Here is a 143,452-nt window from a genome sequence, read left to right as displayed (position 1 = left end):
CATCTAGCACTTGGCAGTGGTTCTCACGATCTCGTGGAAATGTTTGGCGATGTTAAGGTAACACAAATTTCTACGTAACATCACACAAATACACACACACACACATAACATTCGTTTACTCGTATTAACTATTTACTAAGGTTTCTATGCTGTGTATTATACAATTTGGATTATTTATACGAGGCTGGATTGAAAAGTTTTAAGATTACGTTGAACAATAATAAGCGAGAGTTTGATTGAATTCAAAAATATAATTGTTTGTTTTATGTTAGGCTCAAAACTTTTCAACCCACCCCATATATATTTATTTACGTGTATTATACGAACGTTGTATAATTTGATATTTTCGTAAAAAATACGATTAATTTAATCGTATTTAATATAATTTCATTTAATTTATACCGTGACACGATTTATTTACCAAATATCACAGTGAATTATTTCTTTATTCGTCGACATTGCGAAATTTATCTCACACGTTCTAAATTGTATCAAGGAAAATATAATGATAGTCGTTATTTATTACTCGTGTCATTATCGCTTAGAAGTAATTATGATGTTGAGTAATTTTCGATAAGCATAAATTTCATTGACATAAATCAAGTTTGGTGTGTGCGTCGATTGATCTTAACAATTAATAAATAATATCGATAGAACAATTTACTTTTTTTTAATTGTATAATTTTGAAATATTAACATTTCTTATCGTTTATCTATTTGTTCTTATCTTCTAGTGTTATATTTCTTTGTTTTATTTTTGTTTATTTTGTTTTTCACTCGTAAATATTCGGTTTCCGGGAGAACGGGAAATAAAAATGATTGTCGATAAAGCCGATAAAGTCGTTGCGTTGAATTTGTAATTAAAAAGAAAAGAAAAAAAAAATAGAGAGGAAGAGATAGACAGAGAGAGAGAGAGAGAGAGAGAAAGATAGAGAAAAAAATAAAAATAGAAAAAAGAAAAAGAATCTCTTGGTTTAATAAGCTCGAATGGAAAATCGAACGGTGCATTTTATTTAACTAGGTCACGGGAAATATATGAGGATGTTGTTGGTCAGTAATTATCCTCGATGTTATAGAATATATATATATATATATATTTTCTTTTTCAATTGATTGTTTTACGAATTTTCGTGATTTTGCTTCCATTGTAAAAGAATGGCTCTCTTTTTCCCAACACGTTTGTATAAATATCGCATAAATTCTTTTTATCTTTTCTATAAAAAAAAAAATCAACGAACCGTAAGAAAAATTCAATGACTCGTTACGACGTCGATTTAATCAATCGATTTAATTATCGAGATAACGAGAACACGATTATATTGAATATAATACCTGCTACTACCTATCGTGAAAATCAATATTGAAAAATGTTTTATCTCTTTTCTATGACCGACCGATCGATGATGGTCGTTGATTGAGTCATGCGAATATAATAAAGTTATTCGTATAATTGAATCAGCAACAATTGTCATCGAAAAAGTTGAATTATAAAGTTAACTGAATAATTATTAGCGTCACGATTGACATTAAATTTTCTTTGGACGGTGAGGGGACATTGTTTATTATTGTCCTTCGTATTTTTATAGTTTTCTCTCTTTTCATTTACCTGTATATAAAAGATACCTGTTTCAATCTCCGTCACTTTCTTTTGTCTCTCTCATCTCTATAGAATTTTCCATTGTGACATGGAAAACGATAAAACACGCTACATTAACCCGAAACGAAACTTTATCTTTTCTATTCTCTTTCTCTCCGTTTGATTTTGTTTGCAGTTCGTTTGCATGGGTGGTACACCGAAACGTATGGAACAGTTTGCGAATTACATTATGAAGGAAATAGGTCACAAGATCCCAGCCGGAACTACCCTTCTCGACATCAGCCAGTATTCTTATCGTTATTCCATGTACAAAGTCGGACCTGTGCTTTCAATCAGCGTAAGTACAATACAGAGGATGTGTTTTCTTCGAACCAGTATAACAACTGCAAAAATGTCATCCATCTTCCACGTTTCTTTTTTTTTTTCTTTTTTTATTACTATTATTATTATTTTTATTCTACCTTTCTCAATCAATACTTTTCTCTTTTGCTTCTTCATCATCTTCTTCTTCTTCTTTGGGAAAAAAATGGTGGTTAAAAAGTTATCGTCATTTTTCATTCCGCAGCATGGAATGGGTATTCCTTCAGTGGGAATTCTTCTTCACGAAATTATCAAGCTGATGTATCATGCAAAGGTCAAGGATCCAATTTTCTTTAGGATTGGTACTTGTGGTGGCATCGGATTGGAAGGTGGTACCGTTGTTATTTCTGAAGAAGCTGTTGATGGGATGTTGAATCCTCATTTAGAACTGGTAACTTTTATTTTATATAATTATAATAAACAAAATAGTTAATTTTCTTTTTATATTACACAATATATTATAATATGACAATAATAATAATAATAATATATTTTCTTATATTTTGTTTGTAGCCCGTGTTAGGAAAAATAGTGACAAGACCGACTAAGTTTGATCGATTATTAGTTCGAGAATTAAAAGGATTGGCACATCGTGACGACCCTTACGACACCGTAGTCGGCAAGACCATGTGCACTTATGATTTCTACGAAGGCCAAGCTAGATTGGATGGAGCATTTTGCGATTTCACGGAGAACGAAAAGATGGATTATTTAACTAAAATACACAAAGCTGGTGTTGTTAATATTGAAATGGAAAGTACCCCGTTCGCTGCACTTACCTATCACGCTGGCATTAAATCTGCCGTTGTTTGCGTGACTTTGTTGGATCGACTCAAGGGAGACCAGGTCATTTTTCTTTATTTAATTCTTTAGAAAAAAAAACAAAGAAACACAAATTAAGAAAAGAGTAAATAAAAGACCATTAATATTACATTTATTTATTTAATGAATTCATTTGTTTTCTTATATAGGTAATGGCACCTAAGGAAGTTTTGGACGAATGGCAAATAAGACCGCAAAAATTGGTCGCCCGTTACATCACAAAATATCTCCAACGCAAAGGAAGACTTTCCTTAGAGGGCCATGGTTCTATGTGCGTGAAGAGTCCCCGTCGATATAAATTAGTACAACAGGAATCTGAAACTTATGATTAAAGAGGTGTTTTGTAGATCAAACAGGGCTATATAGGAGAACTGAGAATGGGATAAAGAGAGAGAGAGAGAGAGAGAAAGAGGAAGGAAGGAAGGAAGGAAATGGAAAGGAGGAATAGAAAGAGAAAGAAGCGAAAACTTATCGAGGAATGAATTTAATATACACATACTTACATGCGTATCATCTGTGTGTAAATATCGGTCTGAAAAAGGAGCCAAAACTTATATAAGATGATATATAACAGTTACACGGTTCTGGAGAGAAAAAAACGCACAGTTTTTTGACGAGATACACACAGTATTTTGTAAAAACGTGGTTCCTCTTCATTTCTTTTATTTTGTACTTTCTTATTTTCTTCTTCTTTATTTAAATAATTTTAGTTCTTTTTTTTTTATCGTGTCTATATTATAAATATAGTTTAATGATTGAATCATTTTTTTCTAATGCCAATTAATAGAAAACAAGAGAGAGAGAGAAAAAAAAGAAAGGATAAGAGAGAGAGAGAGTAAGTTTAATTTTATTTTTATTTTATACAACCACACGAACACGAGCTCATTGAAATCGGGGTGACGATCGATGATTTATTAATTTTTTTTATAATCGAAGGTAACGAACACAAGGTTTGTTATTTTTATTCATTTACATATTATTTTAGCAACGCATTTTAAGTGCATACTATTATAAGGTTCTTTTGGTTTTTTTTTTGTTTCTTTTTAATAATTTATTTTAATTTATTATTTTTCTCCATTTCTTTTTCTTTTTTATTCAAAATTATTCTCACCGTCAACGTAATACTTTTCTCTTTGAATAAAAAAGAAGAAGATTTAATTAACGTCACGGTTGTTGACTACAAAAATACAAACCTCGATGACGTAGTCGCTTACAAATCATTTAGAATAAATTATGTTCCAATAAGGTGTCACGTTCGTTATTTGTAGGATCGAGAAAATGGGATATGCGGCTATGACTCGAAGAATTTCTTATAAAATTAAATATCGCATTGATTAGCTCAACTAGTACTGTCTCAGTATTCGAACAAATTAATATGACGAAATGGTGACTTAATTATTATCTATGTTACGTACGCGTGACAACGAGTATAACACACGCATACATATATAAATACATGCATATATTAAAAACATATACATTACAAAAAAAAAATGTACCTATTTACTTCTTTAATTGTACGGAATGAATGGAGGAACAAAGAGAGAGAGAGAGAGAGATCGAGAAAAGGGAAAAAGAAAACGAAATGCAAGGAGAAAACGAAAAACAAGAAGAGAAACACATAAGAACAGCGATATTTTTTACCAAAGTCATACCGTTTTTTCCCGACGGTATAAACCGAGTACAAAATATAACTAGTGGGAATCTAAAATCTACGGCTCTTAAAAAAAAAAGAAAAAAAAGAAAAGAAAAACACAATTAATAATAAATGGAAAGAACTGCGTACGTTTCTTGTAATGAACAACTTCGACTATAAAATATCTCTATTTTTTTTTATTTATCCGAAGGATCGTCTTTAAATGACGAATTGCAATAATATATATATGTTAAATATTTCAAATATTTTTTAACGATCATCTCTTTATTTATATTTTTTTATTAATTATTCCTAATGACTTTCTTTTAATTTTTTTTGTTTTTCTTCATAATTGCACGTACCAAGGCGAGCGAATTTTTAATTAAATTCTTTTCGTTGAATTTTTTTATACTCTATAATACTGTTCACATTCCAATTATTTACAAAAAACCGATCATGAAAATGTTCTCGTTTTATTTTTTTTATTTTAATAATTTAACATGAAAAACATGAAAATATGTAAGACGTTTTTGGAACACAATTGTCCCGGAGTTCAACAAACGATATATAATTATCATATTATTAGAAATTAAGAAATAAAAATTATTGTGAATCGATCGACGTTTAATATAACGCAATTATTCCCTTTTGAAAATTATTCCAAAAAATATTATTAATCAAATAAAACGTCTCTTGTCTTCTATTACACATTTTAGATTTAACAATTAATCGAATGTAATCGATTTGAGATTACAAAAAAAAAGAAAGAAAATAAGAAACAGAAAAAAGCAACATAAAATCAGATAAAACTGACGACATTTTTCTGTATAGAAAATTATTGTAGAAATAATCAAATCTTAAACTTTACAGTGTGTGTTTTTGCGTGAAGGTAGGAATATGTAACGTCATAATATAACTTTTAATTAATAATATTCAATAAGAGAAATATATTTGAACGTCGGTCGGTGTATGCAGGTAAAGTGAAGATGAATTTCTCTATTTCTTTTTTTTTCTTTTTTCTTTTTACTTTTTCTTCGTGCTTTTGAAAAAGTCTGCCTGTACGAATGAAAATGAGAAATCTTTACGAGAAATAAAACAAAGTTAGATGAGAAGAAATTTGAAGAAAAAAAAAAAAAGTTCGATCTTTGTATAATGTCATATCTAATTCCCGTTGTTATCATCGTCAGTGACCAATTATTTAAAAGAAAATTTAAAAAAATAAATAAAACAAGAAATCTTCCAACGATACTTAAATGAACTAACACGTAAATGCGATTTAACCAAAGTTAATAATTATATAAAGATTCGAAAAGTCTGACAAATTACTTAGATTGAATCTGATATCTTCCTCTTTGAAAAATGCTTTCCTCGGAATAAATGCAAGTCGATAATTAAAAAGAATAAAAAGGAATAAAAAAAGACAAGAAATAAATAAAAGACGACTTGACGCGTATCTCTCAAATAATAAATATAATCGTAATTAGTATGTTGATCGCTTATCGTAGTGCTCCTTAGTTATCTCTTCTGACAGATTTCTTCTCTTTTGGTTGAACATTTGGTTATGACGATATCGATAACGTGATTTCATAGATATCCATAGGTATCTCTACTAAATAAATATTCGTCTAAAGCTAATTTTTGTAAAAAAAAAAAAAGAAAAATATGAAAAAGAATATAATTACTTATCTCGACGACCAAATGTTCTTCCACGAGAGAAATTACAGAAATCTTATAGCGCCCGAGATATCTATTATTAGAAAAATGTAGATAAACCAAACAAATAGAGAATAACAGAACAAAAATAAAGAAATGTAATAAGTACGAAAAAATCGCATGATTCGCGAGTTGTCATCGTATTTGTTATTATGTAGTTAGCAATGTTGTAAATCGTTGTATAAGAATATACCCTTCATTCAAGTGGTTGTTGCATAATACGCATTTAGTTTTTTCTTTTTTTTTTATATATTTTTTATTCGCGTTTGTTCTTTTTCTTTTTTCATCCAAATCTTCAAACCTTGCGAAATTGAGTGAAATCGTGGTACGTTGTATTTTGTTAAGTTTAAAACAAACATAAAATTTGTTGAAATGCAACGAGTCTTATTTTTTTTATTTATTTGTTTTCTTAATTTCGAAGATCAAACTCAGAAATGATATTAAATTAATTTGAAGAGCATCGAAACGGATTGATGAATCATTTAACCGATGTCTTTTGTAAATATTCTTCAAATTTATTATCGATCATCGATTTAAAACATTAAGATGATCGAATGAGGAAGGAAGAAATAGAAGAAAAATTAAAAAAAAAAAAAAACTGTTACAAAAGCCAAGAGTTATCTTCTCATTTTGCTAATAAGAATTGTTAATTCATAATACGTAATATGACAAAATTGATTTTATGCGACAATCTACGCGAGTTTTCATTGAAATAAGAAATGATTATTATAAAAAATAAAATAAAATAAAGGTCGCATAAGATGTACATTTGTCTGCCTACACGTGTTCGATCCCATGGATATAAACTTTGCAATGTTGCTCGTTTGGTCCACCGCCGTATTATTTTTTTCTAAGAACAACGACATATCTGTGATCCGTATTTAAAAAAAAGGAAGAAGAAAATGGTTAAAAAAAAAAAAAAGGAAGACTACAAAGGGTAGAATGTATATTATAAAAGGTATCTAATGTTAAATATATTTAAATACATACTATAATGATATATATATATATCAAAGATATAAAAAACATATTTCATTGAAAATGATACCTTTGAAGATCTTAGATTCGCCTAAAGTTAACTTAAACTCGAATATCAAATATTTTCATTAATAACTAATTCTATTAATGTCCACCAATTAATTACTATTAGCATTGCTAACACTTACATATGTATATAAGTATATACATAAGTATACCGCTTTATCACAAGACGGTTTAAGAATCTCTATTGTCAGTTCCAGTCGATATCGTTCCAATCTATATATATATATATATCTCTACGATCTTTATTATCGAATTAATAATAAATTATATATTACTAGTTAACACCTCGTCTATGTCCTTTTAACAAATCTTGTTGTTCCCGACTGGATTGTGTATAAAAATGTTGTCGTTTGTGCACCATGTTATAAAAGGACAATAAAAGATATTAAAACGATTGCTTTTATTTTACGAATACCTTCAGAATATTATTATAATGTATTAGGATGATTTAAAACAAATGTATATTAATTATTTACAGTGTGAACATATGCATAAGTGTATCTTTTTTTTTTAATAGTAAGAATCCATAAATTATAAAAATAAATGTTTTTTTTTAATAATTGTAAAAGAATAGCAAGATGTGAATTTCAAATTGTTCATATTTAAATTTGAGCGCGGTGAGGTACCGAAGTCACGTGACAGCTCTGCGCAAGCGCCAGATGTTCCTGCGTCGGCATCGTATACTACGAGCGATAGTGTAGTGGCAGCAAATTAGTGAATTGTCGCGTGTTGCAACGTAATTTTTTGTGAATAAAATTAGAGATATGTATTATCCGATAAGTGAAATATCATTCTAATTTCGTACGATTTTTACGCGAGAGGACGCAATTTTAAAGATGTTAGCTTATAGTTGATAATAAAAGTCTGATAGTATTAACCATGATGGATTACGAATTTAAAATGAAAGCACAAAAAGATCGGACTAAAGTCGAGGATCTTTTTGAATTTGAGGGATGTAAGGTTGGAAGAGGTACATACGGGCATGTCTATAAAGCCCGTAGAAAAGAAGGGTTAGTTTTCTAGCCTAACCTAAAATTTTCTATTATGTTAAAAAATCGGTCATATTATCTTTCATATCTTTCATATACTCTTTTTATGAAATAAAATTATTTATTTATGATAGTAAAGTTATTGCATATAAATATTAATTCTTTTTAGATTTTAATTACTTTGAATTTGTCATTACTTTTGTACTTTCAAAATGGCTATTTCATGATTACGCAGTCCTTTGTATTTGAAGTTAATATTACATTGATATTAATGCTTCTGGAAAGGACAGTTTTAAATGAATGATACTTATTTCACTTGCAAGCATCTATAGAAATGATCAGATTTAATAAATTATTTTATTTCATGTCATCGTTACATAATGAATGTATCGCTTTAAAATGAATCGCTTATAATGATACCATTATTTTGTCAAAAACTAGTGTACCGGATAGTGAATTAAAATCTCGGCCTGATACTAAAGATTTTGGCCTTAAACAAATAGAAGGTACAGGTCTATCCATGTCTGCGTGTCGAGAAATTGCTGTAAGTGTATTCGAATATTTTCATATTATATGCTAACATAGAAACGATTAGTACCTTTTTCCTCATTTTTATAGTTACTCAGGGAATTGAAGCACGTTAATGTCATTACCCTTATTCGTGTTTTTTTGTCGCATAATGACCGTAAAGTATGGTTACTCTTTGATTTCGCAGAACATGATCTTTGGGTATGTTATTTTAATCGACAAGTATAATTAATTAATTTGAGCATATATTTTAATAATGTTTTCTTTGGCAGCATATTATTAAATTCAATAGAGCGGCTAAAGCTAATAAAAAACCAGTTATGGTACCGAAGAGTATGGTTAAATCATTATTGTATCAAATTTTAGACGGCATTCATTATTTACATTCCAACTGGGTTCTTCATAGAGATTTGGTAAATATTCTTTATCGATAAGATTTAGTTTTTTCATAAATCTGCTACAATTGTAAGTCTTATAATATTTTTTTTCAGAAACCAGCAAATATTTTAGTAATGGGAGAAGGAAACGAAAGAGGACGTGTCAAAATCGCAGACATGGGTTTTGCTAGATTATTTAACGCTCCTTTAAAGCCATTAGCAGATTTAGATCCCGTTGTAGTAACATTCTGGTATAGAGCTCCTGAATTATTGTTAGGTGCTAGACATTACACAAAAGCTATAGGTACGTTACTATACTTTGTGTAAATTAATTTTTTAATACGATAATATTATTTATTTTTCATATTACAGATATATGGGCTATCGGTTGTATATTTGCAGAATTGTTAACCTGCGAACCTATCTTTCATTGTAGACAAGAAGATATTAAAACGAGTAATCCATACCATCATGACCAATTAGATAGGTTAGCTCTATATTGTTATAATAAATAATCGTTTAAATATAACTATGTCATTGACATTATGGATATATTATTTTATAGGATATTTAATGTTATGGGATTTCCATTAGAGAAAGATTGGGAAGATATTAAAAAGATGCCTGAGCATCCAACGTTACTGAAAGATTTTAAAAGATCCAAGTACGTATTTGATCTTAGAAAAAAGATTAATCATTTAAACTTACAATCAACGTTTACTTTTCTTATAAACAGATGTTAATAGGAAGTTTTCGTACAACTTTTTAGCTATGCAAATTGTTCATTGACTAAGTACATGGATCGACATAAAATCAAACCTGACAGCAAGGCATTTAATCTGGTATATATTAAATAGGATTTATATTACATATATATCGGTTAATAATGCAAATACAATTTTATCATACTAATTTAAAATTAAACTTCTTTAGTTACAAAAATTATTAATGATGGATCCGAACAAACGAATTACGTCCGAGCATTCTATGCAGGATGCCTACTTTCAAGAGGAACCACTGCCAACTCAGGAGTATTATTCATTTATTTCATTTTCTTCTTTTACTATTTAAAAGGTAAAAATATTATTATTAATATAAAAATGTTTTTTAATGGTACAGTATATTCGCTGGATGTCCTATCCCGTATCCAAAGAGAGAATTCCTCACAGACGATGACACAGAGGAAAAGACTGAAAATAAAGCAAGACAGAATCAACAGCAGACGGTAATCAATATTCTAAAATAATATTTCTTTTTTTTAAAACTTTCAACTACTAAATAATAATATTACAAATCTAGCAGCAACAAAATCAACAGCAACAAGGAAACGGTGATCATAATCACGGACAAAACGCTAAACGCGTTAGGCTAAACGGACCCCATGGAGCTCCAGAATTTCATCAGCATCAGAGTCATGCGATGACCCATCAACAACCACCAGCAATGGTATATTCGACCGCCCAACCAACTCAGCCATCGAATATTCATACGCGTTTTTAATTCCTATACTTAATTCTACAAGAAAGAAAGAAAGAAAGAGAGAAAACAAAGTATAATAATTCAGTAAATATAAGTAATTTGAATCGCATGGAACAAACATTGGAAAGGGAGATCGTTAACGATGTATGTTCCCAATAATATTACAACAATATAATTTTATTTATCTATAATTCCTATGTGTATATATGTGTACATATAGAATCCTAGAAGTTTTGCTTTTGGATGAAATCAAGGAAAAAATACGAGCAAAGGGAACGTTAATTAATGTCGAGAATTTGATAAGTAATGGAGAACGGTGGGACTTAACTGGACCCCGAAGCGCGCGCCAAATGAGGATATTATGGTGGTGGGGGTCATTATTAAAAGTGCGCATGCGCTAAAGATCGGTCCGCCGCTCGATCTCGCGGCGGCACTTTGCGCCCTCCTGAAACGCAGTTTCCGCGAAACGTTCCTAGCGGAAAAAGTGTAAGTGTTGTGTGAGCGAAATCACGACATCGGAGATGTCAGCCACGGGAGTTGAACACGTTCTCCCAAAGACGAACGAACGTAAAGGAAGGTGAGAGGAAATAATAAACGGGAAGAAAAAGATAAGAAAATTGAGAGAGAAAAAAAAAACAGAAAAAAGGTAAAAAATTTTAAAAGAAGGGATCGTACTTGAAATTTATTATTTTCTCTGTGTATGCGCATGTGTTCGCTCTTATCGAATTTTCGAACGCTTCTCGTTCACGGTATTACAACTTAAGCTGGTTCGCGTGTCGCGCAGGTGCCCACCCACGGCGCACCTGCTGATTCTTCTTGCACTTTATTTGCGATTCAATTTTGTAAGAAGAAGAAGAGGAAGAGGAAGAAATAAAAGTAGAGAAGAGATACAAATTATTTAAATATTCATTTTTTGTTATTCTTCATTTATATATTTTTATACAATTTAAGTATTTCACAATTTAAAATACTTAAAATGAATTACTTAGAAAATCATTTAAATTCAACATTAAGTCTTATTTTTTAGTATAGAAAAAAGGAATATGTTAAAAAAGAAAATACTCGATTAACTTTGTCAAGAAATGCTAAATGAAAAATGGAATTCCTTAAACGGTACGAACGAACACCTGTTCGCGATCTAGAAAATTTCATAATAGAGAATAGACTCGTTGTTGACAGAATAAAATCTATCATTAAATTGTATAAAAATTCCAACGAATCGATTTGCATCTATTTATCTATATATCTTTTAAATGGAGAATTTTGCAGCAGTTTACCTCCGGGCGACGATTTAATATGCGACGAGTGTGAGTCAACGCGCATCGCGCAAAGTTAAATTAAAAGCGAATCGTGTCTGTTATTTGCGCTTGATTCTATGTAATAAGTATTCTTATACTATGATATTATCGTTATTACGTGGGTTCTCGATTATACATAAAAAGCATACTTGTAAAGTGTTATCTAAAGGTAACATTTCAGTTGTTTCAATTGATCAATTATTTTTATTTTTCATTTTTCGAACGTGAGAAAATAATATCAAACGAGGGAAAGAACAAAATTGTTGCGCTTTTATTTCGTCGATTATTTATTTATTGTTGGGGTGAGGGGGAGAAGATGGGAATGGGGGTAGGTATGGGAGTAGTAACGATTACGAATTCGTAGTTTAATTTTGCACCTTGTCAAAAGAGTATGATCCGCGTGTCGACTCGAAGACACTCGGTGTCATAGATACAAGTAAAAGTGAAGGGGGGACGATCCTGACCACTATCCACATCCAGTCGGGGCCATGACCACGTTGCGACAAGGTAACCGCGGCCGGGTCGCATTGGTGCAGAATGAATCAAAACATCGATCCGCCGATCGAGCCCTGAATTTAAAACGCAGGTGCGTCCCGTGCGTGTCCTGTCTTTGCAAAAAGGGAAAGTTTCGATGAACAATTTTATCAATCCCTTTCTCTCTCTTTCTTCTTCTTCTTATTATTATAATTTATCATTGAATTTATGATGATACAATAAATGATACAATAAATTTAATTTACGATCAATCCTGGATCAGAAAAAGATCTATTGTCAATTATTTGTCAATCGAAATTTGTATTAGGAATTGTTTCCCTTTTTTATGAAATGCCATAAAAGAACATATAACCATGAGATTAAGGAGATAGTCAGATAATACAAAATTAACGAGTCATGATTTAGGGATCATTTAAGGACAACCCCGTAAATGTGTAAAGTAAATCGAGTCAAACTAGTAGAACATTAAATGGCCTTCTTGCCGCCCCTGGTTTGCTGCTTCCCGATATAGAAGTGTATTATTCACTGTTCGAGAGCGACGAATCCATATTAGTTCGAGACTCACATGGATTCTATCTATCTATCTATCTATCTAGCCAGCTAGCTAGCAAGCTATCCTTTATTCCCGTCGTATCGAATCCGTATTTTATTCTCTTCCTTCTCCCCTTATTTTATTTATTCGAACTATAGTCGGAATTGAAACTTTATGGAAAATCACTAAACGGTAGTTCCTCGTTCGTTTTGGTTCATGGTATAACCCAATAAGGAGATACGCGTTCCTTCTTCCTGATACAATTTTTCAAATACATACGAATATACACATAGATAGATATCTACATAATGTATTTATATATATATGTATAAAATAAAAATAATAATACGTATATATCGAGAAAGTTAAACATAAATATCGGTACCACGTAACACAGATATATATCCTATGTAAGCGTACGAGAAGAACATATAGCTGCAATTTAATGTAGAAATAATCGTTGCATTATATTTTTTTTATTTTAATTTTTTTCTTTTTTTTTTTTCTTATCCAATTAATATATTCTGCGTAACGACGGATAATTCGATCGATTAGTTCAAGTTTCTTGGCGCCACGTCTGTGAAAAAAAAAATATAGAGGAAAAAAATTTGTAGAACGAGAAAAAAAGAAAGAGAGAGAGAGACAGAGACAGAGTGAGAAAGAAAGAAGATGATTATGTTTCTGGATGTGAAATAGTCGAGGTGACAGAGAAACAACATCGGAAAGCCCTTTTGTCGTACGAGTGAAAGACGTGGGAAGGAGTCCGACTATTCGTTCATGGCGAGAAAGAGAAAATGAGAGAGAGAAAGAGAGAGAGAGAGAGAGAGAGAGAGATGGTGTTCTCGGGAACGCTCCAAGAGACAGAGAGAAGAGAGACGAGGTCAACAAGGTGCCCGATATGGTATCCTACGTTGGCCACGCGAGTGTGTGAGAGAGCTCGTTCAATGCGAGAACCCTCTCTGCGTACGTATAATATACATTTATATGTATATATACTTATTTATATATACTTATATACTTATATACTTTATATACGTATGGCATGTAAGCTTGTTGCCTGCTTGCTTCCTATGATTAGTAATTCGTTCTGTCTAATACATACAGTCAAATACAATTTCGTGCGATTCTAAATGTTGGATGGATGATTCTGCTTCTTATTTATTTATTTATTATTATTATTATTATTGTTGTTTATTTGTTTGTTTGTACGTTTTGTTCTTATATTCACGATGCGACATATGATGCAAAGAATTGAGTCAGTATAAATCAATCAATCAATCAATCAATCAATTTATTCGATGCCGTTTATCTATTTGATTCTGTTTCTTTTTTTTTATTTTTATTTTTCCTTATTATTCGATCGAGACAAATTTATTACCGTTATTCATACATTTGCAATTTAATTCGTTTAATCTTTTTCTTTTTTAAAGGACGATCCCGTTTGTATATATTAATGCTAAGAAAGAGCTGAAAATAGAGAAATATATAATATATATATTGTAATTTTTTGCATGTGTAATGTTTTCTAATTAAATATATTATTTTTAGTTAAAATAATTCCACAGTGATTTTGTTCGATCATTGAAATGGTAACATTTTAAAAAAAGTTTCTTTTATTTCTTTTTTTTTTCTCGTACGACGAAACGATGATTCGTCCTTGAAAATAAAAAGTAGTCAAATAGGCAGGAGATGAGAACTCGACGGTAGAGAGTAAAATAAGAAAGAAGATAAAAAAATAAGAAATAGAAAGAAAGAAACATTAAATTGTTATATAGTGTAAAATAAGTATAAATTTATACACATATATGAAATAATTTATTTTTCAATAATAATAATAATAATAATAATAATAATAATAATGATAATTTAATAATCATATTTATGTTCATTATTACGAATTGTTGTAAATTAATCCGGAAGGGTTAAATCTTACGTGACATATATATATATAGTGAAAGAAAAAAGAAGAAAAAAAAAGATGAAATTGGTTCCATACGTTTTTCTTTCCTTTCATCTTGGCCTTCCTAAGATGGTCAGCCTCCGCACGAGCTGCGTAACATCGTCGTCGTTGTCGTTGTCGTTGTCGTTGGTCGAAGCTCGAGGTCATCGATAGGAACGAGATCGCAGGAAGCTCCTGCTGGGTGTTGCCAATGTGCTTGCAACAGAGAAAGAAAGAGAGAGAGAGAAAGAGAGAGAGAGATAGAACAAAGTATGAATCAGACAAACACGATCGTTACTATTCGTGACCGGTGCAGGATAACAATTCAAAAGTCTCGCATGTTGGGTGTCGTTTACCTCTCTCAAGTCTAACAATAAGACACAGGATTACCAGCAAAGAAAGTTTTAATAATCGAATTTAATAATCGAATTGTTCATTAATTAATATTCGTCCTTACGAATAAGATTTTTCTTACATTTTTTTCCTATTTCATTTTCTTATCAAAATACAGGTTTCCCCCCTTCGTTTCAATAAGAACACTCAGAGTTATTTTGATTATTGTTTAAAATTCTTTTTTTTTACATATATGTATATATCAGAGGTAGAAATTTTTATTCGATTATTTCGTAAAACAAATCTATGAATTTTTAATTCAATATTTAATTCAAAATGAATATAATATATTTTGTTTGAAATATCAAAGAATAGTTGATACACGTATATAATATTTGACATAGTTTTCATACTTGAGAAAAAGAAAAAGAAAAAGAAGAAGAAATGGAGACTAAATAAATAAATTAATGACGATAATTAAAAGTTATTTTGACTGGTTTTGGGTAGTTCTAAGCGTTAAATATCGAAGAAATCTATTTTTAAACATGACTAGAGGTATGTGCACGCGTTCAGTGATGCAATCATATGGTCTTTCCTCTAAGAGATTTCCCTTCCTACCATTCTTTCTTACCGGATTTCGTTTCTTGCCCTTACTCTCTCTCTCTCTCTCTTTCTCTCTTTTTCTCCCACTCTTTTCATCATCATCATCATCATCATCATCATCTTCTCATTCTGTTTGTCTTTGTCTGTCCCGTTATCATTTATGCGAAACATTAACATTTTTCAAAACACAGTCTCTTCTGATCATCGTTCAACAACCATCACCATAAACGGAAACGATTTAATTTAATCTAACGAACACCATAACTCTAACTATTATATTTTATAAATACGAAAAACACTGTATCCCATTTACATTTACCGTTTTGAAATATTAATTATGAATTAACATAAAGTTCTCAAATTAGATATAAAAATAAATCTTTTGTCTTTTCATTGGTTTTTTTTTCTCAAAATGAGAGAGTAGTATAATATAAAAATAAATGAAAATAAAATCAAGAGATTTGAATTTTTTGAAGTTGAGAAGATAACGTAGGCAGATTACTTCTTCTTATTCTTCTTCTTCTTCTTCTTCTTAGCGTGCACGCGTATAAATTTATTTACACATACGTATGTACATATTTATTTATTTTAAAGTAACGTTACACGCGACCTCGATTTTAGATGATGATTTCTACGCCCCTGCAGATTACATGCGAGTAAGCGAGTGTACGTAATACGTTTCCTTCTTGCGCGAATCCACCCGCGTTTAAACGACTACGTAAGTTTATATATGTGTGTGTGTATGTGTAAAGAGCATATACACGTGACACTTACATACGCACACACACATATGTGCATCTTCATCTCGTGAGTTTTTTGTCTATATACGTTTATATACATATATATACACATATGTATGTATGTATGTGTTTGTTAATGCTCATAAATTCCATTTACAAATGCATATAACATATATACATGTGTGTATGTATATGTATATGCATGTATATTAGTCCAACCTAGACCTCAACTCCGTTCCTCCGATCTTTATTGGTTTCTCTCTTATCTGACGATACGAGACGTTTTATGAGAAGCTCCTTGTTCGTTTATTCTCTTGAACAATCATTTAATACATTTCGCACAACGTTAAGAATATTTAAAAAAAAAAAGAAAAGAAAAAAAAAGATTCTTTTATCACTCGCAGTCTGAATTTTGCTCTGGTATTTATAATCATGCATAGATATTTAATTATATTTCGTTTTTTAATTACGTACAATATCAGGCTTGGGCCAAACAAAGGAAATAAAAATTGTTGGATAATTTATCTTTCCGATCAAAATTATACGAAATAAATTGCTTTTGATTTTATTAGAATAATTATAGTGAAATGGGAATAAAGAAAAAAAAAGGATAACTTATTCTCGATTAGGATCATCGTTGTCGGAATAATTAATCACTAATGGGTAGAATAGTAAAATAAAACTATGATAAATATAACACTTGGGTGAGTCGAGAGAGACGAAAATGGCCGGTGGCACGGAAATTCCTTTGAACGAAGCGGTTTTATTCTTCTCTTCGTTTAACTCTCGAAAAACTTTCGGAGTTGGGACGAAACGAACGCGCTCCGGCTAAGGCTTTCCATGTGCAGCAACGTTATGAATCATAGTGCAAGTTGCCGTCTAAAAATGGCACGAGAGCAACAAAACGAGGTGCCTCGGAAAAATACGTTTTATGCGTGTGTTGTACGTACTCGATCGAGAGAGCACGATTTCTGGTTCGTTTCGAGGACGAATCCTCGAGATTCACTATGGCCTTTCGATTTATTTTACACCTCAGATTTTTACCCGTCCGTGACAACGCTTACGTATGCGTATACGTGTAAATCCGAAAAGAATATTTAATGGAGATGTTAAATACGATATATAGACAAAAAAATATATAATATTTAAATATAATAGTAGTAGGGGTCGGGGGGGGGGAACGGGGTGGTGTTACTTTATCGTGTCATCGAGTAGTAGGTATATTTAAAATTCGAAAATCACGCGTTAATTATCGTCCAACGTGTTAATGACCAACCAGACTTCACTCGTTAAACCCCCCCCCTTTTCCGTTCACACATTCGTCGGATGTATTTTCTTTCTTTTTTTTTTTAGAATATTAATCGTATATTAGGATCATCGACCTTTATCGGCGTGTAATATCTTTCCAAGCGTTTGAACGTAACCATTAAGAAGACCTTTTCAAAAGTGGGGGTCTCGTATATCATTTCTTATAATAAAGGATTACTACCTTGTGAAATAATTTGTTGTTATTATAATTAATTGTTTGTTATTTTTGTTGTTGTTGTCGTTGTTGTTATTTCTTTTTTAGATTAGGAAGACTTTCCTAAGAGAGAATCAACATGGATTCGCACGTGGGCCTCGACTATATCGTGGACAATCCCGACTATTGCATAAAACTTGCTTCGGGTAATATTCTTCTTCATTTTTCTTTTGTGTCTAGTTTCTTTTCTATGTTACTACATCCTCCTTGCATTTTCGAAATACTTGACGAGGGATCGATAATCATATACCTACATACATACATACATACATATATAAATAAATATATAGTTATATATGTATACATACATAGATACATACATTGCAATTTCAGCATTGGACACGGCGTGCACTTCGGTGAAGAAACAAGTCGTTGAATTACTCTCAGCACTCTGTGTTTATAGTCAAGATGGTAGGCAGCGTGCTATTGATACGCTTCACACGTATCAGGTAAATCATACCTAATACAATATTATTATCTCGTTCTATTAATTCCTATTCGAGTTTTATCTAACGAATATAAAATAATCATTTACATTTGTAATCGTTTCTACCCCATTACATGACTTTTACAACATTCGAACGATCAATTATTTATCGATAGTTTAACATTAAATCTATCGATCGATATACTATTTTTATTTTATAATTATATAATAATCATGAATTCGAACGTTCGGAATTTTTATGAAAATATTTAAAACAGGTCGGTCATTCGATCGAGAGGGGGAGGGGGTGATATTTTTAATATTTAATAAATTCAAAAATGTGTGTTCGGAAAAAGAGAGATAAAGAACTTTTTAATACTATGATTGATTCACATTATTATTATTATTATTAATAGTATCAATTATCAATGAATTCAAAATAAAGAAAAACGATAAGTATTGAATGGAGAATTTTCATTGAAAAAATTAACGACCGGTCATTTGACCAACAGTCGTACGTTTAGTGTTTAATAAATTAGTTTTCAGAGAGTAAGAGAGAGAGAGAGAGACATGATTTAATTTGAATAACATTATTGTAGTCTAGCTATTATCTGCTTGTTTAAGAATTACTGGTTCGTACGTGATCTTTTTAAAAAGGAAAGAAAAAGAAAAAAAACGACGAAGGATGTCCTTCCTTGATAGAAAATTTTGCTCGCGAATTGTAGCTCGTAAACGGTAACGTCTCGCATTGAGATGCTAAGATGGTACTACGAGTCGTTTTACTGTTTGCATAGAGACGCGTGCTGAGCTTATGTTAGATAAAAGTCGTCGGTTCAAGGTTTTCTCTCCATAATAAAGAAAAATACGTTGATTTATTCATACGACAAATTTTAGAACAAAAAAACAAAAAAAAAAAGAACAAAAATCTTGTTATTTTATCTCGACGATAATTATACGTTATTTTATATAAATATAAATTGGAGAATCTTATATCGAATATATTATTTTTCACGTTAAATTATTCGATACATTCGATTAAATCGAAATAATAATAATAATAATAATAATAATAATAAATTAATCGATATATTCGAATTAAAAATCGAAACAGGGGATCTTCTCGTGCTATGAAATTTTGGGTTGAAAAGTTTTGTGCTTAACATAAAAACAATCATTTCATTTCTATTCTATTCTAGAAAAATAGTAGAAAAATAAAATGAAAAGATTAGGCTCGGGAAATCGTTCGACAATTAATTTTCGTATTCGTACACGAGATAGAAATAAAATAAAATAAAAAATTCGATAGGAGAATGTGAATATCGTTACGGGACAATGTTTTCTTTTTACAATTTTTCACGCAGGAACGTAAAGGGGAACGTTATCGATTGCGAGTCGTGATCGACGAGCTGCAGAAAGCAACGGCCGAAGATTACCAGACAGTATTGCTGGCATTTATCAACTGTTTGGTTATTTCAACGCCAGAACTGAAAGATCGCATACGTATCCGCAACGAGTTTATCGGTAAGAGACGAAAACGAAATCGAAAAAGATCCTTAATTGGTTTGTTTTCTACGAAATCGATAAATAATTCGAAATAATAATAATTTTACGAACAATTTATGCAAGAATTGTTCTTCTTTTTTCTTCTTTTTTTTTCTTTTAACTTCTATCGCAAATTTGTAATAAGATCGTTTGAAAAGAATAACAATTATATTTTTTTGTTTGTAATCATGATTTATCGATTCTCAAGAATGATTTATGAAGGTTAATGGTATGCAACGTTCCAGGCCTTAAACTACTCCCAATCCTGAACGAGCTGCGGTGAGTAAACGCTTCTTCGACGACCTGGATTCATGGTATTAACTAATTAACACTTTAACATTGTGGAATAATAAATAATCATGAGTGTTACGAAAGGGCGCTTTATTGTACCTACACCTTATCTTATAATTGCACGTTTTTCATTCGCCCAAGCAACCTCTCTTCGTCGTTGGATTGATTAATAAACGATTATTTCTTTTTCCTTAGATCAATTTAATTAAACAAGAAAGAAAGAAAGAAAGAAAGACAGAAAGAAATAGAGAGACAGAGAGAAGAAAGAAAAAGAAAATGAAGTTAGAATAATTTGAAAAGCGTTGCATCGATGAAATAGCACGTTCTGCATAATGCATGTGCACTAATCCAAATAATCCAACAATTAATAATAAACATAATTGGAGGAAGGCCTCGTTGTCAATTCGCTTCGGTAACTTTCATCGTATTGCGTTTACAAAAAGAACAATAAATCTAATTAAAAACGATGAGAATTCGTTCTTAATAATAACAACGATCAAAGAGAAAGGATTTTCATTTTAACACGCTAACGCATACGCAATACACGAATACACACGTACACAAAAAATTCGATATTAAAAATTAGAAATAGAGAAAGAAAAATAAAAAGATAAAGAAACAGAGAGAGAGAGAGAGAGAGAAGAAGATCGAACAAATCGTGGCGCCAATGTGCAAGAAATAGAATAGAATATGTAGACACATTACGTTTCTCTCTCTCTCTCTATCCTTCATTCTTTCTTTCACTCTCTCTTTCTAATTTTTGAAATTTTTCTTTTTCTCTATTTCTCTCTCTCTTCATCTCTCTCTCTCTCTCTTTCTATCCTTCATTCTTTCTTTTACTCTCTCTTTCTAATTTTTGAAATTTTTCTTTTTCTCCATTTCTCTCTCTCTCTCTCTCTCCACATTCTCAGTAAACGACGAGAAATGGAGAGGGGGAGGACGAAGAAAAGGAGGAAAATAAAAAGGCCGAGTGTTGTAAGGGTAGAAAAGAGATAGATGGATAGAGCATGTTTCGAGAAAGTGAGAGTGAGTAAGCGAGAGAGAGAGAGAGAGAGAGAGAAAGAGAAAAGCCCGAATTAACTCTCCGGGCTCCTGGCATGGCGCATGGTGCACCTGCGACTGCATCTTCTGTTGCACTGGAGCAAAGGCTACGTTGCGTTCGGAGGATCCGCGAAGGAGGATCGCGTATCGAGATTATATATTTCAAACTGAGAAGAAAAACATACAATTTTGATTTTGATTTCTTTCTTTTTTTTTTATTTTTTTGTTTCACTTAGAAACGAACGTTACGTCCGTCTCTCCTCTTTCATTCTCGTTTTTTTTCGTTCCGTTTCTTACGTCTTCGTTTTATTTTCCTTTTGAGTTTATTTCTTTTCTTTTCTTTTTTCTTTTTTTTTCTATATTTTGTGTTTTACTTTCAATCAACGACCCGCGCACTGGAAGAGTTTCGTTTTTATTCGTTTTATTTTTCTTCTTCTTCTTCTTCTTCTTCTGTAAGATCCTTCGAGGATCGATCAACGATTTAAGGGAACGGTAAGGAAGAGGAATACGAAAAGTGTGACAAGTTTAATGGAAATTGGTGTAATTCGATGGAAGAAGATTTAAAAAAAAAAAAAAAACCATAAAGAAAGGATAATAACTAACGTGTGACGATAATATAAAAGTACGGATATTTCGATGAAAAATAAATTGATTTATTAAACATTATCAAGAGTGTTACGGGATAATATTAATCGATTAGTTTGAAATAAAGTGTCGTGGTGTCGTTAAAAATATTCCAAGAAAGGATTTCCATTCGTATCGAATTAATATATCAAAAGTACGTTCAAAAATTACATATAATATACGAAACTCGAAGGGGTGGTTGAGAAAATGGGATAGGAATGAAAAAAAGGTAGCTCGATAAACGATCCAATAAAAATAGAGGCTGACTGATAAAAAATAGAAAAAAAAAAAAGAAAGTAATTGGACGAGGGGGAAAGAATTTAGCAAACAAATAGGACACGCTTGTGAAAAATTACGTGCATTTAACCTCGGGGAAGAGGAAGGGGGGATGAAAAAGGGAGAAGTTAGATAAACGAAAGGAAAGAATGAATCAAAGGAGAAGAAGATCGCGATGAAAATGGGCTTCTGGATCCTTTTACTGATTCGTATAGTGTGTTAGCATTCCTTAAAGTGACTCATGGTCGCACTCGGCGTGCTGTTCTCTCTTTATGTTTTATTCGCTTGGTAAGATCGATGGCGGATTTGGACTGGCATGGATATTTTCGTACTTACTCTCCTCCCCCTCCCTCCTCCCTCCTTCTCCTACTCCGTCTAGAAAGCTCTGGAAATTTCTTCTAACGTTCTGGACAATATGTCCTGTTTACTTGTCGCATCTTTCCGAAATATATTCGAGGCAAGGATTTTTACCAACCCTTTTCATTTCGTTTCGCGTCGGTTCGTTCATTTTTTTGTTTCCTTCCTCTTTTCGCTTCCAACCCCCCTTTTTTCTTTCCTTTCTTCCTTCATTCGTTCGTTCATTCTTTATCTTTATCTTTCTTTCTTTCTTTCTTTCCTTCGTTTCTTTCCTTTTTTTCTGTCGTTGTTTTTCTTTAAGAATAAAATTTCTTCTCCTCAGCATCTTTCTCTCGCGCACCGTGTTTCGAGCTTGTCGTGCCTATGCTCGACGAGGAAAACTATTTCCGTGCACGCTCGTCGACGACGGCATAGATATATTCTCGTAGCTCTTGGAACTTTCCACGTAAAATTCATATAATCCTAGCCACCAGTACCGCGGCTTATATCCCGAAAACATTCACGATCTTATAAATCGATAGATTTATACCTCAACTCGTCCAAATGTTTTTCTTTATGTTTTACAAATTTTATCGTCGATTCAAATTTGTTCACCGCTGCCAAATCGATCGATCGATCGATTTTTATCAAACACCACCACCACCATCCCTCCCCCGCATGCGGGAATTAATTTTCATTTGAAGACACATTTTGTTAATTATTTTTATTACGAATGTAATGATCATTGGTATAGCAAGATGAAAATTTGCCGCCAATCAGACGACTATTTGAAATGCAATCGTTCGATTTTTATCGTGTTTCGTCTTTAATATTTTATTTTTTGTATTACATTGGAATGAACAGAATACATAGATCGATGAACTCTCCTTCCATTCTTACGTATTCAAATATTTCAACCATTACGAATGTTACCTATACTATCTGACGTCAGATTTATTTGAACATTCGAACCAAACCCCATTCCTCGGTTTTTTTTCTTTTTTTTTATTTACTCAACTATGTCACTTAGCTATGACCGTCCGAATCAACGTGAGCATGATTCCACTTGAAAATGATTATTATAATAATTAGTTTCGATAGACAAATATTTTTTAATCGATAGATCTAAAATGTGTAAGTAAGTAAGTAAGGAATACTGCATGATTAAATTTCTCAATGTTCATAGAGGTGTCTTGAAACGCGGAAGGACGTTATGGTAAAGTTTGAAACGTCATGACAAACATACGTAACACGTAATCGACACTCCCACTACGTAAAGAAAGAAAGAAAGAAAGAAAGAAACGAATAACGGGCCCGAATGCTTTTCGAACGGAAGCGCCATTATTGTTTCTACTCGCGCGTCTTTATCATTAAAAACGTTCATGCACGGTGTAACAATATTAGAAATTAAACGTTTTTTTTTTTGTTTAAATCGAAGAAAAAATACAAACGGAGAGAGAGAGAGAGAGAGACTTCTTTTACTTTTTACACTCCTCGTTTTCCGTTTGAAGAAACGTTTTGCCTAAAACTTGGCGAGTCCGTATTTATTTTTCGTCTACTACGGGGGTGGGGAAGGAAAAAAAAGAAAGAAATAATAATAATAAAACAAAAGTGTGACGACGGGTTGACTTGGTCTCGTAGAGAAATGAAAAGAGGAAAAACAAGAGGAGAAAAAAAAAAGAAAAGAAAAGGAAATAGGAAATATATTTCTAAAGAAAGCTCTCTGTAAAGTCAGGCAGTCTCGTTTCTTACTAGTCGGAAATAGCGCCGGTCGACGAAAATGTAAAATCTTAAAATGTTCACGGATCAGGAAGATGACGATTGTTCTTACAGGAAAAGCCACGTTCCGGATCTCAGAGTGCAATTGGATGTTTTCGACGATCAACGGGAAAGCGACGAAGTATTATCGAACAACGGACCACCGGAAATCGATTTGTCCTCGCACGTTGATATATTTTATGCTATTCTTGGACAGGTTAGTGAAATTAATAATAGTTTTTCTTTTTGTTTTATTATTATTATTATTATTATTATTATTAATTGTACACGTTCAAATATTTCCGACGCGTTGTGAATTAATTTTATTACGAGAAGAAATAAAACAATTAACGAATTATTCGAACGAAATAATAAAATAAAGAAGAAATATGAGGGATATAAAATTGTGAACGTTCTTCAGATCGCAGACACCCCACAGGAAATACCATTCTTGAGTATTCTCCAGCATCTGTTGCGACTGGATCCGAAAGATGCTGCGAGTGATTTAGCCTGGGACACAGCTGAAACCCTGGTCCATCGTGCAACGTTATTGGAAAGTCGAGAGGACGTCACGAAATTACTCAGATCACCTAGTCTTCAGGTATGCACGAATACGATTTTGTTATTCCCCCTTGTTTTTTTTTTTTTCTTAATCTCAATTTTTCGATTAGTATTTGCGTCGCGTTTGTGTCATTTCAAACTTTCGCCAATTGCCCAATAGAATCGTCCGAAGTGGGCCAAAAATTTCACGATTTCTCGTGGTCTCAAACAATCAATATAGTTTCGTAAGTTTCTCGGGTGATTTGCAATATTTTTCGATTGGTCGCGTAACGTTCGAATATAAAATCGACTCTATAAACGAAAACAACAACAACCAAATCAATTAGTCGTTTATCACGTTGAAAAATAAAATTATTGATAAATGTATCACGAGATAAAAAATAAATCAGAACGTTACGTTTTGATCTTGTTGTGAAAAAAAAAGAAATATCGCGGTTTTGATTGCGAATAAAAATATAATTTATGTATTATAACATAGTTAAATATAACATTATCTTTTTCAGACGAATAATCTATGCTGTCATTGTCGAGGAAACGATCAGACGTGCGGTACGTCTCGAAAAGCGTCACTTCCGGTGAGCAATACAACCGCACCGTTGACATCAGCAACGAATACGTCGGTAACAATAGCAGCAACAACAACAACAACAACAACGCCGCCTAATCCACCCCCTAGTACTGCTTTCCTATTGCCACCCCCACCACCCCCACCGCTCTTTATTACACCGGCCAATTCGAATGCACCAATGGAACCACCGTTGCCACCACCGTTACACGTGCCGCAAGTTACTCGTGCTCCTACTCCGGAAGTACCCAACAATCATGCGAGATTACTTCCTCAACAGGAGACACCTACTCCCAAAACTAAAATGAAAACTATCAATTGGAACAAGATTCCTAATCACAAGGTATTTGTAAATTCTTTTACACAACTGCCGTACACAACTGCCAGTCGCGAGTTTTGTATACTTTGAGAAAGAGAAATGTGTTTGAATTTATATTTAAGTAAAAGAAATAAAATATTTTCTAATTATTATTGATGGACAGGTGATCGGTAAACGAAACATATGGTCGTTGGTTGCAAACGAACATCAGAATCTTCCCAACGCTGATTTAGATTGGGCAGAGATGGAAGGGTTGTTTTGTCAACAAGTACCACCGATGATGCCACCGGTAACTTGTTCATCAACTTTTGGAACAGGCATGGATACTGAAAAACGTCGACGAGAACCAACCGAGGTACATCAATTTTGATAATATGATCAATTTTCATTCATATTTCTCTCTCTAATCTTTTTACTCGTTTATATTTATTTTTAGATCGCTCTATTAGACGGGAAAAGAAGTTTGAACGTTAATATATTTCTCAAACAATTTCGAAGGTACCCGATTGTGATGATTTATTTATCATTTGTTTAAAATATATGATAAATACTCTAATTATTTTTTGTTTTTCTTTTTGTTTAATTGTTAGTTCGAACGAGGATATAATTCAATTGATAAAAGATGGCGGACACGACGACATCGGTGCGGAAAAGTTACGAGGTTTATTGAAGATTCTACCCGAGGTTGACGAATTGGAAATGTTGAAAAATTTCGACGGCGACAAATCTAAGCTTGGAAATGCCGAGAAATTTTTTCTTCAATTAATTCAAGTACCTAAGTAAGTCATTTCAATTGTTATTGAATAATTTGTAAATCATTATATTTTATCGTTTAACAATGTTTACTTATATAAAATTGTTATTTTTATTTTCATTAGTTACAAGTTAAGAATCGAGTGTATGCTTTTGAAGGAAGAATTTGCAGCAAATATGAGTTACTTGGAACCGAGTATAAATTCGATGATTTTAGCTGGGGAAGATTTAATGACTAACAAACCACTTCACGAGGTACTTTACATGGTTCTGGTAGCTGGAAACTTTTTAAATTCTGTACGTATCTTTAATAAAGATCTTATTAATTCGTATTTCAATCGAATTGAAAATATCGTTAGATTAATTTTATCTATTTTTCAGGGCGGTTACGCGGGAAACGCAGCTGGCGTTAAATTGTCTTCCTTGCAAAAGTTAACCGAAATTCGTGCTAACAAACCGGGAATGAATTTAATACATTACGTTGCTTTGGTAAGAAATAATACAATTCATTTCTGTTAAACTATTTCGTATAATTATATTTGTAATTTATTTTCTCTTATATATTTTTGTTGTTTTTTGTTTTCGTCGTGTCAAATCAGCAAGCCGAAAGGAAACGAAAGGATTTGTTGAATTTTGCCAAAGATATGAGTGCTTTGGAAGGAGCGACCAAGTAAATATTGTTAAACAATAATAAATATCATTACGAGCGTTATATTATAAATATTACATTGGCAAATTATTTTCTCTTTTAACAGAACAACGATTGAACAATTGAACAACGAATTCAACTCGTTGGACACGAAAATCAAAAAGATCAAAAATCAAATTCAATTGCCATCAACGGAAAGTGATATTCAAGAACAAATGGCACAATTTTTACAAGTAATCATAACGTCTGAATTATTTACTCTTACGTTTAAATCGAAAATGAAATAAAATTCGATTGTATCGTAACGGGAAAATTGAATTTTACAGATGGCCGAACAAGAAATGGCACAATTGAAACGTGACATAGAAGAATTGGAAAACGTTCGGCGAACGTTAGCTGAATTTTTCTGCGAGGATACGAATACCTTTAAAATAGAGGAATGTTTTAGGGTATTCCATCAGTTTTGCCAAAAATTCAATCAGGCTGTCGCGGAAAACGAAAGGCGAAGGATTCAAGAGGAACAAGTATTGGCAAGGCGAAAACAACGGGAAGAACAATTAATGGCTAGAAAGAGATTACGTAAGTTATTTATTTATCAATTTCATGATTATTTAGTTATATATAAAATATCTTAAATATTATTATTAATAAGTATACTCGAGGGTTGGCTTGAAAAGTTTCGAACCTCGAGGAAATATTTTTTATTTCGAGATAAAAGTGAGTTGAGTCGAATAAAAATAATTGTTTTTAATGCTAGGTTCAAAACTTTTCAACCTACTCAAATAAATAATGTGAAAATGTATTAATATAATTTAATACAAAAATATTCCAGTAAGTAATCAAGCAGAAACACCTGGTTCCGAATCCGAATGTAATCTAATGGATTATGGTCTTCTCGATCTTCATACTGGTTTACCTCAAAGAAGTTACAGTCGTAGCGAAGCAAAGGTAAATAATAATATAATAATTTAAATAATTCATCAAAATAATAATAATTAGAAATAATAATTTTGAATAATTTTCTATCTCGATTTTTAAGATGAAAAGGTTACAAAACGGTGTTGTTACCTCGGACGACGATGTTTCCATTACCGGTTCACCAAACATAAGACGAAGATTAGGCTCGTGTTCCGGTGGTCCTGAACAACAGTCTACCAAAGAAGATACTTATTCTCCAGGTTTGTTAAAATATTGTTTATATTTAACATAATCGAAAGTTTGATTTTTATTTTGTTTTGTGATTATTCGTGGCAAATTTTTGTATGGAATTTTCTAATTGTTTAGACATAACGCCTAACGGTACCCTTCGTCGAAGAAGGAGTCGAATACCGTGCGAAGACGATGATGGTAATTTAATGGATTTTCTCCGGACTTCCGGTCAGGAGAATACTCGCGAAAGAAAATCCTGGGGTAGTTTAGGTACGTTCGTTCAACATTATAAATATTTTCTATTCATTTTATTAACGATACTAATTTCATATAAATATTCATTCAATAAATAACATAAGTTTTCTTTGCGTAATTTGAATTTTTTCGAAATAGATCGATCGTGGGCTAGAAGAGCACGCGGCCAAACGCGAAGAGGTGATCTTTTGAATGCCGATTTTTCGGCTGATCGTGAAAGGCCAAGTTCGCCATCACCTTTAGCCGAAAGCAAACCATTTTTACAGGAAGAGGAAGCAAAGCCAGGGTATACAAATGTTATACAATTCGATTCATTTTCATTTCACTCTTTCTTACATTTTTATTTTGAAATTAATCGTATGTGGGCGGGGGTGGAAATTCAAATTTAAACAGGAAAGCATGGAGACAAAAAATCGAGGCTTGGCTGTCAGAAAACGAGAAGGAAGATCGTGCGGGAGAAGAACTTCAAAGAAAGGCCAGACAATTGCGTCAAGCAAACCGAAGGTCCTTCGAAGACTCAGGTTAATTTCAATCAAATTTATTCAAACGGGGGGGAGGGGGAATCTCTCATTTAAATGTTACAATTAATTTATTAGATTCGATACGATTCGATTAGATTTGATTGATTGATTTATTTGAATATATTGTAAATATAGAAAGTGAAGGCAAGAACTCCATCAGGAATACCCTGGCTGAAGACGATTCTATGCACGAAGGTTATTCCGAAGTTTACGACTGGCGGCCATCCGTAGAGAAAACGGATGTTATGCGCACTATGGAAGCAATCGAAGGTAGATCCCATCATACATATTCCTATTTGGAATACAAGTTGCAACGAGATATTCCAGTATTTCCACTTCTTTTAGAAGCCCAACCGAACCCATCGCAGAAAGACAAATCACCTTGGCGAAAGTCGAGTTTGAACGTACCAAATAGCATGGAAGAGACTGATCCACGTTATTCTCGTAGGCTAAGATCCAGATTAAGTATTGAGAATATTCTTGCTCCTAGTCCGTTGCAAGTACGTATATTATTTCGTATAAATATAATTTTTAATCTTTTAAACGAGAAAATCATTTTGTTATTTTATTTCAATTCTTTTTTTTAAAAATATTATACAAATATTTACATGCGCAATATTAATTATAAACTAAATAAACTAGTCAATTAGATCCAGCGATAAACCTTCGTTATATTTCTGTTATCTGAATAATCCAGGCAATCAGAGAAGAGGACAGAAAGAAGAACAAGATCAGCGAAGCGATTAACGCGAATACTCCGGACGAATTAACTATTTATCTTCGACAACCATATGCGGCCTCGCAAACTACAAATACCAGAAGATTCTCGAAAATTGTTAAGAAAACTAATAACGAGGATGAGTGCAGCAACATCAGTGACAAGATCGAAATTGATTCGGATAATATTGAGACACCACCGGCAACCAGACGACTTATCAGTCCACCTAAGGAGGTTAAACCGGTCGAGAAAGAACCTTGTAAACGAGAAAGATGTAGTAGTTCTCTTCAAAGTCGAGAATCTAAGACTGTTCCGTTGAAACCTGTTAGCGTAAATGCTGATCTTGGTACCGGTACGTTAACTTCTTACGATTATCTCTTATTTGACATTGATTTATCTATTCTTTGCATCATTAACTAACCCTGATTTCGTCCTATCCCTTATCCTGCCTTAATTTTCTTTTAATATACCTTCATTTTATCCCGAACTGGATTTCCATCCAGTTTATTAATATTACTTTTTTTTCTTTTTCTTTTTTTTTATTCGTTTCTCTTTTATTTATATTTTAATTTTACTTCCCAATGAGAAATATTTTCCACGACTCGAACGACATTTTTTTTTACGCTTAAACTCGTTCAATATATATATATATTTGTTTGTTTTTATTCTTTTCTTTCAGGAAATTTCGATAGATACTCAGCGACAAGGAGAACAAGAAGATATAAAAAGATGTCTGATCCTACGGATAAAGAGACAAAGAAAGAAGAACCGATAATAGGTCAACAGCAAATCTTCGAAGAGAAAGCAACGGAACGGCCGAGTACCTTGTCACTGGTTGAAGATGGTCAAGAGGAAGATGCGATGCTTCGCGTTTGGCAGGACAAATTGAAACGTTCTGAAGTAACTACGACGGAGAAGATCGATGCCGCATTGGCCGAGATCGCACGATCGGGCGAAGATCTTCAACATTTGTCACGTTCGAGTGTTCAAAGAAATTCCAGGCTACCCGTGAGTCAGCCACCCCCTGTGGTTGCCGTTACCAATACAGTTTTGAGCCCGGTGATGCAGGAATCCAGGCCGAGGGAACCAATAACGATCTTAACCGAAAGGGCAGTCAGTAGTCGTGAACGTCACAGAAGTATGATTGATCCGAGCCAAGTGAAGGAAGCTATCAGAATTACTAGCAGCCCACCAAGTCAAATCAATCAAAGTCCTATGAGGAATTTAAGCTGCGAACAAAGCGCAACGTCGGATCGTAAGATCGTTGAAGATAACGTGATCTCGATCGATCAAACGGATCTGAACGAAGTATCTTCCAACGTGGATACTGATTTAAAGAGTGGATCCAATGAAGGAATCGAAACGATTACCAACGATCCACCTAAACAGAATTCCATGTTCAGAAATAGGTTCATTCCTGATATCAACGTAACCAATGCTTCATCCTTGTCTTTGGGCTCGACGGTTAAAGGTAGAGATCAGGAATTGAACGACGAAGGTTTCGAGGAAACCCAAAGCCTAGTCTCGGAATCATTGAGTCAAGAAACATCATCCGGTAATTACGAAACCGATACTCACGATTCTACCCGATATTCTCCAGCGGAGTTACGTTACGCTGGAACTATTGTTAGCCAATGCCGACCTAACGACGATGAAGAAGAGGAAGATGTACGACACATTATCAAGGAACCGGTTAAAACTGTTTTCGCTAAGACTACAGTTCCTACAACGGTTAGAGCCACGAACAATGATAAAAGTTTTCTACCGAAACGTACGGCTAATAATATTAAACGCGAAACTAATAGGAAAGTTGAATCGTTGAAAAGGAATCCTACGATAATGGGATCGAATATTAGAAACGAAGTTGAACGTTCTGGTTCTCGTAGTAGTCTACGTAGCTCGAGAAGTTCATTGAACAGTGCTACCTCGGTTAACACCGTACGAAATTTGGCACCGGCTCATGCGCACCTTCGCAGTTACACCTCCGCCATTCGTGCTTTGACCAATGACCTCAGGAAAAGTAGTCCTTCCAATACACCTTTACCACCGACCGTGGTAAAAAAGGATAACGATAAGAGACGGGTAAATCCACGGATCGCAGTCACGAGGATTCCTGCGAGTAGAAGCAGCAGCAGTGGTAGTAGCGTTGGTCCTGTTTTAAGAAACGTTAGAAAGACCAACAATGTAAGTGAAATCCTCTTATTAATTAGGTCTATATAATATCGAATATTATAATTATATATGTATTTTAATTAACAGGCAATTGTAGAAACTATCTCAAAGGTGAACAAACCTCGAACTATCGCTTCTCGTAGCAGTAGCAGTGGTAGCAGCATAGGACAACAATCAACGGTGTCCTGTCAACCTGCTGGTGACAAAGTAACACCTGCAAAGAGTCGATTGATCCAACCACGTGCTGGCTCGAAAAATCATAGTTTCATGAGGCCGACAGCCGCCAGTGCTAGTAAAGGTTCTATCCCGAATCTTCCGAAAAGTATCAAAGGCTTGATCAAATGAATTATTTCTTACTCCGAGAGGGGTAACAATCTTTTAACGTTCTCGAACTTTGTTTCTATTATTTTTTTTTTTTTTTTTTTTTAAAGAACTATACGAATATTCGCGAACGTATAAGAATTCTCGTCGTGGTTCGATTAAAATATTAAAAAAAAAAGAAAAAAAAACAATTATATAAGAAGAGAAGTAATTTAAAAAAAAAGAAAAAAAAAGAACATAAAATAAAAGGAAAAAAAAGAGAGAGAGAGAGAAAGAGAGAGGCAGGATTTCTTATCTTACGATTAGCGTACAACTAATATGTCATTGTCGTATAACAAAAAAAGGAATTTATAATAAACGGTAAAGACGTATCGTATACGAGAAAATAATCAAATATATTTACAGTTAGTAACTCGTTGTAAAATCATTTTTAGACCAAGGAAAGTGGTAAGGAACCTTTAGGGTATTTCTATCGAAAGCTCCGTAAACAGTAGGCTCGCTTTATTACGCTACTGGTTTACGCGATAAGGAGCTTTCCTTTCAGTCACCCAGATAATCTAGAAATTGTTCTAATATAAACTGTAACATATGTTTCCAGACTAACGTACTTTCTGTGCGATACAATATCATTTGTATTGTTAACATAAATAAACGATTTGTAAAAAAATGCTCTCGTTACTATTAGATTAAACATGAAGAATACATTATCAAAAGAGAGAGAGAGAGAAAAAGAGAGAAAGAGAGAGAGAGAGAGATCGTCGATAACAATATTATACTATTATTACATCCTTCAGTATATCAAATATAAAAGTTTACATGTTGGTCTATCGTAGAAGTTATTATGCTGAACGGTTAATAATAAATATCAATCCTTTTTATTTAATTTACGTTTTTCCTTTTTTTTTTTCTTTTTGTTCTTTCATTTGTAAAATTTACGGTAAAAAAGAACGCATCGTTGTATCGTTGTAATATTCGTTATGTTGTAAACGAGCATATAAAATTATGATACGTATGAATTGGACACGCGTTATAGATTATTTATAATATATATATATAAATGTGTAGGATTCGTGAAGAAAATTGGAACCACTGAACGTATAAATCAAATATCTTTGTTCCGATTTCCGGATAATTGTTCCAACCATTGAATTATTCAAAATCCTTCTTCGGTCAATTTTTTCTCACGGATATTTATTTTATTTGGAATGGTGGTGTATTCGATCCTACATATTTTATATATATATGTATATATTTTTATTTTCTTTTATATATATTGCACTTGACACTCTCAACATGCTTACTCGTACGATAAACGAGTGACATTATATCTACACGTACGTTATTATTATATGTATATGCATTTATATTATATATATACACACACACACAATGATAGATTCTCTCACACTTACGAGGATACATCGTACAAGTAGTTAAATGAAAAATCGTTTAGCGACAACAACAAAAATGAGATACCTTTGAGACGAGATCTCCTTGGGGGTAATGAGATCACTTGGATGCTACGAAAGTCCTTGAAAATGATTTCTTCGACCCTTAACGATAACGACTTAAGGCAACTTCCTTTCGCGACGTTTTACCTTTTTTTTTTCTCCTTTACCCTTTTTACTTTCTTTTTCTCGTTTTTTTTTTCTTTTTTCGTTATTTTTCTTCTTCTTGTTTTTATTCTTTTTTTCGTATTTCCCGTTTCCATTTTTTCTCTCTCTCTCTGTGTTTAATTGCAGGACACTTCGCTTATTATAACGACGTATAATCTTCTCACATTTATCTCTATGAAATCTCGCCTTAACTATCGTACTGACGTACATAATTTAGACTTAATTACAAGGATCGTTTTACTTTATATTATACAAAAATATAATATATATATATATATAAAACTAAGAAAAAAAAGATAATCGATAAGATAAAAAATAAATGGTTAATTCAAGAACGCGAATAATTTAAAAATCGTTCCAAGGAATTCGAATGATGATTATTGGCATGCGAGAAGATACGTCAATGTTTGAAAAAAAAAAAATACACAACAATGACAAAGTTAAACGATCCTAATTAGTCGTAGAAGATAATAGATAATTTATTATTAGAACGTTCTTAGAATATTAACCTTTAGCACTCGAGATGCATTCAATGATTTATTGTTGTTGTTATTGTTGTTGTTCATTCGTTCGTTGATTTAATTAACAAATCAAAATAAGAAAATAGAAATATTACGAAAAAAAAACACATTGATAATAGAATTGTTAAATCAATTGACGTAAGATTCGTCGAGTGCAACGAGTTAAAAAAATATTGCCAATTAAAAGGAAAAGATTTAAAAAAAAAAAAAAGAAAAAAAGATGAAAGTTCTTTTTTTTTCTTTTTTTTTTTTCCATAGATCAATCAATGAAAATTATAAACGTCGTCGAATGCTTAAACATTATTTTTTCGCGCTTATATTTTAATATACAACATATTATTTATATATATATATATATACGACGCGAAAATTGATAAACGCGATTTGGCAAGGCGTTCATTCGTTCTCGTTTGGTCTTCTTATTGTGTGTTCGATCTCTTTTATTCGTGTTTTCTTTCTTTTTATTTTTTTTTTTTTCATACCACCTCCACGCGATCTCGAAAACCGAGCGAGACCGGACTTTTCGGTGCGAGAATAAACTCGAATTGTAGATCGAGTTTATCGTTTACTATGATTTCGAATTCTCGAACGATCTGCGAAAATTTGAAAAAGAAACACAAAAAAAAAGATTACTCACAATCCTGACATTTTCAACAATAATAATCCGTTTCTTTTTAAATTTGATTTGTACAATTTTTCAACAATTTGACCTTTTTTGTTTTTCTTTTTCATTTTCATTTTCATTTTCATTTTCTTTTTTTTTTAATAATTCTACGACACGATTCTCGAAAGAGAAAACGATCTTTCGCCGCGTTGGAAATGTTTTTCAAGGTCTGATTTTTATCGACATTCCATGCTCATTAATAATTTTCTTTCTAAATTGTTATAACACTATACCGAAGGACAAGTACGACGATTATATAAAAAAGAAAATAATGCAAATTTTGTCCTAGTTTTAATCGATTTCTTACTATTTTTTTTTTCTCGTTTCGACTGTAAGCAATTTTGTTGACAAAAAAATTGAACGCGTAATTTTGTTCGTAAGAAAATATTATAAAAATGTTGAAACAAAAAAAAAGAAAAGAGAAATGTATTATGATATATTAAACGATATCACGGGGGTTGGGGTGGGGAGAGGGAGGGGGGGAGATAGAGGAATTATAAAATAAGCAAGTAAAATGAACGGGGAATCACGTATTACTGTATAATTACGAACCTTAGCTAGGATAAGTTGTAGAGCAAGTTCCACAAAGCGTTTGCCTGGGCAGATTCTTCGACCAGAACCGAAAGGAGCTACCAGTAATGGCGAATGTGGTACCGTAGGATTCAGCCATCTTTCAGGCTCGCATTTGGACGCATTCTTAAAGTTATTCTCGTCTAATCCAGCTACCCATGTATGCAAGAGAACTACCGTCTGGGATGAAGAAGATAGAAGAAAAGTGAAGACTTTAAGTACAGTTCCGATTAGTTAAGTTTTTAACCGTATTTGAAATCTCTGTAATCAAACTATCGTTGACTTTAACAATTGGAGAATCGAGAAAAAGTATTTACTTACCCCGGTATCGAGATGATACCCGTCCAATTCGATAGGTTCGTCTAAGATTCTTGCGATGCACGGTGCGGTAGGAACGAGCCTAAACGCGTATCAACGATTTCAAATGAATATTTTTCTCGTCGACGATTATTTCATTATTTTTTTCAAAAGAAATGTTTGGAAAATTATTTACCTGAACGCTTCGGTGATGCAGGCACGCAAATAACGTGCTTTTCGAAGATCATCAACGGTCAGATCGCAACCTGGTGGTGCCAACGACGTGGCTTCCTCGTATAGGGTTTGTTGTACTTTTGGATTACTTCCTATCATGTGGAAGAGAAAGACTAAGGTATTACCCAACTGTGAACAAACGAATCAATTAAATGTCATTATATGTGACACGCCATGAAACTTGTTAATTTCTTATCATGTAACATTTGAAAAATGATATTGTTAGATTTTTGATTAGCTTATTTTAATATCTTTCATTTTTCAAAATATCAAAATACGAATATTCTCGTAATATATGAAAGTGAAGAAAGAGAGGAGGACACGTGAAAATATTAGAATTACGGATTACTATTACTAAGTTTCTCGTAAAATCATCAAATATTTGTTATCCTCTCGCCGCTTATGCGATCTCTTCGATGTTAATTTTTGTTTTCATGAAAGCTCGATTATATTTAGAAAAAGTTAAACGTAGTTTCAACGTTTCGAGAGATCGTATTATATTTAATGAGAGAAATCGAACGATCATTGACGATTCCTAGAAATCGTTTAAATTAACATATACATTTTGATATAATCGAAATTCCATAAATATATATATACATACGAAAAGTTATAAACTAGAATATTATGACGGCCTCACTGTGTGTATACCAGCCGCAATAAAGTCCACTATGGCTGCCTTTTTATCCCTTATGTCTAACGATTTCTGTCGTAAAATCGATTGATAAACTGCCTCCACGGATTCGTCTCGGGCATCGTTTCTTTTTTCGATTATCGTTGCTTCCATTAATTCCGATATTATACTGGAAAAAAAACAACAACAAAAAATAGGGAAAACTAATTCCAATTAAAAAAGAAACAAAATCGAAAATTCTTCTCCAACTTTCTTTTTCTTTTCATATTTAATTCGAAATAAATTAGTTTGAAAATTTGATAAAAAAATCATATTCCCTCGTCATTAATTATTATTATTATTATAGAACATCCTGTATATTTTAATACGAAAATTGAAATTCAATTGTTTTATATTTGATTTTATCGTTTAATATATTTATTCAAATTCATTTATTCAAATTATTTCGATAAAAAAAAGAAAGAATGTATATATAAAATATGATAAAAATGATAAATATTCGATACCAACTTGTAAATAGCATCCTCGCTCTCAATCAGCTGTTTGTATGCGGATGTGGGTAGCACCTTCCAAAGCGGCAACCCATAAAAGGCATCTCGCGAGGCCGTGAAATGAATTCTAACTGCTTCCGCTAATCTTGCAGTAAGCGTGTCGCTCGAATCCGGCTTTAAGAAGCCAAGATGCCGACCCAGAATCAACGTACAAGTACCTTTCGGAAAACAACGGATCAAATGTTAACGATTTTTCAATTCCCAATTTATTACGAAGGGTTTGTTACATGTAACATCGTGAAATCACGTTCTCTCTTATTAAAATTCGAAAAGTTTCAAAACACAAATCGATGAATTTGATTAAAAAAAAATTTTCGTAAACGATGAGACCATGAAAAAAAAAATCAAGAAAAAGAAAACAAATAAAGCAAACAAAAGTAAAGAAAAGGTAACGTGCAAATGTTCGATATTCGATACGAGAAAGGAAACATTGTGTTTTATTATCCTGACGATTAGTTAAATATACGTAGATTCGATTGTATCGATTGAAAAATATTTTCAAACGTTGTTATTTGCTTCTCATCAATTTGTATTTATTTTTAAATAATCGAATTCGAGTAATTTCAAAGTTTTTGTATTTTTAATTTTGTAATATTATTCTTATTATATCATTTTAATACGATTTAATTGTTATAATCTTTTCATTAAACGGGACGTTCGTTAAAACAATTTCCAACGTTCAGAAATAGGGGGCGGGGGGCAAGGGGTGGATGTTTTTCTTAACGCGACATACGAGTTCGAAGGGTGTTTTGAACGAGAATTTATTCAACCGAAATGACTAACTTATTCGATTATGCATTAACCTAATAATCATGCAAATTTAATATTAAAATGAATATAAATGTTATTTTTTATTGGAAAAAAAATTGGTCGTATAAATAAATGTCTATTTTAATTGCTAATTAATCTGACAGCCTATGAAAAGTAGTCTCGCGATCGATTCGAAATTCGAATTATGAAATATTCGATTTTAATTAATCAAATTTATAATACATATATATATATATATATATATAATGAGATATATTGATTATTTAATAAAAATAATTACAAATGTGTGAAACATCTCGTAGAATTTTTTTCGTACGACGAAAAAAAAAAACAGATTAAATAAAGCGAAGAATAATAAGAATAAGAATAAGAAGAAGAAGAAGAAGAGGGAGGAGGAGGAGGAGAAAAAATAAAAAAAAAAGAAGATGATGATAAAACTCACTCTCGAGTCCCATTTTATATGCGAGTTCTTCGAATCCCACAACGCCAAACATGGTTCTACGTTTTCGTATGAGCTCGATGAAACCGTCGCAGACGATATTTAGAGCAGGAAAGAAGCCGAGAACCGTGCTAGCACCAGTGAGTTCCGGAGTTAGAGCAGAACGAAGCTTTAGCCAAGTCTCGCCTTGTCTGTGTGTGTTTGTGTGCACGATGGTGTTGTTGTTGTTGTAGTAGTAATATTTGGTGATGATGATGTGTCGTAGATAAACGGCGTTGTTAAAACAAACGGAAAATAGAGAAAACCAAACAGAAAAAATGAAAAAAAAGGGAAAAACAAAAAAGAAAAAAAAAAGGATAGAAATTAATGGTGACACATTGTATTGAATATTAAACGATAATAATAATATGATGAACAAATTTGATTGCCAATCGCCGCCTATCATATATCTCGTTACGTATTTTATAAGATTTCTTTTTTTTTTACTCCTACTACATTAACATATTACGAACAAATTTGCAATAAAAACTTATCATCGTCGAAATTGACACGTCAATTAATTCATTCTAAATCGATTTCGCAACAACAACAACAACGTTGGCAATCAAAATGTTAATTAACTCTTAAATGCATGCTTTAGAGGAAGCATTAATAAATATAATAAATTTAAGTTAGTGTGATTTATATAATATATATATATATATATACGGGCGCAATACAATTTCACTTTGTTCCTTTTTTTCCTTCCTCTCCAATTTATACAATTTTTGTATTAATTAACGAACGAGCTAACGCGAATCGACAAAAATTTATTATTAAACTTGCAAAACCCGTATTCCCGTATTGTTTTTTATTTTACGATAAAAAAACAAGTCATGCATTAAAGAGTTAAATACATCGATTATATATATTTATATGTACATTTAATTTAAGGATATAAAAATCGATTATACTTACTCGTTTACGAGACCAAGATTAGTGTATCGATCGCGTCGCGAGTGTCGATAGTGCGATATGACTTCTTGGGGAGGACGAAGAGGATATCTAGATCCTTTCCTGAGTACCAGCTCAATGTCATGACGAGAAAATACCGATATCACCGGCCAGTTCCATAATGCCTCCTCCTTGCACAAGCCTCCGTAGCGTCGATTCAGATCTACTCTTAAATCATGGATTATAGGGCTGGTCGATATCGAGGAACGATCATTTTTCTCATTCATTCGAAAGCTTTCATATCGTTACTTTATTCTTACGTAATTTCTAACACAATTTTCCACACACCCCACCCCGCCATATCCTCGGTTTCATTAATTTTCATTCGCAGTGTCAGTTCGATGAGTTTTTATTTTTTTTTTTCTAAGCTTAAAATATTAACCAACCCCCTCCACCCCTCCCCCCGCACTCTGCAATAATTATTCGTTCGAATTTTTTTTACAACGTTACTACTACTACAATTTATTTTAACACAAATTGATATAATTGTGCCCATAATTATTTAATTTAAAGGATTACATTTGAACATTAAATGAATTCTATATAATATTGAAATAACAAACACTGTTTAATAATTCATTTGTTGACAATATCGTGAAAATTACATTGATTTAATTTAGTTTGAAATAATGTTGCGTGAAATAACTAATAAATTCATAATTTTTTTTTAATTATGACTTAGACCACTTTCATAATTATGGGCACAATTATGTACATTTGATTTTTTTATTCCCCCGATTATTGATCGAATTGAAAATATAAAGTTTATTGAATATTTGGATAAAATGTTATTGAAAAAAAAAAAATAAATTCGTAGGGAGACAGAGGCCAAAGTCTTTACCTTTGTAAGCCTCGTGAATCTTGTTCATTCTATAGTATCCCATCCAGGAGTATATCCATCTTGTGCCAAGAATAGGTAAGGAAAATGGACCTGGCACGTCCCGTGCTGTTTTAAATGTTTTCCTATCCTTCTCTTCCGATATGCCTGAGAAGGAACAAAAGCTATTGTCGTTAAACCCCATTTCCACGTTTTCAACGATAAAATAATAATAATAATATAATCTCATTGTTAAATATTAACATCACGTAATATTCGATTATTACAATTAGAAAATATAATCTTCGAAAAATGAAGAATACATTATCATTATGCGATGTTTTTTTTTTTTCCCCATCTAAACCACCACCGGAAATATAAAAACGTCCGTCCAATGGTGGATCCTCTCGCGTGATCCCGTGAACCCCCTTTCAATTTATGGAAGAGGATCTCTATTATAAATTTTAGTTCTCGTTTCTTTTTCTTTTTTTTTTTTTTTTTCTTTCTCAACCCCACCGGAAATATAAAAACGTCTAACAATTCTCTAGTCGAAAAAATCAAATAAGAAGACCGTGTGATCCCATGACTCGTAGATTAGGAAAAAGGGTTCATTAGCATATATATTTGTTCGTCAGCCAATCGAAAAATGTATAACGTCTAATATCTAATTCTACAAATCTATTCCATAATGAGAGAATCATTCTAATATCACGTGAATCGAGTGATTTCAAATTTATGCAAAGCTTAAGGATATTCATTATCATTTATATGTTTTTTTTTTTTTTCTATTTTCAATTTGGTTGATCAGAGAGAAGTATTATCTCGACTGGTTTTATAATTCAACTTCGCCATCGTTAAGATAAACACGTATCGATGTGTATACGTGTGTATATGTGTGTGTTAAATCGTAGATTATAAGTTATCATCGTCGTATATAAGTTTAACTCTATCATCATCGTCCACAAATTTTTTCTCTAACGTTAAGTATATAAAAAAAAGAAATAAAATCGTATAAGTTATATACGGAAGAAGAAGAAGAATAAGAAGAACAACAAAAAAATTAACGAAGAAAGGAGGAAAGATAGAAAGAGATAAACGCGTGCCAAATGTAATCGAGTAAATGAGGAAATAATAATACACGCATACGAGCATCTTAGATCACACGAAACATAAGCGTAATATTCATTTTGTCGAATATATAATATTAAACGATAAGCGCGTTAGATAAAAATCTAGTTATCAGTCGACCTTGATACGATCGTCTAATCGTTTCATTGACCTTTTACATCGCATATGTATAAGTATAGTATACATATATCTGTGTTTAATTGTAAATATGTATGCATATACGTATTAAACACACACGTTCTCGTTTTACTCTCTCATTTACGTCACTTCGATAATATGTATAACACGAATAGCGTTCGAAACGTACGTACGCGTTGAAACTTTCAAATTCTTACCACGTCGTGATATTATTTTTCGTATTTTTTCTTTCCTTCATATTTTTTTAATGATTTTTATTCGAAAAATTGTTTCTCTTTCATCATATTATATCTTTTATTTTATTTTCTATGACAAATTTATAACTGCTCGAATTGAAAGGGTATTGATATTTATCAGATCCAGTAGAGAAATCATGTGCGTTACAATGTTGCAAATGCGAGATCCTTGAGAGACAGAAAATATCTATTTTAAAAGCAAGTACGTGTATCGTGGTCGTATGTTATTCGTGATTAAAACACACGCGATAGATAAAAACGAAGAAAATAGTAAGAATTTTACATATATTATTAATCATAATAATAATAATAATAAATTACAGTTGTGTATAAGAGATCATTAATTAAAAATGTATATCGATAAGTATGTAAAATTGATTTCGATCGTTGGAATGAATTCGAGTGAAAAATTGATAGAAATATATCGAAAGGAATTTTGAAGAATCATAATTTAATCTAATAACTGTGTGTTTTATATACTTCTACGTAAATAGAAAAATATTGTCATTAATTTAAACGACGACGCGTGTACTCGTCAGTTTTTCCTAATTCAAATGAAATATATGATCGATATAATAATAATAAAATAGCAAAGAAAAAACTTACCATTAGATTTATGAGTAGTTCCGGTCCAGAACCACCAAGGTGGCCGATAACTAGTAGCCAGGAGTAAAATAGTGAGAAGTGTTGCGGCTATAACCTCGAACCAAGCACCTGAGAGTAACATCTCGAGACTCTCTAACGTCACACCTGTGAACGAACGTGAAGTAAAGGAAACAAACAAACAAACAAACAAATAAATAAAAAAATCAAGAAATCAAGAAAGAGTAATAACGAAGCGAAGAGAAAGAAATTTAATGTAAGAAGGAATAATAAAAGACGAGAAGAAGAAGAAGAAAACAAAAAAAAATTAAAAAAAAAAAAAAATAAAAAAAAACATAACAACCGAGCGGAAGAAGAATAAGATAAGGGAGTGAAAAAAATGATAAGAGAAAAAGAAAGTATGGATGATGATAATTTCAAAGAAGTAGAAGAAAATATAAACATATGGAATATAAATTATTACAATTTATGTGTACCCTTAGGCTTTATATTTTATTATCTTCATTTTGATAACTCCTGTCTTTTAATCATCTGTCGCTTTTTTTCAAATGATATATTACACGTGTGTTTATCTTTAAGAATATATACAGATCTATGGAAAATAAAGTTTAATAGGGATTAACAAAAATTCAATAAGTAAGTACAATTCATTTTAAACTGTATATGCTATATACTTTCAATTCATATCCATTAATTATCCCTTTCTATTTTACTTTCCAAAATAATCAATATATACATTCAACCATATGAAATGATTAATTAAATGCACGTTTAATATTAATATTAGAACGTATGGAAAGAAATCATGTAAAAAAAAAATGGAAACGAATGTGAAAAGAAAAAAAGAAAAAAAAAAGAAAACTGAAGAAAAGTAAAATCTTTGCAGCCTTTCTTAACATTTATATATATATATATTTTTGTTTTGTTTAAATCTTTCACTCTTTCACTGATATAGTTGGAAAGTTTGTAAAACGAGAGATCCACGTTTAAACGTATATCGCACACACGTATAAATAGAGAGAGAGAGTGAGTAATAGAAAATATTATTATGAGATGAAATAAAGAGGAAAAAGAAAACAGATTCATGTGCATCAGCAGCAGCAACAGCAGCAGCATTTCTCCGCATTAGTATTATTTTTTTCTGTCTTTTTCTCTTTCTCCTCCCTCTCCCTCTCTCTTACTCTGTCTAAATAGTTGGAGAGACGAATCAAATGGAATGCAGTGCACACATACACACACACACATGTGTATAAGCGTGAATACACGCGATAAAGAAAAAGAGAGGCGGGATAAAGGGCGAAAAAGTGCACGCTGCATATCGTGCGTGTGTTTTGTGCATGTGCACGATGGTGTGTGTGTGTGTGTGTGTGTGTTTGTGATCGTCTATGTCTCTCCTCCTCTCCGTTTGTCACATCGTAAGGTCGTGTCTGTCTCTCCTCTTGTTCTTGCAACCGAACGATTACGAGTGTCCCACTGTTATTTGCGAAGAGAGATTCTTTTATTTACGATGCGCCGATAACGGCGTGTCATCGCGTTGACTCCCGTTCACCAATGTGACCAGCCAACCACAGCCAACCAACAGCAGACAGAGAGACAGAGACAGATGCGAAGTATTAAAAAAAAAAAAGAAGAAAAAAAAACAAAGGATTTCAATTCGTTTTCTTTCTCTCGCAAATTTTTCGATCGATTTATTAATTGTCTTATAAGTATTTTATTGTCAATTATCCGTTTCTCTTCTCGTCATCATCGACGACGACGACAACGAACCAATAATAACGACCGATTGATCCCCCCCTCCCCCTATTCTATCGATCTTTTATTCTATTTTTATATTTTTCATTTAATTAACTTATCATTTTAGTTATTATATAGATTTTTATCGACGATATTTTATTTTATCATATCGAAAGAACAATGGGAGTAAGTTTTTATCTTGTTTGCTTGCTTGCTTGCTTGCTTGCAAGATTGTTTGCTTTTCTTTCTTATGGAATAAAAATTGTTCATCTCGAATCGTGGATATATTTTTAATGTAATTACGTTTTTAACAACAGTTGTTATATGTTATTAAAATATTGATTTCAAACGATGAGAGAAGAAATCAGTCAAGGAACGTATGTATCTATGTTAAAATGTGTTTGTTTGTATCACATTTGTTCTTCATTCTTCCTGGTTCTTCTCCTCCTGGAAAATATCGAGAAACGTAAGCGAATAAAGTTATAATAATGCATATTATCGCATTAGCTTGACCTATTTGCGTTGGTCACACGACTATTTATGTCCTATAATATATTATATTTCGATAAGGACTTTCTGCAAATAATTGAACTCGGGGAGATCATCGAAAGGGAAAATAATAAACGTCGTACGATTTTCTTCTCACCCTCTCACTCTCTCTTTATCTCTGTCTCTCTCTCTCTGCGTAATTGTAAGAATTTTTTTGTCTTTTTTTCCTTCTTTTTACGTCAAACAAAACGAACGAGTTACTCGATAACGTCATACAAGATAAAATCGAAATTCGGAAGTTATTATTATTATTATTATTATTATTATTATTATTAATCGGCAAGATTATCTATCTAACAAGCGCTACCGTTTATGACGATTGGATCTAACAACACCTTAGCGTTATCAAATTGACTTTCCACGCGACGATCAAACAGATTATATCAACCGAAGATGAAATAATTACCAAATATAACACGGCTAAAAAACTTATTATCGTTCGATTTGAAATATTTTTTTGTATATAATTTTGTCGTCTAACAAAACGTAAAAATAACATGAGAATTCAATCGTCAATAGGTTGTCACGCTAACTTTCTAAATTGCTTACTTTTCCATTAAAGTTGGAGGTAAAAAACGTGGTGATAGGTGTACGAGTACATGTGCATATACCTGTGCATTAGAAAGTATTTAGAATATTTAAGAGAGAGAGAGAGAGAACAAAATAGAAATAAAAAATATCCTAGTCGTTCTATTAATTTACATATTATGTATTTTTTTATTTTTCGTATCGTACGCCAAATTACTGTCCGATAAAAATATCTCGGAAGAAATATATTAATATATATATAATTATATATGAAATGTATAATTAACGTGTACGCAAACATACGAAAGAAAGAAAAAATCTTACGAAAGAATCGTGGAACGATTATGTTTAGAAAAAAAAAAGAAAATAAATCTCGCGCATATCGATTATCGGATCGGATTTAACGTCGATCGATTTCTAAATAACGAAATACGACGCGGTCGCGAAATTCGCCGTAGATCGTTTTTAAACAACACAAAACACAATATAATTCATTTATATTTATATTAGTAACACGAACGATCGCGTTATCTTGCAACCAGGTAAACTCTAATTTATTTTTCTTCTTAGGGGTGGAGGTTGGGGGTGTAGAAGCTTGTTTTTTATTCTTTTAATTATTCGAAAAACGGAACTTTGGATCGAAAAGAAAACCGCTCGTAAAGAGGGGAATAAAAGAGAAAAAAAAATGAGAAGAAAAAGAAGAAGAAGAAGAAGAAGAATAAGAAAATAAAAAAGAAGTATCGGTCGATTCGTGGCCGAGCCGTTCGTCGAGACAAATTCAATCTCGTTTATTAGCCATATAAATAGCGTCGGCATTCGATATCTTCGAAAATTTACGAGCGAAAACAGCGAGGCTAAGAGAGTTCCCTTCTGTATTATTATTATATAGAGGAGACACATACACACGTTGTGTCGAACGAGCAGCAAAGAACGATTACGAAATTCCCCTCACGGCTAGCCGGTAGGATCTCTCTCGACGGCCTTGCCAATTTGCTGAGTATATCTAGGGATTATAATATTTGATGGCCGATATACATATGTGTCGAGTAATCGGCTCAATATCTCGCAATTAGGACGGTGAAAAGCAACGCGAGTGAGAAGATGATGATACACGTCGAGCTTTTGGGGCCTACAGCAGTATATCCGACGACAATACATAATATTAAAACGTGTTATGCAATATACGAAACACAACGTTCGATAATATACCCATCCTCCTAACTTTATCGATTTTATTTTACTTTTTTTTAACGATATATTTTTCATGGAAAAAAACAACAAGAAATATATATATGTTGAATATTTTTAAATAATAATGTATATGTTAATATGTTACCCAAGTTCGGAGTGTTTACGATGTTATATATATATATATATATATAGAATATATTGGAATATAATTATATTCTATATATATATATAGAAATAATAATATTAATAATAATAATAATTAAGTATAAATGATAATTTACAAATGAGACACTTACCCAATCTATAAAAAGTGTCGTCGTGAGTGCAATTAACGGACAACATGTTAAAGATATATATTTACACGTCACTTCGATTAGAAAATTGTAATACGTCTATAGTATAATGTCGAAATATTTGATACGTCAAAATATGAAACGCAAGTTTAGGTGTAGGAAAATAAAAGGGTGAAGGAAGATGATAAGATGGTGGTGGAGGTTGAAGTGGAAGAGTAGGAGAAGGAGGAAGTGATAGTATTTTGCAAAAATAAGAGTTACAAGAAGAAGTTTGTTTAATTGGAATAAGAATAGTCGAATAATAAATGTAAAAAGTAAGTAGAATTTAGCCGATATAAACTGAACTGACTCCGTTGACTGTATCGTCGTCATCGCTGCCAAAAGAAAACCTTGTCAACTGACATTCCTCCCCTTTTATAAATCCCGTTAATAATGTTAACGTTCTCTCCGCACCGCGAAACTCAATAATCGCAATTTACTCTTAGGGAGAAGAACTCTCGCGCGGTTTCGATCGTCGTATTACATAACGCGAGTTGAAAGCCGGTCGCTTCCTTCTCTCCAATATATATATATATTTGTGTGTGTGTGTGTGTTTGTATCTATCGATTATCGACTAAACTTCTTAAGGAATATAAACTAGTAAACTCGATTAAATCTATTCAAATTTATTCTAATTTATTCTAATTTTAATACATCAATTTGCTGATATTAATTTCTTTCGACAAATGTGTCAGATATTTTTTTTTTCTATCAAGAATGAATAAAAAATTTAATTAATTATAAGAAAACAATGAAGAAGATATAAAGATGATGATGATAATGATGACGATGATGATAAAAGAAAGAAGTCAAGGAAATAAGAAAAGGTACTTACGGTAAAAAAAAGTTTGGCAGACACGATCTAATGAAGAAGAAGAAGAAGAAGAGGAAGAAGAAGAAGTAGTAGAAGTAGAAGAAGTAGAAGAAGAAAACGAAGTTGAAGAGGAACGACGACCTCGGAAGAAAAAGAAGAAGAAGAAGTAGAAGAAGAAGAAGAAGTAGAAGCTTACTCTCTTCGTCCTCTTTGAATTACGAGTCTCGATTAATTCCCAAGAAGTCGGACGACGAAGAGAACGAGAAGACACTGACACGCTGAGGACGATCCAAGGATTCGATAGTTCCGGTAGTATTATACCGATCGAATATATCGATCCGATAAAATCAGCAAGTACCGTTCTTGGTTATGCGAACGAACGAACAACAACAACAACAGTAGATAGGAGGTAGTAAAAGATGTTACTCGAAGTTTTTAAGTACGGCACACAAACTATCGCGACAAAATTGAACTCGCGCGTTAACTCCCAAAAACTTTGGAAGGCGGAAACGGAACAAGAATAAGAATAATAAGAAGAAGAAGAAGTCGAAGTCGAAGTTAAAAAAGACGATGTCGAATATATATATATATACACGAGGGAGACGAAAAAGGAAGAGGGGGTTGTAAAGAAAAAATGGAGGGGAGAAAAGGATGAGTTTGCTTTTTGGAGAACGGGAAAAAGGAAAGATGAAATCGAAGAGAGAGAGAGAGAGAGAGAAAGAGAGGGGGCAAAAAGGGAACAGAAGAAAAGGAAGAGGAGGAAAGGGTTGGAGGGGTTGGAGGTAGAGGTAGAGGTAGAGGTGACGGTGGAGGAAGAGGAAAAAGAGGAGGAAGAGAAGAAGGAGGAGGAGGAGGAGGAGGAGGAGGAGGAGAATAGAGGCGCGTGTCCGTCGAATCGCAAGAGCGTGCCACGATTTACGCGCCGCGATTTACGCGCCACGCGTACCCGAGATGGGCATTTGATGGCCGTTAATTGTTCGACGCTCGATCATGCCAGCCGATCGATCGATCGAACCCCGACTCTCTCCTCTCTGTGTTTCAGAGACGAACGGAGCACACCGCCGTTCTGAGATGCTTGCCCGGCGCCTCTTGTAATCTCTCTCTCTTTATCACTCTTTCTCTTTCTATCTATCTCTCTTTCTCTCTCTCTCTTCCTCCCTCCAATCCACCCCCTCCTTCACCTCCTCCTCCTCTCCCCACCCGCCCTTTTACTTCGCCCGACGAATCACGAGACGCTCGGTTTCTCCGTGCAAAAGAGAGAGAAACAGAGAGAGAGAGAGAGTGAGACCCACCCTCCCCCTTCCCAATTCTCCCTCTCTCTTTCTTCTTATCCCGTCTATCTTTCTCTCTCCTTATGTGTTTACATCTACCGTCGTTACCCTGGCAGACCCTACGACGACAACGACGAGGACACGAAGAAGAAGACGAGGACGAAGAAGATGAGGACGAGGACGAGGACGAAGAGGACAAGAGAGCACGCACGGCGACGCGACAGGCCGCCACGCCTGGTGGGGGATAACTGAACAACGAGTGGGGGACTCTCCAGTTCGTTCATTGGTCGAATGATCGTAGACATTAAACTACCGACAGATGGCACTCTTTGTACCCCACCAAAGATCGATAGCCCCTAACGTTTGAATACCACTTCTTCGTATCGCTTCAAAGCTTCTTTCCTTCCTCTCTCTTTCTCTTTTTCTTTCTTTCTTTCTTTCTTTCTTTCTTTCTCTTACTTTATTTTATGTATTTTTTTTTTAATTTTCTTCGCATCCGATAAATTTATTTATATTGTAACGTTATTTGTTCTTTTCAGTTATCAACGGTATAATATTTGTCAAGGAAGAATTGTTTTCGAATTTTGGGCCTTAATTTTCCAATCGGATTAACTTGATCTTCTTCGATAAAGAATAAATATCATTGGGAGATATTATATATTATAATAGTTTATATATTATATTAGAATTTTGAAATATCTTCTAAATTAAATTATCGAAGAATCGATAGATTCTTCCTTTTAAAATGTTTTATTTGGTTAAAACGTAAACCTGATCCTTTCTCTTTGAGAAGGACCACCTCGAAATTTGATATTTCTATCGTGTCCTTCCCAGCTATAAAGGGGTTGCGTTGTAGTCGCTCCAACGAATCGGAACCGACCCTCGAAAGAAGTCGATCTTAAGATTCTAGACGGTTCTAGGATAGAGGTGATGCAATATCCGTAGAAGGACAAGTTCTCTCGAGTAGCTTGTCTAATAGGGGGAAAGAAAGAAAAAATATATCTGTACGTAAAGGGAAAAGAAGAAGAAGAAGGAAAAAAAAAAGCATTCGAGAGAAATAAAAGGAGAATTCGGAGCGGAAGACACGTGAATCGTACGCGTGATAAATTTCTTCGAAAAAAAATTAACAAACTAAAAAAAGATCAGACTAAAAAATCCCGTTAACTAACCATAAATACAATAATATATGAACGGTTCGTTAAAAGATTGCGATTTAAAAAAAAGGAAGAAAAACGATAGGAAGAAAACAATACCGGAAGAGAAACGAGAAGTTGTTGGTTGTAAATAAATTTCTAATAAAGAAATTCGCAACTCGAGAGAGAGAGAGAGAGAGAGAGATAAACGCAATATGATCTACGATAGAAAATGATCTAGAATAAAATTCAATAAGCGAAACCTCGAAAAAATAAAACGATAAGAGACAACAAACAAACAAATAAAACAAAAAAGAAAAAAGGAAATCGAATAAACATATTACGAGACACAAGCCGAAGCTTGTAACAGTAATATAGTGTTGATGACGAAGAAGGCAATGAAGGTGGTCTCTAGCGTGCGCGCGCGCGCGCATGCGACTAGATACTACTACTACGTAAGAATATATTACTATATACAGACACATATATTATAATACATATACATAGAACGGGACTAGGAGAGGTATAGGATAGAAGGGGGGAGAAAGGGAAGAAGGGAAATGATGTAGCTTCTATCGCGTTTATAGCGGGCGTGAACACGCGGAATGAGACGTCGATTGGAACTCGTTTTGAATCGAACGAAATAAAACGGTTGGGAGAGCAACGTCGAGACGACGACGGGGCATGCGTTGCCGTGAAAGATACGCTATGTGGTATACGAGGAAGTGTACTCTCGTACCACAGAGCAACACACAGTATAGAGTCACTGAATACGAAGAGCTCCAACAGTAGAATGAAGTGAAGGAACAACTGGAGGAAGAGGAAAAGGATGAACAAGACGACGCTGGTGGAAGGAGTAAACGAACAGGATGAGGAAGATCAGGAGGAGGTGGATGAGGTGGTTATGGGGGCGGGGCGGGAACCGAGTAAGCTGTGGGTTGGAAGAGTAGTCTTAAAAACATTCTGAAGTAGAGAATACTCTTCTTCGGTAGATCGAAGTTACTTTTTCGCGGCAGAACGCGCTATGCTCCTTTAACTTTCGATCCTCTTCAAGGCCATTCGAAGAAGGGCACGAATAAACGAAGGAAGGACGCTGTCGGGTTACGCAAAATCTCGATTATCTTTAGATTTCTTAACTTTTTCGAATAACTTTGTCCCATGCTTCTTTCTTTAGGCAGTTTACTGTTTATTGGGTTGTCCGGTCAATGATTGTTAAAGAAACGTTCGGATCTATTTATGATCTGTCCAATCTAATTTTTGTATATCTGTAATGAAAATAATGATTAGATAGCAGCGTAGATGTATCTCGGTTTTTTTTTTCTTCTAAGATTAACATAAGACAAGAAAGAAAAAGATGGATCCAATACGAGAGACACCCAATGAACTCTCCTCAGGCAGGGTCTCTAGCGTTGCACTGTCCGAGATGCTTTACTGCAATCTCCTGTGTGCTGCGATACCGTGAGGTAATGCAAGTACCGGGGATATAAATCGCAATCCCACGGGCGTACATTCCATATTGTTCCCCCTAATAAACTGGGATAAGCCGAACGCGAAAGCCAAAGACTATCTTTTTCTCTTTCTCTCTGTCTCTCTCTTACTTGCACGCGCAAATAACAAGGAAAAATAAATTCACGCGTACGGATACGGTGGTAATTTAACTTGCATTCGATTTCGAATCTATCCGTCTTCCTTTTTCTATCTTTTCCTACACGTAAGACTCCCTTTTTCTCGTTCAAAGTAAGGAAGAAAGAATGAAACAGTTTCTTACGAGACGATAAAACGTCAAACACGATAGAATACTTTCCTTTCGTTCTACTCTTAATTGGTTAGATTTGAGATTACCGTTTGCTCGTAAATCAATTTTAAATTACTTTTTATTCTTTTTTTTTCAAAATAACTAATTAATTTATATATACATATATGTATCCAAAAAAAGATTATAATATTTAATATCTATATAACACACGGGGGTGGGGTGGGGGTATATTTATATTATGAAAATATAAAGAAAAAGTTTGTACGTTACGTAATTTATATTTTTTTTTATCTTTTTCTAAATACAAGATAAATAAAATAAGTTATCATTCCGAAGAATTAAGAAGCTTGCACAAGATGTCCGTTCCTTGAGAAAAATGAACAAAAATATGCGATTAGAAATGATAAATCGAATGCGTAAGAAAGCTCGTGTCGCGATTCTTGGGGTTTTGACGGATCAACGGCGGACAAGAACGATGACAACGACGACAACGATGACAACGATTCGCTAACATCTGCTTCTCTCTCGGCCACGAAATGGGCGCTATAAATAAAAGAATGAAAAAGGGCAAATGAGCGTGCGTGTCTCACGTGAAGCAAATAAGAAGGCTACTCGTATCTTCTTGGACTTTACAGCAGGCTCCCTAATAAGACTCAGAGACACACGAGGTCGCCTCCAACGAAATGTTAAGTGGATCCGATTCTTCTTCTTCTTCTTTATCTTCTTCTTTTTCTTCTTTCTTCAACGAATATCTAAGAATTTTATCTGTTAATGTAACTCAACTTTCTCTTTCTTTATTTCTTTCTTTCTTTATAAATCGATTCAATGTATAATCTCATATTGTTAACTCTTGAACGTATGTCATTAGACAGAATCATAAAAACACTGATATTGTAAACAATCATACAATCATTTAATTGCTTACTTAGATATAAATTTGAAATATTGAATATCATTGAAAAAATGAATAATAATTTAGAAATTACTTAATCGTACATCACGATCAAATATATAATACGATTTTATACAAAATATTAGTAAAAATATTTTCAATTATATATTGAAATTTTTAGAAAAAAATGATTAGAATGAAATTATTAACCATTGTTTTGTTCTCCGTCCATTATATCTTCCTTGCAACTTGGTTGTATAATTTAAAACGTCAATGAACGGACGTATATACGAACAATGAAATCGATCGAAGGTCGTCTGTTGAAGAAAAAGAATGGTCTCTCCGGTTGATCGTTGCCGACGCACGTGCGTTTACACGAGACTCCTTCTGCTTCACGGGTTAGTCCTAACGATAGACCAAATAATATCGCACGAGGTTAAACTTGAGAAGGAGGAGAGAATCAGCAGCCCTTTGTAAGATCTTACGACCTCGACGACATCGTCTGACATTTTGTCTACGTTGCGAAATGCACTTCTTTCTTTTTTTATATGCATATCTATACATATACATACATACATACAATATATATTTATTATATGTGTTACCATTAAAAACGTGAAATAATAATCAACTAAATTATAAAATAATTATTCTGACCTGTTAAAGTATATAAAAAATAAAAAGACAGAATGATGAGAAGTGAATTCGATCAAAAATAATACAAATCCAAAATTTGTAACCAACCCATGTATGTATTTATTATTACTGTATATATCTTGTTCATATTTTATAAGTATTTTCCATATTTTTGTTAATATTGCGATAAATTATTGATCACGGAAATGCAGAAATACGGAAGAAGAAAAAACAGAAATGCGGAAGAGCTCAAATTTCCACGATTGCAAATTCAAGCAATTTAATTTGATCGTAATTATCAAAGAATTCGGTATTTCGATATAGATTTTGCTTAGCACTTATGTAACATTATACGTGGGTTTAAAAAAATAAGAAAATTAAATTGATAAAAAAAGCAGAGACGAAATCTTCTCCTCTCCCTTCTCTTCTTTCACTGATATTGCAAAATAAATTATTATTTTTTGTCGCGACTATCGAAAGCATATTAATAGCAAAGTATAATAATAATAATAATAATAATAATACTCGATAGACAAAGCGAACATAATCCAACGAAATAAAATGTAATGCTATCGAATATAACGTTGATATCAATATTTTTTTCAAAATACTTGATACGTTATCGTTATATCTTCACGTATGACATGTGTGATATAGAAGTTACGAAGTTACATTACACATAAACGTAATAATAATAATAATAATAATAATAATAATGATGATGACGACGATTAATACTAATAATAATAAAAAGAAATAAAAAGATAATTATTGTAAGAATAATTAAAAACAAAAAAATACGAGATAATATTACTAAACAAATTTGTACGCTTCATTTGAAAAACACTCATTTAGATTTGAATAATAAAAAACTCCAAATTACCATAAACAAACTGCTTGATTATGAAACAATGGTAAAACGCAATTTAAAAAAAAGAACAAAAAAGAATGTAATAAAACAGATATCAAAGTATTGATTTCGAAGTTACATATGGCGTTACGCAGGGTTAATTATACAAACATAACGGTATGGTTCTCATGAATAAGTTCTACAAATATTAGATTTATCGTATAATTATTTCTCTCTCTCTCTCTCTCTCCCTTTCTCTGCATATCCTCTTGTTCAAACAATTATTTTTATTGAAAATTATTTTTCAAATGATACAGGTGTTAGCCAAAAAAGAAAGAAACAATGCGGTTGCATTTAAAACTCATCGGATAGGTAAAAAAAAAAAAGGCAAACGATTCGAAACGGGACACCTGTCGATTAGAAATTTCTTTCGATTTCCTTAAAAAAAAAAAGAAGAAAAATAAAAAGAAAGAAAGAAAGAAGCAAATAGGAAATATCATATCGCATAACAAAGATAATAAAAACGTACCGAAAAACGTACTTTCAGTTGGCATCGAGAGAAAAAAAATGTCGATTCGGTCATGGAATTCGATATCTCTGTCAAAGAACCCGCGAAGTTGTTCGATAAGCATGCGCGAAAGCTTGTTCGTAGCACTCCAGGCGGACACACGGCTATCGGAACAGGTGTACGAATGTATAAACCAATACAGATAAAGAGAAAGAGAGAGAGAGAGAGGGGAAGAGAAATAAGAAACGTCTTTTGCTTGTGTGTTCACACACACAAACTAAAGGAGCAACCGATATACGTTCGTAAAACGCGTATGGTAGACATAAGTATATTATACCTGTGAGGGATACACGAATACCGACACAAACGAAGACGGTCGACCAACCAGGAAGCGATCACGGACAACTGGTCACTCTTCGGAATTCTGTCCGATGCGATTACACGTTCCCGCAGCCCGTTTTAAAATCGACATCCTCCCCACGCGAGAACTCGCGCGAATCCTTAGCCATGTAATAGTTGTAGTAATAGTAGCAGTAGCAGTAGTAATAATGATAGTAGTAGTAGTAGTAATAGTAGTAGTAGTGGTAGTTGTGTGTCATTAAACCTCGAATTTCGAAGCCGGGTTATTTACATCGTTTTATATCAAGAAGAAAGAGAGAGAAAGAGAGAGAAATAAAAAAGATGATATCGTACTCTTTACAAAATGAAAACTCGTATCTTTATATCTTTTATTCGATAAAATAAATGAATGTTTATAAAATATACGTATTTTATCTGTTTTATCTGATCGTAAAACGTCGTCAACGGATTACTGTTATATCAGATAATATTGAATAAAAAATGAAATTATATAAATACGTACTGTAACATCCAATGTATAATTAACAGGAACGTTCTTCTCCTTCTTCTTCTTCTTCTTCCCTTTCTTTCCGTTTGATTGCCTTTTAACCGCACACGATATTATTGAAAACAAATGGAAGTACTTCGGCAAAGATATCGATATTAGGATCTAGACTTCGGCCGAGCCCCTCGATCACTACCATACTGAGAATCACGCTGCTAAAGGATCCGTCCTGCTTCACCCGGTGACGAACCATCGCGGAAAATAATTCAGACACAACGGTACTTACATTCACCTGCAAAGGTTCAAACAACCGCTCAAGAAAAAGTCGTTGCACCTTTACTTCGATATTACTCAACTTATTGTTAGATTTATTTTTTCATATATTTATTTATCCTGCGCGCGTTTCCCTTTTTTTTTGTTTGCTTTTTTTTATAATTTGTCGTTTAAATTTATATTATTATAACAATGATGATGATGATGATGATAATAATAATAATAATAATTTTCTTTTCCTATTGCAAGAGTTATTGGCAAAGAAAATAAATTGATTTACAAACGATTAATTAAAAAAATCTTACGTTGGTTAAATTGGTTTGATTTTTAAGATGATTCGTCACTATTTCGTTCATCGTAGTTTTGAAACCATCTGGATCCGGTGTCATATGCAATGAATGTTCCAATATATATTCCGCTGCGAGTTCACCCTGTAACGAAATGAATAATGAATATAATATTGTATATGCAAATGCACAGACACGCATATATATATATATATATATATATATATATATATATATCCACACACATACATACATCTCCCATCAATACCGATCGAAAGACATCTCGAAGATTTTTTCGACATCGGTCGTTCAGAGATACCACCAAACCACAGTCGAGTACTACCAGTCTCGGATCATTCTCCGTATAATCAGAGCTAATGACTCTCAAAAAAAGATCAAGAAAAGTAGATGTCGGTTTCTTTACTTCCTGGACCAAAATGTTACCCGGGTGGAGATCGCAATGGATAAAATTATCGTTGAATACCTGCGGTGGACAAGAAAACGTCCCTTCTTTATATTGGTAAGAAATTATTTCAGAGAAAGATCCTCGAATGTGCGTGCATGTCTGCATTTTATTTAACTCACCATTTTAAGAATCATTGTAATACCCAACTTCGCCAATTTACGTTGTATATTATTATTCTCATAATCGAAATAATCGGATATAGGTGATCCCTCGTGAAAAGTTTCAACCAATATCTCGTTACGCGTATATTCCATGTATGGTCGAGGAAATGTTATTTCGTTCGTTTTCCAAAAATTATTGCTAAATTTAATCAAATTATATGCTTCTAATCTCATATCGACCTTCGTAAAGAAAATTAAACCAATAGGATTATAATTTATAGCCCAACAAAAAATACAACATTATGTTAACAATTTACTTGTTGTTCCATCATCAATGAAAATTCGTCGATACAATCGGTTAAACTCAGCCAATGTAAATCCGGTACGAAATACGTGATGAGTTTACTAATCATTCGCATTATCTTTAAGTCTCTCCTATCAAAAAATCAAAGATATATATATGTACATATTTATATAGTTTCTTATTTTATCTCTGTTTTTTTTTATAAATAAAAAAATATATAAAATTAGATTTATAATATATATTCTCATACTTCATATGACTTTTAATACCAGGATGAAGGACCTTAACGGCAACTGGCTGCAATTTTCTATCAATTTGATCAATCTTTTCGTCTTCCTCTCTGGTCAATATTTTTTCTGCGATTGTTATTGCAAAATGTTACACGAAAGCAATTTCATTTAGACTATTTTCTCTCTTTCTTTCTTTCTTGCTTACCCAATAAAGTGAAGAAGTGTCCCATATTTAAATATTCGATAGCTGCAAGACGGTAATATTATTATTAAACATTTATATTTTCCACATCTATAAAAATATCACTTTTTATCTTACTTTCAACGAAACGCGATAGCCGAGGCTCTTGTATCCTCCCTGCATGAACGTTGAGATCAACCCACGCCTTGTAAACCTGCGAATCGATAAACAACTGATAAATAAATATTATTTATGTTGTATGCAAAATACAATCTAATATTAATTAGAAAGATAAAAATGAAAAATCATTAGAAGTAATATTTTACCTCTGTACCTGGGCACAACATCCCGAACCAATTGGAGTATCGTCCTCGAATTTGACAAAAATGTCTCTCCAATTTGGTCCGTAGGTTGCTTTGAGTAAATTTTTAGTATACAACCATGAGTGATGTGATGCATTACGTTGTAATTGTACGAGAGAATTACAAATATTTTCGGGAAATAGATCCTTTCTCGTTGACATCCATTGACCAAATTTGATAAAAGTTGGACCCAAGAATATGATTACTAATTCAATAAATAAATAATATATTAAACAGAGAGAGAGAGTAATAAATAAAATAATTAGCACTTATTACATAACAAACAATATATTATAAATAAATATACATAATATTGTGAAAATAATATTTAAAAAATTAAAAAGAAAAAGGTATAAAGTAATGAAATAAAATAGTTGGATAAGTGCGGTTAAATCTTAAATTACCTTTACGAAGGATAATCGGAAAAACTTGAGAGTTTGTCAGTGGGATTATTAAAAAAGCGGTGGCCAAGATAATGGCGGCTAAGGTTATGACCACGAGCCTTGCGATTATCAAAATTGCTTCGGCTGTACCGCTAAAGAAACCCCCGTTCTCATCGGCTTTTACGAGCGGACGAAAATATCTTTCCTTATTTTTGACCTTCGGCTCGTGGGAGATCGTAAATATCAAATTAAAAATGATCCTCCTTCTGAGATTAAACTTATCGAATCGATTTATCCTCGAATCATATCGATTCTCCCTTCGTATATCGAACTTCGATTTATTTCCCGCGTATCCGCCATTTTGATATCTTGCAAATCTCAAAACGTTGAAAATTCTTACAATTTTTTTACTTACTTTCAACATCCTTTTTCTGCAGTGTTATTTATTCGATCTATTTTTATGAATATTTTTCAGATTAGTATTTTTAATATATGCTTATTAATATTTATAATAAAATATTATACGATAAATGTGTGATTGATGTTGCAATGATTAATACAAAAATTGACAATATTTTATTATAATAAATAGATAATACTTATGCACCCTGTTGCAATTTATAACTTTGTAATCATAATCCAATCCTTTAATATAACTCATTATAAATAAAAACCTTTATTAAACACATACCAAATATGTCAGTGAAAGACTGAATATTTGGATTTATTTTTATACATTAATATTTCGGACATATACCAGGCAACCATATGAATCTTGTCATTCTCCAATTTCGGTCTTTCACGGTATATATATATATATATGTATATTTTCTTTTATATTAAATACTAATTTAAAATATTAGAAGATAAATTAATTTTATTACTTATTTTATATTTCTCAAACTAAATCACGAACCTTAACGTCATCAGTTCAATCGTCGTATTCAAATCCATGATAATATCACGTATTACAAAATTAATTTTATCATTCTTCTGACGAAATATTTATCGTTTTATTATTTTCTTATGTAAAATTACAATCGTAATACACTTTTTTAGTAATCATAATTTACACGAAATTACCGAAATAATAACTGACGACTTGAATGCGTGTATAAATAAAAATGGCGCCTCCTTTAGAAATTTAACTGTGATTGACACACAATGTTTATAAAATTATTGTTTTAAAATTGTATTTTAAAGAGAAAAAGCAATAAAATTTTCTCTTATGAATATATTATTAATAACATTTACATTTAAAATAATAAATTTGAATATACAATTAATAAAATTTGGATCTTTATCTTTTTTAAAAGAACGAATGTAATTGGTCATTTCTGTTGTAGCTAAGTATCCTTAGAAATGATTCGTTCCAGTATTACATTCCGGCCTATCCTGTAACGAAAGGGAAAAAATTAAAAAAAATACGAACGAAATAAATGCTACTTTTGTTAATAATTATCATTAATGTTGTTTTAAAAAAAATGAGGATTAAAAAATTAATTGATATTTAAATGGAATGTGTTTAACCTAGGGATTTTACGAGAATAATCATAAGAAATGGGAATAATATCGTAAGTCTATAACATGCATAATAACAATATTCAATAACATATCCTTGTTCTTAAAAAAATTATTTGTAAATTAAACGGATTTGTTTAAATATTATTAAGTTATTTAGTATTATTTTTTCTTTTTTAAATAAACGTATATAGATAGAGGAATAATGTTTCTTTCCACGATTATGGCAATATTGTATGGCTTGGTTTAACGGTTAAAAATAAAGCAGCGCTAGAAAGAGACGCGAGAAATAATAAAATGTGTACGTACAGTTATATACACTGATCTAATGTGACATTCCTCGTTTTCACGTTTCTGCAAGTGATTAAAATAAATAAAAAGTTTATATATACAGGCATACGTGTATATAAAACGTTACGGTCCGATAAATCTCGATAAATCTCGATAAAGAGAAATGAATAAACAACGACGATACTAAAAGGTAGCACACGTTCAGGATGGAGAGAAAGTGACAAGTTATTCTTAACCACAACACACCCGGGAGCTTTTCCACTGGAATAAGAAAAGGATCAATAAATATAAATAAACGAAGATTGATATTCGCGTAGAAAGATAATTAGGGTTGTCCCTTATAAAGGAAAACCCTCCTTAGAATGCCTACAGTAGTGAATTCTTCCTTGACATATGAAATTCTTATGTACTTGAATTCCTTTTACTTTGGTATGTTTGCTGTGTGCGAGTTGGGCATGGGACTCTTCAAGGCTGCTAATTTGCCATCTCCGGGCACGAGTACTACACTAACTGAGTTTGCGCTCTTATTCTTCCTTATAGCGACGGAGGGTGCCAGGATCTATTTGGGAAGGAAAGGAAATTTAACTGAACGAGGCCTACCAATACTCATTGGAATTTTTTTAACGTTTCCTAGCTCGTTGGCAACTTTGTATTTCTTATTTTGGCAGAATTATGTGCTTAAATTAGAAGTTATCCTTTGTAGTATACAATTAGTCATTTTAGCATTGGAGCTTATTATCTCGGTCATGTACCTCATAGCAATTTATCGTCCTCCATCTCCTAAAGAATGATCTGTGCGTTATTGGTTTTGTTTCTGAGACATTAGCATGTTGCACGTCAATACGCTATCTCATTATATATATTTTACACTTACTTACATATCTTGCGTGCTATCAAACACTCAGATTTTAAAAGACCGTATATTTCCTATAATCGAACAAGATTGTGTCTTAACTAAACAATCAGAGCATCTCTGCCATGGTTTGACGTAGACTTAATTAGATCCTTTTCAAAAGTTTCTATACGCAAATAATATCATTCATTCTTATTATTAAATCTTTCATAGATAAATCAATTAATGATGCGAATGTTATATACAATATTTTCGTATTAGATTATGAAAAGAAAAAATGATACCAAAGATAGTATAAAATAAAAACTGCATTTCTAACTCAACTGCAGAAAATATTAATAAAGTATATATGTATATATATTTTTGTTAAAATCCTAATATAGCATTATATATAATATTGTATCCATTCTTAAAGTAATTATTAACACAAAGTTTATAATTACATACAATATTTACAAGCAACTATTAGGAAAAGTCATTTATGTATTTATAATATAGTTTGAATTATGATAACATTAATACCATACTTTTTAACATAAACACATTATCAAATTTGTAAAAGTATGACGGTAATATTTTCTACTGCCTGAAATAAAGTTATCTTCTATAAAAAAAAAAAAGTAAATTAAATATTACCCCTACGTTAATATCTTATTTTTTAACCCACGAACCTAGAAACATTGTTAGTAACTTTTTTTCAGTAATAATAATAATGAAAAAAATGACCAACACTGCTCACATGTAGATGTATTTACCTCTTAACGTAGTTTAAAATATTCATTGAATAAGAATCGTACAGCTGCAATATCATAATGCAAATGATTTCTAATGTCGTTAACAATAAAACATTTACATAAATTTCTATTTTTATTTATATATATAATAATAATATTAAAATAAATACTTTTTAAAAATAAATAACATGGTAATGTGTCTTTCTTGTTATTATAATAGTCAACAATTTGTACATCAGACATATAAAATAACTCTGTGTATTGGAACTATGATGATCAATTTAATTGAAATAAAAGATACTATATATATACATTAACTTGTAATAAGCGTTTTTAAATGTTACTATATCAAAATCTGTACAATATATTAAATCTAACACGAAGAATAAGAATTATCAAAATTCTATGATGATGATATACATGTCTTATCTAATTATTATCGTAAGACGTGTATAAGTATTTAAAATAATGTATCATTAAAAATCAGATCGTATGAGATTTTACGTAATAATTAACTTAAATAATCCTAATCTTTTACAGCATTTGCCGCAGCTCTGCGTCTCTTTATAGCTCGTGTTACATTATTACAATAAATTCGAAGGAATACTGAGCCAAATACAAGAAGTATGCCAAATATACCAATTATTTTAATTTCGTGGCTATATATTAAACATGACAGCAATATAGCCAATCCCTGAAAATATGTAATGATATTACATACACAAAATGATATATATTACAGAAATAATAATTATTAATTTTTAAAATAAATTCGTTTTTACCTGTCTTATGGTCATCATTATTACAAAAGTAATAGGACCAAATTTTGAGATTGTATAGAAAATATATAACTGTCCGCTCGCCGAACAAATGGAAATAAGTAAACAATCCACTATAAATCTAGGATACTAATCAAAATTCATCCGCATTAGTCTGATTAGTCGAATAAAATAAAATTACTCGTTGAAATTAGTAATTGCTTACCTTTTTCATGAAATAATAAATTAAAGGAAAACTCGATTGCTGTATAAGAGAAGTAACAGTCAATAAACAAGAAAACATATTTACGGCACACATCATTTGTGCACTGGTTGTACCATATTCAACAAAAAGTGCATTTTGCCAGGTACTCGTAAAACTGTCTAATAATAAATAACCCCCTAAAAGGATAACCCCAGAAACGGTAGTAGCTCCGTCTAAAAATGAGAAGTTAACTTTTAATTAGAAAATTGCATGAATATTTAATTAGTGTATTATATTTTATTTAAATTACCCTTCTGATGTTCGGAACTATTTAACATGAACATTGTCATTCCAACGGAAATAAATATTGCTGTAACATATTCATAATATTCATACTTTGTGCGAGATATTAATTTTCCCATTATCATAACAGGAATAATTTTCGAGGCCTTTGCTAAAACCTACAAAATATATAGTATCGATTATTATAATAGCATTACAAATAATGAACATTTTATGAAACTAAGTATATTTTTACCTGTGTAGGAAAACTAACGTATTTAAGAGCTTCATATTGACACCAACTGCTCATAATGTTCGACATAGAACAAAATACATATTTGTAAAGTGGTGCTTTATGTTGCGGTTGTGTTTTAATAATAAGATATAATCCGGACATGAGAAATGCGAGTATTCTATTTATAAATACTAAAAATTGTGAATCTTCAAAACTGCCCTGATTACCAGAACTATCCTCGTAAACCTACAGAGAACATATAACATTTGATTTTATAATTTATACAAAAATTGAATAATTATATTAAAATAAATCTAAATACCTGAGTCATTATTTTCTCTTGTAAATAACCCCATGTCAAGTAACTAATTTGCAATCCGAGAAAGCAATAAGTGAGTAAGAAACAATCCTGAGTAAACGTACGTTGACTGGTGATAGTTGGTGTATAAGAAGATGCATCTAAGAGACCTGTTTCTGTGTGTCCAAGGAAACATGAGTGAATCAATCTTGGAATACAGCTTTTATCTGTACATATAAAAAAATATATATATAATATAATATAATAGAGTAATCATATGACATAATAATGAATAAAATTATTCGATCTACTTACCACTTCTCTGAATATATTTACTGTACCTTACGTATTTATATATAAGGTAACCTGGTAATAAAATAGTAATATAACCAAATAGGTTAAAACATAGTCGAAGAATCCAACTGTATGAAGTAGATTGTAACAATTCTTCACTGTTATTTGCAAGATATTTTATAATCTCACTTGTTCCAAATACAATACTCACTGAAAATAGTAGCAGTGTGCTACAGAATAAAAACTTTTATTAATATTTATTATAAAACTAAGAATTTATAAATTAAAGACATTAAGTGATTTGTAACAAACTTTAAAAAATAACAAATTGTTTAATATATATTGCATATAATTAACGAATGAATTAGTATAAGTAAAACATACCAAATAATAATATCTCCAATAAAATTCCCCATGCTTTTGGTAAGCTGGAAACTGATATCAAACCAATATATCCCATAAGCACCCATAACCTTTTCAATCGTAACCGTTTGAAAATATCCAAATATCCAAATAAAAAATAACAGATGATATTTTATAAACTTAACACGATATTTGCATATGAGTTATAATTTACTTATACAGTCTTGAATTTTAGGACAATAAATAAAGCAAATAGTTGGAATGAACTCCTCCATGCTTTCTCATGAAGTGTTCATCATGTTCAAAAGATATATAATTATATTCCTTATCTCCCGCTAACACGATTATGCAAAGCAATATTACCACGTCCAATTGAAAAATGATGAAATTTCATTATTAGATTAAAATATCTACAAATAAGAGCCCTGAAAAAAGGAATTCCCCAAGTTTCCATATATTATATTTTATCATTATTATAACCTCAATTTAATATATCCTCTGCTTTTAATAAAATATTTTTCATTAACGATATTTATTTTCTTAACAATTCAATTAGGAAATATTCAATAAAATATCCCATAAAATTATCTTTAAAATTACGAAACATTGAAATTAGATTAGATAATTTTAAAATAGGAATAAGAGCATGATAATTTGTTAATGATAATTTGTTTTTCATTTTATTAATATGATATTTTTTACTGTGCTTTTAGCACAAATATGTACAGAATTGTGTATGTATATCTATGTATAAATAAATATATATATATATATATATATACATATATATATATATATTTAGTTGTTTAAATATTAACCTATTATTTAATCCTCTTCTGACTGATCACCATCGCTTTCATCTTCTAATTCTGGCATAGGAAAGCGTAATATAGCTGCGATACCAGTAAGCTGATCTAGTTCTGCAAATAATATTTCATTACGAATTGAACTAGAAAGTCTGTTTTACACTAATGTATTTAAATAATTACTATTTTTAGTTATTGTAAATATATGTTCGATAATATCAAATAGATAATATATGACTTATACTATTATACATACGTTCACCAGATACATGTAAGCTTGAAAATATTTTAACATCTCCATTATATTCTTTGACGTTTTCTACTATTGCAACATATTCTTTTCTTAATGCAACATCTTGACATCTATCAAAATGATAAATATTAAATTATAAAATAAATATATTTATAAATATATTATTATTTAAATATATATCTAAAATACATTACCTAAATAATTTATCCGATATAAGTAATGTTTCTACCGCTTGAGCTTCATTAGCTTTCTCTACATGTTTTTTACCATAGAAAGCTCTGGCAGAATCTACTTGCAATATCGAATAAAATGTTTCTAAAGCTTTAACTTCGCTAGCTGCTTTGGTATCCGAAATTCGAGACACTACGGCAGGATCGGCCAGAACCTCTGTTATGACAAAAAAAAAAAAATCATAAATAATATTATTACATTTATTGAAATACATATATATATATTAAAATATTACCTTTCAATGAGTGTTTAAACCCAGAACTTGAATGTATTAATAAAAATTTGCCTTTATTTTCTAATATCGTTTTATAATCAGATTTAATTGCCTGCTGAATCATATAATCCATAAATTGATCTTTTACAAATCCAGGACTGGCCAAAATAACACATTTGACAATTTCAAAATTAATATGTCTTAAAATGCCTTGTAAAATGCTCTCATAAAATCGCATCAGACCCTAACAAGTTTCAATAGTTTTTATCAGTTTTGTTTACTTATTTTTCTGTATTTTTTTTTTTTTTGTATTTTTATATTTTCTTTTTCATTTAAATTGTATCATTTATTATACATAAAATTAATATTCTACTTAGAGATATTACTTTTTCATGTTGCGAAACATTCCCTTTTCGTTTCCTAGGTATAACTTGATCTATTTTTGCACGTACTATTGTCATATTGGAAGTTATTAAACAAATATGTGCGATACCTTCTTGCATTACCACAGCGGCAACATCTGCTTTCTGATGAAGGGAAAAAAATCAAAAAAGAATAACAATATTATAATATCGTATTATAATATTGAATAACAATTATTATAATACCTGAGTAGGATCGCATGAAGTTTCTACCCTTTCTAATTTAATAGAATCCCATTGTTCTTTTGTAATAGTAAATTTTCGATTTTGCTCAACATCCAATGTATGATATTGGCCAGTCTACAAAAACATTTGATTATTTTCCATTTCATCGTATACATTAGATTAATTGTAATATATTTATAAATGTATATACCTTGACATATTTATTTTCTTCGACGTTTCTACCTTTGAGTCTAAGAACACACGCTTGAGTATCAAAATCAACACCTTCAACGCATATAGTAAGAGTTGTTCTTACTTTGTAACTACTAGAACTTCCAGTTGATGATTCCATTTGTACTTTTCTGAAAAATAAAAAAGAAGTAAATTAGGAGTAATTTCATTTAAAGATATAAGTATTAAAAACGTGTAGTATATCCATATATTTTTTAAAACACTCTATATATAATGTATATTATAAAATTATTTTTTACCTAAAAGTCGAGCATGTGACAAAATCTCCTTCCTCAATAAGATTATAAGCATGCCACATATCTTCTGTATTTTCTGGAACAAGGCCTATGCTCCTAATAACAATGTATAATGATAAATTAGAAATATTATAATTGCGAGAAGTAAACCATAATAATATATAAATGTAAATGTTCCATACCCTTTCCCATCCTTGTCAACGATCTTTTTAATTAACTTCATCTTTTAGGTATTTTTATATAAATATAACTTCCTAAAATTGTATTGAATCAATCGTTAGATAATTTTTTTCTTCGACATTTATTTATATTAAGAAATTAATATATATGCATATAAAATAAAGATTTTTCTAAGGAACAATTTCATGAGGTAATAATGAAATAATTTGATATTCTTATAGGTTATGTTTAACGAGTTTCAGTTGTCTTCATAATCAATTGATATAAAATTTCAATATAATTACCTTAAATGCTATTGCACTGATATTTATTATTAAATGAGATTCGTTTCATGTTTTTATAAGCTCATTCGAGAGAATATTAAATCTTTTATGACATATGTAAAACATGATATAAACGTTCCTCCTCTTCGCACGAGACACACGTATAATTTCTTCACTCCGTTTTATAATGACAGATTTAGTAAAAAATGCAAAAGTTCGATCATGTGAATCGTAATACGAAAAATAAAATGTCTCTATTATTATAGTTACATTAAAATAATTTCATTTTTACTGTTGGTACCCATTATCTGCAACTTCGCACATTACAATATTATAAACTGAAGTATATTTTTCGATTTAATAATTAATAATTGTTCGATAATAAGCTCTAATTAATAAAAAGTTATAAAGATTTAAAAGTATAATAGTTTTTCCTACGAGATAAATATTTTAAACAGTAATAACTTATAATTGTTGATAAAAGTAAATGTGTACATAAAATAACCGTAATAACTAAAGTTCGTGATAGTTGGTAATACATTTAAAAATTATTAGTAGTGATAATGTGTTTATAGTTGATTCTCTAAAAGAAATATATATTTAAAACAATAACGAATATGAGTACAAAACTTTCTAAAATAATAAATGACATTTTTTATAATGTTCAATTTAATAAAACTTGTCATAAACGTTATATAAAGAAATTAACGTGTATCAGTAAAGAAGTAAGTAACAGTTGTTTCTTATATTAAATAACATCTAATATTATTAAACGAATAAAATATTCTGTACGTAAAAGTTAACATAATTTCTTTTTTCTTTATTTCAGTACGATGTAGAGATATTTCTAAATGAATTTATTAATTGCTTGAAGATACCTCTTTCTACGAATAAAAATCATCCTTCGATTGAGAATACTCTTCAATTTGCTGCTAAATTTGCTGTTAGCTCTTATCCATTTTCTGATAAAGATTCATGCGAAGCTATGCCTTTATTTCTTGAAAATTTATTTAACTTTGTATTGAAGCATCACAATGCCAAGAATTCTTCCGTTAGATTTCACATATGCCATTTTTTAAATATGTTATTAAATTCGATGGGCGAAAACGCGTTTCTAGATGATACGCTTTGCGACAAAATAATTGTCAATATGATGGACCGGTTGTTGGATAAAGCGCACAAAGTTAGAACACAAGCTATCTTTGCTTTGCATAGGCTTCAGGATCCGTCAGATGAAAATTGTCCTATTATAAAAATGTACATTTTTCATTTATCCAAAGATCCTAAAGTACAAGTTCGTAGAGCGGTATTAAAGAGTATGGCTAAAAATCAGAAAACGTTACACACTGTTTTAAATAGAATTAGAGATGTCAATTATACAGTAAGAAAGATGGCTTATGATTTTATCAGTAAAATAACTATCAGATCTTTGACGATCAAACAAAGGAATCAATTGTTGAACGAAGGACTTAAAGATAGATCCGATATTGTTAGGGGATACGTTGAAACTGTATTATTACCAACATGGTTGCGTTATTTCAATGGAGAATATAAAGATCTGATTAAAGCATTAGATGCAGAAATTGGAATTGATGTATGTATTTTAGCACTTAATGTACTCTTTAAGTAAGTATTTAATTAATCATTTATTTTAGAAAATTCAATAATATATTTAAAAAAAAAAATTTAAAGTTAATTATTAATGAATTATATTATATTTGTTTTTACAGAAATGCAGCACCAGATCAATTAATCTGTCAACTACCAATCGATGAAACTACTAAACTTATACCAGTCGATAAATTGTCAAGCGAGAATTCCTTATATTGGAGATGCGTTGCTAAACATTTTCATACTACATCTTCCTTCGATGCATTGGAAAGAATTTTGCCTGAATTATCAAATTTTTCCAAATATATTGATCAATTTATAACCATGTTATCTTCTGAATCGTTTGAAATGTGGGAGAAACAAACGCACAAGTTTATTCTTCTTCAACTTTTTGAGATTATTAAATTTTATGATTTGTCGGATGAAGCAGGAAGAAATAATTTAAGCGAATTAATATTAAATGTCCTACTGACAGAACATTGCTCTGAACAAATAATTGAATGCGTTGTTAAATATTACGAGAATGTGGTACCTGATGTGAATAAAAGACTTGATCTTTTAGCAAATATAATTAGTAAACTCAGAACGCCAACGAAAGATACTACGGAAATTGTAAAAGAAGTACCTGCGGAAAAAGAAACACATAAAAATAATATGCAAGTATGTACTTGCAAGAGCTCCATCATTTATTCTTTAAGTTTAGTTTACTAATTGTTATCATCATATTGAATTTTTTTGTTTATTTATTCAGAAAGCCAGATTACGAGTACAAATTTTAGAACTTCAAGAAGAAGAGTATGAAGCTATAAAAAATAAAGAATATTTGAAAGCTGAGAAACTAAAGGAACAACAAAATAAAATCAATCAAGATTTATTAAAATTTCATGAGAACCAAGAACCTTGTCTTTTGATCAATGACGATGATATCGAAGAAGAAAAAAATGATTCAGAAACAATGATCAAATGTCTCACCATCATGTGCTCTATGATGAGAGTTAAATCGATTAAAACTTTAGTGCCTACTCTTAGATGCCTTCTGAATATAGCCATTTCAAGTTTGGATGTAAGTTATTTCATTTTATACATATATATCTATTTTTCTTTATTCTCAAAATGCATATTTTATTTCTATCTTTTTTAATAATATATTTATATTTATAGCATCCAAACGATAAGGTTCATTTATTAGCATTAGAAGCTTTGGGGATTTTTTGCATATTAGATAAGGAAATAGCTAAAAAACATATCTTTACATTTTTGTTACAATTTTCATTGGAACAAGAAAAACAGGATATATGGATTATCACTTTAAAAGCTCTTTTTGATCTTCTCACGTGTTACGGAATTGACTTTTTTGATGTCAAAAAAATTGACAGCGATAATAGCGCTAATCAATCAAATAAACATAATAAAAATAAGTTATTTAATCCAGTAGAAGAAGAAGATCTTACTGTTTGTACCAATCAATCTATTAGTCAAATACAAAATCCTGATATAATGAAAATTCTAATTGGATTAATGGATAACGTGGTAAGAATTATTTAATATTTCATTTATAATATATTTATATATATATAGTTTCCTGTGTAATATGAAATGTAATAAATTCTTTCCAATAATCGTTACAGAATCAAGATTTAAGAAATATCGCAACGGAGGGACTTTGTAAATTAATTATAAATTTGCAAATAAGCAATTGCTCTTTTTTGTTGGCGCGTATAATAGTAATGTATTTTAATCCAACTAACTCCGACGACGCTTATCTCTGTCAATGTATAAGCTGCTTTTTCCAACAATTTTTAACGAAGATACCTTCAAATCAAGAAATGCTGGAAGAAGCATTCTTCCCGACTTTAAAAATCATTTCCAATGCGCCCGATATTAGTCCCCTTCAAGAAATAAATCTTTACGAAGTAGCTGTTTTTATTTTGAAATTAACTAGTAATAGAGGTAAAGGATCCAACATGAATGCATATTGCGTGCATAATAATTTGGCATTTGCTATACTTGCTGAAATTCTTAATTCGGATAGTAAAATTAGCAAGGATGTGCTCATTAAGTGTTTAAAGGACTTAGATGTACAAGTAGATGACGATTTATCGCAGAAGAATTTAAAAGATGGTATCGAGAAAGTTTTATTACTGGTAAGCGTTTTTTTCGATTTTTTATATTGGACAATTTATAAAATATTTTTTTTATTTATTTATTATATAAATTTTATTTATATGTTATTTTAGGTAAATAAATTCGACAAACGACTAATAAATTGCGTAGAAAGGTTTAAGAACAAATTAGAATCGCCGAATCCTGTTGTAGAAACCGAATTGGAGGAAACAGAAAATGATGATACAGATACAGAAGAGTTTGAATGAAATTATTTATCATTTTGCATTAATGAAGTATCATTATTTGTACAAATATTTAATAAGTTTTTATATTTTCATATAACAGATAAGAATATATATATAAATATTCTTATTTTTAAAATCGTTTTTAATAATAATATTAGGAGAAAGAGAAAGAGTGAGTTTTATAAATTATTATCGATTTTGAATTCTTATAATAATTGAAGATATGTCCAATAATCAAAAATTTCTGTTTTATTATTTCTGGTAATAATAGATACCTGCTTTTATTGATGTCGGTAGTAATAGGTTTATATTCATTTTAATATTGGGTGAAAGAGAAAGAAAATGTTTTAACTGTAACACAGGATACCAGATGGCGTCCATTTTTGTTTATATCAATACTCTAAACACTTATTCAAAGACTCGGTTATAGATTGTAGTGATCAAAGTAAAAAAATAAAATAATGGAGAAATTATCAAATCCGCAAATGATTTGTCACATTGAAAAATCTGTTGATTATTCCTTGTTCGATGCAAAATGGATCCCATGCAGCGCGAAGTTTGTGGTTATGGGCTCACGAGCTCGTGGTACCGGCATTATACAAATTTATGAAGTATCAAGCGGTGAATTGAAACACATTAAGGATATTGAACGTTCTAATCCAGTTAAATGTGGAACGTTTAATGCTTCGAGTTTACGAGACAGGCATTTAGCAGTTGGCGATTTCAAGGTACATCTGATAGAATTGCAAGTTCATTGTAATAACGCATGCACTTTTTAAAAATTGTTTTACGATATCTGATTCCACTATATGTGTATATGTAAGTTAAATATTCATTAGTTTAATGTAACTAGTATAATTTATATCTTTATGCGTATATATCCAAATAGAATGTTTATAATTAATTATTATTTTAGGGCAAACTTAATATATATGATTTGGAAGACCCTTCAATACCACTTTATTCAACTGTTGCTCACAACGATATAATAAATGCTATTTCTGGTGTAGCTGGTTACAGCATTGGTCACGGTGCTCCAGAATTAGTAACAGGATCGCGAGATGGTAGCGTTAAGGTATGGGATCCAAGACAAAAGAATAGACCGGTAGCTATTATGGAACCTAAAGAAGGAGAAACTCGTAGAGATTGTTGGACAGTTGCCTTTGGTAATTCTTACAACTCGGAAGAGAGAGCTATCGCAGCTGGTTATGACAATGGGGATGTGAAAATGTTTGATTTGAGAGCGATGTCTCTTAAATGGGAAAGTAATCTTAAGAATGGCGTTTGTAGTATCGAATACGATAGGAATGATATTCCTATGAACAAATTAGTCGCTACCACTCTTGAGGGTAAATTTTATTTATTCGACTTGAAAACCCAACATCCAAAGAAAGGTTTTACTTATTTAGTTGAAAAGGTACAAAATTGAAATTAATTAAAAGACTATAAAATGAAATGTAGTCACTTATATTATCTAATTTAATTAGGCGCATAAATCAACTGTATGGATGGTCAAACATTTACCACAAAATCGAGAAATATTTGCAACAGGCGGTGGAGATGGTACACTATGTCTTTGGAAATAGTAAGTATAATCGTAAAAGCTCATATAATTACTTTTTAAATGATTATTATTAAAATATTAGCACGATGTCTAAGTAATTTTTTATAATTGTTTTAGTAATTATCCAGAGAAACGAAAGCAAACCAATACAGATGGTATTGAGCAAGGCGTTATTGGAAGTGTAAGCCTACTTCAAAACAATTCCATTTCAACTCAACCGATAAGTGCTTTGGATTGGAGTCCAGATAAACAGGGATTAGCTGTTTGTACATCATTCGATCAATGTTTACGAGTTATTATAACGACTAAACTTAATCTCATATAATGATAATTACCAGAAAGAAGCGTATTATTTAATTTAAAACGTTAATAAAAAGTTAATAAAAATATTTAAATAATATTTATATAAATGTAAATAAATTGTTAAAATTGTAACGAATGAATTTCAAAAATATTATAAAGTAATATTTTTGTGATTATACTTTATGAAATGATTAATTGGCGCTAAGATAAACTTGTAATATCAATTATTTTATTCTTGTTTAACTAGTTCTAGTAGTAAAGAGTCTACCGGTATTACGCAATAACGTGATGCCGCGGGTAGATAAAGCGAATTATGTGTCATTGGGCCAATCTATTTAGGATCAGACCCTTATTAACTGACGGCCATCTTGGCGCATTGCGTTACATAATGATTAGATCGTCGGCCATCTTAGATTTACTACACTTGTAGCTCTTTTGTATATATCGTAGTATATAGTGTATATATATAACGATGAACAACATCACCTACCTCATTTATCGTTCATTTACAAGGTCAACAATAGCACGAGTTTAATTATATAAATTAGTTCTCATTTCCTTTCCATTTACGGTTCGTCTCATTAGAATTAGTATAGCAGAAAAACAACAGCCATTTTTTCGCTCTTCTTCGATATAGTGATTGGAGATTCACTATTGATTGATAAAATATTTTATTTTATATTTGCAATAATTATACGGGATATATAATTGCTTTACCAAGAAAAGAAAACACTTATACTTGACTTTATCAATAAAATTCCAATATTACGTTTATTTCATTTCAAGACACGAACTTACAGTTAAAAAGTATTATTAAGAAAAAAATATTCGCAGCGATCTTAAATATTTGCTAAGAAAATAATAATTCTTTCTGGTTCGTTAAAGCGATTTTGAAGACACCCTTTCTATCTCTCTCTCTCTCTCTGTTGTATCGTACACCCCTATCTAGTTTTATTTAAACAGCAAAATTGTTCTCTCTTAAAATTTGAAAGACCGATACGGTTGTTATATCCGTGGCCTGGAAGTGTACCAACTCGGTTGACATATTGCAGGTAGCGTGCAGAGATAATCTCAAAGAGATTTTTCTCTTTCCCTCGTGTAAGAACGAACTCGTTACCAAAGATGACTGCAGTCTCTAAGATGGGAATGTGTGTATGGTGTGGTCATGCCTGGCACCTATTTTTGTGGATCCGGGTGACAGGACAGCACGTTTATTAGTAGCCAGCGCTCCCTGGCGTTTAACTGTCGTTGACGACGACGATGACGATGACGACGACGACGACGACGAAGACGACGACCATCACCAAGGAACGAACTTGGTGAACGTCCAAAATTTATACACAAGCTAGAGAGAAGAACTACCTTTACACGACCGCCATCTCCTTCGTTTTCCAATGCCATCATTGCGCAAGGTAAAAATATCTTTACTTCGCATGTTATTCTAACGATTAAGCTACCACTACTTATTCTCTCTTTCTCTCTCTGTATTCTATGTTTTAAAAATTCAAAACTTCTAATGTAATAGAAATTGAACAAATATTTCGAATAAAGTATGCACGTGCGAATAAATTAACAGGAATAATGATGGAAATGCTAATTTTATTAATTAATAGTTTCTATGTAACGAGAGAGAGAGAGAAGTTATTTAAAATAATCAAACTACTATTATTTTTTCATTTTCTTTTGAAATTTTGATCTATTTTTGATCTATGAAATGCATAATACGTTACGTATAAGAAGTTAATGATAAATCGATGTTATTCATTGCCAAAGATTTAAGTGTGTAAATAGCCCGACTATGCATTTTAAATGCCAAACGTTCCGAAAGTTCTAATGCAATACTATTATAACCGTACAATGGTATACGTTCATTGCTTGAATCATTTGGTGTTATCTATTCATATTAATAAAATGCGAATTTAATTTGACCGTAATAGCATTGCTTAAAATCTTTAGAAATGATTTCGTCATTGATTATTGCATCTGCCGTTTTAAATTACTCTGGCACTTCGTAGTTACTTCGTAAATGTTAAAATTAATCAACTATCATAGATGAATCTCTGACGATGATCAAATAAATTACCTGTAACAGTCGATACAGTCTTTTTCGAAGGAGGGGAAGGGGTGGGAGATGAGGGAAAGAAGAAACCTTTCCTTCGAATGAGAAACAATGTTTTCCTGCAAATAAACGGATAAAGAAAATACGGAGTGTTAGAAAAATACAACGGATAGATAACGACATATGATACAAACTTTATTTTGTTTCATAAAAAATTGTAAAGTTTATTCAACTTTTTGAGGCAAGGCAGTATTAAATGTGTCCCACCTTTTTAATGCATAAATATGCACGGTGGAATTATTCGAGTCTCACCCTCTATGACAAAAAACTTCATTGAATTATTATTATTTTTTGTATGTTTCGTGCCTCAAAGGGTTAAAAACGACAGAGTCATAAAACTAATCTTCTTAGTCGATAAATTAACCTAAAATGCAAGCTTCTTCATGAGCAGGTACATGTGTTGATCGATTTCGAAACCATGTAAGTTATTTGCGTCACCCTGCAGCCTCATTAATAATCCACCGAAAGATACGTAGGCGGATCTGAAAAATAAAAAAGAAAGCGAAAGTTAGATGAATGTGTATGTGTGTGCTCTAGAAATGAAAAAAAAGTTTTACAATAAAATATTTTACATGGATATTATACCATCAATACTTAATAATTAAGATTAATATTGGCAATATAAAGATAATCGCATTATCCTTCTTGTTTTGTGAAAGATACAAAAATAAGTATATGTAATTGTAGATTTTATATTTAATCATTTTCATTAATTAACGAGTATTCTTATTTGTCGTCAATTTGCAAACGTCATAATTGCAGTGCCGATAGCGGTCGTGAATATAATTTTTTCCACACAACCAGCTAACCACACTGCCAACATGCCGCTAGCCCAGATCAACACATTTTCCTTTTTTCTTTTTTTTTTTTTTTTTTAAAAGAGAATTAAAATTTCGATCTTCCTCTTTGAAATGATCTTTCTCACGAGTTGTTGATCTTCTTTCCGTTTCCGTCGTTACCTGTAACACAAACTACTCGCATATGCAAATACCAAACGAGTTCTTACGCTATTTTATTCGTTGGAAGGATATTTATAATATTGTCATTTTCTTTCCCACTCGCAATTAACATACATATACGTATGCACAAACACATCTCATATACATTTCGTATATACTATATTTATTTTATTGTGACAGTTGTAAACGTAAGCCACGTGTAGGTATGTACTATTTATACGATCACAGAAAATTGCTGTTTCTTCATCCGCCATTTTGTTTTACAAGCAAAAAAGGAAGACAAATAGAATGCAAATTCATCGTAAAAAAAAAGAGAAAAAAAAACAAAGAAATGCATAAATACTACAATAATAAGAAAATATGTGAGAGAGGTATCACGAAAATTGTTTTATTCTGTAATTAACCTCAATTCATGCGTCAAAAAGGTTAAATAATAACGATCTCTCTTCGTTCGGCCATGTAATTGTACGAACGCAATAATCGAAATGATTCTTAACATTCGTTACATAATCGGTATATACATGGCATATGTACTTATGTATGAATGCATACATTTATATTTATCTAAATAAGAGACTTCTATATTTACATATACATACAAACCAATAAACAAATACACATAAGTGCATACACATACATACTCTTTCAATCACTCAAATAATCTATTTTTTCCTTTGTCTCTCCTAACATTTACCTGGAACGAGATCAAACAAAGTTGGGAGGGTTAAAAGAAGAAGAAGAAGAAAGGTTAGGTTAGCTAAATATTCGGATGCATCGAATTTTGCAATGCCTATCTCCTCCTCTTGTGTGGACCTTAACCTTAAAATGGCTGCACACAACAGTTGGGGGGACACGACTAGTTATCTACTTTCTAATTGGGTGACAAATTTGCCCGCCGCCCATTTGGCACGGTTTGAAATCTCTTCGAGAAATAATTCGCCAATAGAAATTAGAGAATTGTATTATAAATTGAAAAATAACGATTTTCATTGAACGCGTCATTTGAACAATTACTTGGCGAATTAAACCAACAGAATAAAGTAGTAGAGTATTATATGATGGATAATAAAAAAGAAAAATATAAAACGTTACGATGATGGTGGTGTGGAGTTTATTATATTCTACGCTTAACGACCTTCGTCGATATAGTCGTAAAACAGAACTCTATCCATTAAAGATTACGTCCGCACCATTTCCTCTTCGATAACGACAAATGTCGTCCTTATGTGCCCTTTTTCTACAACGATTATTATATACGATTATATTCGCGTGATAGGATCATCTATATTATATACAGTATCATATATATATGATCGATAATACAAATATTATATATTTAAATGAATATTTATGATCAAACCAATGTTGGTTCGCAAAATTAAACAATTCCTGGACACGCAATGATCGTAAATTCATTTCGAACTAATTTGGCAATACTATACGTATAATATGTCAGGGAATTTATGATAATTTATGAAAGAGAAGATAGTATAGAGTAATACAAAAAAATGATTTAATTCAATATAGTGAAATTTATTCGTGTTAAATAATAAAACAGAAAAATATGACGATGGATTTGCATTAGAAATGACAACAAAATAATGCCGAAAAGAAGACATTTTTCTTATTGAACGATCTTGTTCTCATGAATTTCTGTAAACGCGTGTTCCTTTCGTGCCTGATGTTCGCCATTTTAAGGGCCAATTATTTTTAATCAAAGTATTTTTCAAAGTATTCTCTCCTAGGTTTTTTCTTTCAGTCGATAGAATTCAAGTCGTTCCCATCGTCGATGCTGCATTGCGATAGTCGCTCGCGCCATTTGTCATTTTTTTTTCTCTGCCACCTTTTATTATTATAATGTATAATATTCTACGTACATTTTTTTTTATAAAATTATATAAAACAAAAATAAAATAATAAAATAATAGAGATAATGATTATGAAAAGTAATAGAAACACATTCAATGATTCGATTTTTTTTTGTTTAAAGAAATTGAAATAAAAAAAACAAATTCTTGGAAAATTATTTGATGATCCTTTCAAATTAACACGTTGATGTAATTTAATATAAATCGATATACTATTTTTCTTAATTGTATCTTTCCCATGAAAGAAATCTTTGAAAATATTTCAAATCAAAAGTTTCTTGTATATTGAACATTCAACGTGTCAAATAAATGTTAAATTATTTACGAATAAAATCAAATAATTAAAGAGAGTTCAAGTTTATCTACTATATGTATATATATTTAATTAGAAATAACATTTGCGAAAAGAAAATATTCGATTAATTCGCGTTAAATATTTTTAATAGAGACGAGAAGTGAAATGAATTGTGATCAGTGAGTGGTATGATTTTTATTATTTGAATACAATAATATCGACGTTTGTATTCTTATCGTTTAAAATCAAGAACAATGACGATAATTAACGTAAAAGATATGAAATCATGATATTTTACGACATTTTTTGTTTAAAATGAAAATATAACGTGATATACAGTAACATCTAAATTATTATAATTATTATAAATCTATATCTATATATATATATATCAATCTTCAAATATATAATTACAAAATTTACAATTAAAACTATTTACAATTAGAAAATATATAAACTTATAATAAATTGAATAACCATCGAAGAGATTCTCATTACGAAGAAATAAATGAAAAAGAAGTAGTAGTAGTAGATAGAAGAAGATATTGATAGTGCTGCGATGCTCGTGATTAGCCGGTGATAATAATATGTTGTCGTTGAAAGGGTTGAGTCTTCATTAGGATGAATCGTACGAGGTCAAAGACTCGAATCAAGATGTACACGCAGTCTCTGTCCTCGTTGTTCATCACGTTCACGTTCCGAACTTCATTATTAATCTTGGATTCTCGATTCTTCATCATCGTCATCATCGTTATCATAGTTCGTTGATTATATTATTCTCTTTTATTTTGTATATTTTCTTTTTGATACGAAACTACATTATCCTCCTCGCAATATTTGTACAATAAATACTTTTGCAGATATTTCTTTTTAAATTTAATGAAAATAATTTCATTTGATTAAATCGACGTTTAATATTGTTTTTCTTCCAAACATTTCTTTTGCTATTCGTATGCATACAAATTATATAAATGTATATATATATTATGATACAATTAAAAAATATATTATTATCGATAATCAGATCGTGGAGAAATGTTTGCATATATGTCATTTGAAAAATAATACTTCGTCAAATTCGTGCTTTAATAGATAAATAGAATGAAAGTGTGAATAGCGAATGATCAAATTTGATTTTTTACATGCGACAAAATAAGCTACGATTTGATCGATGATTATTTTGATTTAAATGATCGCATTCTATACATCAATGAGATATAATTAAATTAATAAAATTTGTATAAAAAGCGATAAACATGCAGAAAATAATGTATCGAATTTAAAGGATCGATTAACTTTTACCTACTATACTACTATACAACTTACTATTAAAACTAAAACTACACACGGTATTTCAAGTATCACAATAAATAATGATAATAATATTACCAAAAGAAAATCGTATTGCATTGATAATATATTAAATAATAAAATAAACAACACGTATAGCGTGTACTCAAATTAAATTCGAATTTTTGGCGCGTCGCGCGAAAGTTGCGCGCGCACCTATCGTCGAATTGCCGCGAAAAATTCAAACGATATTTGGATATTAGAGCAAAAATCATTTTTTATTCGAAAAATAATAACGAATCATTTTCGAGAACGGACTTTGTTGAAAAAACAAAAGATTAGAAACAAAAAAAAAAAAGAAAAAGAAAGATAACAAAAAGTAGAAAAAAGAAAAACGATCGAAATCTTTTTTTTTTTTTTTCATTATTCTCTTGGTAGACTACTTTATTTTTTTTTGTTCGTTCTCCTAACACTTTTTTGTATTTTTTCAAAGTGCGAATCGAACGGAGCAGCATCGACGTCGAGGAACATCAATGGTGGCGGCGACAGGAGAGATGTCGTACCAGATAGTGCATTTACAGTATTCAGGGCCCGTGTAAACGCGCATCTGGCACGAGCCCCAACTGCCCTGTTAATTTTCTCTTATTCGCTCTCTCGCTTCCGTTTTTGTTTGTGCTCTTTTTCATTTTACCCCTTTTTTTCTTTTCTTTTCTCTCTGTCTCTCTCTCTCTCTCTCTCTCTCTCTCTTAAAATTATTTTCTTTTTCGTCATTTTTCTATTCCAACCAATCATATTTAATTTCTTACCTGTTATTTTTCCTACATTTTCTAACCATCTAACCTCCCACCCCCCACCCCTCCTCTTCCCACCATTCGAATCTCAAATATTTTTCATCTTTTATCGTTCTATCCTACTTTTATATAAATTGTAAATTATTGAAAGTTAGTTTATTTTGTTGTAAAATATCTAACGCATTGTGTTTCACGAATGTTGCACAGTTTGGGTGCAACAAAAGCTCGAGAAGACAATTTTTGTATCGAAATGGTGTCAGCTGATGCTATTTTACTCACACTCTTTCTCTCTCTCTCTTTCTCGACAAAGCTTGTTACGAGAAGACGACGTTCTAATAATAATCGCAACTAAACTAACTTTTCTTGGATACCTGGACGACAAACCGTATTCGCATTGGCTTGTTTCTCCCTCTCTCTCTCTCTCTTTCTCTTTTTATTTCTTTCTTTCTTTTTTCGAACACTTACGGAAACAATTCCTCGTACAAATCCAAACACGTTATACAAAGAAAATAAATGTACGAGCAAAATGATTTTTCCTTATTGGAAAAATTTCGCGTAATCTCGCCAAGAAAATATATTTTTGTGATGCTTCTTTTTTATGAAACTTCTTCGAATTCGTTTTTTTATTAACGTAACTTTTCTGTTTTTCTTTCTCATTTTTATTATTCGATCTCGCGACAACAATCTAAGGTAAATTGTATTTCATGGAAAATGATATTTTTCGTGGAAAATTTATTCGTCCAAAAAGTATCATCACACACCCGCGTGCTGCGATGGTCTAGTTTGCGATACGTACTTACGAGACTGACGTAAATGCAATTCTCTCGAATCGGTTGCATAAACACAAACTATAGAAAGAAAGAAAGAGAGAGAGAGAGAGAGAGAGAGAGAGAGAGGGCACATTTTGCTAAGAGAACTTGCCAGAGTTTTCTTAATAAGCTGGATACCGACCAAAGTGAATACACTCAACTGTCTCTAGGAAATATATGTTTATCTTTTATATCCATATTAACATAAATATGTAATATGTAAATATGTAATTATGTATCTTTATCTTGTCGTGATTTACGACAAAAAAATTACGTAAATATTTTTCTCCTAATAGAAAACAAAAATATTTAAACATATATATATACAAGGATGGGTTGAAAAGTTTTGAGCTTCGACAAAAAACAAAACTTATTTTTTCTTAATAACCTAAGAATCGAAAAACAGCTACTTATGGAATTCGAGTTGGCAGTTCCGCGGTGTAACACGGTTATACAATCATGTTCACGACCTTGGACCATGCATCATCATCATCAACTATAGGTATACTCATATATACACGCGCACGCATACAAACGCACGCACACCTGACATCTATACACGATCACACATGCATAGAATCACATAGCAATATATTCTCCTATGATATTTCAACGAAATAAAAGCTGTAATAAAAATAACGATCGGGTTTGATCCGTACAAACGTTGCTTTGTATCATTTCAAAAAATGATCTATCAATGTCGACGAAAATGAAAAAATGATTATGATAACGAAGAAGAAGAAGAAGAAGAAGAAGAAGAAGAAGATGATGATGATGAGACGCATTTTACATTCTAAACGTCGCGATCCAATTGATGCGCATTCATTGTTGAAATTGTTACACAATTATTACCTTCGAACACAGAAGAAAATGTTATGGTCAAATGATAAAATACGAGTTAAATATTGGAGATAATGGAAATAATATTTTGTCGAGATAAGACGATTGAAATTTGTTCTTTAATTATTTCTCTTTCTCTTTCTCTTTCTCTCTCTTTTTCCGTATAAATCTCGTCGTCAAACTTTACGTAACTAAGTACAGTAGTACATCCGGTGTGACATTGCTATACAATTGTATTCAGTATTCCGATCGTATTCTATATATATATGTGTAGGAAATATTATTTGTAACTCCCTAAAGGTACTCTGAAATTATTCTTTACTCTGATTTTGGTATTTTGCAACTTTTGCAATTTTTGCAATTTTTATTCTACTCTTTTAGTTCTTACTCTATTCTTCTAACTCTGATTTGACTCTTTTAATTCTTACTATACTATTTTAACTCTTAATCTACTCTTTTAATTCTGATACTGATTACGAGTTTTTTTTAATTCGATGTAATATTTTTTCAAATAAATTTCTTTCGAGAGAATTTAATCGTTTTACGCTCATCATAATTTTAAATGAAACGAACAAAACAGAAAGAGGAAGGAAAACAAATCAATTATTATGTATACAATTGGATTTAGTTGGAATGACTGGGCATAGTAGTTAGTGGCTTCGAGAAGTAACTAGAATTTTCTATTGAAATATTTCCACGACACCTTTGAGGTTGAACTCTTAAATGAATAAACTAAGTTTATATATTAATTAGTCATGCTTGTGCATGTATTTGCATGTTATTATAATACGAATTCAAAGAACGAAGAATATTTTGTGTATAAATAAATAAATAAATGAAAAAAAAATATCAAACGTGTATTAAAAACAAAAAATAAATTTGATCCAGCGAGAACGTGAAATCGAATTCAAGTGAAAATTGTTAATTCGATATTTCGAGTGATGCTTGCTTGCTTGTTTATGCAAAAATATAAATGTTATTCTTTAATATGAAACACGTACACACACACATACACATATAATCACAAACACATACGTATTAAGTAAGAAAAATAAATGACAAGAACACGTACACGAGCACATGTTTTATACGATAAAATCATTTCGTTCTCGTACGAGATGCTCGAACACAACGTTCATTCGAAAATATAGATCCAATACGACCATGATCGATGGATCGATCGATCGCTCGATCGAAGAATAACAACAATTATTACGTCACTTTCTACGCCATAAAAAAATTCGAAAAAACATTTTTTCCCGATAACTCAATCATCCTCAATTATGTTGAAAACTTTATATCATTGATTTGTTTTTTTCAACTCGAAGTTTTCTACATCGATAAATCTAAAATCTTTCTAGCGAAGATCTCGAATAAATAAATAAAAAAAAAATATAAAAATAAAGAAAGCAAGAAAACGTAATATTCCATTTTTTTCGTTTAATGAAATTTTTCCGTTTGAAAAAACGAACATGAAATGGCATCTTATTTATTATCGAGAATTACAAACATTTTACAACGTATCTTATCCTCGATCAAGTTTTTAATCGATAAGCAAAGACAATTTTTCATATACCTCGATCTAATTCGCTATTTTATTATTACCATAATAACACTCGCGAACGTTTCAATTATTTTTTTTTGTAGAAATAATTAATAATCGATATTAATTAAATAAAAACCACGCGCAAAATAAACAACGAACAGCATCATCGACGAAGATAGAAAACCTACGAAAATATTCGTGTAAATATCTTTACGTACAATTATATATTCAAAAAAAAAAAAGAAAAAAACCAACACTTTAATTAACTCATATAGCAATGATACGTGATAATGCTTATCATAATTAATAACAAGCTGATACAAAAAAAAAGTAAGAACACGAGGTAAAGAACGAATTATAATATTTTCGAATGGAAATACTGCGGAGATATAAAAAGAATTAAGCCGCTCCCAACGACGACGACAACAACACATAAGAAAATAAGAACACAATAGCAACAACAACGACGATCATGATGATGGTGATATGATGACGATGATGATGATGATGATGATAATTCGTAATCGCGTGATCGCGTACACATGCACGATCGATTCTAATTGTAAGAAGAAAAATGATTTCTTCCTTTGATTATTTTATACACTCGGATATGCATATGTATCTGTCTGTGTGTGTGTATACACGTGTATTATATGTACGTGTGTTCTTCATTCACCACCCACCACCCATCACCCACCACTACCACCACCATCACTACTACAACTTCTATTATTATTATTATTATTAATAATGAATGATGAATGATCAATTATGATTATAAATTACTCTCGTTATATATTTATTTTATAAGACACTAATAAATATATTTTATTTAATTGAATTGAACGAGATACAATATCGCGAATATACGCGTAACCTACGAGGAGTAGTAAACGACTAAGAGACCATATCGTTAGTCGACTGACTAGAGAGACTCTATTTAAGCTAGAGGAAAAGCTAGAACAAACGACACCAGACTACTAGAGTGAGAGAAAACCTGAGAAAGAAAGAGTGAGAGAAGTATTACGTATGTGCATGTGCACATACGTAGCAAGCGCCGCACGCTTCGACCAATTGCACAATACTAAACACACATACTACTGCAATTCGTACATTTATATATCTTCTTGCACTTTTATACGTTTCTCAAAGAATCCGAAGAAAATGATAATCATTTTCGGAGATCAAAAATATAATATAAAATAATATTTAGGGTTGGAAAAATTCTGTTGATCGTTGAAATTTTATTTTCTTTTTTTACCTTTTTTATTTACTTTTATTTTTATTTTTATTTACTAGAAAAAGAAACAATTCTCTCTCTCTCTCTCTGTCTCTTTCTTTCTTACTTTTTGTCTTTATTTATTTCTAGATTTATTATCCCTCTTAGTGGTATCGTTTCCGTGCCAACTACGACGAAATCAACGACGAGGATGGCAAATCGAGTCGCTAAAATCGGGATCAAGAGGAAGAATGTGTATGTGTGTGTGAGAAAGAGAGAGAGAGAGATATATCTCTTCGAAACCCCTTTGGCTCTGATCCAAAAACCACGTCTCTCTCTCTCTCTCTCTCTGACTACTTTTACTACTTCTACTTCTTAGCAGAAAACTATTTTATCCTGCAACCAATAAAGTATACCTTTTGATAGCTATTATTATTCCTAATTTTTGGTTATAACGATCAAGGCCGATCGAATTTGTTATACTACGAGAACACGTATTTTTAATTTTCTTATTAATTTTCCTATTAGAATCTAAATCTTTTATTAATTATTTTAGAAATGAAACAACGATGAATTGATTCATTCATCCATTCATCTCCTGTGTATTAACAAAACATATACGTTAATATTATTATTATTATTATTATTATTATTATTATTATTTAATATTTTCTTTTTGAAATATTAAAGATAAATCAATTCGCGAGACGTAGCACGTGGGAAATGTTGGTAATTCATGACCACCATCATCATCATCGTCATCATTATTATCATCATCATCATCGGCACCCTTTTTAGATCGTGTAAAGCTCTAATATACACGCACACAAATGCACATACACACACACACATGGCGGTAACGCTTGTAATTGGACCACTTTGCGGCTAAACGAGCTTAACGATCGATTCTGCCTTCCGACGTTGATACACATCGCGTGTTCACGATCTTCCGACGAGTGAAATTAATGACATAAACCTCTCTCTCTCCCTCCCTCTCACTCTCTCTTTCTTTCTCTCTTTCTCTCTCTCTTTCTTCGAGATACATACACGTTACTCTTTTCTTTTTTCACCCTCATTTTTACGAATTTTTCTCCTCCCACCCTTTTTCCAATTTCAAACATTTCGCGAATAAATTATTAACGGTATCAATATCGTCGATAATTATCGTTGTCCTAATCGAATAAACCCCAACCCTTTTTTTAATACCAATCATTTGGAGTACGATAAAATATTAATGATGTTAATTTTTATAATACAATCAGATGAATATTTTTGAAGAATACGTGAAAATAATTCACGATCGATTATAGTAATTACTGATATCATATTATTCGAGATATAGATCTTTTTTTATTTTTTTATTAATCTTGAAAATTCATTCGAACGAATTCCTCGATTCTGAGGATTATTTAGGATCGAAGTACGAACAATTATAATTTTGATTAAAGTAAAGAAATATTATAAAATAAAATAAGAGAAACGATTGTAATTTCGATACTCCAGGTTCATACATTTCAATCTCACTAAAAAATAAAATAAAAATAAAAAGAAAAATAATCAAATAGTTCCGAGTAACCGATTTTAGGATAGAAACAACAATACGAATGTCTACTTATGTTGAAAATAATTTTCGAAAGTTAAACGCGTCTCTCGATTGATCGAATTAAAACACAATGCGTGTTGGTTGCCTTCTCGGCGAAGTCGCGGGACGAACTAGAAGGCGAACGCAACTGAAAGCTTCGATCTTGCGCTTGCCTGATGTTTCTTTCTCGCTCACTCTTTCTTAAAGGGACACAAATACATATACAAACACATACATACACATACACACACATATATATATATATATATTTTTCAAAGAAAGAGTAAGAGAGAGAGAGAGAGAGAGACGAAAATTAGTTTGCGTTGTTACACAACGCATTGGCCGAAAAAGCTGTGCCAAGTTGCGTGGCTCTGGGCCATCATCGTCAACACACACAAACACAAACACATACATAAAAGCAACACACGTAAACCTCGAATCGGAGAGGGTCTCTTTAAAACTCATGTATATATCTAATATATTTTTGTTCTACCTATAATATATACACACATATTTGTATTTGTGTATGTGTGTTACATATGCGAACGAAAGAGAAGAAGAAAAGAGACGGAGAGAAGAAACCTCGTTCTGGTACTCTACAAACTCGGCCCGATTGCCTCGTATTTTTGATCTATGCCAAAGGGGTTGAGAGAAAGAGAGAGAGAGAGAGAGATGGGTGAGGGGTGAGCAGTGAGGTAGGGCAAGCAAGCAAGCAAGCAAGCTTGCGAAAAAGCCCAGGATTAATATTTCAATTCAATTTTCTCTTCTTGGATAGCAATTTATTTTCAATTATTATTTATTAATTCCTTCTCGTTTCTATTTATTGTTTCATTCCTTATTTTCTATTTCACACACACACACACACACATACACACATATTTTCATTCTTTCATTTCTTGTTCTGGATTCTCATATTATTTAGATATTTTATGTGATATTTTGATCGGAGGAATGCAATAAAGAAATTTAACGTTTGTTTCCTTTGAGAAAATATTTGGATAGTTGAAAGTATTTTAAAAAGGGTGGATGATGATTGGAGGAAAAAGAGCTAATCGATTAAACAAAGTATATTAACGAATGATTAAACGAAGTATATTTAATGTTTTATTATATTATCAAAATTTAACGAATATAAATGAAGAAAATTATTTTGATAGAAAAAACAAAAATAACAGACCTTCGTTACGAATGAAATTTTTGATCTGAACGTTTATTTATATAGCGAATCTATCTATTCGTATATTTCTATTTTTCTTCTCTCGTCATAATATTTGATTTGATTATTTTCTCAACGATCCACTACCTACTACTATTAATTACGTCTCGTTAGATAATTCGTCAGAGATTGATCGAAAGATCAACGTTTTATAATATCTCTTATTACTTCTTTTTCATTTTTTTTTTTAATTCTTTTGTCTTTCAACTCCTCCCACAATAACCTTAGTCAGTATTTATAATGAATGATAATTATCGAGAGAAAAGAAAAAGGAATTTATCGTAAGCCCGAATCGATCGTAAAATACTTTGAACAATGATACCCTTTGATTATGCAACACGAAACTTTGAAAATTATTATATATTAAAGTTATATCATAATTAAGACAATACGAATGCATCGTGAACTTTCCCCCATTAACCTTTAATTTTTTTCTCCATGTAATTAAAAATAATAAAATGAGTTTTCGTGTATGTACGAGAGTGATTCGATTTCTCGACGATTATTTAACAATTTTATTATTTTTTAAATATATTAAATTATATTATATTATTATATAAATAATATTATTAAATAATTTTATTATTTATTTAATTAATTGAAATTCGATCAATTAATCGATTATAAAAATTTATTATAATATTGTTGCTCTAAAAAAAAGAAAAAAAAAAGACCAGAAAATCAGTTTCCATTGAAGCATATCTTATTGGTAAATCATTAGTCACAGAATCACCATCGTACAACACGACTATGTAGAAATATTAAATGGAACATCGTAGAAAAGTATTCTTAATTAACCGTTCAGCCGTTTGTGTTATATGCCATAAGCAACGTCACCTGCATTCCGAGTGGCTCTTGTCGATATTCACTGATGTAAAAAAGCGACGTGGATTATCGTTCCGATCTACGTGGGAGGTAGGTGGGTGGGTGTTTCCATATGAGAAAGAGAGTATTGGATTGAGGGTTAATTTCGCAATAAAAAAACAAAACAAAAGAAAAGAAAAGAAAAAATCAAAAACAAAATATAAAGAAAAGAAATTTTGATTGAGAAAATTAGTCTCGAGATAATGAAAAGATTAAAAAGATTCCAAAAAAAAAAAAATAAGAAAACAAAAAATCGACTCGAGTATTTGAGTTCTCGTTTCATTTTGGCCAGGTGTCTGTCCGTCTCCGTGGAAGTAGTTTTAAACTTGGCTGCAACGTCTCGTTCTCTTCTAATCCACAACCTCTTGTTATAAATACACAGAAAAAGATAGAAAAAGAAAGAGAGAGAGAGAGAGGTTGGATAGACGAAAATATAAAACATACATACATAAACACACATACGCAAACATATGTGTGTCATGTAAGTGCATGCAGAACACAACGCGTCAAGGAAGAGTCCACAGAGAGAGAGAGAGAGAGGTGTAGGCATACGCAAACATTTAAAAGAAGAAGAAGAAAAAGGGATAAAAATCCAAAGTAGGAGGAGAGGGAGGGAGGGAGAGACGTACTACACAGATAGAATTAAAAAACACACAGACACACGAACACACTCGCGAGGTGACGAAAAAGTTTACATTCTCGCGACCGACATTTCTAGGCGAGGACGACGACGACGAAGAAGAAGAAGAGACAAGGAACGCGAAGGTGGTAATAGAGCAGCAGTAGCACGGCTGCAAAAAAAAAGAGGAGGAGGAGGAGGAGGAGGAGGTGGTGGAGGAGAAAGAGTATATTCGCGTGGCAGATGTAGGATGAGGAGGACAGGGGGGGGGGTGAGACTCGGCTGGTTGCCCTTCCTCTTCGTTACCACTGGCGCGCGCACACACTCTCAAACACACACACACGCATAATCTATAGTCGACGTAACGTGCGCGTAGACCTTGTCGTTCGCTACGGAATAGACGGAAATAAGAAACGTATCGAATGAGAGTATGTGCGAGAGAGAGAGAGAGAGAGAGAGGGAGAGAGGGAAAGAGGGAGATAACCCGCACCTGCGCGTCACTGCGTGTCGTCTTCTCGTCTCTGCCGGATTACTCTTCTAGTGCGCAAGTGTGTTCGTCTATCCATGATTGTATCTTTCTACTATAATAGTTGTCAATGTATGTGTATGTGTGTGTTATGTTCTAACTCCCCACTATTCTGTTCGCTTTACCCCCACTACGGAATGGTCCGACGAGCACCACTAACTGCCCCTTACCTGGTATATACCAACCCTTCTTCCCACCACCACCACCACCACCACCACCAACAACCTCATCCCACCCTCAACGCTCCTCAAATCCCCTTCCTTCTTCTCTCTTAACGCTTTTGACGTTCCTACTAATACTATTACACTGAAATACGTGACTTTAGTCCAACCATTTGCATAGTTTGAGCCACCCACTACTACTTTACTACCACCAACACATAACTACCATTGGCCACCGAGTCGATTATCGTCGAGAACCCTTCCAGAGTATACCAGAGTATACCATGAGTATTAGAGGACTAGTCTTTGTCTGTGTATGTATGCTGTGTGGAGAGAGACAGACAGAAAGAGAGAGAGAGAGAGAGAGCTTACACGCGGCTTGTTCGCATAATGGCCGACCCGAGTGACCACCACCATCAAACGATACTTCGTCAGGATTATGTAATTTGAAAGAGAGGGAGAGGTAGAGAGAGAGAGAGAGAGTGGGATAGACAACAGACAGAAAGAAAGAGATATGGACGATGAGGATGATCATAAACGATGATGAAGTCTCCGAACGTTAGCTCTGTGTGTGTGTTTGTACATGTGTATATTTCTGTCTGTTTTTTTTTCTGTGTAAAAAACAGGAAACGAATCGCTTTTTCCGCGTTTAAACGATCGCATATACATAGGTGTTCCTTTTTTGTAGGATGTTATTTTTGGCGAGAGAGAGAGAGAGAGAGAGATGTATATCGATGAGTAAATAATTTATTTCTGTGACGTGTTAAAGATCAAAGATAATGGATTCTTGTTTATAAACGTATTTACCGTATGTTCCAATATGAACGTTAATATAAGAATTGGTTATCTCAATTATAAAATATATATGTATCATTTAAATAAATGAAACGTATATATAATATATATCATCAAAGAGAAAATTAGATAACGTAAATAAAATATTTCAAATTTGTGCTAATTATTAGCCCGAAATTTAAATGAATATTAATTTTCGTTAATTATCTAGATAAAATATAAGGTTTATCTTGGAACGCACATACATAACAGCAGACACACATACTTTTTCTTTCTCTCTTTCTCTCTCTAGGTTAAAGATATCCGAATTTGGCTTGGTGACAACTGTGTCGTGTGCAGTTGCTAAAAAAAGAGAAAGTGAAAGAGTAAGAGAGAGTGTGAATGTATGTGTATGTATATGTGTGAGAGAGAGAAAGGCAAATACAACCAAAATTGTTCAACTTTAAAACATAACATTCGCATACCCTCGAGATATTAATATCATAAATTTCGTATAATCGTATTAATAATTAATAACAGAAATATTAACGTTTCGAATAAATTAATGAAACAAAAGTTGGCCTTGAAAACATATCGATCAGCCAACAAATTTTCTACTCCTGTGAGAATATAACAAGAAATATAAGAAAGAAAAAAAGAATGAGAGAGAGAGAGAGAGAGAGAGAAGAAAAACGAGGGTGAGAAGAAGCGCAACACGTGGCCCTCGGTGTGGCCTCGTTGATGTTTCTGACGTCGTACTCGTTGTTGGTGTAGTATAAAAGCGTATTTAAAGGCGTGTAGTTGATGTTCTATGGAAACGCCAGCCAGGTTACGTTAAAAGGTCTTTAACTACTGCACACACACACACATAGACATGCAGCAAGCAGACACACGCAAATATGCACCTGCAATGTGCATTTCAATGTCACGGTTTTCTACTTAAGCTCGTATACGGAAAAAACGAAGAAAACATAATAATAATAATAACAACGACAATGATTATGATGATTGAAATTTATAATTTAGATACTGTTTCATTTAATGCACGCAAATGCATTTTTATTGAAAAACAATAAAACCTATTGGCTTAACGAAAAGCTCAAAATACGTTTAAATGATAAAACAAAGAAATTTCAAGGATTAGTCAAATATATGAATGTTTCCATTAGAAAAATTGTAATCATTTATATGTTATCTCTATAGGTATTTGTTGTGTGAACAGGTGTACAAACGTGTAAAGTGCTTTACTTAATGAAATATGCCATTCTTTGAGATAATATAATGTCACATTATCGTAAGATATAGGAATTTGTTGAAAATGATTCATTTTCATCGATTTTCAAATGAAATATACGTTTTATCGGAAACTACAGAATTAGAGGAGGAATCCTTGAACGGAGAGTTCGAATTAGTTTATCTTATTTCTTTTTTTTTATCGATTTTAATCGTATGGGTGTTTTTATGGTGATATGCGTGAGCAATGACGTCAGTGGATCCCATTCCCACTTCCATCCCTATACCATTCTCATCCTCATATTTCCACCCATCTCCCCATTTCCTAGAACTTCGATCGTTAGTAGACAAATAGTTGAATATTCCACGTACGAGTCAATCTTTAACAACTCACACCACTAACGCACACGCAAACATTTCTACGCAATTAAAATGAAAATATCCCATTAACTAATGATAATGATGATACTGTGTCTAATAATCAATCAAACGATGGAAATAAAAACAATAACGAATATGCAATGATACAAAAAAAAAAGAAGAAAAAAGAAAAACATCCTAACAGAATATTTCATCATATTAGTTTCATCGTAATAGCAATTAGCATTTTCTAAAAAAAAAAAAATCATCGATCCTTCTATTATCCCAAAGATCCAAGCAACCTTAATTACATCCGAAAGGTAGTTCCATTAAAAGATAATCTTTAAAGGTAATACAAAATAGAGATAGAATGCATTTACCAGTAAACGAGACGAGACGAGACGAGAAGTGTATAACGAGGACGATAACGATGATTAAAAGAAGATTAAGAAGAAGAAGAATAATAAGAATGATCGATCGATGACGATGATTTTCTTGATATGGAAAGAAAAACGAAACCTGCCTCGCCTCTTTTTCCAGATGATTTCATCCGTCCTCGACGAGCTCACTTCCTGCCAATCGGCACAGTCGAACTTCAGAAACGTAGCAGATCACCACCAACACCACCAAAGTAACATCAGCGCCGATAACACCAGGTAAAAAGAAACAGTAAAAGAATGTATGTATATATGTATGTGTAAGAGTGTATCTACGTGTGAGAGAAACGTGTTGGACTCTTCCTCGTAAAGAGTGAGAGAGAAAGAACTAACGAACGAACGAACGAACGAATGAACGCGAACGAACGAGTTAGGAGTGGGGAGAAAGCGCTGGTTTGCTCGACAGGGGTTGACCTAATTTTACGTAGGTTGGCCTCTGACTGTCTGACCTTTCCCCAGGAGTGTTCTTGACAAGGGTACGCGAACGAGTGCTGGAGAGAACGAGCCGAGCCGCGAGGGGAGGGAATTGAGGGAAGATGAGAGAGAGAGAGAGAGAGAGAGAGAGGACAAGCTCCATCTGGTAAGCCTGGTAATTTCACATAGGTCTATGGATACACGAACCACTGCTGGAGGTTCACCAGGCAGGTTGCGTCAGGATTGCGAGGGGATAAATGGAACTAGGTCACCCCTGGGAACTGGAGAGAAAGAGAGAGAGAGAGAGAGCTTGGCAAGGGAGATCTGGAACACACTTCGAGAAGGAGAAAAAAAACAACCCGATTTTATTAAATTCGAAACACGATTGCCTATAATTCTTGAATTTCTTTTTCCCTTCTTTTTTTTTTTTTTTTTTTAAACGCGTTATAAATAATATCGCATTTTAGTCGGGGATTTTTTTTTTTTATTTATTAATGGAAAATGTTACGGAAAAAGTTCAGCCCCGGATCTTTTTCATCAAACGTAATTTGATTTTGAAAAAAAAAAAGGGGATATTATAATTCGAATACTTTCGTAAAAAGTGGGATTTAAAAATTCTATTTTCTTCTTACTTTTCTAAATGACCATTTTTAATGAAATTAATTCGCCTTTTCCTCCCCCGTCCCCACTCCTCCCACGTCTAATATTAAAGTTCAATTATTTGTTTAAGACACGAAACGAAATAACTTTGCTGAAATGAAAATGAAACTCCATTGACTACCCCTCCCCCCCATTAGAATGGATTTAACCCGAATACGGAATATTTAAACGATTGGTACTTCGTAGAATTGAATATAATGTTTTTTTTCTTTTTTTTTTTGAAAAACGATCACGTGAAAGAAGTAGGATATATGTAAGTGGAAAATTTAACGACGTCGTTACACGCCTATATAAGACGACGACGACGAGTACAATAGGTGATTCAGAATGGTGCTTTTAAAACGCGCATTTAAGATCACAGGTCGTACCAAGAAAGATCTTAGCCGTTGCAATGTAGATACGTAATGTACGATAATGTTTTCGTCAGAAAAGAGAACGTTGAAAAACAGCGTAGGTGTTGTTAAAGCGTATACGATTTTGCTATATAACGCATATTAACACATAACACACACACACACACATATTTTCTTCTCTATTTCCTAGGGATACATACATGTGTTAATAAGAGTTATTTTAATACTAAAGAAACTTCCAAGTTTTCTATTCAATCTTCTTTAATCTCTAATTTTGGCTAATTGTAAATCAAACTATTCAACGTTTTTAAATAATTGATTGAATTGAAAACAAAAGGTATAAGAAAAATTTGATTTGTTTAATATGCACGAAAGATGAATATTATTGTTAATTAAAGAGGGATGAAGAAAGAGAGAGAGAGAGAGAGAGAGAGAACTATTAAAAATGAAATAGGAGGAACGTGTCTAATACGCCAAATGCGGAATCGGAAAAGTGGTTAAAGAGGATCAGCTGATAGTTAAATGGCCGCGGTTTTGCTTGTATAATACTCGAATTACGTGGCAGTGTATACTATTATTCTCTTCCTTGTCATATTCGTATCTACTATAAAAAATGTATTTATTACACGCATATACATTTTTATTTTTTTGATAAAATTACTTTCTTCGATCTATAAATGCAGTTCCCCCACCCCCCATTTTTTTAAATATTTTAAATTCCATAAACGTTCTAGTATGTGTTCTTAAATATTTAAGAAAATAGAAGATGTGCCAATAATATTCTTCGCAGTGGTTAGACCAACGAAAAGAAAATGTTTTTCCGCTTGGCTTGCCAAAAACGCATGTTGAAACTAAAACTGCAGCTGGTAACGGCCTTACATAAACTTCTTCTCTCTCTCTCTCTCTTTCTTTTTGTTTTTTACTATCAACTATCTCTCTCAATATCTCATTCCCTGTTTCTCGAATATTCTTCACTTAGAAAAAACATGTTCGATATCATAAAACGTCGTGTAATCGAACACGCATTGTTGTTGACTAACGATCTTGAAATATTTCATAATTTCAAATCTTGTCATAAAAATATTTTCTCAAACATTACGGAACAATGTTTTGTTCGAATAATCTCTTCGTTGTAATTGATTTTTTGTTGTTGTCTGTAAAAAGTCAAAGTATGACTCATAGAATCAGGTTACTTATTTGCATAATATTCTGATTATCTGTTCTTGTTCTCTCTTTATTGGAAGTGATCTGTAGCGATCCTGCTGTTCTGCAGCATATTGCAATTTATTATAGCAATGGCGGAAGCGTGTTAGTCTCGTTATAATTATCACGAGGTTCCAATCGGAACACGTATATAACACGTACTTAATAATACATAAAGGAAATATATATATATAAACGTGTACATTATATTCGGCAAAGATCGAACGATATTGAAATTCGATTATGTTCAGCAATATGGTGCACCTCCTTCCTCAAAGAAATTTTCGGTCTTTGATATTCGCTAACATGGTACGATGTATATAATTAAAATGAAAAATATACGCTCCGTGTGTGCGCGCGCGTGTTGTGTGCGTGTTCTTGGTTCTTTTTCTCCTATAATAACAGTTTCATAGATAGATAAATATCTTAGATAAAAATCGTTTATAACGAACATAACACTTAAAAAACTTCTGGTTCTTATCTATCATTGATCATTTATCAAGGAATCATCGTGTATTATATAGTAAATATTAATTTCAGTAAATAAAAGCACCATGTTGCGCTAACTCATTGCCTTGAAATTAATATCCCAGTAACGAAGATAGAGAACCTAAGCATAATAATACGTTTTAATTTATATCGACCCGATAAATGAGTATCATTTCACTACTAATTTTTCTTTCTTTTTTTTCCTTATCACTTTTTACGTTCATATTTCTGATCTTTCGTAAACATTCGTTGTACGTAAAGGAAAAAAAATATATAAAATGAGAAACATACAAATTTAATCACTTTTGTCATTACCCTTTTAATATTTAAAAAAGAAAAAGATAACGCGAGATGTTTATCAAAAGAGAGGAAAGAATTTTAAATACAATGTAACATTATTCAAATAATTAATATTGAATAACACAAAGAAAAAAGAAAAAACAAAAATAAAAGAACAAGTATAATATTGGCTCGAAGGTACTCTCGAACCCCGGCAAAACTCGAGGATCAGCTGATTGGCAGACCGTGTGGTGCTCAGCTGTTTTTGACAGCCCGGACGACCTTGCATCCGCGTAAGTAATCGAGGAGGGCAGTGTGCGCGTGCGCGTGTTTCGACCAATCACGAGCTTGTTTACTCGTGCGCAAGCGTGCACGCACGCGCGTGATAATACGAATGATTTCCGTGATCAGCTGACTTGCTTACTTGCTTGCTTGCTTGCTGGTTTGATACGAACGAGAAATCATAAATAAAAATAATCAAAAATAAAAGTCTCTTGCGGCTTACAATAGGATCGTCTTACCGGTCTCTTAACCGCGAAATTTGAGGAACGAACACAACTAACTACCTTCAAATAAAGTCACTTTTTTATTTTATTCCTTACAAGATGAAAGAGAAAAAAAAAAAAAAAAATATATATATATTTTTAAGTATTTCTTTTTACCTTTGCACGATTAAATGAATGCAAGTGTTTAAATATTTCAAAGATAGATTAAAATAATCCTTCCCGCTATTGTTACCGTTTGTTTTTCTTTTTTTTTTCTATTGAACAAAATAAAAAAGCTCGAAGAGGATTGATTTGAAATAAAAATATTCGAGAAAGAGAGAGAAAGAGAGAGAGAGAGATTGATATCGATGAAAAGGATATTAGACTTTCACGAGCGACATGATGAGAGAACACAGACACACAGACACGTACGTACACACGCGTATTGGACAAGGCTTTCACGAAATCGATTCGCGTTGGCAGGAATAATTAACGGGGAATTGAAAGACGGGACAGTAAAGGACATAGGAAACATATAACTCACGCGACACGCGACACGCACACACGCATGCACACAAAGACTGACAGAGGAAGGGAAGGAGTTAGAAAGAGAGAGAGAGAGAGAGAGAGAGAATGGAACACATAGAAGGCCTATCGAGGTTGCATTACGCGTTTGTTGGCAACATCATGCGTGTGCCTGCGCGTTGCCGGGGTTGCCAGAGGATTAGCTATATCCATTCCGGGGTCTCGGACGACCCCGATCAATAATTCATTTCCCAGATGTCACGCCCCCGTTTGGCCTCGCAAACATATACCAATATATATATATATAACATATACGTCTACCTGTACATACATATATATACATATATATGTGCACCTGTACATAAACTTATTCTAATAAACATATACATATCGTGTACATTTGCATATATATATACGTGTGCATGTATGAACGTCTAGAAATTAAAATAATATTAGTGAACACACACACATATATATATGTACACTGTATATATAAAAATGACGGAACTTATACGTTCCATTCTAAAACGCTAGTGGAACTCATGGAATTGTCTTCTCCGTTCATGATCGATTAGACACATCTATCTAAAGATATTCTAACAAGATAAGGAAGAAACCGTTCAAAGTAAGAAGAATGAAATTGTATGAGCCATTCTCGTGTCTACTTTTAAAATGATATCTCGAGAGACGACGTTCAACGTTTTTTCTGAATTAAATAAGTACGACGAGGAAAAAGTTTTCTTCTTATTATTAATGCTTCCTCCTTATTTTCTTCTTATTCTTCTTATTCTTCTTCTACTTCCCTCGAGTAGATTCCTTGTAAAACGTTTCCAAGGGAGATTACAATAATAGACGAGTCTGTTCTCGTCGTCTCGTTCTCTCGAGATGAACGAAGAATCAAATACGATCCTGTCATTCGTGTATGTGTGTCTTATGTTTATTTTGTAAAATAAATCACGAGTAGACACAGTAGGATGATTAAATGGAACGAACGACGATGGACAAAATGAAAAAGAAATAAAATAGAATTGTTAATGATTATGAAATGATTTTATTCCACTCGTTTGTATTATCCGAATAAAAATAAAAAATGATTGATACGAGAGAACGAGTGGATAATGATAATGACGTTGACGATGAGGATGCATCTCGTCGAATAAAATGGAACGGCCAAGATCAAACAAAAATAACGCAAAGTAAGTAAAGTAAGATAGTTTAAGAAAGAAGCGTGGGATGGGAAAATGGTTGGTTGAAAATAAACTAACGGTGGTCCAGGACGATCCTTCTAAATTTGTCCGCATTCTGATGCGAATGAAAATCTGCCATTGGATGATTGGTTGCTTGTTGGATGATGAGAAAAATAGAAAGATAAAAATGTAGTCATTGTCATGGTCGATGAATGAATCCTGTGGAATGAAAGATCGATTCCTTTAGCGTGTTTATTCACTTTTTCTGAACGATCCTCTTTGATCATCTTGATTTTAGAAGAACAACAACCAATTGACAAGCAGTTTTCTCTCTTTCGTTCTCCCAAGGGGGCTTCTTCTTCGCGAACCCCACCGCAAAAATAAATAGTTATCACAGATGAATAGAAAAGAATAATATGACTGATACAAAAGTCAGGGTTTAGCAAGCTTCCGAAGAGGGATTAGTTTGATGATAAGTTGTGCACCACCGAGAGAGTGAAAGAGAGACAACCGGGTGGTAATAGTCAACTGGTAAACCAATGAGAGTTGCCAACGCCCCTAGAAAACTGAGATACCACCAGCTGTGTTCACTCGCTTCATTATCTACCGAGTGAACGCAGAGTGGCTCCCTGTTCTCCGAGAGCAGCTTTCGCCGCCGCTGACGACGCCTCCTTCATTTCCTTCTTTCATTTTGCTATATCATCGCTATTTTACCGACCGTGCATCTTCTTTCCCCAACTTTTCGATCATCATGATCATCATAATCATCATCATCATCATCATCATCAACATCATCCTTCATTTTCTTTTTAGCTTACATTTGTGAATAATTTCTCATTTGCCTTTTCATTTTCTTCTTCCTTCTTCGATTCTGTTTATACCTTTTTAGATCCTTTTTTTCATATCTTCGTTTTCTTTCGAGGGGGTGAGGAAAAGTTGTTGCAGAAAGTGGAGACAGAGAAATATAAGTAAGTACATATATAAATAAATATGTACATACTTTTTCAACTTTTTCTCGAAGTTTAAATTTGTTGAGAGCTCCCGCGGACAATTTTAAACTCCAAATTGAGAGCTTAGTTATCGACCGAGCTGCCGGTATTTATTCCGTTTCCACTGAATCTTCAGGAAATCGAATATTAATGTTTATCGTTGAATTATCCTAATAGTTTGAAATGTTTGAATTTTTGTTTTGAACGTGTTCCTCTTCCTTCTTCTAAAATGTCGAAGATTTTAATGACTTTTTTTACGGACATAAGTATCGGATTTTCACGAATGAAGGAAACTTTATCAAAAAGTGACGCACAAATAATGGATATTACTATTTATTTCGATTTATTAACGAGAACTAATTGATAAGAATAGAATACGTTGCTATTTTCAATATCTCTGTTATAATTAAAATCAATGAATATATTTAATTTCAAGTTGAAATTTGTCATGATTAGATTGATGCCTCTATTAATGGATAATAGAGAGAGAGATATACTTTCCAAGTATCTCTAACGTATATTTAAGAAAAAACCTATGTTGTAGGAAAGATAAAAACTATTGCGTTATCCATAAGAGAGAAAAAGAAAAAATAATAGGAAAAGATATTTTGTTCGTTTGATTATAAAATGTCTACTATAGTTCCTCTACGAAAAAAAAAATGCAGTTTGCTCGTTTTGTCTTATCTTATCGAGTGTGTGTGTGTCTACACGATGCACCACGTTGCATTCTATCTTTGACAATAATAATATCTCATGCGAGTACACACAGACAGAGTCATAATCGTGTCAGACTGAATTCCTCTTCGATAACCTGCATCATTTTCTTACGAATTGTACGACCATCGCCATCTGGGACATTTCAGTCGTATTTCAAGGCCGTAAGATAAGTCGCTCTTGAAATGAAGAGTTTATCTTGGAAACCTTTGTTATCGTAAGCGTTTCTTTTAGATTCTAATAAAACATATATTACAAATGTGTAATAATACACACATATTATTACACGCGTATGTGTTTTTTTTGCTTGTCCTAAAATGAGCAAGACATTTTGTTTTTTTTTGGGCAGATACCCAATCCCTAAAATACTTTCTAATTATTATCTGGGACAACAAATACTGTAAATATATATATATTTTTTTTTTCATTTGGAAAGCTACACGTGCCGTAAAAACCTGATGAAACTTCCATTGATTTCTTTACGTAATGCGGAAACAGGAATACTACACGTCTGGTTGTTCGGCTTTTATACAGCGGCAGCCTTCGTACCGTTTAAGTAATGTCAAGGTCTACGAACAAAATTAACGTCTTCGCGATAAAATGTTATATGTAATCCGAATCCTCTATCAAGGAGATTCGAGATTCGAGATTCGAGATTCGAGAGAGAAAGAGAAAGATGATGAGAGAAACTATGAATGGTCATCTAGAAAATGTAATCTATTAAGTTTTCAAATTAACAACCATTTTTTTTATCTAGAATACTACGATAATTAATAAATCGTACTTCTTCGACATTTTTACTTCCTTGTATTTTTAAACGTGACTCACTTGAAAGATAAAACTGTTAAAAATGTTTTACTGCGTCGTCTCTCATATTTTCGTTATTCAATAAATCTATCATTTTTTAGGTAGTAACAGTTGTTTTTGGTTGGCCTATTTGGAAAAGAAAAAAAAAAAAACAAATTAGAAAAAAAAATAAGAATCATATTGAATATAATTGGATCGTTTTGTTACGAAAACGTTGTAAATTTATTTCTACAATAATTGATTCATATACTGAATTGATTGCTGTAAAAAAAACGTCAACTTGTTTTCTCACAATAATTACTATTTTTATATTAATAATTGAATGTAAAAATAAATTTCTTTCCCCCTTTTTTTGTTACGTTGTTTGTATATGCCCAAAGAAAAAAGAAAAATAAAATAAAATAAATAAATTGTAAGTCCTTTTACTTTTTCATTTCTTTCGTTTATACAAAGTAACACAGAACGCTTTTATTTAGCGATGGTTGAGATGGTAAAAGATTGGAGAGAGTCACTGGAAGAGAGCCAATCAGAGAGCACAAAACGGAAGCGCGCGTTTACGCGCTTCGTCGCCGCCACACGTATACCTTTTTATTTACATATATATGCACATGTAAATACATACACCTAGATATTTTGACGCAGTTTGAATATCTCAATGAAACAACATTCAGAACTCGTATTTCGAGTCACGAAATCAAAGTTTGTTTACAGTTTTGTTCATCCATTAGTATATCGGAAATGTTCAGAGATGCGAACTATACTACTACTATTATTGAAATAATCTTATTCAAATAAATTATTCGAAATAAAATAATAATTAAATACGAATGAAAATCTAATGAGATTCATTTCGAACGTGTTTTCCAATTAAAATTCGATTATTATCGATATTCGAGTTTACAGATAGATTTAAAAATCGAATATTTTCAATGTATTTCTGTGGAAATCTAATTGATCGAATTATTGTAATCAAATTTCGTTGAGAAAAAATCTAAAATGACTTACAATCTACTGCTAGGTTCGTTGCTGGCCTCGTCACCTTCGATCCGATAAACCTTTCCCGACATCACGTATTCAAAACTGTCCGCTCTAGAACCACCTTCTTGATCCGTTGCATTCCATTCTCCGCCATCGGGATAACCATCCTCTCTAAGTGTCGTTGCTAACACTAATCGGAATTTGTCACCTAAACACAATTTCAAATAAAATTCTTGTTAGATAAGGAAATTCGTCGAAAGGAAAAAATTAATCATGAAAATTAAGGGACTTATCTCTAACTCTCTCTCTCTGTTTTCTTACGTTACATTATCCAATCTGATGAAATATTTTGTAAAAAAATAGCAAGAGTACGTGGAAGTTATGAATAATTTCATCCATATCGTTTTATTTATTCACCACCATTCATTGAATTACTTCTATGAATTTCTTTCGATTATTTCACGAGAATATTTTCAAAATATGTCTGGCGTTTTTCGAATTGAAATTGTATTATCGACAATTTATATTATTTCGAAGTTAAATAATAGAGGAAAATTTCAAATAGAAGCTCGAACGTAGTCGGAACGATGTTAGTCGCGTAATTCGAAAATGTTGAACGTTGGTTGACGGTGACGATGACGATGATGACAACCACGAACGAACGAAAGAACGAACGAACGAACGAACGAACGGTATTGCGATATTGCCGATTACATAAGCGATCAGTAAATTACTCCCGCAAAGTGAAGTCGAACCTAGCTCGAGTTTATTCGAGTCGACCTACAACGAAAACGAACGAAAACGACCGAAACCAAAATCGAAACTTTGATATGAGATACGTGTATGTGATTAGTCATGCGTTGTTGTTTGTGAACCGACTCGCGACTACGTCGAATCAGAAAGATTTACAAAAATCAACTGTCAATATACGAGATCTTTTTAATTTTATTATTTTTTTTTTGAATTATTAACAAAGCAATATATAAAAAAAAAACAACTCCAATAATGACGATGATTACGAAAAAGAAAAATTGCAGCATTAGGAAAATTCTCACGTTAATCAAAATATCAGATCAATCTTTAAGATTTAACGAACAAAACGTTTCTAAACGTATAAGCAAATTAATGTTTAAGATAGAAAAAGAGAGAGAGAGAGAGAAATATTTGAAGAACAATAAGCCATTATGATCTCAACTGCGTGCTCGGACGGTTAAAATATGCGAAACGTGAAGGAGAAGGCAACAAGGCAAGGAGATACACACACATATAAAGAAGAAGAAGAAGAAGAATCCTTAACGCGAAAGATACGACCTAGAGGGGAAGGGAGGAGTTACGAGCGAAAAGGACGAGAGAAATCGGGTGAAGGACGAGAAGAGGAGGGTGAAGGGAGAGAGGGAGGGAGGGAGAGAGAGACTGACGGTGAATCTGAAAGGGAAAAGGGACTCGAATTGTGAAAGGAGGTTAGGGTGTATATACGCTTGCTGTTGGGAGAAAGAGAGAGAGAGAGAGAGGGAGAAATAATGCATAGAAATGAGTAACATGGTTGGTTGTTAAATGCGAATATATAAAGAATATATTTTTCGATGAATCTTCTGATAAAAAGGAAACGTATGTTCGTTGTCCTGATCGTTAAAGATAGAGAGAGAGAGAGATTCTAACACGTAAGAGAGAAGTTAGACTGCAAGTACAAGGTCAGGGTTAATTCTGTGAACGTATATTCATGAAAATGCTATAGTATCGCGCCGATCGATACCACCGAACACAAGTACGAGTAGGAGGAGAAGAGGAGGATGAAGGGGAGAGAAGGAAGATGAGGGGTAGAGAAGGAGGAAGAGGAGGAACAAGAGGGAGAGGAATTGAAGAGGGGAACGGAAGACGCAGAAGAGAGAGAGAGAGAGAGAGAAAGAGAAAAAGAAAAAGACAACGATGTTGGAAAATCTGCGTAATCAATTGATCCTATCGCAAATTGTACTTTTAACTATACGAACAGACATATTTCGTTCGACCTTGCGTTGCAATTCCATGAGAATGATCTTGATTATTTCGAAAGTAAGACGAATTATTAGATGTACCCTTCTATTCCCTATTACCAACCCCTATTATCCCCATTTAATTCTCTCTATCGGATTAACTAGGAAGTTGTCCCATTGTGAAAATCGTAATCGTGTATACGTTTGAACGAATATATAATAGAGAGTCTTATTTAAAATCCAATTAAATCAATAGATTATTGTTTGTGTTATTAAATATTATATATATATATATAGAGAGAGAGAGAGAAAGGAATATAGGATAAATAGAGAAAAATATGAATACCGTAAGACAGAATCCCAGGAAGAAAATCGTTCCGATCGAAGATGATGATGATGAAAAGAAGACTACGAAGAGGAGGATACGTTAGAGAAAAGACGACGCACAAACGATGACCGCCGGCGCTCTTCTCCGGGCTACCCAAAAACCGCCATCTTGCTTCTTGACGTCAAAGTGCGCCATAGCTCGGTGCAGCGGAAGGGGAGAGAGCTATCGTTTCGCCGACGATTCGCATGATCGTTGATCATCGATCGCAAACGAGAGAAGACGCAGCAGCATTTCCTTGCGTATATGTAATGCATATTCATGCAGTTTCCTAATTCTCCGAATAGGTCAGCCAGCGGCAAGTAACAACAGCAACACGACGAACAATACATATATGAATATTTACGTATCGTTCTCCCTCGACAATTTCCTCTTCCTTCTTCCGGCCAATAGCGGAAAGAACGAATCCAAATATGATAATGGTATAGCAATAGTAGCAGCAATCTCTGTTGGTAGTAGTTGAGAACTGTACGCACACCTGTCGCGACCTTGCTCCTTCATGGCGAGATTCGCAACGGCGATTAACGGACGAGGTGCTGCTACTGTTCGATCCTCGCAAGGCAGTACACAGCTTCTCTCTTGTTCACCCTTTGCTCTCCTCCTACTAACCCCCTCGCCGACCACCACCCCCTTCCTGCCCGCCTCCCTCGTCGACGCCCACGCGGCGTCATTTCTCCTCATCCTTCTTGTTGTCGTCGTTGACGTTGCGAGAAGGAGAACACGCTCGAAATTTCCGCCACTGACGTCACTCGAATCAAACAAGATGTCCGCCGCGGTTGCTTCGTCGCCGATAATCACCGTTTTCGTGGAAGAGAGAAAGAGAGAGAGAAAGAGAAAGAAAGAGAGAGAGAGAGAGAGAGGAAGAGAGAAATAAATAAAACAAGCAAGATAGATATAGCGAGAGAAAGAACAATAAAGATAAAAAGTAAATAAAAGTAGGAAAGATAAAGAAAGATAAAATAAAAAAAAAAATAAAAAATAAGGGAAGATAAAGATAAAGAGGAGGAAGAAGAAGAAGAAGAAGAAAAAGAAGTAGAAAGATGATGAGAATACGTATCGCAATAAGAGCGGAAGAATCCACACACCAGCGTAGTCGACTTCTACTGTATCACAAAGCGAGTTAGCGGAGAGCACGGCACGCGCGACCGACACGGCTCAGAGTCTAAGCCGCTTTGACCTTGGCATTGAACTTGAGGGAGCTACCAGGTGAGGCGGGAGCGCTGCTTGCGCCGCCGCTACCACTGCTAACGTCGGAGTGGGGAGAGCCACGATTCGCCGGGGCGAGCCAATTTCCAAGAGTGGGGGAAACTCGGAGACGCTCGCGAACACTCGCCAGGGTTAGGAGGGGGAGGGATTGCGTCATCTCGCGCAAGCCTCGACGCCGCGCGTCAATACAGCGGCCTGCTGCCTGCCTGGCTCCACGCGCTATAACCTTGCCACCCCTCTCGTAAGCGTGCTCGCGCGCGCTATCCCCACCACTTTTCTCTTTCTCCTCCTCTTCCAGCATTTCTTTCTCCTCCCTCTGTTATTTCGATCGCCTTTCTATCTTCTATAATTTATTATAGTTTTCTTTTTCTTTGCAGATCTTACTATTAGAATGCACGATAAGTTCATTTATCATAAAGCTTCTTTTCTATTATTGCATTTCTTTATTCGTATTTTTTCTTTTTAATTTCATTAATAAATTCTTTGGTACTTATCGATCTTTTTTATTAATGGTTTATATATCCTTGATGTAGATGGTAATGAATATAGAATGTTATGTTTATTCGTTTTTCTAATATTCCATTGTAGAATAATGAGAATGTAGACCGATGGTCGTTGCAGTAGTAGACAAAACTCGAGGGAAGGTGTATATATATATACACACTATGGCTACTGCTGATGTGCTGCTGCTGCGCTTCTCTCTGTTGCTAGTACTCTCTCTCTCTCTCTCTTTCTCTTTCGATAATGGTGGGGAATGAAGCGAGGGGAAACCGCGAACGCATAAAGGAGAAAAAGAGGGTGGGAGAGAAGGGTGTAGATACGTGTGAGTGCACACAGAAGGGGAATATGAATCTGTAAACATGCGGGAGGATCGACGGTGATACTGGCCAACCCCACCCTTCCGTGGCCTTCGTTACTTGTAGGTGTGACGCGCTCGCGCGCGCACTATTCCTACCTCCTCTTACTAACGAATACGGGATAGATCCAGGATCGCGTCCATGGAACCACGTCGTACTCGAAACGACCCTGTGCCGACCGTTTCGATAGGCGGGAAGGACACGGACTCTCGCTGCTGCTGCTGCTGCTGCTATTGCTGTTGCTGTTGCTGCGGCTGCAACATGACGTGGCCTTGGGCGCAACTTGCGAGTCCAAGTGGGTTATGCGAATTGTATTCCTCTTCTTCTCTCTCTCTCTCTCTCTTTCTATCATTTACTCTCTCTATTTCTTTATACGATTATCTTTCTCTTTTTTCTTCCTCGAGGAATTACGTTACGTTCTTCTAATACCAAATTTCTAAAAAATATGTATATATATGTGAAAGAAAATGATTTATGACCAAAGAGAAGCAACGGTTCCTTCAGTCAAATACAAAGATGAAAGCAAACAAAATGCAACATAGTTCGAGATGCAGTAGCTGTTCTTGGCATATGTTCGTTTTGGCATTCATCGTTGAAACGGACATGACGCTCTATTCTTTCTCTCTTCTGCAAAATAGAAATTCGACAGGGAAAATAGAAATTCGTAGCGGAATCGCACGTGCCACCTAAACCGAAATTTAACACAGGAAATAAACCCTCGCAATTCTTACTCCTTCTCGTAAATCTTGTTCTATTCTTGATTGTTAATGGAACATAAGTTTCTTATTTATAAACATTTGTGTATATATATATATATATATATATATATCAAGCAAACTTCATCAAATTCGATTTTTTTGGATAGACAAAATCGATCAGATACTTTTATCTTTTCTATCTTCCTTCCTCTCTGATTTTTGGAATATTTTCAAAGTATTTGGACATATCTTTCTCGTTTAAACATGGACTACTGCATATTTATCTATCCTCTTATTCTTTCACCAACCATTCCACGCATATTTGATTTACTATAATGTAAAAAAACGAAAATATGAAGAAAAATAAATTCGATAAAATTCCCCCCCCCTCTCTCTCTCTTAGGAAGTTAACAGAAAAGGAGAAGAAAAATAGGAAGTGGAAAAAGAGCAAGAAGATAACAAAAAAGAAAAAAGAAAATAAAAAACAGGGGGGAAAAAAAAGGCGTCTCGCCAAGCGGAAATTACAAGGGGGGCGCATTCGCTCGTGTGAAATGCAAACGAAACTACCCTACGTCGATTTGTTACATTTTCTTTCTCCTTCATTTTTCTCTCTCTCTCTCTCGCCGTTTCAACTACTATTTCTATTTCAAAAGAGTCGTTCACTTAGAATGATCGATATACGTAAATCGACGAAAACACTTTGGGTGGTAAAAATATCGTAGTTTACTCGAATCTCAAAAAGAATGATCGACGTTTTCGAAACCGACCATTTCGAAATAATCGAAACGTTAAAACGTTAAACGTCCTTCCTTGTGACACGATGTTATCCAAGGTCGACTTATGAAGAAATTAACGAAGGAACCAAGCTCGCGGATAATATAACGAAGAAGACCTTTCAAAGTCTTCCCTCGAACGTGACCTGCATTCAAATACTCAACCAGACAGACTGAGTTATACATATATTTATAAACGATTGTCTTTCTCTGTGTGACTGGAAAAACTCAACATGCTAACGACTCGTAATGTATATACTAGGTGTCCCGTAATTGATGGTATAAAAAAAAAAATTAAATGCAAAACTTTGTTCTTTGAGAAAAATACATTTTTAAATTGGTCGAGTATTCGTGTACTCGACTGAGCTTTCAATTCTGGAAACTAACAACCTTGTTCGATAAGGATAAAAATAGAATCGATACAAGAGTACTAACAATATTTGTGAACATATTGAAAAGCATTCAAATGTTTCCCGATATATCTGAGAATAAAATACTGAAATTTTCAAACTAATTTTTCTGAAAAAACGAAGCCTATACGATTACACACACAGTTTTTTTTCATGTAGAATCATCCCTTTGCTCGTTTGTATCATCAGTTAAAGAACACCCTGTATATACACCTGCTTCTTCTTTCAACCCCCCTCTCTCTCTGTCCACCAGTTTATCGAATTTCCTTCTGCGACGTAAACAAATCGTGTTATATATATACTCTCATATACCTTTTACTTACAAACGAGATCAATTATTTTCGTCCAATTTATTTTCCATCTTATTTTCGTTTTTACATGAATGGCGGAGTGGAGAGAGTAGGGGTATGAATGAATATTACTTTGTAATACACTTTTTTATATATGAATTTGTTGCACTTATAATTATTATTACGATCAATTTTTCCATTGAAACGTTACTAATTCACATTTGTTCTAATTTGCAAATCGCATTGGCATGAAAAATTCATTTTATCTAAATCCCTTAATTTTCTTTCGAAACAATTAATTTTGTTTGTATCCATAAATATATATTAAACTTAAAACAATATTCAAACAAATCAAACTCACCTAAATCCATGGGGTAGAGCCAGCTGTTTATGTCCAAAATTAGATCCATTTTGAATGATTCCGATTCGCAATGCAATCGAGTCACTGTAAATAACAGAAATAAACGCACGCAAAATTACTAAATTGTTTCATTCGTAATTGTAATTGAAATAATTAGTAAACGAAGAACGAGAATGGTTCGACCCTTAGAGTACAATCGAAGGTACGAAAACAAAAATAAGAACGAAGAAAATTATTCGTTTTTAAAGATTCCAAAAAGAACATTATCACTATTAATAATAATAATAATAATAACTACGACGCGTGATAATAGCACGGGAGAAGAACTCGAGCGGCGACACGTATCTTGAGAATGATTCAACTTCGAGGGACGTGGTGGTATAATATAAATGATGAGCGAGTGTGTGTGCGAGTGAGATAGAAGAAAAAGGGTAAAAGAGAGAGAGAGAAAGAAAATTGCAAAGGAAAGTCAGTAAACACGGCAAGTAAACACGTCGTATTCTTGGTATCAAAATACAATACGAGGAAGATGATGATGACGAATAAAGAAGACGAAGAAAAAAAGAATAGAAGAATAGTTAGGATAAAATATAACATATATACAAGGTGTCTAAGAATAAACTTATCGCGTGGGAGTAAAAAGGGTCGAGAAAACTTGTACCCGAATCGATTTGATCTGTATTTAACGATGTTTATACCTTTTTCAATAAATTTCTTTACATAACATAATAATAATAATAATAATAATGATGATGAAAGTAGATTGATCTTTTTTATCCTTGAAAGTTTATTGGATAGGGTGGTAAATTTATTGAGAAAAAAAAAGAAAATAAAAAAAAAGGGCAGAGTCATCCTTCTTTCTTTATTATATTTTTCCTTCCGTTTCTTTTCTCTTCTTATATTCTTCCCCATTTTAATATCAATAGTGAAAGAAAGAAAGAAAGAAAAAAAAAATAGATAAATATTTGATTGCTTTGAAAACGTTAACGCGGCGAATATTTTGCCCATAAATTCACGCTCACTCGTAAATCGATGGATTACGCGATAATACCATCGTAATTCATTAGTTTCATAGCCCCCCTCACTCCCTTCCCTGCCCCCCCCCGACTGTAATTTCCTTCTCTTTCATACTTTCTCTCTCTTGTACATTGGTCGTTTTCATGTGATAATGATTACGATTAATCTTTCAAACTATAATAATTATTCCAACGAGACGACAAAGGGGTAACGATTGTTGTTATTGTTGATTGCGCACATTGCAATATTCTTAATCGTCAATGTTAGAAAAGAAGAAATAGGCCAATCAACGCGGACCAAACATCGACTTTTTTTATTAACAGCTTCAAAATTTGATATAAGGGTAAGTTGTTATTTTAATTAGCACCATTCGATTCAGCGTCGTCAACTTACCCTTATATCAAATTTTGATGCTGTTAATTAAAAAAAGTCGATGTTTGGCCCGCGTTGACTGGCCTAAAAGTTGAAGATGACGAAATCTTCGATCTATCTCGAAAGACACGTTTTTTCTCGAACGAAATGTTCTTCCTCAAAATCGACAAATACATCGTCAAACATTTGCCATTAGTTTTGTTTTTTTTTTTCGTATCGAGCTGTATAATTATACAACACGAATTTCAAGATGCAACACCGTTTCATCATCCTGCCACGACGAATGATATATCGGTCCGAAATGAAAACCTTTTACGTATCGTTCTATTAGAAATGAAAATGAGATAATAGAAAAAAAATATTTGACAAACAAAATTCTAACGCGTAATGTTGTGTAATATAATATTTATATTTATATATATCAAATCCTTTTAATCTCCAGTTAATATTCATTAATAATAATAATATTAATAAATACGATATTAAAAAAGTAATTAATCCGTACTCGGAGTGGGGGAAAAAAAATCAATAAAGCTATCAAGTGGAAATAAAAAGAAATCTCTTGGTTTGATAGAACTACTATACAATCAGAAATACGAGAAAGCTTATTTTCTCTTTTCTTCGTAAAAAGAAAAAGAAGACACACCCAGAGAAAAAAGCTCGACGCGTTGAACTACCGATCAGGTAATTTCTATTTTTAATAAACTGCGTTATATTTATAAAGTATGAACTCCCTATAGTTAACGTGCTTTTTCAAAAATAATTGATTAGGAAGGTATCTCACGTATATAATATACAACGTACAATTAGAAAATGATGATTTCGTATAATACAACTGTTTCATAGTCAATTAATAATTTAAATATATACATCATGATATTAATAATAGATTGGTATTCTCGTAAAAAGAATTCACGAGACGAGTTGACCTTTGATATCGAATGCAACTAACGTTACGTGCCGTAATAAGAAATCGTTCGAACTTTTTCTTGTTTCTTTTTTTAAATAATACTATCGAATATAGAAACACTACTTATTACTACTTATTACGAGATTTAATACGAAAACATTGTATTATATAAAATTATTATACTTGAAAATGAAGCAGAACAAAATCATTCATTTTTCTTTGTTTTCCTTTTTTCGAATAATAATTTCAATCGCGTGTAGAAAAATATTCTATCCATATAAACTTATTACTCACGTTAATATCCATGTAGTGGTCTTTCCAAGTGTATATCTATACACTTATATGGTATATGGCGTGTCTAATCGATCGATTTAGAAACCGTCGTCGTTCCAAATTCATATTTCAAGTTCACCGAAATAATTACGATATTTATTCGATGATAATTATCGATACAAGAGAAAGAAAAAAAACAGAAAAAAACGAAAGAATTAAATGAAAAGAAAAGAAAACAAAAAGAATGGGAAGAATTTTTTTAGCAGTAATCGTCGCGACATTGACATAGCACACCTTTTTCCACCGCGTCGAAATTTTTCCATCGGTCAGTCGATACCCCGCACCACTCTTTCCTCGTTATCCTCCATTTTTCTTCCTCTCTCTCTCTCTCTCTCTGTCTTTCTTTCTTTCTTTCTCTTCCACCTCCTCGAAAAAGAAACAAAATAATTTCCAAAAAAAATAAACAACTTTCCGTCACGTAACATTATTCCGTACGGGGGGTGGGGGGTCAACGATAAACGAGAATAAACTTTTCCACTGCCGAGTCTCTCTCTCTCTCTCTCTCTCTCTGTATTTCCTTGTCTTGTATTCAAAAATGTAACTCCCAATTCACGTTAATTCTTACACGTCAAATATAATAATAATAACAATAATAATAATAATTGTCATTAAGAATGAATCAACGTGTTGTAAAAAAAGAAAAAGAAAAAGAAAGAAAAAGGAAAAAAAATATAGGAAAAATAAATTCTAAGAACTGTTCTCTGTCATCGTTCACTACTAACGACACCAACAGACAGCTGGTTGGTTGTCTTCTACTCGATTGGAGTACGTGCCGACGCTGAGAAGCGAGATGGTAATACAGAAAGAAAAAAAAATATATATATATATCTCAAACGAGAGAGAGAGAGAGAGAGAGAGAGAACACCTACGACCTTTACGGTCGTCCGGTGATTCGACTTCTCCGACGAAACGCACGGGATCTACCCTTCTCTATTTCTACCCCTCACTCTTTCCATACCTTGTTTTCTTCCCCTCCAATGGCAACCCCAAACGCCTCACTTTCCTTGAATCCTTTCTCTTTCTCTCTCTCTCTCTCTGTCTCTTTCTCTATTTCTGTCTCTCTCTGTTATTCTCCTCCAGTGACTTTGTTTTTGTGCCCTCTTTTGTGCACTCTCTTTCTCATGCGCACAGATCAAGGAGGGGGATGCCCACTAGTAGTACGGCCCGGTAACGCGAAAGGGATGGCAATGCACTTACCCCCGCCCTTTAGGGCGGTCCTTTCCCCTTCCACCTCATCTACCATATATCTTGTTCTCTCTCTCATCTGACCGATATGCCTGTCCTTTACCTTGTACCGTTCTCTCCCACCCTTTCCCTATCTTTCTCTACGTACCCTTTACATCTTCGGCCCGAACGCCAATTTTCGTTTATCTTACAACCCTCTTTTTACAACCGGACTACACTACACTACCATTATTTCCTTCTTCTTCTTCTTCTTATTCCTATTTTTCCTCTTGATTCTGCTATTACGGTACGCACAGTTGTCTATTTCATTTCATTTAAAAATCAATTACTTATAATTATCAATTTTGTTGTCGAATGATCCCCTCATAGGGGGTGGTGGTATCTTTGATCAAAGTTATATCATTTAGTATTCCTAGTAGATACTACTAGCGATGAAATTACGAGGAACCATGTTACCGATAATACGTCCACCCTACGACGGACGCACCACCGGCTATCGATTTTTCTATACCCATTGTCATTCGCACTCGCGCAATGCCCATTTGCGAGAGAACAATCTTCCTGGCCGGTGTTTCTGATAATGCGGGCGTGCCCCCCACCTTCCACCCTTCATCCCTCCTCCCGACCCATTATCTTTCCCTAATGTTATTCTCAACTTTTTCTTGATTTCAAATATTAGACAAGTATGATAACGATGACAATAATAAATAAATGAATCTTTAATTTGACATAAATCGATATCATAATCATCGACGACGACGATGATGACGATGATGACGATGATGATGATGATGATGATGATGATAAAAGAGAGAGAGAGAGAAATTAATCGATCATGAAAATTCTAAATTTAGTAAACCTTCAGGAAGGTAAAGGGAGAGTAGTAGTCGCCCTTACCTTTCTACCATATCCCATTCATCGTGTATACACTCGATCACAGGCCCGCCGCAAGGGTTAAACCCTCGTACTTCAAATTTCAAGCAAATCGATATGTCGACCTTCGGACCCTCGACGATCCCAATGATACATCTCGGCTGTCTCGCTTGCTCGAGCGGAACGACAAATATTTACGGCCAAAATAAACGTTGTTGTTCTCAGCTTAGCTTAGCTTAGGGGAGCGGGGAGGGGGCATAATTATTTGATATTTTTAAATAGAATTAAAAAACAAAATTAAAAAGAAAAAACAACAATACCCCCTCCTGAAATAATCGAACGAATACAAATGTTATCAAAAAAAAGAAAAGAACCGACTAAACTATAAGAATGAAATAAATCCGAAAGGAGTACAAAGAAGAAGAAGAAGAAGAAGAAGAATAAGGATAAGAAAGAGAAAGAGAGGAAGAAGATCTAAAGGGGTGAGTTAAAGCTGGTTGAGGAATAGAATAGAAAGGGAGGGTGACTTTGGTACGAGGGTTCTCAACTGCGCAGTGTCGCTATTCGTTATCGATCGGTTTGCAAGCGCTATAAATACTGGGTACCGGGCTCTCGGCACCCCTCCGGCGCCACCTACGTAACTTTCTACCCCTCTCAACCATCTCTCTCTCTCTCTCTTTCTATCGGTCGAACCACGACCACCCACCCACGAACCACCACCAACCAACACCACTGATACGAACACCTTTCTGCTGCTGTTGGTGCTGGTGCTGTTGTTGTTGCTGCTGTTACTGGTACTGCTGCTGGTGGTGCTTCTTCTTCTTCTGGTGCTACTGCTGCTGGCTCTGGTGGTACTACCACTACTGCTGATGCTTCTGGTGGTGATGCTGCTGCTGTTACCAGCACTACTACTCTGCTCGATACGCCCTCGAGCCCCTTCTACTACAACCCTCTTCCCCTCTAACAAACCCCTACTCGCTAGCACGTAACTCCGATGGAAGAGGGGCGTGAAACCTTGACCTTCAAAAGCAAGCGAGCAAGCAAGCAAGCGAGGGTGGTGGCCATCATAGCTCCTTTCCACGCTGATGGAAAACCGTCCCTAGTTTCACCCCCTCCGATATCAACCCCCACCCATTTATACTTCTTTTGCTTATTTTTCTTCTTTTTTTCTTTCTCTCTACTTCTTCTTCTGCTTCTTCTGCTTCTTCTTCTTCTTCTCTTTATATCGGTACCTTTTTATTTCTTTCTTTTTTTATTTCTCTCGCTCTCACTCTCTACGACACTACCACTACACATCACCGTTACACTCGCTCGATTCTTATTTCCTTTCACAGCATTGCTTTTTTTATTCTACCCTGCAACCCTCCCACCCACCTTTATCCTCACACACACACACACACACATCCTATCTTTATCCTACTCCTATCTTATTTTCTTTGTGATATTTTAAAGAAAGAGAAAGGCTTCCTTCTACGTAAAGAAAATTCATCTAACTTTTTTTTCTTCTCCTCTTCTTCTTCTTATTCTTCTTCGTATTATCCGACACGAGGAAAATAGGATAGAATATTTTTTCTCGTTAAATTTATTCTCCTTAATTATTTCTATATGTATTCCGTTTTTTATCTCTATCTCATAATTTTTTTCTACTTTCTGACACATATATATATATATTTATTAGTTTAAGCTGGAAAATAAATTTCTGACGACTTGGCCTAGTTTCTTACGGATGCGTATAAGTGTACGGGGAAATAGATTAAATTGGAATAATTAAATGAAAATAAACGGCCTATGCGATTAAACAGAGAACAAAAGGGAATTAATCTGGAGAAAAAGTACGGGTGTCTCGTTCATTCGTTTAATTGATTTATTCGTAAGGTACGACTAGCATCATATTATGGTTACGAAATATACGAAATATACGCGTCAGCCATATAACGTTCACAAACTCGAGAATATCAAGTAGTATTCTCGATAACTCGAAGGTCTCGTAAGAAATGACGTATCATCGGGCGTATCGTTCGTAGGTACATAAAAAGGAACGACAAAAGAAAGAAAGAAAGAAAAAAAAAATTGAAATAAAAATTGAAATAAAAATAGACGAGGAGTTTTAATGATAGCAACGATTACGAACAAAGACAACGACGAATATAATTTAATAGTATTCGATATATATCTGTGGTAATAAAAAATAAAGTTATTTTATAAATTATAAATTATTTGACAATCGAGATAGAATATGTTGATTAATCATTGATAATTAATAACAACGAGAACAAGAGAGTGAATCGATGAAATTTTCGAATAAATTATCTTATTTTTTTCTCGTCGCAGCAGCCTATAGGAAAAATTGTCGTGTTTAAGAGAGGAATATCATCATGCGGGTTGGAGACTAAATCTACACGAAAAAAGAAAGAAAGAGAGAAAGAGAAAGAGAAAAAGAGAAAGAGAGAAAGAGAAGGAGAGACGATTGGTCGATATTTCGTGCACATGCTCGCGTGTGTGCAAGAAGCAAAGGAAATAAAAGAAGAAGAAGAACAAGAAGAAGAACAAGAAGAAAATGGCGGCAACAAAATGAGGACAGCCAAGAAGAATAAGAATAAAAAGAAAATTCAACGAGAACAAGTATAAGAAAATGGCGGTAAGAATAATAAGGACGGTTAACAAAAAGAATAGAAATACGAATTGTAAGATGGCGACGCAACCAAACGAGAGGGATGTTGCAAGAACAAGAACAAGAAGAAGAAGAAGAAAGAACATGTCAAAGTAGAATAAGAAAACCTTCGAAAACGGTGTAATAATAAAAGTAGAAGTGCAAGTAGACGAAGAAGAAGACGAAGAAGAAGAAGAAGAAGAAGTGTAAGAACAAAATAAAAAAGATGGCGACAGAAAAACGAGTAGGATGTAGAAAAGAAGTAGAAGTAAGATGTAGAAGTTAGAAAAAGATAGAATACATCGATCGTGTGTTGATGGTGGTGGTAATGGGGAGGAGGAGGAGGGGGCATATGGAGGGGTGAGGGGGGATAAGGGGAGGACTGGTAGAGGAAAGTTGTTTTTTTCCATTTACACAACTCGTTCCGAAGAGGGACAAAAAGGAATCTGGTATGAGGAGGACCACTGTGTATAAGCAGCAAAAAGAGAAAGATAAAAAGAGAAAGAGAGATAAATAGATAGATAGATAGGTGGATAGATATATGGATAGAAAGAAAGATAGAGAGGGAGAGATCGAAAGCTATGGTATTTCGAAGCGTTGCGCAATCCTTCTTCTTTCGCACAGCAGTTTCTCTCCTCTCTGGTTTGTCAGCTGGTTTCAAGGTCGCCCGCTCCAGGAGATGATTTCAGAAAGGAAAGACACCAGTACGAACTTCGAATCTACCAACGACGACGACTACGACGACGACGACGACGACGACTCGTTTTAACTGTCGAGCGTTCTCGTTTCGAAAATATACGAGCCCTGAGCACGATATAAAAAAAAAGAAATAAAAATATAAGGAAGAAATAGAAAGAATTTTGAAAAAGTATACAACCAACGCCGAGTCTCTCAATATTTTACGCGTAATTTTTACAATAAATAAAGCTATAAAAGATATTTTAACGATTACGTTTAAAAGAACATAAAAGTTTCAATGTAACGTTTGTTTGTTTGGTTGTTCGTTCTTCTGGCTTTCTTTTTCTGTTCATTGAATAATTCGCGACAAGAATATTATTATATAATACTTGTCCTCGCGTATAATTACTTATCCTCTACTTTTTATGCGTGATTTATCGAAGAGACTATAGGAAGAGGAATTATTTAATAAAAAAAAAAATAAGAAAAAAAAAAGATAGAAAACAAAAAAAGGAAAGAAAGAAAAGGAAAGACAAGAAGCGTTTCGAGAAATCATATCATGTGTACAAAGGTGCTCATTAAAGTGATTCCAATGGCGTTACGTAAATGTTTCTTAGGAGATATCAAAGTGTTAATGCTTGCACTTATTCGATCGGGACACTGTGTATGATGATATAATAATAATTATTTTAATAATAAACTCGTGCGTTTATATTACGTAATAAAAATCCTATTAATAATAATAATTGTTGATTGCCATAGTTAAATGATATATTAATATATAAATACGATTGGTATGGATGCACGAAACTTATCGACACGAATTTTCTGCAATAAATTTACATTTTTAATTCTTATTCTTATTTTTTTTTTTTCTTTTTTTTTAGTTTTACGCATATTACATTGATTTATCGTTAATATCTTTACAAAGTCACGGAGGAGAAGGATACACGCGGACTCTTAATAATCCGACTATACATCAAATAGGATTAACCGCTGAACAGCTTCGGATGAAGTCTTTGAGTGGGAACCTACCATCATGGCCATAACCACTGACATGGCTGATCGAGTTTCGAAGGAAACTAGTTTACGAAAAAGCTTCATCGATCGAATTTCAAATTGTACCAAGTATATATAACTATATTATAACACTTAAGATCAAATAATTATTAATAATATTTGAAGACAAATTTTTCAAATGAAAGTAAAATATAAAAGTACATTAAAGGAGTCAGATACAACAAATTAATTAGTTCAGACAATTAAGGGACTTTTTAAATGGAAGATAAAATTATTATATCAATACACGTTGATACAAAGAAGGAGGGGGGAGGGGGGTTTAATGTGAAATAGAACTTAAATACTATTCGATGCATTCGATACACAAACCACATGATATTCTGTTATTGACGTATATATATATCTTCCTATTCGTCGAATAAATAAGCCTCGAGACGAGTATACTTGTGAAAGATAGAGAGAGAGAGAAGGAATTGATGCGATAACGATTAATGCTGCACAAAATTGATGGGCTAATTGACGAACCACTAGCAGCAGCAGCAGCAGAAACAGCAGCAGCAGCACATGAAACTCACGAGTTGGCTTGGAAACGACGATATCGTTCAAAGGGGAAACGTGAATGGATTTCATGGAAAATACAAAGAGAAAGAGAGAGAGAGAATAGAACAGGTGAAAAGATCATAATGATAGATAGGAAGAGAATCAACGTCTATTTGATCTGTCTGGCCTTGAAATATGAAATTAGCTCTAATTGCGAGCTACCTAAAACCCCATTGAAAATGACTAATAAATTACTACGAGTTTATACGTTATATTATTTAATACAAAAGAATGTCATTTTATGATTGGTATTTGTAAAGAAAATCATTTTCCATTTGGATAGGTCAGTTTGAAATAAATTTCGAGTTACTCGATAAAGAAAGATGGATGTCCATCTATCGTTTATGTTCTTTCTAGTGAACTAAACTTTACTATCGATTCGCATCACGTGCTTGTTTCTAAACGAAATGATGAACAAAGGAAAAAGATGGTGGGACGAACTAACGAAAGAAAGAAAATAAATTTACGATGCGATAAATATTATAATGACTAACGTTAATAAGGAAAAATTCATTTTAACTTGATGCTAAAATTATGAAAAAAAGAAAAAAAAACATTTTTACAGTTAGAAGATAAAATAGAAATTCTTGAATAATTTAATTCTGAATAATCAGATTTTTTCCTCGAAGATCATTAATTACACAATTTTTAATGTCATTCGAAGGTTTCCCTGGTTGATAAAATGAACGAAAAAAGATAATGAAATTGACGGGGACGGATGCATCCTCCTTTCCGCGAAAGAATAAGGGATCTAACTTTAATAGGAGAAAAATGATGAGAGAAATACGAACTACGCAATTTCCTCGTTTCATCATTTGCTCGTAGATCCTAACGTTGATTCTGCGTCACGACAGGGATCAGACGTAAACGTATTCGTTACACGCTCAGATGTTAGGTTAATGACCAATTAACGAAGCGAACGATGAAAAACATCATTCATTTATTCATCCATGTAATAAACTCATTATATGAAACGTAATGCACGTGTGTTCTTTGTACAAATGAACGGTTCAAAAGAAACAAAAAAAGAAAGAAAATACAATAAAAATTTGTTCAAAGCTCGTAAATAGAAAACTAATAGATAACTTTAATCGTACTAACAGAATTTATTCCTTATCTCTAAGAAATACAAATTTTTTTCCCTTTTCATACGTTATTCATTAAACTATCAGGTATCCTGTACTTATCATTACGATAAGAGAATACTTCGTTAACGAAGTTAAATCCAACGAGATACGAATTACTCCTTCGTGTTAAATCAATGAAAAATAAACGCAACTCTAACGCGAATTTACACTTATCAAGAGGAAAAATGCAAAAACAAAAAAAAAAACCACTAGTAGTAGCTTATCTTTCTAAATAATAATTAATAATAACAATAATAATATATAAAATCATTTATGTTAGTACCTTGAGGACATATCGATGAAACTAATAAGGAAAAAGTATTTCTCTTTATCGCGTTCCATCTTCTTCTTCTTCTTCTTCTTCCTCTTCTTCTTCAACGAATAAAATTGAAGTTCTTTCATGGTTTTCACTGGATCTCGAATCACGTCTGACTCCAACCGACCTTCTCTACTGATACTGTTACGTTATAGCTATTAAATAGATAGTAGTACTTGTCCAGTGAGTAATTTGTGTCCTTCGTCGAGGTTAGTATACACGCTTATATATAAATACATATATATATATATGTATATACATATGTATTTAATACACAGACACGTATCAGAGAAGGAGAGGGAGGAAGGGGAGGGGGAGGGGGAGGAGGAGGAGGAGACTACAAGCCATCGGCGGTCGACGTGCTGTGCCGAGAAAACCGACGAGGACGACGACGATGACGCCGTCGAGGATCGAAATGGCCTCGAAAGGCGTCGAGACGCAAGCGTCGCCACACTCTATCTCTATCTCTATCTTTCTATCTATCTCTATTCCTCTTTCTACGTGCCACCATCAAATTCGATCTCTATATCCTATCCGTTTCTTTCTCCCTTCTTTTACTCTCATACAATTTCGCGCCAATCCTAATCGAAAATTCGATTAAAAGTAAATAGATTGATTAATTTTAATTAAATAATTAATTAATAATTAAATATTTTGATATATAAATATAAATATAATATAAATATGACATTTTAAAAATATAAAAATAAAAAAAAAAAATATAAGAATATAGAAAAAAAAAAAGATTAATTAGCAAAGTTATAGATTATCTTTCATAGAAAATGGCTAATATTTAACGACGATTTCCCGACGACGACAACAACGACGAAGACGACGACGACGACGAAGACGACAACGACGACTCGAGAGAAGGTTACCGGTTGCCGCCTTGGCACTGACAGTGGCTCTCCTCTTTCTCTCTTTTTTCTCTCTCTCGTTGTTTCTTTCTTTCTATCTGTTTGTCTCTTTTTCTCTCTGTATCGGCACGCCGGCTCGGTACTCGCGCGCGCCTAGCAACACCGAACACCAAACTGTCGGCTCGACGAAGCCAGCCGGCAGCCAAGCATCGTGCCCCCCTTTTTCCATCATGGCGTCGTCCTCTCTCTCTCTCTCTCTCTCTTACTCACTCTCTTTACATACCACCCTCCCTCCACCTGCTCGTTCCTTCCTTCCTTCCTTCTTTCCTTCCTTCTTCTTCTTCTCTCTCTCTCTCTCTCTCACTCTCTCTCTCTCTCTCTCACACACACACACACACACATACACACTTTTGTAATCCTTCATTTTATTATTTGATATGATATTGTATACGTCGTTACCGTTCAAATTTGATATCAGTTAATCCATGAAATAACTATACTGGCCAGTTTAAATATGAAAGAGAATTACATACTTTAACTGGGTACTTCACTAAAGACAATTAATTAAAGTATGAAATAGATCTCCCTCTCTCTTACTCACTCTCTTTACATACCACCCTCCCTCCACCTACTCGTTCCTTCCTTCTTCTCTCTCTCTCTCTCTCTCTCTCTTTCTCTCTCTCTCACACACACACACACACACTTTTGTAATCCTTCATTTTATTATTTGATATGATATTGTATACGTTGTTACCGTTCAAATTTAACAACAGTTAATCCATGAAATAACTATACTGGCCAGTTTAAATATGAAAGAGAATTACATACTTTAACTGGGTACTTTAAGACAATTATTTAAACGGATCACATTTTTAGGATTTAACGGATCACGTTACGAGAATATTGTTGTAAAAAGTAAAGTAGGGTTTAATAGACTAATCAAATTTGAAAATAATTCGCAATAAATGTCTAATTATTTCGGGTCAAATCAGAGAGAGAGATATATTCGCGATTAAACTGAATGATATTATTTAACGATACATTATACACTATATTTCATTATATACATATGTACATGAAATTTTATAACATTACGGTAAATTTTTAATTGGAAAATTCCAAATTATATTTCAAATATTCCATTTATATGGATATGTATAAACGATATTATTAATGAGATAATTATGTATATATATATATGTGTGCAGTATATCTAATTAAAATATATAGCGTATGTACTTATATACTTTTTTTTAAGATTAATACGAAAATTCCGTTACGTAATCTGCCTAATTGGCAGAGAATTGTGACGGGTTGTTGTCTCGATCGTAGTTCGAACGTTACTAAATCGTTTTGTAAACACACACGATTTCAATTTATAAATTATTTCTTTTCTCCGAATTATTATTGAAAATAAGAAGATTTTCCTACAAAGGATTAGACAATTTGTTTACTTCTAAGAAGAACAATAATCGATCGATATTTTCAGATCCTTTCAGGTACTTATTTCTCTCACCTGTTTTATTTTTCTTTTTTCTATTATTAAGGATCGTTAATTTTTTGTTAATAATAAAAAATTGTATGCGGGAGCAGTTGCAAAGGGTTTGAATTTTTTTTTGTTTGGAGAAGTTTCTTCGTGTTGTTTTATGCTCGGATAAGGGTAAAAATAAATGTTACGTTGGCCAAAGACCAAGTTCGAAAATAATTGGAACTCGAAGGATCGGCGGTATTTCGTTGTTAGAATTTCTAATACGCGCGGATTAAACTTGCCGTTAGTTTGCAACACACACACACACACACAGAGCACAGAAAGACTCGGAGAGCTTTCACTTCTCGCACAGATGTTCCAACCCAACAGAGATATGATTTCTCTCGATTAACAAATCGAACATCGAATGTTTTAATGGTGTATAGCGATCGGTTTGTTATTTTGTAATTTAAATGGCACGATTTTGGTCTCCAACCATCTTCGGATTCGACAACATCTCGATTCTCGATGTTTTCGTCTAACGAATTTAATATTTTTTTTCTTTTCAAATATCACAATTACGAAGGACAGATATTTTAATAATTATTATCAAGAAGAAGAAAGAAAAATAATGTTGGTAATAAATCTAAAGACTGGATAAACATCGTGAAAAACGTCTTACGTAAATCGTAAAAAAATAATAGTACTTTTTTCGCGATAATAAGAAAAAAAAAAAAAAAGCTTACTTCTTCCTCGTCATTCCCATTACGTTAGATCAAAAATAAATAATAATAAAATATATTGTATACCTCGGAAAATTTGAAAAATGTTCGTATCGGTATAGGAACTACGACGACGAAAGGATTCTCGACAACGTTTCAAAGGATGTTTCCCTTTCTTCCTGGAATATTTTTCCATGAAAATAAATTGCTAAGCACGTCACGTACACTCGTTTTAGACCGTACGTGTCATTTATATTCACCGAGTAAATATTTGTATCGAATTGCTTCTTTTTTTTTTCCTAAACGCGACATGCAACAACGTAAAAATCGACAATTTGTTTTCTTCTCTCAACGATACTTCACCGAAAAAAAAAAGATACATTATGCATACATTTATTGATTACGCCAATTTGGATCGTCAAATGTGATATATGATCGTTTAATTAATTAATTATCATTTAAAAGTAAACGGAGCATAAATACATGCATGCATGCATGCATGCACGTATCAAATATTTTGATCGTTAAAGTTTGTCTTCTCTTTTCTGTTTCCTTCACCGTGACCTACTTATTCGGAAAGGAAGAAAAACGTTTAAGGGGATAGGAAAAAACCACGTAGACGAAGTATCGAATGCAAAAAGAATAATATACGTGTATTTTTCTTTGCTCTTTATCCGAATTCCTTTTCTCTACATTTTTGTTTCTTTTTAAACACGAATACTTTGAAAGTATTCAATTTCCCCTTTAATCCGAATCATTGACAAGATTTATTTATCTTTTTATATTTTACTTCAAACAAACCAAATTTTCTTTCGATTGTATTTAAAAGAGAATACTTTAATTATTTCACATAAAAAAATATAATTAATAAAAAATTCGTTTATTCCTTAGTTGCGTCAGGGTTGGTTCATATTAATTAAACTCTCGATTGTTAAATTAATTAAGCGTAATAAGTAAAATTAGAGATTGGTTAATGAATACAAAATTCAAATGAATAAATACAAATATATATTTGAACATATAAATATGTAGGGCTTTGTGTCGTCATTCTTTCTTCAAATCTTTCGATTAAATTTCATTGCTCGTAGTAAATAATAATAGAAAAAAATTTTAAAATAGATACAATAAAAAAAGGATTAAAATATTCAGGTATCTAATGTGATACATAAATAATATACGCGTGTGCGCATAGAACGTTCGAATTTACAAGGGCATTTAGCCGCACCTTAAAATCAATTTTGACGAGAGAGTCAGAACAAGTACTCGGTGTGGGAGTGCCGAAATGATTTAGACCTCCTATGGCTTCTACGAACGAATTTTTCGATAAGAAAATACGGTTATATAATTAAAGGGACACGACTTATTGCAACAACAACAACGACACTAAACTCTACCCATAGAATTCAAGATAAAAAGATCAATTCGTTAAAGAAATTTTGTGGTTTCTTATTTCATTTCTAATTCGTTTATCTCATTGTCAGATATGGAAAAATAATACTCGATGATAATGATTTTTGTTTTGTTTCAATCTATATGGGAATTTCATAAACCATATCATTTCTTGTAATTAGAAATGTGTTGGAAATTTATATAATTTTTATTTTATTTTATTTTGTTTTATACGGATTGCGTATTTTCCTATCATTTTAATTTCATTTCACGATAACTTATCTGTATTTGTTCTGTAATATTTTATCCCTAAAATACGATAACTGTGGGAAACGCAACGTTGAAAGACAAATTTTCGCGAATTACGTGTTCGATTAACTAATTTATATTATATATTTATAAAAAAATTCGACGCATATTGCATATACTTTTCTTTTGCAAAACAATCTTTTTAAAAAGAAAAAAAAAGAAAAATAAATTAATAAAATAATTATTAATTACAATTGATCAATTCCAAGTTAGACAATTTATCTCTTGCACAAAAGAAAAGAAATCAGATTGATGAAGGATTCGAGATAATCAAATCGAAACTAATGAATTTTATCTCGATATCTTTAGAGAAATTAACAAAAAAAAAAGAGAGAAAAAAGAAGAAGAACTAAGAGGAAAATAAAAAGAAAGAAAGAAATAAATTGTTCATCGGAGTGTAAAAAATGTATGAAATTTCGTTCGGTGTTTTTTCGTAGTCAATAATTGTTAATTCATTGATTAGGAAGACGATCCAATTGATTCGACTTATCTACACTTGCCCTACTTTCATTGGCTAGGAAAAACGTCGCAAACATAATATTGGAAAAGATGTTTATGGCTGTGTCCATGTATGATCGTTAAAGCTCGAGTATCTTCCACGATTCTTTTCAAAGCTTTGCAAAAAGAAAAAAAAAAAGTAATTCAATATTCCGTGCTATGTTCTGACGCGTTGTGTTCGACTAACGACGATCTTTTATGCCAAAAATAATACTAACGTTGTACCTAAGAGCATACCTAACGCGACGGAAGCTTTGACTGAACCCTGAGCAACATTCCACGCTCGATTCGGTTCGCTGTTTTCGTTCGAGAACGTTCATCGACGAAAAATACTCTGCACTCCGATTAAAAAAGGTCGCATGTTACAAAATGTTGAGGAGAGGTGATGGAGGGTAGAGAAGAAACGGGAATGTGATAGATAAAGAAAGATAGTAACTTTGATAGAGGATGATCATCGTGCTCGCTCAAATGAAAAGAAAAATTCACGTTATTTCATATTTTCAAAGTAATCATAAGCTGGCTGGTACACGTAGGAAGAAATATATTTGAGTGAAAATCAATTTATCAACGGATTCCAACGATATCGTTTTCCCATCATTCCGTAGAGTGGTACGAGTACAATATGGAATAATCGGTCAAGGTTGAAACCTTAATTCATGGACCATAGAGAAAGATCCACTATAACAAATGATCAAAGACTATTTCTTAGATCTATCGATGTAAGTAACGACGCGTTGCTACATAGATTAACAATTCACGTTCGAGCATTCGGTCAAAATCAATATTTAAGGCTTATAACGAATCTACGAGACCTAAAAAGTCATTTGAAATTCTAATAATACTACAACTCGAAAAGAAATCTTGAAAGAATGATGAGTAACTAACGGCGATGAAAAAATCAAGACGCATAAAAAGCAAATAAGGATAAAGAAAATTCAAGAAACAAGGCGCAACTTTCTACTGCAAGGAGACGCAGGAAGGATAAGAAATAAGGAAACGAAAAAAGAAAAAAGAAAAAGAAAGAAAGAGAGAGAGAAAAGAAGTAAAGGAGAAACGACGGAGATAGTATAGGTTCGACCTTAGGAGGGAAACGTGCACGAGAAAAGGGGAACGCGAGGAAAAGGAAGACGAGAAGGAATAGGGTTGGGTAGGGGTAAAACGATAGAGGGAAAGAGAGAGAAGGAAGAGAAAAGAGCGTGCGCCGAGCACGACTCCCTCCTGAGATGACATCTTCCGCGACCTTGGAACGGAGACTGACCTTGACCGTGTCAGTCCCCACCAATTGCGCGACAGGCTCGGTCGGCTCCGCGTTTTCTCTCTCTCTCTCTAAACCACCATCTCTTTCTCTTTCTATCGCTCGCACAACATATTACGCGAATGCGATGTTGCTCAGGACTGGCGATGGTGACGGTGACGGTGATGGTGATGGTGTTGGTGTTAGTGGTGTGGTGCCGTTGTCGATGCTGCTGCGGCTGCGGGCATCGTTGCTGCATCGACCGGCCGCCGGCGCAGCGGCAGACTGCCTACCTCCTGCCACCCCAACACCCACCACCCACCCACCTATTCCCCTCCAGTATATCAGTCCAACCCCCCCCCCGAATCTCCTCGCTACGATCGGCATCCAGCAGGCTCCTTTCCAACCCCTTCGACGCACACCACCAGCAACCCTCTTGTCGCGTCACCCGCGCACCCAGTCAATTCTCTAATCCCCTTTTTCGGTTCCTCCTCCTCCTCCTCCTCCTCCTACTCTTCCTTCTCTTCCTCTTACCACCCCATCCCTCTCCCCTATCTTCTTTTCCTCGTCCTTCTCTGCATTTACTTCCACACCCTAAGCGAAGCCATCTTTCTCTTCGCTCTAGTACGATCCTGGCCCCACTAACACCCATTGGGTGTTCCACCAAGTATCCCCTTTCCTCTTCCTTCCTTCCTTCCTTCCTTCCTACCTAGCTCCGGAACCCTTTCCTCCTTCAAGATAATATAGGTGAAAATATAGGGTGACGCGATTTACCTGATTCCTCTTCCTATCCTCATTCTTTATTGCCCTAACTATAGCCCTAATAGTTCTTAACTTTCTTCCGTCTTTCCCTTTCTAAGAGTAGCCGGTCTAGCTATTTTCACTTTAAGTACCGCATTTAAAACTTTAAGTTTTCGAGTACGATCGAGAGATATTTAAAATAGAAAAAAGAAGAATATTTTGTACACAACGCGATTAAGAATCGAATAGAAAGCAAAGTTATTATTACATTGGTATTTTTAACGATCTTTTTTTTGTATCTCTTATCTCACAATTAGTATTCCGTTGCTTATTATTTTTATTCGTGTAAATATCTAAATGTTCCTCGTAAAACGTTCTTTCCAATCAATATGGAACACGCTCGACCTTCGCAACGACTTCAAATTCCCTTCCTGTCTCTCTCTCTCTCTCTCTCTCCCTCCTTTCATAATGAAATGTCGATATCGATTGTATTCCTAGATACGCATCGATTTCGATATCTCGAGTAATGTCGACATAATCGATACATTCGATATTTTATGTTGATTACGTTCAAACGTAATTAATTACAAGTATCATTAATTCGAAAAGAAAAAAGACAGTGACATTATTTGCGTGACATCATAATTGATATTAATAAAAATTATTAAATAAATAAAATTAATAAAACGAATGATCGTAATATTGAGGAATATTAATAACGATTAATTGTATTTACCCTTTTTTGCGAAATAAAAAAAAGAAAAGAAAATTTCTGCGTCTCTTTTGGCAAATAATATTTAAATCAAGGCAAAAACCTTTTACGCTTGCTTCGAAATTGATTCTAATCTAACAATATATTAAGATTAGATTTGACTTGTTTAAAATATCCCATCCCGCCTTTATCGTGAATCAGCTGGTAAACAAAACAGCACGCGCGTGCTGGAACGAGAACCCGGATAGATAAATGACGTCACCCTCTTACAATCGATTACGTTTAATCGACGAGAAATCAAGGAAAGTCTAAACATATTCAAACGACGAATTTCTTGTCGTTTATCGCGATTTTCTAAATTTATCAACGCGTATATTTATCAAATTTTTACGCCATGTGCCTTCTCCCGGCAACAACCTCAAAACATGGGAAAAGCATGAAAACATTCCTCGTAATATTGCTTAAACATTCGCTATTCTGTCTTATGATTATTATCAAATATTACGAGAATATTAAGAAAAGTATTAATTATGACTTTTACTCACCCCTATCAAATTTTTTCCCCTCCGGATCAATATCTTTCACATTGAAAATATCCTCGAACAACACACCAGCCATTTTTGCTTACAAATGATCGCTCTGCCACCTAACGACGGATATTAAAATTATTATACAGGACCGTACCAATAAAATGGGCATTAAAAGGTATTTTATGTAAAATTATTTTTTATATTGTGAAAGGTATTTTTTGTTTTAATTTAAATTTACACGATTTCTTATTTCTTTTTCAAATATTTGATTAACGAAAAAAATGAACATTTCCATTAATCTATTTATTTTATATATATAACGATAGACTTATTTTTACAATTATTCGATTATTATTAAATATTATACTGTAACTATAGCAATGTTGTTTCCGAATTTGCATCGAATGATGTGCATATAAATTTTGTATAAAATAAATGGAAAGTACAGTAGAATTAATGACTTATTAATGAAATTATTATTAAATTAATTATTAACTATGCAATTAGAAGAAATAATAACTTAAAATAAATAGACTCTATAATTTCTTTCGTATGCAAACAGTTCCGCGATCGGAATAATGACAACCTTGAAAGTTGAATTTTTTATATTTGATAGAGGGAGCTACAGAACAGTTTCGTGTTTTTACGTCGCACAAGAATCGTTATCCTTTTCTACGTAGCAAAAAAGGGAACTATCCCCGCTTGATGTATATAACCCCTATGATTCTATCCACCGATGACGCATTATTACGAGACGTTACGTAAAAAACTAACACATCGTAATGCGTTATGCGATCTTAGAAAAAAAATTCATAAAATTGTAGTAAGGCAGACACGACAGCGTTCCATCTCTGCACATATGCAAGAAAATAAAATGAAAAAATTATTAATTTAAATATATTCTAATCGTATCATTTTCGTTTAAATGAAAAATTCTATTTGTAGGATTATTTATCGACAAATGATGAATATTTGTAGAAACAATTATCGTAATCGCGAATGGTTTTATCAATGAAAACAATATACATGTATGTATGTGTAGGAAATAAAATAATAATCTTTAATACCGCTCTATCGTTATAGTATCTGATATTTACCATACGTTTTATAACATCGAAGGTGATAGTCATAAAACATATCTCAATGCAGTAATTAAAGTGCAAACATCGCCCACGTTCATTGTTAATGTTATATATCGTCGTTAAAGTAGATTGCCATCGTAATATAATACACTATTGGCGAAAATATGACTACTATTACCTAGACTTTGTAATAGTAATTTTTTCATTTAATCAATAAAAATATTTAATGTATGCAAGTTTCAAACTTTAACATTTTTCCTTACTTTCAATTATATTTCAAATACAGATTGTTTCTTTACCGACGATATTAAATATGTATTCGAAGAATTCAGAAGCACAAAAAAGTTAGCATAGAATCGCAAAAAATACGCTTTAACATTTCACTTAAATATGAATGACTATGAAGACGATTATTTAATTCAAACGGTGAGCAAGTAAGCTACTCGAGTGAGCCACTATAGTGGCGATGGACCTGGAAAAAATAATCGCTAAAGCCACTTTAGTGGCAGGCCGGCTAAGCACCATATCGGTAATTGCAGTGCTCTACCTTTATCTTATCCACCGTCGGTAACGGTAGTCATCCACTGTCGGTAATGGTAGTTATCCACCGTCGGTATTAGTAGATTTCTAATTTATTTTACTCTACGTCGATAATACTTTATATTAAAGTTACCGACTTTTATTTTTTCCAAAGTGCGCTTGCACCTTGAATTTGTGGTTGCACATGCGTATAACATATAACCTCTTCATGACGTTTTCACATTTGTAATTATTAATAACTAATTAAATAATTAATTAAAAGAGTTAACAATTATGGATATCGAATTAACAAATAGCTAGCAATTAAATGCATATATTCATTTTTTTCAATTCTTAGAGTTCTATGCCAAGTTTTTTGCTCTGAATAGCACATGTTTTTACTACTAGTTGTTGACATGTATCATAAAATACTTGCTGGATAAATTAATTAAAAATGAAAAGCCTTTTAATCAATGTAATGTCACGATTATCTAACAAACGGTTAGGTTCGCAAATGATTTTGTCTATTAGATCATTTATGGGACATTCTGTGACATTTTGTACGGCAGAAAGAAAACATGAAACGATTTTTGCTCTCTCATCTGGTTATGTATATATATTAAAAGTGTATATTTAAATGCATAAACATCTTGCGATGTAATAGACATAAGTTGAGAAATACTTGCAATAAAAATGAATTATTTTATTTCTAAGGTCATGGAAAATGTGGGGTGGCAGTTGTCAGAATATCTGGTAGAAATGCAATAGATGCTTTAAATAAAATGACCACGATATTAAAGCTAGAACCAAGGAAAGCTGTATTAAAAAAGATTTTGGATCCTGAAACAAAAGAAGAAATAGATAAAGGTTTATGTTTATGGTTTCCTGGTGAGTTTGGTCTTAAATTTACAAATAACTAATGTTAAGAAATAATTTATATTAATGCTACTTTGGTTTTAGGACCTAAATCATTCACAGGTGAAGACTGCGTGGAATTCCATGTCCATGGAGGACCAGCAATATTGAGTTCCTTGATGAATGCGCTTTCTAAATTAAATTTTTATCAAGCTATGCCAGGAGAATTTACTAGACGAGCATTCTACAATAATAAATTGGATCTCGTTGAAATAGAAGGTTTAGCGGATTTAATAGAAGCTGAGACAGAACGACAAAGAAAACAAGCATTGTCACAAGCTAGTGGACGTTTAAGTAAACTTTATAAAGATTGGCGAGAAAGACTTGTTAACATTATCGCCAATTTGGAAGCATATATTGATTTTAACGAAGAAGATAATATTGAAGATAATATCTTAGAAAATTGTAATTCTTCTATTAAATCTCTTATCGAGGATATTGAAAGACATCTTTCGGATAATAGAAGTGGCGAAATTTTACGTAATGGAATAAGAACTGTTATTATCGGAAAACCAAATGTAGGCAAAAGTACGATATTGAATTATTTGGTTCAAAGAAATGCTGCCATCGTGTCTCCTATCGCGGGAACTACCAGAGATATTATAGAATTAAAAATCAATATTTCCGGTTATCCAATGATTTTAGCAGATACCGCAGGATTTTCTAAAAATCCTAAAGATCCTGTAGAAAAAGAAGGTATTCTAAGGGCAAAAGCATACGCAGAAAATGTGGATCTGGTCATTTTGGTAATGGATTCAAGCGAATATCTAAGATCTGGAATGACATACTCGGATTACATAAAGGAGTATCTTAACAATATGAACTTAAATGAATTATTAAGGGACGAATGTAAAAAGAAATGTATCGTAATTGCGAATAAAATAGATCTCTTGAATGAAAAGGATAAAGAAATAATAAAAAAGGAAAAGATAGTCGCGACTTCATTTGTAACGGAAGAAGGTCTATCGGATATAACTAAGACTATGATAAATTATTGTCAAGAATTGTAAGTATATATACAAATATCTATGATAAAAAGATTCTTATACGTTTAAACGGAGGCTGCGTCATTCGTTATACGAACGAAAATAATTTTTCAATTTTTTACAACGGGTAAGAGTTAATAATATAATATAATTAAATTAAATTTTACAGATGTTGTAATACATTCAACGAAGATCCAGTAATTAGTCAAAATAGATATAGAAATCATTTATCTAAATGTCTTAAAAATCTGCAGAATTACATTGAAATGGTATCTAATGAAAATTACGATGCGGTAATAGCTGTAGAAGAAATACGATTTGCGATGAGAGAACTTGGAATGATAACTGGCCATGTTTACAACGACGAGATATTAAATAATATTTTTACACATTTTTGTATAGGCAAATAACAAAATGTTTTATATTTCTTATAAACATCATCATCTCATTTGGTATAGTATGTATATAGGCATTGTATGTATGCATATGCATATGTCTATATGTATACAAACAAAGTAATTATCTTATAAAGTACTCTACACATATACGAAATGATGCGTTGCGCTGTCGGTAATTCAGGGTACAAACGGCAGTTGTGCAAGGATAAATGCATTTCCTTTGTAGATATGTATATGTATAGCTTTTATCAAACAGGGATTTTTGTTATGTTTGGTGGTACCTCTGTCAAACGTAGGAGGTTAATTGTTCATGTTAATTATTTTCGAATGGATGAAATAAATATTGTAAATCTACTTTGAATAATGAAAACTATTTACAATAATTATTTAATTCAAATTATTATCAACGAACTAAACTAATTCTATATTAGTTACTTCAATACAAATCCGGATTTAATAGAAAGGAAAGTTTCCCTATGACTTGTTCTTGAATATATTTTATTGCAAGAATTTCAATGCATAATAAAATTAAATCAATTGATGTCGTAAAATTTCATTCTAATAAAATAATGAATTAAATTACATATCTTTGTTTTGAACACAATTGAAACTTAATTGATTTAATAAGTACTAAGTAAAGAAGAAATACTTCTGCTTCGAGGGTACTCGTACTTGATAATATTATTCCAATATTATTATCTAATATTTAAATGAATTAAAAATGAACCATCTCGCTTAGGTTGCATTAATGTTAGGGTAATTTTGGCATAACTGCTCTTAAATGCGTACAATTAGATACGTTCATTTGAACGTATATAATTGTTACATTGTCTCGTAAGAACTGAGATATAGATAGATATAGAGAAATCTTAGAAAAAACATTTTATATTACAATCGTGTTGGATGTTGCGTCTTTGTGTGCCTTCATAATAACGCTTATGATGTTATTGGTATCTTAGACATATGTTATCTGCGATCAATGCGACTACCATTCCTATAGCCCCCACGGCCTCGCGAATTACTTTTCGTGGTGGTTGTAGATTTTGGGGTAGATTCGTTGCTAGAATATCTGGCAGATCCGCCAGGTAAACCTGATCCTCCGCTATTATTGCCCCCGTTATTTCCGCTACCCCCATTACCGATATTTCCTCTCTTTTCTGTAGTCGTGGAAGTTCCAATTGTTCCGGTCGTAGATACTGTTGCCGCTGCTGCTGTTGTCGTCGCAGCAACGTTACTTTGTACAGCCTGCAAAGTTAACGAATCAATTACACGAATCCTTGTTATTATTAAATCAAGATTAACAAGTGCATTTATTCTAATTTACTTTCATGTAAGTTTAAGTTAGTTTCTTTATATAAACATTCCACCATATCTATTTTATATCACTATTATTTCTGACAAAGTATTAGAAGAGAATTAATAATAACAATTGAATAATCTAACAACGATAATTTACCAAAGGTTGACGTCCAGGTTGGCCAGGAATGATGGTCGCATTTCCATTGTTCGTTATCGTACTGTTAACGTTATTACCAGGTGGTCCAGATCCACTTTGATTAATCAATTGTTGGGCCAAAGCAGGATTTGGTTCGCTCATATTCAATTGTTCGTTTATGACCATACAAAATTCTCCAATCTTTTGAATGTCTCCATTTTTTCCCGAATACAAGGTCAAACACTGCCTCCAAACGGAGGCATATCCTTTGGTTAATCTAACAATGTCACCAGGAACTAATAGCTGACCAGGTTCATCCCAAATGGAGACATTCATACAGGCAGTACTGTCTGCAACTTTGAACGTTCGAACTTCGCGGTTTTCTTTGGTGATAGTAGGATGGCCAACCTCCAAAATAATAAACACTACATTTATATTTTTCTGCCCGGGTCTTATGTCTTTTATTAACACGTATTCCATTGTCTTCTTAGCCGTTAATACAATCCCTATTGTACTTTCTTATGAAACCAACACTAGCCTTAAAAAGTTCCAACGTACGTAAAAACTTTTGTCACCGTATTATGGACAATTTGTTACCTTCCCAACCCTTTCTAATAGACTGACGTTTTTCCCATGAATTTATATCGGTGAATCTAGATGAATACTTCTGATACCGCGATCTCCAAACGATGACTCTCGAATATACAGAGCGTATGAAAAGTTCATAAGGATTAATACGCTTGTTACGTTGCTGATACTTTATGAAGCAAGTGTCGGCCATATTATTTTACAATCTAGTACAATTTACGAACACTGGTATCGCTAGTACATGGGAAATTAAATTTACCGACAATGTACGCACATAGCGCCATCACTCGCTTCAAGTAAGAATTTTCTTATACATTCTCGTCGGTCACATAGTGTTCTTCTATTATCTACATAACTCTACGGATAAACTATGTCGATAAAACAGAATTGAATAATTTAATTTATTTCGAAATTAATATTATATTATACTTGTTCGTTTTTTATTCGTTTTTTTATCTATTTAATAACATTTCTCTATTGTATAAAAAGAGATCATTTTTGAAATCATTTTCTAACATGTCGGTATTGGCGCCGTAACGTAGCGACATCTTGAAAATTCGCATAATCTAAAAGTCAAAATAGATAATTTTAATGCCAGTAGTAAAAGTCAATAATCAACGATGCAATATGCATTTCGTATAGGATAAAACTATTCTTCGTTTATTGTTGGAATATTCATGAATACCACGATAAAATACCACTGTAAATATCTGATAAAATAGAATCTGAATTAAAAAAAATGTTATCCTTATGGAAATATTCGAATTCTAAGAGAAATACGATAGAAGAAAAGAGAAATAATGCAAGATCTCAAGATTTTTGACAATTTTAATTTGCTGAAGAGTAGAAGAAAAAAAAACAAATAAAAAAGAATTAAGGAAAAAGATTTGCATATAGAAAATATGAAAGCGTCATTGTATAAAATGGCGTTCTGACGTAACACGATGTTACGTCAATCTTTGGTTACAGCACACAAGAAGGGTAGCATACGCGTGGGTGCGCTAGTTTTGAAGAGAGAGAAAAAGAGTGGGAGTAAGAAAGTAAAGTCATGCGGGGGTGTAACATCAATAGAAGAATCCTTTTTCAGGATTGGTGGGGAGGGATTATACCGAAACAACTGGCGAAGGGACATTTGTTGAAAAAACTTTAAGCTTTATTTTCAGGACAGATGATTGTAAATTACGAAAATGGCCCTCTTAACCGCCCCCGCTCAAAAAAAAGAATAATACAATAAATATTTGAAATTATTTCTAAAAAATGTATTGTTTCTTATATATGAAATAAATAAATATACATTTTTGGAATAACAGAATCCTGCAGAGGATAGTATTATAGATTAGAAAGGTCAAGAGAGTAGAGTAGTGTAGTGGGGGAGGGGGTGGGGGTAGTTTAGCTACGCAAATACGCCTACGCTGATAATACAAAAGTCCTATGACAGGGATACGTTTGAATCCTTGTATCTTTTAAATAAACTAAGATCCATGAATGCGAATCTGCTGTCTTACAAAATGTCAAACATATGCGTTACGATATATCCTAGAATATCATTGATTATAATATGTACCAAATAAAATAAAATTAGACGGTCTTGTCCAATGACTGTATCATAGGAAGTAGTCAAAAAAACTACCCTTACGGTATACATACATACATACATGTATACATATATATAGATAGATGTATTGGACAGGAAGATAGGACGAGGGTGGAATGTATGAGGGCGCTACGGTTGGTAGGGATGACCCCCTATGGAGGTACCATCATAGTAGAAAATCGACTGAAGGGAAGAAAAAGCGAAACGAGACGGTAGATGGCAGGGATGATTTGAAAAGGAGGAGGTGTGGGGGGGATAACCCCTTGATTTAGCTGAATAGGGATGGCAGAATCGCGAGAAAGACGGAGAGAGAGAGAAGTGTTAACCCCGCGAACCACTGCTAGTCGTGTGTCGCACTAAAATGTGACTCGGGGTAGCATCGGAAACCGTGTGTGTAGAGAGGGAGGGAGTGAAAGAGAAAGAGAAAGAGAGAAAAAGAGAAAGAAAGATAGAGCAAGAGAGAGAGAAAGAGAACGAATGTAAAAGAGAGAGAGAAAGAGAGAGAGAGAGAAAGAGAGATAGATAGAACGAATGGGAGGGATAGAAAGCGAAAGAGAGAGTAAGAGGAAGGGTGAGAAAGAAAATTGCGTGTGCCGGAATTTTCATTAGTTTAGTGAAACTAGGAAGAAAGGAATAGCTGAGAAAACGGATTTAGGTGTAGGAGAAAGGTGACTGGGACAGTTTCGTATGGTGTTCGGGATCGGTGCTAGCGAAACTCCGGGAAAACACAATCCGGGGTCCGTCGTCTTCTAACAGAATCTTCCTCAAGATTTAACGCCTTTGGTGCCGCTGTCAACAATACATATCATTTTATCCTAGTTTGCAGAATAAAAGTTATCTTCTTGTGAACGCGATCAAAAGAATATATTACTCGATGAATTAATTATTATTATTATTATCGTTATTATTAATGAAGTAACGCGAGAGAAATGAATCGAGTGATTTCGCAAAAAAAAATCTATATTCATTAGAATAAGTCAAGAGATATTCAAATATATATATATATATATATATAGTGTATATGTGTATGTATATATATATATGTATATGTATATGTCTGTATATATAATATATATATATACGAACATATACGTATATATACATTTATGCATTAAACGTATAGTTAAGAGAGAGTAAAAAAAAGAATATATATATATATAATATACATATATAATATACATATATATATATATGTGTGTAATAATTGAGACAGTGGTGTGCCTGGCTCAACGAGCATCGTGATTATTATTATCTATTGAAATTTCTTTGACGAGAAAGAAAGAAGGAAGAACAATTAGATAATAGGAGGAAAAATCATAAAAAGGAAAAGAGAAAAGTATTGATAATATTAAAGGAACGCATGAAATTCGACTAAAGCTTTTCTCCGCGATCGTTCGTTAATTCTCTCGTTTCGTGTGCAATATTTGTCTGTGGACTGTGATCCTTTCTAACGCGAAAAAAAAAAAGAAAATAAGAAAGTAAGAAGGAAAAAAAAAAAAGAATCCTCGTTATTTCTGTTGAGAAGAAATCGAAAAGAAAAAAATCAGGTAAGTCAGCAGGTGACATTTTGCGTTCATTTCCTCCCCTTCTTCTAGCATTGTCTCTTTGTCCTTGATGACTTCATCCCTTGCTAGCTTGCTTTGCCAACTATATGGGGTAGCAGTAGAATACTTTGGAAATTTATGTTACGATTTTGCTATAGTAAATGTAATCAATATTTGATGTTTTATCGTGCATCCATTTAAAATGATATCATTTTCCTGAAATTATTTTGTTCGATAAATAATACAATTAAGAATAGAAACACGACCAATGAGATCAATTGGTTTCCATTAGTTTTTTTTTTTTTTTTGAGTCGGAGATAATCGAAGAATATTTAAACGCATGTCTCTCTCTCTCTTTCTCTCATTGCATTTAGCAAAGGGCGGGGTAAATTTGACGATACTCGAAAGACTGCATGCCAGGAGCTTGTGTGTTGTTGCAGATCAATGTAGAAAGGAAAAAAAAAAGAAACGTCGTTAAAATATGCATATTCCATCCTTATTCGAATAAGTTTCTATTTTACATTGACGTTACAAATATACGTTACATAAAATACTTTTAATTTATATGAAAAATTATAAAATAATATCCCAACATCCTTATGGTATATATATTTTCTAATATCAATTACATTTATCGAACGTTTAATTGGAATAGATTAACCGATTATTTAAACGAATATAATATTCATTGGATTATGTGTTTTTTTTTTTTTAAATGACAAAGAAAAAGAAAAAGAATTGAATCGATTCGTTTTAATTATTTTCCCGCAATGAATTAATTTTCCACGTACGTGTTCTAATTTGATTGTCGCGATAAAAAGCAAAAAAAAAAAAAAAAAGAAAAGAAAACGTCGTATCATAGCTTAGGTATCCTTTTAATCCGAGATAAACAAATCGTGACGTATCTAGTTTTCATAGATACCGGCAGCATTGCCGTTGATCGATCTGTAGGTTTCAGGGTTATGTTATAAGGTCTCTCTCCTTTCTCAACTCGAGTGGAACTTTCAGTTTTTTAAGCTAAAAAAAAAAGAAAAAAAAAAGAAAAGCCAATATATATATTTTCGATATTATTTTTATATAATATATCTGCGAATGACATTGTATTTCTTTTTTGTTTTCTCGTTTTTCTTTCTTTCTTTCTTTATTTCTTTCTAACAATCGATAAAAATAATTAAAAACACTTTGTAATGTGTTAGATTATATAAAAATATAAAAATTCATATGTAAAATAAATTGTTGTCATGCAGTGTTAGAAATTTGTATAACATTATCTTTGAAATTATGGTTTGGTTTTAAATTGATTTATATATGCTGTTAGCTGTATGATTTGCCATTGATAACTAACTCTTCGTAATATCTCGTATATGACCCTCTTAGGCTTGCATTAAAGTCTCCTGCTTAATATTTGTTTTTACATCTTACCTCTTTTTACTTATTCATGCACGATTCTTCTTTTTCCTTGTTCTTTTACTTTTTTCTTTTTTTTTATCGCACGCAACATGTAACACACATATATATATATATATAGATATTGTCTTACTGGTGTATGTTTACAAATGAACATTGTATAATATAAATGAAATATATTTTGTAGAAAAATGAAGCTCGATTTTATGGACCGTGAAAAGGGGTTGGAGCTTTTCGGGAAATTAATAAGAACAAAAAATATCGACAGTTTGCAAGGTGAACAAACGAAAACGAGTCCAGAAACATTGAATACAGCTGATCCAAAGCAGAAATTACAGGTAAAATATATATATACATATCTGTGTATGTATGTGTGTGTGTGCGGGAGTGTATTTCTCTCTCTTTTTTTTCTTAATTAATTTCAGCTCTTGAGACAAATTGCAAATGAATTTATTTATCGATAGGAACGAAATACCATGAATTAATTACCTATCAAAGTCGATTTATTCGAGTAAAAAGAAATGCAGCCGTGAACGCAAAATAAATGAAATTAAAAAGAAAAACAAAATGGAAATAATTTATCTCGCAAATCGATTTATAAATAGTTCTAAACTGACTTTTCGAGCTAATAGATTCTTAGACCTACATACTTTTAGATCTATGCGCGGTGTGTAAAGTATACGACGTGCCATTCGCACCAGTACGTATTGATCTCGGTTTATTTTTAAACCGAAATCTTTGCTTTTTTTTCTTCTTTTTTCTTATTTTTTTCTTTTTTTTTTTCAATACCATTAATTATTGGGCGTACGAAAAATAATACCGAGACGCGTAATATCTCTGGTAAACCGTCAAAATCAAATCTGATCTATCCCATAATCATATTTGCTATTTGTCCATAATAATAATAATAATAATAATAAGAATATAAGAAATTTTAATATAATAACGTCTTAATAATAAGATAATAAATAGATTTTGTAATGTCAAACCAAATCAAAAAAAAAGAAAAAGAAAACGATACTATATAAGTTTAAACTATTAAGATAAAATAACGTAGTAGTATCTATATAAATATTTTAGAAGTGTCTGACTACTCTGGACCTGACGTCTTTAGGAGTTGGTTCCTGCGTCGGAACGGGGATGTACCTAGTCGCAGGAATGGTTGCACACAGTGTTGCTGGACCTGGCGTAGTTATATCCTTTATAATTGCTGCTATTGCATCGATTTTTTCAGGTAAATCATTGTTATCGCGTGAGAGAAAAAAAATTAACTTCCTCCCCAGTCCCTAAAACTTTGAAAAAATTCAAATCGCACGGATTCAAATTTTAGGAGCATGTTACGCGGAATTTGGAGTTAGAGTACCACACACGACTGGCAGTGCTTACATGTACAGTTACGTGACAGTAGGTGAACTGATAGCTTTTATTATCGGTTGGAACATGGTACTCGAGTATTTGATAGGTACCAGTGCCTGTGCTTGCGCCCTTAGCGCTTGCTTGGATGCCCTATCGAATGGTGCTGTCTCAGGAGCAATAGCTAACAGTATTGGTACCATATTTGGTGAGTATACTAATGTTTTATTATCTTTTTCGCGGTATTCCAATCATCCCTTATCCCCCATCTACTATTTCCTTGTTAATTTATTTTTCTTTCTTCGGTTTGGAAGAGGAAGGAAATAAGAAAGAAAAAGAAACAAACAAATTTAGTCCCGTTCCTATTGAAATTCAATTAACTTTAGTAAGATCTGTCAGTAGCACGTGTCCTCGAAGTAAGAGAGAAATCGATTAGGAAAAAGCTATCTATGTACCTTGCCCTGAATCCTACCTTACCTATACTATTCGTACCTAACAATTAAGTACTCTTTCACTCGTCTTGACCTCGTTTTCAATAATTCTAATACACAGAAAGAAATATGTATTTTCTATTGAAGGCAATTTTCTTTTGAGATAACATTTATTTTTTTCTTATAATTATTCAAACGACAGTTATATATATATATATCTCACATTTCAATTAGAAGCGACTTTATCTTATTGATATTTTAATTTCAATCGAGTTAAACGCGTCTCGTTAATTCGATAAAACGGTAAGAATCGTGTGTACATTATGCGAAAAAGTCAGGTAAAAGGGTTTTTTTTTCCTCCAATTATATTGTCAACCAAGCTTTACACACACTCGACCGCGATCTGTAGGACATGAGCAAAGTTATCAAGTGAAAAAACACGTGCCACGAATAACGCGTGTGCGCATCACGTACAGTATACATATATACACCGTTATATATTTAAATATACATATATATATATATATATATATATACATATACACATAGGTATAGAAATAATCACCGAGTATTTTTTCATACGAACACATAAACGATTTTCTTTATATAGAAAACATATAGAAGTGAAACACATGTATGTTGTTCGCATATGTATTAATATCATCATCGTATTATATCCATATTACCTGCAATTGAATGAAGTTTCTCTCTGATCTCATAGTAATGGACATGAAAATCGTGGGCAGAAGAAATAAGGGATGGATAAAGGGTGGGAGTCGGGAAGGGGGGGAGGTTTGGAAGTGGGATGAACGACAAAAGGGATAGAGATAGGTAAGGGCGCTTGCGCGGATCTAGTTTACGGCACCTGTGGACCTCATCGATCCGAACTTAGTTCCCAAACGAAGCACACACTCGGACGCTTTTTGACCTATCCACCTGTGTCACGATGAGAGCTTTTTTTCCTTTGTTTAATTTTTCACTCTCCTCGTTCTATCTTCAGTTCTATCTTGTCGATTTCTTTCTCTTTTTATTTTTTTATTTGATATACCCATCTCATTGGGTCGGATTAATAAGAATAAAATGATTCTCATCTGATACACTTGGTTTAAATCCAACTGGGATAAATTTGATGTAACAACGATAGAATATATTTAATGTTATTATTATTAGTATGTTAATTTATAATTGAATATGTATTTTTGTTGTTGTTTTTCTATCGTAACAGAACGACCACCGGATTGCCTAGCCTTTATCATAACGATACTGATGATGTTACTGATGGCAGCTGGGGTTAAAAAGTCTTTGGTGTTTAATAACGTACTAAATGCAATTAATCTAGCAGTATGGGTTTTCGTAATGGCAGCTGGTATGTTCTATGTTGACTCGACTAATTGGTCCGAACACAAGGGATTTCTTCCTTTCGGTTGGAGCGGGGTAAGAATCGAAATGGGGGGGGATCTCATTTGTATGATATAAGAAATCACAGACGTATACTAGTCTGATATGATTATTGATTTGTTGTTTCATTATTTTAGGTATTTACGGGAGCGGCAACATGTTTTTACGCGTTTATCGGTTTCGATATAATTGCGACTACCGGGGAAGAGGCAACTAATCCTAAACGAAGTATTCCTCTAGCGATAGTTTCTTCGTTGATCATTATTCTCATAGCTTACGTTACCAGTAGTATGGTGTTGACTCTCATCGGTGAGAATATAATTATAATAATAAGAAATCAAATCAAAAAATGAAGATAGAATAAAATAATAATAATAATAATGATTTTATTTTAATTAGTACCATACGAAGAAGTTGATCAAGATTCCGCATTGGTCGAAATGTTCGGTCACGTTGGTGCATACAAATGCAAATACATAGTAGCTGTAGGTGCGTTAGCTGGTCTCACGGTGTCCATGTTCGGCAGTATGTTTCCAATGCCTAGAATAGTTTATGCCATGGCTCAAGATGGCCTCATTTTTCGGTAAAATAAATGATCGTTTAATATTTTCTATATACAAATAATTATTTGATTATTAATAATACGATCAATTAATTTTCATTTATGTATATTTATCATAGAACTTTAAGCCACGTATGGCCAACAACCGGTACTCCAGCATTAGCCACATTAACATCTGGTCTTTGCGCTGCATTCGCAGCATTACTAATACAATTGGAAGTTTTGGTAGAAATGATGTCGATCGGTGAGATAACAAAATAATTCATCATACGGATTTACCGTTGGATTAAATTGAAAAATTGTATTTTTTGTCTGTTTAAAAATACAGGTACCTTGTTAGCGTATACTCTCGTATCTACTTGTGTCTTAATCTTACGGTATCAACCGCATACAACCAATTTAGTCGAACTTCTTCCACAAAGTCTCCGTACACCGTGTCGTTCTCCGACTAAGGAAACTCAAGTAAACGGACAAGTAACGTACGGAAAAGAACTTAGACCTGATCAATTGACAACTGCATTGAGTACTGCACAAGTAACTCAACCAGAATTAATGACTACTAATAATGGACAACGTATCATGGTAAAGAAATATTATTACGAGATTATTATTTAATAATTTTATAATTTTTAATAATTTGTTTAGGTAAGACGGGTCAGAAGGTGTAATAGTTCCTCTCCAGATTCTGACGACACTTATGGCGCGGAAGAAGACGAAGTTGGTTTGGGGAAAGATGATCAATATTTAGTTAGCGATAGAACGGAAAACAAATTTTACGGTAGTGTTCACGCGGCGGCAGCCGCATCAAGTTGCGGAAGTACGCATCAATATCCTGGAAATACACCAATCATAGGACCGCCTTTAAATTATTTACAACGCCGATTACAGGTACCGTTTTTATTAATTATTTAATTTATTTTTGTTTCCTTTATATATTTCGATGTGTATTAAAAATTTTGATTTGTTAAGGCTGCACAATATCTCTGTCCTGCCATATTTCCATGGGTGGATAGAGGACCCGCCACCGAGGCATCGGGTCATTATGTCATGAAATTAGTCGGTATCTTGTATTTATTAATTTTGATCTTCGATATTATCATTGTATGTAGAATGGGTGAGTAAAATTGATTAATCAGAGTGATTTTCATTTATATTATAATTATCTGCAACTTATTTAATCATTTTTCGTTTTGTTTAAATATGATTCAAGGTGATATGGGCACTTTTACAACGATAGTATTGTTCGTATTGTTTTTCGCGATCGTTGGAATACTTTTGGCCATAAGTAGGAAACCGCAAAACAGGTGATTAAACGATTGAAAGATCCTATACTGTTTTAATAAACGAATAT

General features: G+C 32.8%; 14 protein-coding genes and 2 long non-coding RNA genes across 37 annotated transcripts in view; 9 read left to right on the top strand and 7 right to left on the bottom strand.

Annotated features, from left to right (window-relative positions):
- Positions 1-3,188, top strand: part of LOC122525522 (uridine phosphorylase 1) — a 13,105-nt gene extending 9,917 nt beyond the window's left edge. For 2 of the 3 annotated variants that reach the window (XM_043648371.1, XM_043648368.1), the window contains exons 2-6: positions 1-57; positions 1,773-1,934; positions 2,163-2,348; positions 2,471-2,803; positions 2,929-3,188. The exon at positions 1-57 is cut by the window's left edge and continues 67 nt beyond it. In XM_043648371.1, coding sequence (XP_043504306.1) covers positions 1-57; positions 1,773-1,934; positions 2,163-2,348; positions 2,471-2,803; positions 2,929-3,111 — 921 coding nt within the window. In that variant the 3' untranslated portion in view covers positions 3,112-3,188. The remainder of the gene's footprint in view (positions 58-1,772; positions 1,935-2,162; positions 2,349-2,470; positions 2,804-2,928) is intronic. The other variant, XM_043648370.1, reaches the window with a different exon arrangement.
- Positions 3,189-7,767: 4,579 nt separating this feature from the next.
- On the top strand, positions 7,768-11,146 carry LOC122525520 (cyclin-dependent kinase 8). Of its 2 annotated transcripts, none has more exons than XM_043648366.1 (11): positions 7,768-8,182; positions 8,603-8,705; positions 8,780-8,890; positions 8,962-9,102; positions 9,181-9,370; positions 9,439-9,553; positions 9,632-9,730; positions 9,836-9,908; positions 10,000-10,097; positions 10,186-10,291; positions 10,369-11,146. In XM_043648366.1, exons 1-11 carry the CDS (start codon positions 8,052-8,054, stop codon positions 10,564-10,566), a joined length of 1,365 nt encoding a protein of 454 aa, XP_043504301.1. In that variant the 5' UTR covers positions 7,768-8,051; the 3' UTR covers positions 10,567-11,146. The 2 variants fall into 2 exon arrangements, with proteins under 2 accessions (XP_043504301.1, XP_043504300.1); XM_043648365.1 differs by having other exon boundaries at positions 7,771-8,182; positions 10,366-11,146.
- Positions 11,034-33,301, top strand: LOC122525518. Its single transcript, XM_043648364.1, has 26 exons — positions 11,034-11,122; positions 18,056-18,153; positions 18,341-18,456; positions 19,796-19,955; positions 20,222-20,255; positions 24,378-24,519; positions 24,724-24,903; positions 25,367-25,771; positions 25,911-26,102; positions 26,184-26,245; positions 26,338-26,526; positions 26,626-26,797; positions 26,882-26,989; positions 27,100-27,170; positions 27,256-27,382; positions 27,476-27,728; positions 27,982-28,097; positions 28,189-28,327; positions 28,434-28,568; positions 28,692-28,839; positions 28,947-29,074; positions 29,210-29,344; positions 29,420-29,574; positions 29,772-30,144; positions 30,472-31,976; positions 32,052-33,301. The coding sequence occupies exons 2-26, from the start codon at positions 18,087-18,089 to the stop codon at positions 32,307-32,309; spliced, it is 5,370 nt and encodes a 1,789-aa protein (XP_043504299.1). The 5' UTR covers positions 11,034-11,122; positions 18,056-18,086; the 3' UTR covers positions 32,310-33,301.
- A 1,408-nt stretch (positions 33,302-34,709) lies between these two features.
- Positions 34,710-47,952, bottom strand: LOC122525412 (ecdysone 20-monooxygenase). Of its 8 annotated transcripts, XM_043648190.1 has the most exons (12): positions 47,667-47,952; positions 46,796-46,800; positions 42,501-42,644; positions 40,417-40,560; positions 39,540-39,738; positions 38,586-38,773; positions 37,332-37,530; positions 36,828-36,990; positions 36,150-36,316; positions 35,978-36,056; positions 35,639-35,836; positions 34,710-35,015 (listed from the first exon to the last, which is right to left on the bottom strand). In XM_043648190.1, exons 3-12 carry the CDS (start codon positions 42,619-42,621, stop codon positions 34,899-34,901), a joined length of 1,575 nt encoding a protein of 524 aa, XP_043504125.1. In that variant the 5' UTR covers positions 42,622-42,644; positions 46,796-46,800; positions 47,667-47,952; the 3' UTR covers positions 34,710-34,898. The 8 variants fall into 8 exon arrangements, with proteins under 8 accessions (XP_043504125.1, XP_043504126.1, XP_043504124.1 ...); XM_043648191.1 differs by lacking the exon at positions 46,796-46,800; XM_043648189.1 differs by lacking the exon at positions 46,796-46,800 and having other exon boundaries at positions 47,842-47,938.
- A 7,632-nt stretch (positions 47,953-55,584) lies between these two features.
- LOC122525401 (uncharacterized aarF domain-containing protein kinase 2-like) lies at positions 55,585-59,275 on the bottom strand. The gene is made up of 11 exons (XM_043648171.1): positions 59,039-59,275; positions 58,144-58,574; positions 57,712-57,944; positions 57,516-57,591; positions 57,402-57,443; positions 57,217-57,322; positions 56,980-57,097; positions 56,677-56,902; positions 56,349-56,641; positions 56,114-56,239; positions 55,585-55,827 (listed from the first exon to the last, which is right to left on the bottom strand). The coding sequence occupies exons 2-11, from the start codon at positions 58,544-58,546 to the stop codon at positions 55,636-55,638; spliced, it is 1,815 nt and encodes a 604-aa protein (XP_043504106.1). The 5' UTR covers positions 58,547-58,574; positions 59,039-59,275; the 3' UTR covers positions 55,585-55,635.
- Positions 59,276-59,586: 311 nt separating this feature from the next.
- Positions 59,587-61,033, top strand: LOC122525479 (transmembrane protein 216-like). 2 transcript variants are annotated; one of them, XM_043648297.1, is made up of 3 exons: positions 59,587-59,696; positions 59,838-59,944; positions 60,038-61,033. In XM_043648297.1, the coding sequence occupies exon 3, from the start codon at positions 60,297-60,299 to the stop codon at positions 60,723-60,725; it is 429 nt and encodes a 142-aa protein (XP_043504232.1). In that variant the 5' UTR covers positions 59,587-59,696; positions 59,838-59,944; positions 60,038-60,296; the 3' UTR covers positions 60,726-61,033. The 2 variants fall into 2 exon arrangements, with proteins under 2 accessions (XP_043504232.1, XP_043504231.1); XM_043648296.1 differs by having other exon boundaries at positions 59,838-61,033.
- Positions 61,034-61,518: 485 nt separating this feature from the next.
- On the bottom strand, positions 61,519-64,063 carry LOC122525478 (adenosine 3'-phospho 5'-phosphosulfate transporter 1-like). Its single transcript, XM_043648295.1, has 8 exons — positions 63,978-64,063; positions 63,615-63,823; positions 63,324-63,526; positions 63,023-63,247; positions 62,795-62,945; positions 62,506-62,717; positions 62,304-62,429; positions 61,519-62,215 (listed from the first exon to the last, which is right to left on the bottom strand). The coding sequence occupies exons 1-8, from the start codon at positions 64,061-64,063 to the stop codon at positions 62,048-62,050; spliced, it is 1,380 nt and encodes a 459-aa protein (XP_043504230.1). The 3' UTR covers positions 61,519-62,047.
- A 550-nt stretch (positions 64,064-64,613) lies between these two features.
- On the bottom strand, positions 64,614-67,205 carry LOC122525477 (protein pelota). The gene is made up of 10 exons (XM_043648293.1): positions 67,000-67,205; positions 66,718-66,789; positions 66,539-66,631; positions 66,259-66,409; positions 66,069-66,182; positions 65,847-65,987; positions 65,482-65,704; positions 65,210-65,402; positions 65,019-65,125; positions 64,614-64,876 (listed from the first exon to the last, which is right to left on the bottom strand). Exons 2-10 carry the CDS (start codon positions 66,756-66,758, stop codon positions 64,782-64,784), a joined length of 1,158 nt encoding a protein of 385 aa, XP_043504228.1. The 5' UTR covers positions 66,759-66,789; positions 67,000-67,205; the 3' UTR covers positions 64,614-64,781.
- A 275-nt stretch (positions 67,206-67,480) lies between these two features.
- LOC122525490 (condensin complex subunit 3) lies at positions 67,481-71,028 on the top strand. The gene is made up of 7 exons (XM_043648321.1): positions 67,481-67,703; positions 67,808-68,604; positions 68,709-69,249; positions 69,341-69,652; positions 69,751-70,119; positions 70,218-70,733; positions 70,827-71,028. Exons 1-7 carry the CDS (start codon positions 67,596-67,598, stop codon positions 70,959-70,961), a joined length of 2,778 nt encoding a protein of 925 aa, XP_043504256.1. The 5' UTR covers positions 67,481-67,595; the 3' UTR covers positions 70,962-71,028.
- Positions 71,029-71,094: 66 nt separating this feature from the next.
- On the top strand, positions 71,095-72,893 carry LOC122525489 (dynein axonemal assembly factor 10). The gene is made up of 5 exons (XM_043648320.1): positions 71,095-71,112; positions 71,212-71,668; positions 71,857-72,357; positions 72,428-72,525; positions 72,622-72,893. Exons 2-5 carry the CDS (start codon positions 71,402-71,404, stop codon positions 72,827-72,829), a joined length of 1,074 nt encoding a protein of 357 aa, XP_043504255.1. The 5' UTR covers positions 71,095-71,112; positions 71,212-71,401; the 3' UTR covers positions 72,830-72,893.
- A 2,143-nt stretch (positions 72,894-75,036) lies between these two features.
- On the bottom strand, positions 75,037-128,003 carry LOC122525486 (DNA-directed RNA polymerases I, II, and III subunit RPABC3). Of its 2 annotated transcripts, none has more exons than XM_043648318.1 (4): positions 127,905-128,003; positions 108,349-108,432; positions 101,426-101,606; positions 75,037-75,408 (listed from the first exon to the last, which is right to left on the bottom strand). In XM_043648318.1, the coding sequence occupies exons 1-4, from the start codon at positions 127,975-127,977 to the stop codon at positions 75,291-75,293; spliced, it is 456 nt and encodes a 151-aa protein (XP_043504253.1). In that variant the 5' UTR covers positions 127,978-128,003; the 3' UTR covers positions 75,037-75,290. The 2 variants fall into 2 exon arrangements, with proteins under 2 accessions (XP_043504253.1, XP_043504254.1); XM_043648319.1 differs by lacking the exon at positions 127,905-128,003 and adding an exon at positions 113,784-113,807.
- LOC122525488 lies at positions 92,305-93,109 on the top strand. Its single transcript, XR_006305805.1, has 2 exons — positions 92,305-92,534; positions 92,775-93,109. It is a non-coding gene; the product is annotated as an uncharacterized LOC122525488 (long non-coding RNA).
- Positions 113,061-120,087, bottom strand: LOC122525487. Its single transcript, XR_006305804.1, has 2 exons — positions 119,397-120,087; positions 113,061-113,273 (listed from the first exon to the last, which is right to left on the bottom strand). It is a non-coding gene; the product is annotated as an uncharacterized LOC122525487 (long non-coding RNA).
- A 1,666-nt stretch (positions 128,004-129,669) lies between the features above and the next one.
- On the top strand, positions 129,670-132,143 carry LOC122525483 (tRNA modification GTPase MnmE). Of its 5 annotated transcripts, none has more exons than XM_043648314.1 (4): positions 129,670-129,736; positions 130,205-130,378; positions 130,451-131,411; positions 131,561-132,143. In XM_043648314.1, exons 2-4 carry the CDS (start codon positions 130,273-130,275, stop codon positions 131,799-131,801), a joined length of 1,308 nt encoding a protein of 435 aa, XP_043504249.1. In that variant the 5' UTR covers positions 129,670-129,736; positions 130,205-130,272; the 3' UTR covers positions 131,802-132,143. The 5 variants fall into 5 exon arrangements, with proteins under 5 accessions (XP_043504249.1, XP_043504246.1, XP_043504250.1 ...); XM_043648311.1 differs by lacking the exon at positions 129,670-129,736 and adding an exon at positions 129,757-130,095; XM_043648315.1 differs by lacking the exon at positions 129,670-129,736 and adding an exon at positions 129,758-129,991.
- Positions 132,144-132,656: 513 nt separating this feature from the next.
- Positions 132,657-134,023, bottom strand: LOC122525485 (SOSS complex subunit B homolog). Its single transcript, XM_043648316.1, has 2 exons — positions 133,246-134,023; positions 132,657-133,034 (listed from the first exon to the last, which is right to left on the bottom strand). Exons 1-2 carry the CDS (start codon positions 133,702-133,704, stop codon positions 132,756-132,758), a joined length of 738 nt encoding a protein of 245 aa, XP_043504251.1. The 5' UTR covers positions 133,705-134,023; the 3' UTR covers positions 132,657-132,755.
- Positions 134,024-135,956: 1,933 nt separating this feature from the next.
- Positions 135,957-143,452, top strand: part of LOC122525482 (cationic amino acid transporter 2) — an 8,350-nt gene continuing 854 nt past the window's right edge. The window contains exons 1-13 of one of the 6 annotated variants that reach the window (XM_043648309.1): positions 135,957-135,977; positions 136,620-136,953; positions 138,545-138,695; positions 139,438-139,591; positions 139,688-139,918; positions 141,367-141,575; positions 141,677-141,848; positions 141,939-142,122; positions 142,221-142,345; positions 142,430-142,683; positions 142,747-142,989; positions 143,071-143,215; positions 143,312-143,405. In XM_043648309.1, the coding sequence (XP_043504244.1) occupies positions 138,549-138,695; positions 139,438-139,591; positions 139,688-139,918; positions 141,367-141,575; positions 141,677-141,848; positions 141,939-142,122; positions 142,221-142,345; positions 142,430-142,683; positions 142,747-142,989; positions 143,071-143,215; positions 143,312-143,405 (1,958 nt within the window). In that variant the 5' untranslated portion in view covers positions 135,957-135,977; positions 136,620-136,953; positions 138,545-138,548. The other 5 variants (XM_043648306.1, XM_043648307.1, XM_043648305.1 and 2 more) reach the window with 5 other exon arrangements.

The sequence above is a fragment of the Polistes fuscatus genome, unplaced genomic scaffold (genome assembly GCF_010416935.1).
Source record: "Polistes fuscatus isolate 324 unplaced genomic scaffold, CU_Pfus_HIC Scaffold9, whole genome shotgun sequence".
Taxonomy (NCBI): domain Eukaryota; kingdom Metazoa; phylum Arthropoda; class Insecta; order Hymenoptera; family Vespidae; genus Polistes; species Polistes fuscatus.
Note: the sequence above shows the minus strand (reverse complement) of the source record. Positions and strands in the feature narration are given on the sequence as shown.

What these genes read in the sequence shown, in the direction of transcription:
- LOC122525518 (XM_043648364.1), top strand. Translation starts at nt 18,087, where the DNA reads ATGGATTCGCACGTGGGCCTCGACTATATCGTGGACAATCCCGACTAT. An exon ending in GCTTTGGAAGGAGCGACCAA is followed by an intron (nt 27,171 to 27,255) that starts GTAAATATTGTT and finishes CTCTTTTAACAG; the next exon opens with AACAACGATTGAACAATTGA. An exon ending in AATGGCTAGAAAGAGATTAC is followed by an intron (nt 27,729 to 27,981) that starts GTAAGTTATTTA and finishes AAAATATTCCAG; the next exon opens with TAAGTAATCAAGCAGAAACA.
- LOC122525490 (XM_043648321.1), top strand. Translation starts at nt 67,596, where the DNA reads ATGAGTACAAAACTTTCTAAAATAATAAATGACATTTTTTATAATGTT. An exon ending in CACATAAAAATAATATGCAA is followed by an intron (nt 69,250 to 69,340) that starts GTATGTACTTGC and finishes TTATTTATTCAG; the next exon opens with AAAGCCAGATTACGAGTACA. An exon ending in TTGGATTAATGGATAACGTG is followed by an intron (nt 70,120 to 70,217) that starts GTAAGAATTATT and finishes TAATCGTTACAG; the next exon opens with AATCAAGATTTAAGAAATAT.
- LOC122525489 (XM_043648320.1), top strand. Translation starts at nt 71,402, where the DNA reads ATGGAGAAATTATCAAATCCGCAAATGATTTGTCACATTGAAAAATCT. An exon ending in TAGCAGTTGGCGATTTCAAG is followed by an intron (nt 71,669 to 71,856) that starts GTACATCTGATA and finishes TTATTATTTTAG; the next exon opens with GGCAAACTTAATATATATGA. An exon ending in TTACTTATTTAGTTGAAAAG is followed by an intron (nt 72,358 to 72,427) that starts GTACAAAATTGA and finishes TAATTTAATTAG; the next exon opens with GCGCATAAATCAACTGTATG.
- LOC122525479 (XM_043648297.1), top strand. Translation starts at nt 60,297, where the DNA reads ATGCCTACAGTAGTGAATTCTTCCTTGACATATGAAATTCTTATGTAC.
- LOC122525478 (XM_043648295.1), bottom strand. Translation starts at nt 64,063, where the DNA reads ATGGGTGCTTATGGGATATATTGGTTTGATATCAGTTTCCAGCTTACC. An exon ending in AAGAGAAAATAATGACTCAG is followed by an intron (nt 63,248 to 63,323) that starts GTATTTAGATTT and finishes TGTTCTCTGTAG; the next exon opens with GTTTACGAGGATAGTTCTGG. An exon ending in TAGTTCCGAACATCAGAAGG is followed by an intron (nt 62,718 to 62,794) that starts GTAATTTAAATA and finishes TCTCATTTTTAG; the next exon opens with ACGGAGCTACTACCGTTTCT.
- LOC122525483 (XM_043648311.1), top strand. Translation starts at nt 129,945, where the DNA reads ATGAAAAGCCTTTTAATCAATGTAATGTCACGATTATCTAACAAACGG. An exon ending in GATTTTTGCTCTCTCATCTG is followed by an intron (nt 130,096 to 130,204) that starts GTTATGTATATA and finishes TTTATTTCTAAG; the next exon opens with GTCATGGAAAATGTGGGGTG. An exon ending in TTTATGTTTATGGTTTCCTG is followed by an intron (nt 130,379 to 130,450) that starts GTGAGTTTGGTC and finishes CTTTGGTTTTAG; the next exon opens with GACCTAAATCATTCACAGGT.
- LOC122525485 (XM_043648316.1), bottom strand. Translation starts at nt 133,704, where the DNA reads ATGGAATACGTGTTAATAAAAGACATAAGACCCGGGCAGAAAAATATA. An exon ending in AACCTGGACGTCAACCTTTG is followed by an intron (nt 133,035 to 133,245) that starts GTAAATTATCGT and finishes TTAACTTTGCAG; the next exon opens with GCTGTACAAAGTAACGTTGC.
- LOC122525401 (XM_043648171.1), bottom strand. Translation starts at nt 58,546, where the DNA reads ATGTTGAAAGTAAGTAAAAAAATTGTAAGAATTTTCAACGTTTTGAGA. An exon ending in GCTATCGCGTTTCGTTGAAA is followed by an intron (nt 57,444 to 57,515) that starts GTAAGATAAAAA and finishes ACCGTCTTGCAG; the next exon opens with CTATCGAATATTTAAATATG. An exon ending in ACACTTCTTCACTTTATTGG is followed by an intron (nt 57,323 to 57,401) that starts GTAAGCAAGAAA and finishes TAACAATCGCAG; the next exon opens with AAAAAATATTGACCAGAGAG.
- LOC122525486 (XM_043648318.1), bottom strand. Translation starts at nt 127,977, where the DNA reads ATGGCTGGTGTGTTGTTCGAGGATATTTTCAATGTGAAAGATATTGAT. An exon ending in GCTCTACCCCATGGATTTAG is followed by an intron (nt 101,607 to 108,348) that starts GTGAGTTTGATT and finishes AATTGTGTTTAG; the next exon opens with GTGACAAATTCCGATTAGTG. An exon ending in AACGAACCTAGCAGTAGATT is followed by an intron (nt 75,409 to 101,425) that starts GTAAGTCATTTT and finishes TTTATTTTTCAG; the next exon opens with ATCCGCCTACGTATCTTTCG.
- LOC122525412 (XM_043648188.1), bottom strand. Translation starts at nt 46,841, where the DNA reads ATGTTGTCCGTTAATTGCACTCACGACGACACTTTTTATAGATTGG. An exon ending in GATTCACGAGGCTTACAAAG is followed by an intron (nt 39,739 to 40,416) that starts GTAAAGACTTTG and finishes ATTTAAGAGTAG; the next exon opens with ATCTGAATCGACGCTACGGA. An exon ending in AATCTTGGTCTCGTAAACGA is followed by an intron (nt 38,774 to 39,539) that starts GTAAGTATAATC and finishes AAACACACACAG; the next exon opens with ACAAGGCGAGACTTGGCTAA.
- LOC122525477 (XM_043648293.1), bottom strand. Translation starts at nt 66,758, where the DNA reads ATGAAGTTAATTAAAAAGATCGTTGACAAGGATGGGAAAGG. An exon ending in ATGTTTCGCAACATGAAAAA is followed by an intron (nt 65,705 to 65,846) that starts GTAATATCTCTA and finishes GAAACTTGTTAG; the next exon opens with GGTCTGATGCGATTTTATGA. An exon ending in CTTACATGTATCTGGTGAAC is followed by an intron (nt 64,877 to 65,018) that starts GTATGTATAATA and finishes TATTATTTGCAG; the next exon opens with AACTAGATCAGCTTACTGGT.
- LOC122525520 (XM_043648365.1), top strand. Translation starts at nt 8,052, where the DNA reads ATGATGGATTACGAATTTAAAATGAAAGCACAAAAAGATCGGACTAAA. An exon ending in TCGCAGAACATGATCTTTGG is followed by an intron (nt 8,891 to 8,961) that starts GTATGTTATTTT and finishes TTTCTTTGGCAG; the next exon opens with CATATTATTAAATTCAATAG. An exon ending in CATCATGACCAATTAGATAG is followed by an intron (nt 9,554 to 9,631) that starts GTTAGCTCTATA and finishes ATTATTTTATAG; the next exon opens with GATATTTAATGTTATGGGAT.